Source organism: Rattus norvegicus, chromosome 4 (assembly GCF_021556685.1).
Source record: "Rattus norvegicus strain SHRSP/BbbUtx chromosome 4, alternate assembly SHRSP_T2T, whole genome shotgun sequence".
NCBI classification, from domain to species: Eukaryota; Metazoa; Chordata; class Mammalia; order Rodentia; family Muridae; genus Rattus; species Rattus norvegicus.
In genome coordinates this window covers 59,784,878-59,900,766 of record NC_141537.1, presented here as the reverse complement: position 1 = coordinate 59,900,766, position 115,889 = coordinate 59,784,878, and the positions used below count along the sequence as shown (strand labels likewise).

The window sequence follows — 115,889 nt, the reverse complement described above, 5'->3', positions numbered from 1 at the left end:
GGAGGTAGGGTTTGTCAGGCCACCTGAACGATGCCACCCTCACCGAGCACTTTGCTAATAAGTTCACTCTCTGCTTTCCTCAGGTACTGGAGCAAGGAAATGTCTAATGACTCTGCCATCCACAGGTGGACTTTTTTTTTTTTTTTTTTAAGTAAAACCATGGCTGATAAGTTCTTAGTCTTTCTCACTGGCCAACATTCTAAGTATTCTGGGGCACATCGACTATGTAATTTACAGAACTTGGAACAAAATTTAAAAAGCGGGGCTCCTTGTAGAATTTCAAGACAGCCACACTGGAGGATTAAACCATTCTCAGCCCCTCCTAAGGGCAGGGTCCCCTACACCTGTCCAAGTCACGGCTTGTAAAGCCAAAATCTGTTCCCACTAAGACGGGCTTTGTTATACTTATGAAAGAACACACACAATAACGTTGGCTTTTCTCACAGCTTCAGCTTTTAGGTGAGAATTTTCCCCTTCTTGTCATGGCCAAGAAAACCTAGAAGTGGTTGGAGATAAATGTCTGGGTCTGCGGAAGCCCAGAAAGGTGTGGATGCCCTTGCTGGGAACTGGCATCAGGCCTATCTGCCAGAAGTTAGCGCAAGGGGCTTTCTTCCTCCCTTCCCTCTCACCTGGCTGCCTCCGTGGTCCAGCACAGGCCGTATCTGATACTCCTGGGGCCTCCCATTGCCAACTTGGGTTTAGACTGTTGTAGCTTCTAGTCAGAGACAAAGGGCTGCCCATCCTTCTCGCCCTTGACAGGACTCATGGGAAAGAATCCCCGTGCCCTGAGAAAATAGATGCTGACTACTACACTCTGAATTTTACTCCCATCCTGTCCTGTATGCTGAGGTGGTTGGAGAGGCTACTTGAAGGCTTCCTGATTTGGCACAGCCCGCATGCTGGGAGCAAGACGTGCACCCCGAAGGAAGTGGGTGGAACAGTGCAGACTACACCCTGGGAAAGACAGGAGCATCAGGTGACAGGCTGGGCATGGAGATTGCACGGAGCAGATGCAGCCGCAAGGGCAGATGATGAATATGCCAGGGATGCTAGGACAGGCGAGTAAGGTGTCAGATGGGCGTGCTTTTCTCCAGGGGCAGGCAGGCTGTACGAGAAGCCAGGCAGAGGACAGGGGAATGATTAGCAAGTGGGAGAGTGAGTCACGAAGCCAGTCCCCTGGGCAGCTGCATACGCAGCAGGCTCTCCTGGGTACTGCTCCATGCCAGGTTGCACAGCTGGCAGAGAGAAAGGGGCCAGAGCTCCTGCAGGGCCTCTCGAGGATGGGCTAGGAGCCTGGCTTCTAATGACCACCTGCTCCTGGCTTGGGGCCAGAGCTGCCTCTGTCTCTGTCTCTGGGTACAGCCTGTGGCTTCTCCCCAACTTAGAGAGCTACACTTCTCCCCAGTGCCCTCCACCCTCCTGCCCCTTTTCACCCCACACCACAACGAGACCTAAAGCTCTGAGGAAGGCAGTTGGCAGGACTGCCTCTCTCACAGGATTACCTTCACTGGGGGTCTCCTGAGAAGGACAAAGCCCAGACAGACACCCGGCATCCCCTCACCCTGAAGTGGAAAAGGTACATCCTGACCCTGAGGCATCCAGACTCAGCTGCCCTGGCCAGGGTGTCCCAGAGGCATCTGTGGGCAGACCACACTAACACAGCTGCCCCCAACTCTGGTGGCCAGTTTTTCACAGCATGGGAAGTTATAGGCAGAAGAAACCTAATCATCTTGGCCGTAGAGCAACCATCGGTCTGCCAGGAGTTGGGGTGAAAGGGCACAGGAGACTCACTGCGACCCCTTCACCATGTTTTTCAGAGCTGGCTCTCCTGTCTTCCTCGCTCACAAGGAGCTTGGGTAGGCATTCCACTGAGCTCCCAACAGAGGGAATGGAGTAGCACAAGGTGGCGGCATAGAAGCTGGTAGTTGTGAGAGGAAGACGTCTCTCACTGGCCTGAAACTCAAGTAGGCTGGACTGGTGGGCCAGTGAACAGGGGTCTGCTTGTCTCTACCTCCCCAGTGCTGGGATAACAAGCGCCTGCCCCGACCCCGTTGTTTTTGTTGCTTCCTTTTTATGGGTCCTGGGACTCAAACTCAGGTCCTTGCATGTGTTACTGACTGGGCCATCTCCCCGGCTCTGGGCTCCCCTTTGGATGCAGTGCTACTTTGGCCTCATCATCTACAGCAGGTCCACACGAGATCCACACAAGGGGGCCGGAGATCACTGTGCCCTTCCTCGATCATTAAGTTTGCTACCTTCATTCCAGAGCAGCTGGAGTAGGGAGTGAAGGAGCCAGATACTCAGGAGACGGGGGGAGACGGGGTGTGTGTGTGTGTGTGTGTGTGTGTGTGTGTGTGTGTGTGTGTCTGGCCTGTGATTCACTCAGTGGATTTATTGAACACTTAAGCTGCCCAGGGCCCTGGCTGCCTCACCTCTGGCTCGTCACTCCTTCCCTGTAGCCATTTTCTCCATCTGCAAATGAGATCAGTAAATCTCAGCGCTGGGCTCCAAGGGCCACTTACAGCACTGCTGGTGACCACGCAGCCGGGGGCTTTGCTTTTCTGCACAGCCATGACCTGAGTGACAAAGTTCACCTCTGGCGACAAGAACACGCAGTGAGCCCCCATCGGGACCCTTTGCCTGCTGTATAACTCACTGAATGGATGGTGCTCATGGCTGTCTCGAGTTGCAGAGTCTAAGTCCCTGCCAGATTCAATTCATGGCCAAGCCAAGGTTAAATGGGCTCCTGATACATTTGGGTATGCGGGTGTAGTGAATTTACGTCTGTGGTGTGAGGCTGTGTATGGCTGTGTATGGTATATTGTGGTGAGGAGGCCTTTGGGTGTGTGTGTGTGGCTTGTAGAGGCAGTATGAAATGTGTGGTTTATGGGGTAGTGTGGGGTGTGTGGTATATATAGTTTGTAAGGGGTGTTGTGTGTTGTATGTGGTTTGTGGTGGTTGGTTTGGGGGTTGTGGTACTTGAGGCATGAGGGGTGTCTTATGTCCTATCTGATATGGAGGGTGTGGCTCCTGTGGCTGGTACCTTATACAAAGAGAAATTCCTGTTTCACCTTGAAGTGGCCGCTGTGAGGTCGGGAGCTCTGGTTGTAATTCTCAAGGGCACATGGCGGCTCCACTTCCAGCAGAGTCGGCTGTAGACTTTTCATGGACACACAGGTTTGAGCCACTCTGATTTATTAACGGAGCACCTCTTGTGTGAGGACCTCCCCGACAGCACTTCATCACAAGAGCCCAAGTTAACGGTGGCGTTTCTGTTTGCTGGGGTACACTTGCAGGGGTGGGGCCATGTCCACGGCAGCAGATATGTCCTTAAGTCAATACCTTCCTCACACTAACACTCTGGGATCTCTAACAAGTCCTCCTCCTAGCCCCCATTCTCCTCTCCCGTCAAAGCCTTGTGGTTGTGCATATAAATCCTTCATTATTCTGGGTGGCTGTGGTGGGCAGAACCCCCACCCAGACATCTTCAAGGTGTTCACAGGGCTCTAGTGAACCTGGTCATGTTACCTCTGATCAGTATCAGCCCAACTCCTCCTGCTATTTCATCTTCAGACCCTGCAGAAGTGAAGGCGCCATTCTGTGAGGAGGCCCTGGGGCTGCACCTCATCTGGAGTCCCTGTGCAGCAGGATTTGGGAAGGGATTGCACGTCCTCAAAGCCAAAACTGGCCCTGGGTGACTTAGGGGTGTGGCATTGCAGGTTTTAATAAGAATTAGACTAACAGCAGCCCCCTGACGCAGGGAGAAGTCCCCCCCAAAAGAGTTGCCCAATACCAAGTGTCTTCATAGGCTTTTAACCTCCCCTTACCCTCAAGCTGAACTGTTAATTAAAGCTTCTAAAGCACGAAGTCCTCCAGAGTCTTCTGTCCAGGGACTTAGCGCACTCCCTGCTTGGTGGGAGGATCAGAGTAAGTCATGGGTGGACTTACTTGGACAGCCATCTCAGAGCAACAAGCAGACAGCCTCATCACCCCGTCCTCACTTCACTCTTGGAAGCATGTGCTTGGCTCTGGGGTCTATCCCCACCACAATTAACTAATTAATGAGTAAAAACCAGGACTGGAGATGTGGCTCAGGGTTACAGTATTTGCCTAGCATGCAAAAGGCCATATGTTCAATATCAATTCCATAAAAAGGAAGGGACACACTCTGTGATTCCAGTCGGCCTCTCGAAATGCACGGACTTCACTCAGTCAAATTCTGAAGAATTCAGTAACTTTACAGTAACCCGGAAGCCACCAGCTGTTTCTTACCATAACCTTGGCAGAGTGGACAGGAAATGCATGGCACCACCTCGGCCTGCCAAGGGAAGAGAGAGCTACAACCCCACTTTGTAATTCAAAGTTACTAAAAAATTACTTCCCATGGGCATCAAAATTGAGCCCTAAAACAAAGTATATCTAAAATATCACTGGATGCCCAGGATGGGGGTTCTTGTCTGCAATCCCAGCGTTGGGTAAGCTGAGAAGATGACCAGGCAGTCAGGGCTGCCTTGGGCAATGGTGAGATTGTGTCAAAAACAAAGAAGGGAAGGAGGAAGGAGGAAGCAGGAAGCAGAACAAGGAAGGAGGAGGAGGAAGAGGAAGATGAGGAAAGAAGAAGCAGAAGCAGAAGAATGGGCTTCCTGCATCCTATCTCTACCCATAGCCCAGCTCCTCTGTTTCCCTATTCTAGGTCCAAAAGTCCAGCATGGCCTCTTCAAGAAGGGCCCCTCAGCAGACTCCCCCAGGAGACACTGGAAGTCCACAAGCAGGAAGTACACTCATAGACAAAATGTTTGTCTTGTTCTTTTTTTTTTTTTTTTTTTTTTTGGTTCTTTTTTTTTTTTTCAGAGCTGGGGACCGAACCCAGGGCCTTGCGCTTCCTAGGCAAGCGCTCTACCACTGAGCTAAATCCCCAACCCCTGTTTGTCTTGTTCTAATCACTCTCTCTCCGCCTTGCTCTCAGAGGAAGACTCTGAACATCGGCCTGCGAAGGGAAGATGAAGAGACGATTCCCCAGCAGGCACCAACACTGGAGCGGTCAAGGAGAGCTTCGGTAGTACAGAAATGCATAACTCTAGGGACCATGGAAAGAGAGCCCAAGTACCCAGACCAGACCGGGAGGGCCACTCTGCTGGGGGCACAGGCAGCCCCCCACTGGATGGGATGGCCTAGCCCTTGCCTTACTTGGTATGTCCTTAGAAAAGAGGGGCAAAGAAATGGCATCGGGGAGCACTCAGCTGGGAGGTTCAGCACCGCTTTCAGAAGGGCTGTGAGGAAAAGGCTTCTACTCTTCCCTCCTCCCCTCCTTCCGAGGACTGTGGAGGAAGAAGCCACTGTCTGAACTCACCCTCCCCACTGAAGGGCTGGCTCTCTGTGGCTCGAGCCCCTTGACTACCCTCACCTGGCTGCCTGCCCCCTCAGACTCCTCCCAGGTCAGGGAAATAAATGTGCTGCTGTTGGCCGGATGCACCATCAAGTGCCCTTTCTCTGGTTGTCCTTTTCCCAAGGAGCACTGCTCGGGCTACACTGGCTGGGCAGGCCAATCTCTGAGGTGTGAAGAAAAGGCTCCAGGGGAGAGCATTCTCCCTCAAAGACTGCTCTGGAGGCCAGCTAGGGCACCTGTGCGTGTCATGGTCAAGAGGTGCTGTAGGTTGGGACAGTCTCTCCCCACCTCCCCCGGCAGTAGCAGGGAAGGTGAGGAAGACACTATCCGGCTGCTCACAGTACTAAACGCACACACACAGCGTTGCTCTGAAGCATGCGGGTGAGTCAGAGCTGTGTTGGTACAGGCACCATACGGACCACATTTATGACTCGCCCAGCTGGTGCCGCCTCCATTCCAGCTTGCAACACTTGCAGGTAATTTCACCAGCGGGCTGCAATTCACACCTGGGTCTACGATCGCGGGCAACCTGTCAACACTCCGACGTGGCATGGTTGGACACATTTTCCAGGTGTCGCCAGGCAATTCAGCACATGGCAGATCAGCCTTCCCACGGCAGAGGACGACAAGCACGCAGCAGTCATAGCCGAAGGCTGTCCCCAGGACTTGGAGCTCTATCTGCTCTCAGCTCTCACTTGTTTACTTGTTTATTTGAAACAGGACTGTGTAGCCCAGGTTAGCCTTGAGCTCACTGTGAAGTCCAAGCTGTCTTTAAGCTCATGATCCCTCCTCCTAAGTGCTAGGAGGACAGGTACGTGCCACCAGGCCACACTTCATTTTCTTATCTTCTCTCTAAGCCAGCGAGCTCGTACCAGATTCTCCAGAGGTAAGGAATCCTCTCCAGATCCGTCGCCCCAAACATGCTTCCGTCTGACATGGCCGTTTGTATTCCTCCTGAGGTCCTCTTTGCATTGCTGACTTCAAGCAAGCTAATTAATTATTTTAGACACCACGATTAAATCGACACAGTGATTAATCTGATAATCCTTTTTATGAAATTACCTCGGAAACGCTAACTTTTCATCTTCTGAAACTCGCTGTGTAAATTACTTTGAAGATTACATTGTACCAGCTTTTGGCTCCGTAAATCTTAATGGCACTGTTTTGCCAAAAGCAATAAAAGCTGTCCTGGATTTATCAGGTCCATCAGGGAAGAGGCAGGCAGGCAGGAAATTGAAGGTGACTCACACTGCAAGTGTGTGTGTGTGTGGGGGGGGGGGGGTTGACTGAAGAAACTGTTGCAACTTGCCACGGTGGTCACACACACCCAAGGAGGTCGGTAGCAGAGGGGCAGGCAGAGCTCCAGTCACAGCTGCCAAGGCTCCCTGTCTGAGAGAAGAGACTACAGTTCTTACAGGTGGAGGCCTCTTGCCCCTTCCCCCACCCCCAGCATCTCCTCCCAGCGCACAGGGCCGGCTCTCACTCAGCACACAACCCAAGTTCTAAGCTCAGAGGGCAGGCCCATTGCTAATAAACCTGCAACAGCCCCCAGATCCCTAGGCATAAGGAGAGGCAGGAAGTACGCCTGGGCTGTTGCCTTCCTCTGCTATACCCAGTGGGCCTCAGGCTGACCGGAATCACTCCAGTCATACTTTAGATGTTATCAACCAGGATGATTCCTACAGCCTGTCTGCAGTGACCAAGCCTATCCAAGTGCAGCATCCCCTTCCTCTGCTAAAGCTTTTGCTTTTTTTCTACTGAGTAGTGACACACTGGATCCCTCTGTGGGCCTCACCGGAAGTGTGTTACCTCACTCTGCAGTTCTGCACCACAGGCCTCTATAGATTGCAGGACAGGTGGAGGATGCTACCTCCTAAACCTAGGCCCCCAACTATCTAGCCATCTGAAAGACTTTATTGAATACCTACTTTGTCCAGGCTCTAAGGGAGATGGGAGGAACAAAATAGAGTCAACTCCTGTCCTCCCGACGGTGGAACTAACAGGCAGGAAACTCTATGAACGTGAAGGGAGATGGGAAGCAGACAGAGCCGGTAGTGGGGTCAGGGCAAAGGCCTGGGAGTCTCCCTGGCAGCACACTAACATTGGCTCTTCCTCACTGAGACGACATTTGAATGGAGAACTGGAGATGGAGGACAAAGCCACATAAATGCAGGAGGACGAGCATTGCAGGTAGAGAGAGTCACTGGTGACAAGGCCCCAATGAGGCACACACCTCATTATCCAAAGAGCAACACCACGGCTGGACTAAAGGGAACATCATGGCGAGACACTAAGGTCAGGTAGCTTTGGAATCCCCACGCCATGGAAAGAGCTGAGGTGTGGCCTCTCTGGGCATCTTACAAGGAAACCGCATTGATTTGTTGCCTTGTTCCGGTCTCAGAGGTATCCCCCAGGCAGACCACATGCTTCCACTGGCTCAGGTGAAAAGGCTGCGGGGCTGGGGTTTCCAAAGCTTGGAAGCCTCAAGGCCAGGAGTCACCGTTTGGCCTGAAGAAACCAAGGCACCTCACAGATTCCACATCGTCCCTACCTCTACTGCTGCCTCTCTGGGGTTGGAAGAGGACCAGCCCGCAGCTTCTGTCTCTTTTCCCCTAGCCCAGCTACTCAGATGATAGCTACAGACAAGGCAAGTTGCTTCACCTCCCCCAAGCTTCCACAGAAGGAGTTTCTGAGGAAGCTGATAGAAACCCTGAAAAGCTTCTAGCCCTCTGTGCTCCTCAGAAAAGTCTCGATGTGTGGTAAGTATTTGGTCAGTGAGGACTTCAGTTGTCCTCTGGAGAGTGACAGGGCAGTCCTCCTTTAGGAGGTGGTGACCCACACCCATCATCCCATCCTGGAGTTATTCTTTCCTTCACAGGAAGGAGCTGGGCCAGTCTGGAGAAGAAAGGAAGCTGGAGCATCCTCTTAGCTCACCCATCAAGGAACTAACTGGCCAGGGGCTCTTTCAGACAGAACCCGTCTTTGGCCCTGGGTCTCATCCCGGTGGCTGCCTCTTAGCAGAGCGGCCACGGGAGCTTTTCTGGAATAGGATAGCAGGGTGTGAGGGTCTAAGCGTGTGCCCTGAGAGCTCTGGCACCTGTTTGATACTTCTCGGATTGATGGTGGATTTTCTGGAATGAATCCAGCCCCTGGAGTTAAGTACATCTGCCACCTCACTTGAGGGTGCCAGGCTCCTCACCTCCCCTGTTCCAGGCCCACATCACCTTCCAGAATGTCCACCATCACGAACATGGCTAGGGTCTTTCCTCCCTGTTGCTTTTCCAGTGAGGCCTCTTTTCCCCCTAAAGTCATACAAGCACTTCCGAGAGAGCCATATCGACCGCCCTCTAGGTTGCCATGGAAACAGAGCTTTCTTTCCTCCCTCCTGTTTACCTTGGTCAGGGGACTGCGGCAGAAAGCAGCCTGTCGCAGGAGGAGAAGGGAGGGCGGGGGAGAGCAGGAGGGGGAATCAGCTCGCCTTAAACCAGATCATTCCGGTTTGGAGTGGCTCTCCCCCGCAGCCCCGGGCCCCTCTTGCAGAACAGCACTGCTGTATCACATAGGGGCTGTGGAGGAAGGGAGGATCCTCACCCAGTGAAGCTTTAGTGGAGAAGGTCCTAGCCCCCTGGTACCCCTGTGCTAATTCCATGTGGACCTGTCTCCCTCAAGGCCAGAGTTTGGTGTCCAGGGCATCCTCTGGAGGTGCTGCCGCAGGGTGACTGCTGTGCTCAGGTTGTCCTCCACCCCAGGATAAAGAGATGGGAGCTGAAGGCCATGCCTTGCTCTGTGTATGTACTCTTGAGTACCCTGGCCAAAGCGGTCTCACCCTGTTTACCAAGAGGTTTGTTGTCATAGCCTCGAACTTAAAATCTCCCAACTAACGCCTTAGAGAGCGAACTCCGATTATATATCAGTGCCTTTCGAGCACTGCCTCTCCTAACTTTCCACGTTTCCCCCTGCAGTTCTTCTGGCTTCTATCATCGGCTTCCTCCCTTTCCAGAAGGCGCCAGAAGGTGGGTGCTGTCCCTAAAACGCTTTCTAGCTCTGTCTGCTGCTCTGAGACTTCAGCTAACTGGCTCTGTCCTCAGTACCTGGTTATTGTCCTCAAACTGGTTTGCTGGGTAGAAGCCCTGCCCCCGGGTGCTATCTGCCTGAATACAAGGTTGTGCCCCGTGGCATCCCAGCCAGTTGCGTATCCACTAGATGCATAGTTAGCCTGGGCACCGGCCGCTGCCAGCCACGGTGCCCACGACCAGGCCCTGCGCTGCCCGCCAGGGGGCGGCAGAGAAACCACCCTGGGCGGCTTCTCTGTGAAGCACGAGGCCATCTTACATTCGGAAAATCCTGGCCTGAACACTGGGAATTTTGCCGCGACAAGTGACTGGCGGTGGCACCTGGGGGACCTGGCGCTGGCTTCAAGCGTGTCCCAGCCACAGGCTTCATCGTGCAGCACTGCGGCTCCGCGGAGCCCAGCCAACCTGGGGAAGGGTCCGATTCTTTAATTTAAGCTCTTCGCGCACCCAGAGGCGCAGGAAGGGTGAGAGTTCTTAACAAGGATACCCTTCCTTTGACATTGAGAGAGCTGGTAACCAACCCCCTTGGCAACAACACTTCGGTGGACCTTGGCCTGTCCTCCTATGAAGGCTAAGTAAGACGTCAAGCTTCTGTTCCAACACAATGTTTTTGTTTGGTTTCTGGTTTTGTTTTAAGAAGCCTTGGCTGGCCTGGAACTCAGTGTATAGACCAGGCTGGCCTCAAACTCACAGATCCACCTGCACTGCCGGGATGAAAATCAAGTGCACCATCGGGCCGGCTCCAGCACAAATTAACTAGGCAGAAAGTGGAGGGAGTAAGACTGGACTGCCGCATGTGGCATACGGCTCTGCTATTCTGGAGGAAGAAAGGCTGGGGGTTGGCCTTGTAGTCGTGGAAACCAGGTGGACAGGCGGACAACTGGGCGCAGCCGCCATGTTCAACATTCCAGAGGGCCTCATCTGCGTGGCAGGCAGTGCAGGGTGAGCAAGGAGCAGATGCAGACATCTTGAACCCTGATCTGAGTGAATTCCGGAAGTAAATAAGGGATTCAGTCACAGGGCTCTGATTAAATTTGTTCTCTTACAAGGGGGTGGGAGAAACTTTGGAAATTGGTAAAGACTCGGATTCTTGGTAGCTTTAGTGAGACGGTTCAAAAAAGATAAACTGATCTGCCTGCCCCTTCTGGGGTGACACACACTGACACCCGATATATTTCACAGATGCCATTGCTGTGAGGATCCTGGCTTTGTGTGGGGTACTAAAAATAGTAAGTGACCCAAGTGTGCAGCTGTCTCTGTCCTCCCTTCACCAGCCCAAGAGCTGTGCTCCTGCCTGCCCGGCTGCTGTGGGAGCTGAGAGCTCACTTCTGTATGTGAGGCTATGAGCTCCGAACCTTGGTGAAGCAGAATGGCTAATGTGCAGGGTCTCCTGGGCATGGAAGGTCCCCTCCACCTCTATTCACTCAGCTAAGGAGGTAGAAAAAAAAGTGGTACAATAATGTTCTTGCTTGGTATTATGAAGGGACAAGATAGTGAGGAATAAGCTTCAGGCAACACAAAAACAAAACAAAACCAAAAAACCACACACTTACAACAACAGATTTTTGTTTTTTAAACACACCTCCTTCCCCTTCATTTTTCCCTCTCTAGAACTGGCTCTTAAAAGATTCCCCAAATGCCACTTAGGCTGCATGTGAACGAGGGAGGAATTTAACAGCTGTACCCTTCAAATCACTCCAACTACAGACTCCATGAGAAAAGACATATTCACACCATCTAAAAAAGCAAAACAAAACAAAACAGGTTGTTTGGTTTTTGTTTTGTAAGGAGAAGGAGATGCCATTGGTCCAGCCCAGGGCACCCATGTCACATGCTAGGCAGGTTTCCTACCACCTTGCTATATATCCCCAGCCTCCACTCTAGTCTCAATGCCACAGAACTGAGTAGTCTAGGTCATGATGGCTTGTCTGTCTGTCTGTCTGTCTGTCTGTTTTGGATACTGTCCTTTTCGTCTCTAATTAGAATGCTGTCTAGTGGCTGTGTCAATCTGCGGCCTCCGCACTGTAGAGAGCATCAGTGACTAACACCCTTGCAGTAGTCTAAGTACTTTCTACAGTCATTTAATTCTCACAGTGGGGTGTCAGGAGACACCATTAATCCCACTTGAGGAGAATGACTCTAGCGCCATTTTCTCTTACTTCAGTGGTTCTCAAGGGAGGGAAGGGACGAGTCTGCTTGATCAGACTGTCATCCTCACATCAAGGTGATAAGGACAAGCAATGGTCAGTGTTCATTCTGGCCATGGCTCTCCAGTTCTCTGCTGGACAATTAGGAACAAGGAGGAGAGTGAGCAGCTGTGAGACGGGGTCCCCAAATCCTTAAACCAGCTCACCCAGAACTGAGATTTGTTAAAATAACATGTTTTATTTTCAAAATATTTAAAATAACAGTAACAAAAAATACCTAGAACTGAGTTTTGGGGATTCGGACCCCAAATTTTTCATTTTTAATAAATACGTATTTTTCTTTTTTGAATGATTGCTACATGTGTGCAGAAGATAACCTCAGGTGCATCTCGCCTTCTACCTTTGTGTGCGTTTAGGTGGCCACTTGCACAGGGAGGCTTTTCCCACGGAGGCATTGTGATAGCTCTCCATGTGTAGAGCGGCTTACCCGCTTGCTCTGCAGCTGGCTTCGTTCTTCCTCCTCCTCTGTCCACGCCAGTACGACAACGTGAGCATGCCACAGTGTGGCGCTCGCCTAGTCTACATAGCTGACACCAAACACAGCGGGACGGACATTTGGAGAATTAGATTAAGGAGTGGTAGCCACCCTAGGCCAGTCAGAGTTTACGCCTTTGGCAAGCATCCTACTCACCAAAGGCTACATTCCCAAGGTCCCTCATAGCTAGTCCACTTCCTCTGACTCATGAATAAACCACGCCCAAGGGAAAGGGAGTTCTAGAGAGGAGGCGTGCTTCTGAGAGAACCAACCCTGTTCCAATCCCACATCTTCCTAAAACTGCCAATCTCTGGCTGAAGCCCTCCCTGTGTGACTGTTTATATCTAAATACATTTAAATCAAGTTCCAGATTCTTATTCTGTCACCATAACCACTGTTGGAGTGTCCAATGGCCCATGTGGCTGGTAGCCGCCACCCTAGTGGTCAGTGCAAGTAGAGAGCACATCCTTTCACTAAACAAGGCTTTTTTTTTTTTTTTTCCATTTTTATTTATGAGTACACTGTAGCTGTCTTCAAACACACCAGAAGAGGGCATCCTGTTACAGATGGTTGTGAGCCACCATGTGGTTGCTGGGAATTGAACTCAGGACCTTTGGAAGAGCAGTCAGTGCTCTTAACCGATGAGCCATCTCTCCAGCCCCTAAACAAGGCTTTCTGACTTGGCTGAGAGCAGAGTGGAGACCGCAGTGGTGCAGCCTAATTACACTAGGTAACATGGTGTGCTGTTCACCTCTAATAGCGCTGTAATAGTTTTCTGATAAACTAGAATCATGGATCCAGAGGAACAAAAATCATGAATATCAGCTGAGATACTGCAGCCCCTCCCCTCCCACTAGGCCTAGCCAAGGAACCCAGTCCGAGTTTTTCTCAGGGACTGAGGAGACTGAGGGATGGCTTGGTAGTCAAAAAAAAAAAAAAAAAAAAAAGCACATGGGGCACTTGGGGAGTTCAGTTCTCAGCACTCATGCCAGTTGGCCTACAAACCCCTTAGAATTCCAGCTTGGGAATTGGCCTCTCCTCATTGTTTAGGGATAGGGTCTCCATGTAGCCCTATAGCCATCCTGGGGATTGGTTATCTATCTATCTATCTACTTACCGACCTACCTACCTACCTACCTACCTACCTACCTACCTACCTACCTATCTATCATCTATAGTCAGGGTTTCTATGTAGCCCTAGCAGTCCTAGAACTCAGTATGTAGCCCAGGCTGGAATGGCCAGGATTAAAGGTGTGCACTACTATTATTCTTTCTTTTCTTAAAGTCTTTTTCAAAGCTCTTGCAGGTCAAAAGTATGAATGTCAAAGAGATTGACTTATTCTTTAGGAGGAAAATAAGGCAAAGGCAGGAAGACTGCTCTGCACAGGACATCTATGTACTGTCTATATGGTGGACAAGCGAGCCTGTACCTTTTCTCCTCCTTGTAGACTTTCATCATCACAGTAAAGAGCTGTCCTTATAAAAAGTCAATGGAATGTGTCCAATTCTAGAAGGCAAGCCTTAAAGTACTTGATGTGGATAGAGTGTCCCTGTCTACTCTGGACTAACAGAGTTAAGATATATTGCTGGGAGAAAGGCCACAAGATGAAGCAGGGCTCAGAACTGTGGTTTAATCCCCCCCAGAGAATTGCAGGACAGGACTCTGCTCCAATGACGGCCTTTTCTTTGGATTGTGAAGTCCCATGACTGCTCACAGGGTTCACACAGCCCTCATGCTTCCCTGTAGCTGTTCTTCACCACTCAGGGAAGTCTGACGCCACACAGACTGCTCAGCAGTGAGGGGCCTCCCCACAGTCGCTCCCTTGCTGAGAGCCGAGTTCTAAAGGCAGGGCTACTGTGAGTCCAGGAGTTCCAGGTGAGCAGAGAGGGGCGGGAGGAGGGCAGTGGAGGGCATGAACAATGTCCAGTGACCGAGGTAGGACTGGTGTATATGTCAAACAGGAGAGAACTCACACATGTGGAGAAATTACTGCAAACTGCAGACAATCACGGCAACTTGGACCGAATAGATTTAGAGATTTATTGATCAGATTGTTTTAGAAAACCAATAGCGAACACTGACAAGGTAAATAAGTACAGATGGAACATTTCAGGGTAGATTTACTTGCTCATAGGAAACCAGGGGAGGTGGAAAAGCTGTCCTGATCACATGGCATGCACACCAGACTGCAAAAGGACATCCACACTGTGTAACAGGACTGTGGCAAGTAGCTTTAAAGTAAGGCGAGCACTGTGTATGGCCTCGAATACCTGCAGGGAGAGCGGAGCCTGGCCCAGCCTCATAGCAGCTCCAAAGGGAGGCTGTCCTTTCCTGCCCATCCCTACAGCCTCCGCAGGGAGAAGCCTGCACTCTCCCTACCCCAGTCAGTGTGCTTCCTGCTGCCTCCTTTGTATTCCTGCTGTGTAACTAGCACAACAGCAATTAAACTACTTAGTGAAATCGGCCTCTGACTCGCTCTGTGCAGGCTAAGCGGGCCTTTAAAAAACTTCCCAAATGTTTTAAAAAAGGTTAGCAACATGGAAAGAACACCAAGAAGATGGTGCTACCATCGAAGCACAACTCGGAACGTCTGTTTTTGACACCAGACAAGGGGAGAGATTTTTTTCTTCCAAATCTCACAAACTCAGACAGGTGATAACATATGGAGGTCCCAGAACCCCACCGTGCCTGCTTCTGGCCCTGCCAAAGCTTCCAGAGTTCTAAGGTACCTGGGGATCAATAGAATTTACACCTGTGGTAGCCAGCTCTTCAAAAGCCTAGCTGTAACAATGAACCCTCCCTCATTCACCCTGAAGCCCAACACCAGGAAACAAGAAAGAACAAAAGGGAAAATGGCTTTTGTGCTATGCCAGAGTGTTGGTGGGAGGGCCACTCTCTAAACATCACTAAGAACACAGAAAACCAAACTGCTTTTACAGGAGACAAAACCAACACAGTCCAAGAGGACAGAGCACCCTTGCTGCGCACCAGGACATCAGACTGCAGGTAACTCCAAAGAAGAAACAGAAAAGCAAGCTTTGCCAGGAGCCAGGAAATGTGCTCAGATGGTGGGGTTTCTGTGTGTGTCTAAGAGTTTTCTCTGGTCAGGAGGCAGCAGAGAACTCAGCGGCAGACCATGCTTCAGGTTCCCACTTGTGCTCGTTCTCCTAAGCTAACTGGGACCCTGGCCTGGTGGCCGGCTGCTGGCCCTCCTTTGAGCCTCTTTTCCTTTGCTGTCAACTAGTCCCGTGAAAGGGGGGTGTTTGTGGAAGAGGAATAGGAAGGGAAAAGATATGCAAATCAATTGTTTGACAGAGAAGTTGAAACACTGATTATCTATGGAATTCGATTGTGTGTGCTTTCACCTTGCTACTGTGGATAACGAAAGATCAGTCATACTTTTAATCTAGAAATGTTAATATTTCCATTATATATATATAATTTTTAAATCTCGCTCTGTACTGGACACGAATGCTATAAAGCAAGCTTTTATATCAAGTCATTAGGCCCTGAAAGATGACTTCTGCCAGTGGAAAGAAAGGGTTGTGTTTGCCCTGAAAAGCAGGTGAAGTTTCAACCTATTACATACTGGTTTGCACTTTTCTGTAAAGTGGAAAATACCTTAGAGTAAAGAAGGCATCATTTAATAAGGTATTACATTCCCAGATAAATTAGCGTATGTGGGGGGAAACTGTATTAATATTAGGTTTTAACTCTCCACCTGGGCAACACTGTCAAGTGGACTTCCTTACTCCTGGGCAACACATGCAAACAGGAGATAGTACAGGGATGGGGAAGCCCTCACCTCTAACAAACTGAGGAACAGTAAGTTGTTTTATAACTAGAGTAAGAAAACATGGACCTGAAATAAACCCAGCTTTACCAAGAAGTTGGCTTGTGATCACATTAGAAATTCTTGGCATAACTTTAAGGCAGTAAGCTGACTTGCCCAAGATAGGTACAAACGTAGTGTCTCTGCTTTACGGCCATCTGTCCACATTGTCTTTACAGACCACGTGCTTCTACGTATTGCACTTCCATTTCCAGGACTGCGGAAAGATGGCAGAGGAGCAGCGGGCACCACAACCTTCCCACACCAGGTGATGCCATCGGGAATCCAAGTGCTGCTTATAGAGAAACCAAAATGCTGGTGACTCTTAGAGAGGATCCAGCCCCCTTCCTTGAAGTCCTTCTCCACAGTCATTTGGCGTCCAGAGTGTGTGCGTGTACGTGTGCGTGTGCATGTGAGTGGCTGCGGCTTAGCTGCTCCCTGCCTGGCTTCCACTGTGTTCTAGTCAAAGACACTTCAGACCAAACCAGACTGCTAAGGTACAAGAGGTCATGCTGGCCTCTGACATCTATCTCAAAGAGACTGCCTTCAAAGGGCTTAACAAGGATGCCAACAAGTGTGGCTTCAATCAGCCCCTCTCACCACTTTCTGGTGTAACAGGACCAGAGACCTCTTTGTATTCCAAGGACCATGGGCACAGAGGCTGAACATTGTCTTTGGACCCTATATAAACCAATGACAAAAATCCATCTGTCATCCAAGAAAACAAGGCCTTTTAGTTTAGGATACATGTCCACCGCGTGTACAGGAGACCTGGCCCAGAGTCACACAGTTCTGAGCACACAAAGGCGCTCAGGCTGACTTGCTCTGTCAAAGGGTCCTATGAGGAGCACACCTATGGGTGGCAGGAAGTAGAATCGTACCACCAGGGGGTGGTAAGGTCTGGGGATGGGACCCCCAGAAGAGCAGCTCCTCAGGGGTAAGTGCTTCTCTCAGGATCGCAGAGCAAAGGCTCCACTAACTCAACCCACATGGATGGAGCATACGGCCTGGTGGGAGCAGAAGTCAAGAGACCTCCCTAGGATGGCACTCCAGGCAAGAACGTTTTTTTACTGCAACTCAAAGGTGACTTTAAATTCATACAAAGTAAAGAGATCTCCTCTGGGCTAAAAGAAGAAGAATGGTAAAGCTAGGTGGAAAAGAGGCACTTAAAGGAAAAATATGTTTGAAATCTCCTGCAAGCCTCCTCTGGAAGGAGCCTACAGCAGGGTCTGGCTGCACCCTCCCTCCTGCAGGCCTCCAGCATCCTGACTGCACCTATGGACACCCACAGGCTTACACAAGTCACTTGAAGACAAAAGGAGTAAAAACGTAGGTTACTTTTCTCTCCAGAACAGACAAAACAAAGCCAAGAACTAAAATCTCTCACCAACAAAAGCAAGTCACCCTGTCTCACCCCTTCCTCCTGCTGGGCTTTCCGATGATACTTGCTTCTTGAGGAAGGATATGCTGCGCCTTTTCCCTTAAGACCTTTTTTCTGGTTACTAGGCAATTACAGCATCGCGTGCACTGAAGCAGACAGCAAAGTTCAGGAGGGAATCAAGAACCAACTGCTTAAGAAAATGCAAGAACGTGGTCCAGAGATTTAAACAGAAACAAGCTTACAGAGAAACCGCTGCTATGCTAGCAAGGCCCATCACCCCAAGCAGAAGCGAAGATAGTGAGTCCGAAGGGTGCGGGTGCTGTGCCCTACTCTACTGCCCTTCGACATTTACACTGAGAATCTACAGCCCCCATGAAGAGGTCAAAGACATACTTAAAGCCATTAATAAGCGCAGGGGAAGTTCAAAACTGCCTACAAAGAACTTGATGCCAGATACACTTAATTTGAAAGACAATAACAGAGGGTGATGGTGACAGATACACTAAATACTGGCAGGCCAATGCTAACCACTGGAGCATCACAAGATTGAAGGGATCACAAATCAGACGTCGTCTGAACTGCCTGCTTTCGTCAAGGTCAGGCATCTTTAATCTTTACACCAAGTCACGAAGCACCAGAGTCTGGCACTCAGCACATCTCAGAAACACTAAGAACAACCTGCAGGACTACCAAGACTAGTGTTCTCGTTCTATCCCAGACTACCAGCTGTTGTTGCTGGCTTTTTAAGCTTTGTGTTTGTTGATGATATTTTAATCTGTAGTGTTAGTTGACATGGTCAATATGTTCAAATTAAAAAAAAGGCAACGATTCATCTCTCTTGATTCTTAACATTACGGGACTTTCGGGTGTTCCCTCAATCCCATGAGAAAGAGGAAATGCAGAAGTTTGAGGTGCATTATGGGGGCAGGAGGGAGGGGAGCAGAGAAGAAAGCACATGAGAGAGTGAGATGTCCACAGACTTAAACCCATTCACAAAAAGGCATCTGATGTATTTTCTGAATAAGGCCTTGATCAGGGTAACCAATCCTCTTTGTAGCACATTCTACACTGCCCATAAATAAAGGAGTCTCTTTAAATTAACATTTCCAGTATCAATGAACAGTCCAGAAATCCTCATTTCAAACGCTCGATGAGTTCCTGTGTGAGTCCAAGGTGCAGAAGCTGTGTTCGGGAAAGGTTTGCTAGGTTGGGGAAGGCCGCGAGCAGCTTCTCCCATGCCAGTTCCAGCAGGCTAGGTACCACCAGCCAGATCTTAAACAGCGATCCAGTCCGTTTGTTTTCGTGGATGTTCACCACTCCTCCGTGGATATACATGCAGCCGGCCTAGGAACAAATGGCAGTTAGAAGACAGAGTCAAACGCCAGAGAAATAGTAACCATGGCAGAGACTCAGCAAAGGAAAGGGAACAGCCTAGATCTAACTGAGGCGAGAAGGAACAAAACAATTCCACAGGCTGGAGATACAAACCAGGTGTGACTGCCAGGCCTGGGCTCAACACAGCCCCACAGACACTATCTGAACTATTCTGTCTCACTATCTGAACCTATGCAGAAGCCAAGTCCACTTATATAATGAGTAGGTTACTAAAGAAACAATAGGACTTTGGTGGGATTTTTGGTTTTGATAAAAGGTTTTATGAACTGCTGAGTTGGAACTGGACTTTTTTAAGTTCAAAGGACATGGCCAGCTCAGTCTCCTGAGTGGTGGGATTACCATGGCCAATTCTACAGTTTTGTTTTATAATTTTCTTCTATTGTATTTTTGTTTGGTTGGGTTTTTTTTATTTGTTTTGTTTTGTTGAGACAGGGTTTCTCTGTGTAGCCCTGGCTATCCTGGAACTCGCTCTGTAGATCAGGCTAGCCTCAAACTTACAGAGATCCACCTGCCTCTGCCTCTTGAGTGCTGGGCTTAAAGGTGTGCATGTGTTTTAACTTCAAGTACAAAGAACTTTTTATTAACAATTAAATTTAGAGTATACTGATTATCTAAAGTACCAAATGCTGGTTATACTACAAAGATGAAAACCAGGTTTCTGTATATTCTCAATAATATGGTAACAAAGGGTAACATCATTCTGCTCTCTCTCTCTCTCTCTCTCTCTCTCTCTCTCTCTCTCTCTCTCTCTTTTTTTTCTTTTCTTTTTTTTAGAGCTGGGGACCGAACCCAGGGCCTTGGCAAGCGCTCTACCACTGAGCCAAATCCCCAACCCCCATTCTGCTCTCTTATATATTACATTGCTTTTTTAAACTTAGATGTGACCGTACTTCCTTCTCCTTTCACACATGTGGTTGCTACCAGCAACTTTTCCTGGCTAGTCTTCCTCACCCTACAACTTCCTAAGATCAGCACAAGAACAAACTCACAGGTGTGACAGCTGCACAGTGAAAGTAAACGGGCTCTGGCATGGTGGCGGGGAGCTTCACCCACTGAAAAGTCTGAAGATTCAGCTTCCAGATGTCTCCCAGGATCACTTCTCCATTATAGCCACCACAAATGAAGACATCTGTCATGAAAGGAGAAAGCCAACAGCACACAAAGGAAATGAGTTGCAGCTACAGCATGTCTTATGGGAGTGCATGGTTAGCTGACAGGTGGACCGTGCCTCATCACAACTGGGACATTTTGCTGGGATGAAGGATGCCAGCCTCTAAGGCAGCTTCACATCAAGGTTCTCAAATTCAAGTATTTCTAGGTTACAGACACAGAAAGTGAGTGGACAGAGACATGAGGCACTGGAAATAAATAAACTGGAGTCAGGGAAAGCTCGTGCGCTGAAGGAGGGTGGCTGTGCAGCACCAAGAAATGCACTGGAGGGAGCAGGCCAGCCACTTCTTCCCAACTTCCAAGAGAAGCTAAAAATCCCACTAGTCAAGAAAATACTAATCGAAAACAAAACACAGCTACAGACCAGTTTCCAAACTCTTGCCTGGAAAGAGCATGCGTTTTTTCCTCCCACAGACACATATGCTCCGTATGGACATTTTACCTATGGAGAAATGCTCGCTGCAACATGCAATCTGGGCCACAAAACAGGTTCTTCCTGGCCATCTTCAGCCATAATAGCAAAAACTTATTTGATCTGTATAGCTGGGAGTTGGTTAGTTCATACGCCTGATCGATTTGTAGTAAAGGCCATGTGACCTTTTAAAGGCCCAGAAGTTCCAACTATATAAAGTGTGACTTCCAGAAAGCAAATGAATAAATGGCTAACTCGAGTTGGGACCATGTTTAATCCAATGCTTAATTAAACTATAAAACACAGCAGAAAGTTTTTTGGCTAGGATGCAAGAAAAACTTTAGCATTGCTGTGTCCTCAGAGGCAAAGCAGAGCAGCACTGCTCGCTATAAACCTATCCAAAAGCATGAGCCTAAGTTTAAAAGGCCCTGTGTGCATATAAAATGGCAGACAAATGCTACCTAAATCTGAACTAGAATGTCAAAGGCTCGGCTGTCAATTCTGCATATACCCCTTCCCAGGAGTGGGGAGGAGGGTGGGTATGCTCAATCATAAAAACAAATAAATGTCCAGTAAATTAAAAGCCATTAGCCAAAAATTCATTATCATACTTAGATACAGTAGCCTCTACTTTCTGAAATCACACCAAGCCTTTGCTACAGGAGGCCCAAAGAATGAACTCAGAGTCCTGACATCAGACAGAGAACAGAATAAAGTTCATGGTATAATAAATACTCTGAGAGTTATTACAATTTTAGTATGGTGTGCACCAAGGTCTTACTGCATAAGCACCCACACTGCTACAATCACAAATCATGCTCGGGGAGCCAGTGGTATAATAAAACTTTATCTCTCATCAACTTCAGAGTTTTTTTAACTGAAAAAGCCCAGACACAAAACTAGTTTATATTCTGAAAACTTCCAAGAGGCAAAATTCTCTAGAGTTTCCTTTAAGTTTAAATCATAAAAAGTAGGTGCTGTCCAAAATTATTCACCCCCTTTGAAGAGCTAATTAGGAAACCAGTCATTCTCAACAGCTATAATTACAGAAATGAATCAAACTTCATTTAGACTCCATACCATTTTTTATTTGAACACAACTGTGACATCGTCGGGCTGCAGGAAAACCTGTCAAACACATAAATACAGAAATTCAATTATGCACAGAAAACAATAGATTTTCTCACTGTGTGTGACTGTGTGTCTCTGTATACCACGTGTGTGCCTCAGAGAGACCACATCACTTGCAGGGTTTTGAACTACCTGACAATGGGTCTAAACTCGGGTCCTCTGGAAAGCAGTAAGTGCTTCAGCCAAGACCCCTCTCCAGCCCTTAGGCCCCCATTCCTTATTTCACATGTGCTTTTTCAATTTGTGGCGCGTAACCCAATGATCCTTGTCGAAACCTTTCTGCTCAGTCTCTGAGGGAGAACAACAACTGAGCAGAAGAATGTAAGTAGCTTCTAATGCCAGCTTTAGAAATACTTTATGTGGGGTTGGGGATTTAGCTCAGTGGTAGAGTGCTTGCCTAGCAAGCGCAAGGCCCTGGGTTCGGTCCCCAGCTCCGAAAAAAAGAAAAAAAAATACTTTATTGTCATGCCATTTAAGAAAACCACCCTACACCCCCAAAATATAATATTTTATATAATAATAATAATAATAATAATAAATATACAAGTATAAAATATAGTTGTAAAGACATGAATCATTACTTTTAATTTACCTATTTTTTCATGAGGTTTTGTTGCGATCTCCTCCCATGCATTTGTTTCAAGGTTATATGCGTGGATCTTGGAAGAACAAAAGAATACATGTACAGGTAAATAACTGTAATCTTAGGTACCATGAAAACAGATTTTCTAAAAGTAAACTTTAGGAAAAGTGAGAAAAGGGCTAGACTAAGGAGAGATGCACACGCCTCTTAGTGGTCTGTGCTGTCCTACTGTGTGCTGTCCTAGACCTTTCACATTTTCACATGTCCACAGTGAGTGAGAAACATCCTTGTAATAGAAAGAAGAAAGACAGCCCAGGAAAGGTTTCAGACTAAGGCTCAGCAGAACTCTTACAGGTTCAAGGCAGGCCCAGAGCTCCTCTGCCGCCTGACCTAGACCTCTCTGGGATTTCTAACTGACTTGAAATGCCCTGGGGAGGGATGACTAAGAAGAGTCCTAAGGAGCTATCTCTGGAGTCAGTGGTGTGGAGTCCTGACAGGGATGTTACATTCCCAGAAGCCTGCTCCATCTCTAACTACAATCCAATCTTCAGCCACAGCCCCACCCACCACACGTTCCTCAAGCCTTTTCAGCATGTGACGAATGTGAGTATCCTGCAAAGCCTCTCAGGAGCTCTGAGTCCAACCTTCTGTTACAGAGAACGAATACTGAGCACAAAACAAGGGTTGAAGCTGCTCCAAAATTCAAGTGCCCAACAGAATCATCTTCATTAGTATGATATATGCCTGTCTATTCATCTCCCAGTACCTTTCATTTCTTTAAGAAACAAAATAGTACCTTGTTTAAGGAATAGGCTGTCCAGGAAGTGCCTCCTCCCAAGATGTAAATCCTCTGCCCATCATGAGCAATTTCATGTCTGTACCTGAAAGTACCAAATAAAATACTTCTAGGTGAAAACGACCTTCCTAAGGTTTAGCTGTGAGGCTTTTATTAACTAAATATACACCATTATTTATGGTGACAAATGATTAGAAATGACCTAAGTGTTAACCAACAGTGAATTAGTTAATGAGTTACAGAATATGCACAAATGCACTAACAATCAGAAAGGACTAAAGGATGGCTAATCCATTCAGAAGTTCATCTCACACCATTACCTGGAAAACAAATGAGCTCTAAACAGGCTTCAGGCAGGTTTTAAACTCCCAGATATGCAAACACACGAGTGAGAGCTTGTCCAATCTCGACTGGTAATCTTAGCTATCTCTAAGTTTTGTTTTATCTCTTTCTTTAACTGCTGACATGTACTTTCTAGATTGTCTATAATCTTCCTGTCATAAGTCTGTAAAAGGAGGAACTAGCTCTAATAAGCGATCTACCTGTATTTAATTAAACCTACACTATGAGTTAAGATATTTGACAGAAATTGTGTGTGCAGAATGCTGAGTGAAACACCTACTAGAACTTTTTTTTTGGTTCTTTTTTTCGGAGCTGGGGACCGAACCCAGGGCCTTGCGCTTCCTAGGTACCTACTAGAACTTTTATCTAGGCAGCTGAGCTACAAATGAAACTTTCTCCCAAAGTGAAAGGCTCTGTGTGCTATTCTGGATTGTCAATTTGAGTATATCTGGGATTATTTAAAACTCAAGTGGCTAAATATACCTGTGAGGGCTTTTTTCTTAAAGCATTTGAGGTAAAAAGATGCACTTTCAATCCAGCTCTTTTGAGGAAGGAGATCCACCTTAAATCTGGGCCATTCCTTCTGGTGACAACCTATATAAAGGACACGTACAGACGAAGGAAGCTTGCTCTCACTGGCAAGTCCATTCCTTCTCTGACACTCAGCTTACTTCTTCAGGATTCCGGTGTATACTGAAAACCAAGTGAGACATCCAGCCTGTGGACTTAACAACTACTGGATTCTTGGGCCTGGCATTGGCAGATAGCCATTGTTAGACTAGTTGAACCACAATTTATAAGCCTGTGTGTGTGTGTGTGTGTGTGTGTGTGTGTGTGTGTGTGTGTGTGTTCATTTTATAAATTCTATTCTTCTAAAGACCCCTGACTAGTACAGATTTTCTTTGAATTGGAATTTCTTTTTTAAAAAGATATATTTGATGTATAGGTGTGTCGTCTGCATGTACTCTGCACACCAGAGGAGAGAACTGAATCCATAGGACTATAGTTACCGATGGTTGTGGGCTGCCATATGGGTGCTGAGAATTGAACTTAAGACCTCTGGAAGCTCTGGAAGCCATGTTAACCACTGAACCATCGCCCAGCCCTTTAGAATTGGAATTCTTTTTTGAGGGATGGGGTTGTGGGTGGGAGTGAGAGACACACACACAGTGATTTGAGACAGAGTTTCTCTATGTAGCCCAGGCTGTCCTGGAACTCACTCTGCAGACCAGGCTGGCCTCAAACTCCGAGATATCTACCTGCCTTTGTCTCCTGAGTACTGGGATAAAAGGCATGTGCCACCACCTCCCGGCTCAGAATTGGAATTCTTTTTTTTTTTTTTTTTTTTTTTCGGAGCTGGGGACCGTACCCAGGGCCTTGCGCTTCCTAGGTAAGCGCTCTACCACTGAGCTAAATCCCCAGCCCCTAGAATTGGAATTCTTAATCCTCCTGTTTCAGCCTCCCAGTGGCAATAATGTGAAAATGTTTGTCTTTCCCTGAAAGGCTTAGTGCTCACAGCATAAATTACATCCAAAGAATTGCATAAACAACCACATCCCAAATTCCCCCCCCCCCCAAATAACTCCTACAAGGACACTGGAGTAGAGCAAATACAGACATGCTGTTTAAGGCAACAAGAGACACCCAATTAGTCTGTAGAGAGGGAATGCACTCGTCCAGTCAATACTCACTGACCCTCATTATGATTTTAGGGGTAACTTATTGTTGGTTTCTTTCAAATATTACTAACCTCGTACTACTGAAAGACTAAAAGGTACAACAGAAATAATATATTAAAAATGCTACACTTAGAGGAAAACACTCTCTTCTCATCAGCAGACCTTTCTTCCCTACTAGTCTGGATCCAGTGCAGTTAGCTACTTTCCTTTCATGTTGCTAAGGCTCTGAAGAGGTCAGATCTCAGCGAGAGGCCAGTGCTGTCCCCACACCTCACCTCTCCTCCGGCAGGTCACAGGACAGGTTGTTTGGTTTGAGCTGTGTCCACACCATGGTGTTGAGATCTAACTTGTGCAGGTCTGTGCTATAGATGTAGCCAGTTGTTCCCCCAAAGACGTAAAGGGACCCATTGATGAGGGCCATTGCCTGTGGAAGGGAGTAAGAACGCTCCTTAGTACTTAGCACAGAACTTAAACTCAGCAGATGCCCCAAACTGCGTCATATCAAATTCTCTTCTCTTTGCTTTTTCCTAGGTTTGCTTGTTGTTTTTTTCTTTTTTTTTTTTGTTTGTTTATTTTTCAAGACAGGATTTCTCTGTGTAGCTCTGGCTGTCCTGGAACTCGCTCTATAGATCATGCTGGCCATGAATTCAGAGATCCATCTGCCTCTGACCTGCCTGACCTCTTCTTCAGCCTTTAAGATATATGAATCTTGGGTTAGAAACATGTCTCAGTAGTCGGAGAGTTTCCTGCTCTCCCAGAGAACTGGAGTCAGTTCCCAGCACCCATTTGGGCAGCTCATAACCACCTGTGACCTTAGTTCCCCAGGCACCTCTGCACATACACATTGCATAAACAAAAAGAAAACATCAGGATTGAGGCAATGGCTCAGCTCTTAGGGCCTATTGCTCTTCCAGAGGACCTGAGTTCAGTTTCCAGCACCCACATGGTGGTTCACAACTGTAACTCCAGTTCTTCTGATCTTCATGGGAATTACGCACAGATGTATTACGCGCGCGCGCGCGCGCACACACACACAGACACACACACAGAGAAAATAAATCTAAAAATAAAATAAAGTGTCAAATTGACTCAGTGCGATAGTGTTCACTTATAATCCTAGTACTCAGGAGGCTGAGGCAAGATCACAAGTCTGAGGTTAGATTAGGGGCTCTATAGTGAGTTCCAGGCCAAACTGAGCTACAAAGTAAGACCTTGTCTCAATAAAACAAAACAAACAAGCAAGAAGACAAAACAATACCAAAGAAAACATAAACAAACAAACAAAAACCACATCAAAATCTCAAAAAGTTAAAGGTTAAAAGGCTGGCAAGATGACCCCTGTGGGCTAAAAGTGTCGGCCATGCAAGCCTGACACCTGAGCTCATCTCTACACTCCACAGTGAAGGGGACAACCAACTTGAAAATGTTGTCTTCTGACCCATACTTGTGGGCTGTGCGGCATCTGTGCACACACACACATACACACGTACGTGTACACACACACACACACACACACACACACACACGCAGAAATAATGAAAATTCAGACCCTACAGCCAGGTAACATATGCCTATAATCCCAACTCTCATGAAGTTGATATTAAGAAGCTGGGACCAGCAACACCTGAGTCCTTGTCCACGAAGGAATGAAGAAATGACTAAAGCATTCTATAGACCTTGGAGGTTGTGTCTGACTGTGCCAGCTCTACCTAGAAAGGAATCTGTTGATGACTCTCAATGACGGAAGCTGAGCTAGCGACATCCTAGAAGTAGGAAGCGCAGAGCTGGCATTTCCCACCAGACTTCTCTTCCAAGCACCTACTCTGAAGCCCTGCCTCGGCTACTTCTCCATGCCTGAGTGGCTCCCGAGGTGGGACAGAGAGGGATCTAGAGCATGTCCCTTTCAAAGTTAGAGCTCAGAAGTATTTAATCACTCCTGTGCCAGACAGCTGAGCCACATGCCAAACAGTGCCTGATGTAAGTGTATCCACTGGTCTCAGAGTCTGTTATAGGGCAGCCCACTGTCTTTCTGGAGAGATCTTTATAAACCAAAGGTTAAACTGACTTACACACAGTCTCTACATGTTTAAGTTCAAACTCAAGTTCAGTCTCTTCTTAGGAGAAACAGTTCTTCAGAGAATTCTATCATCAGACCAGACTCAGACCACGATAAAGCTCCATTTACTCTAAGGTTTGGTGTAGTTAAAGAAACTTCCACAGATCTAGCTCCTACTTCACGCTGGATTAGAAGTAAGTAACAGTCCTGGGAAGATGGCTTGCTGGGTAACTTGCTGCTGTGCAAGCACAAGGACCCCAGTTCAGTTCCCAGCACCTCTTGAAACAACAAACACAACAAGCCAGGAGTGGTGAAGATGAACTTGTACAAGCAGTGCTGGCGAGGCGAGGTCAGGTGGCAGACCCTGGAGCTCACCAGCCAGGCAGTCAGCCTCAGCAGCAAGCCCCAGACGCCAGAGAGACACCGGCTCAAAAAAAAAGGTGGACAGCTCCTCAGGAACGATACCTGAGGCCGTCCTTTAGCCTGCACACGGAACAACAAAAGCCAACACCCAGGAAAGAATGGTGACAATAAGAGGGGCAATGGTAAGATTCACAAATTATACTTTCATACCAGAAGCGTGAAATGCCCCATCAAGTTCTATCTCCACTAAAACTGCAGCTGCACTGTTTTTTGACACTGCTGCTAGAGTATAAAAACATGAAGCAAATGCATCAACGTTAACCTGCCAGTCAGTACCTGTCCGTATATCCGACTGGGTCTCTTCCCACGACAGCTGAGTAAGGCCCATCTCTTGTACTTCACATTGCAGACGTGGACATCATTGCCGTTGCTCTCCCCAAATGGGATGCCTGTGCCTCCAAAGACAAGCAGGTTGTTTCCATGCAGCACAACTGAGAGAAGAGGAAGAGGAACATGTTCTGCTTGTGCACTGCTTCCTGTAGTGAGCTGCCCACGATCCCAAACCACTGACTGCAGTGTGCTGTCCATGCATCCAGACCACTGACTGCAGTGTGCTGCCCTCCGACCCAGAGCACTGACTGCAGTGTGCTGTCCATGCATCCAGACCACTGACTGCAGTGTGCTGCCCTCCGACCCAGAGCACTGACTGCAGTGTGCTGCCCTCCGACCCAGAGCACTGACTGCAGTGTGCTGCCCTCCGACCCAGAGCACTGACTGCAGTGTGCTGTCCATGCATCCAGACCACCTGAGCAGCTCACGCATGTTTACTTTAATGATCTTATTAAGATCACACATATCCAACTGTAAGATTTTGCAAAAGAAATGGCTTACTTCACACTGTATGGATTATCTCACACGGCTCACTGCTAGATATATGATAAACAGCCAAGATGCACTAAATAAAATAACGTGCATAGCAATGTCAAGTTTACGAACTACAGAATACCACTGTTGTTCAAGACAGCTCGAATACACAGCACACCAGAGGAAAATGACCATTTTTGTCTTAGAAAAGACCCCACAGGACTAGAATAGGGGATTAAGGGATCATTCTCTGTCAGAGGAGTGATCTTTATACATTTTAAATTGTAGTTTCTGCCAGTTTAATCCTCTACCCGATAAAAAGAAACACCAATATCCTGCCGGCAGTTTTGGTATTTGCTCTTTATCTTTTCTGTTTGTTGCATTGTGTACAATCCTCCCTGTCTTCTTCCCTCCCTCCCTCTTTCCCTCTGCCTCTCTCATTTCCGTAGCTCTCCAACTTCCCATCGTCTTTTAACTCATACAGTGCAGTAGTTAACAGTCTATATATACTACAGCGCCGCCAAGAGTTGGATTTAATTCTAGTGGGACTTTTGGAGAAAACTAGTTAACCTCCCTAACGAATTGTAAATATTATTTTCTTCTCTCTTTCATTGTTACTTTCCTCTCTCTCCTGTCTCCCTCTCTGTGCTAAGTCTGCATCCAGAGCTTGGTGCACTCCACCATTAAGCAATGATCCAACCTCCACTTTTAGAAATGATAAACAGAAACAGAAGTAACAAATGTTTGTTTTTTAATTCCTCTGTTTATTTGTTTTCAGGAGATATAAGGCTAGTCTCAAATTCATTGCAATCCTTCTGTCTCAGCCTTCCAAGTGCTGGGATTATAGGTATGCACACCATATTGGCAAAAAGAGTTTAAATAGCTTAATGAGGGTTTCCTAAAAAGAGCTGGGATTCAATCCCAAGCAGCCTGGCTTCAGAGCATGAACCCTTAGCCATTTATTCTCAGAGTCCCTCTGAAACCTTGGGTTCCATCACTGTAGAAACTTATATCACAATGATGCTGTAAGGAAGTGAAGTCCTTCATTTAATAGCTATTAATTACTATAGCTGCAACTCCAGTTTTTCATTTGACTACATTTTTCCTAGGATATATGTAATACTTTATACTGAACCCCGAGATATCGTTAACCTCCCTTTACAGGTAAATAGTTAAAAACTCATCTGGCAATCCAATATTACAGTTAGATTCAAACCTGGAACTCAGAGATTCAGAGTCATTACACTATATTATCAGCACAGTGAAATACCTACTCAGTGACAACACTTACCATGTTACAATAGTGTACATTATTAAGAAGGGACAAGTGACACTGAACCTGCCACTTCAGATAGTTCACAAAGTCAAAAGTTCAAAACTGCTGGCACTTACGTGACATAGATGCCAATTCCCGGGGCATGTAGCCATCTGTGCCCATCTGGTGCCACACGCCTGTTGCAAAATGATACCTCCAAAGCTCCCTGAAGAGAGGATAGTCTTCGTTATCTGGCCCTCCCGATTCATCATAGTCTGGGTTATACCCTCCAAACACATAGAGATTGGTGTTATCTGCCACACAACGGTGTCCACTGCGGGCTGGGGGAGGTCTGTGGCCTAAAGAAGAAGAGGATGGTTTTCCAAAAGTGGCCCACAGTTGAAGAACATAAACAAAATTAGTAACAATCATTTGAACTTCAAAAGGGAGTCAGGGAGGGATTCCTAACACACGTGTCTGTCACTCACCTAGGTACTTTATGCATTACACAGACTACTCAAGATTTTTAGGGAGTTAGTCTCCACTTTTAGTCATATGATTTTCAAATTTCGAAGAGTAAAAGATTCTTCCCAGGAGAGGTGACACAGCATGATAAACTCAAGGAAATGACTGACGATGTGGAATTCAGAGAAGAAAGAGAGGCCTAGAATTTCAGAGGCTAAGAGGTCAAATTTCTTACTCTTTAGGTGAGAACACAGGCAAGCTAGGTTAAACTGTGACTATTGGAGAAAGCAATCACAAACATGAATGAGTCATGTCTAAGTAAACACATACATGTAAGTATACACTTAAAAAGAAAACTGGCTGTCATGTGCTCAGAGCAAAATTAATTCTTTGAATACCATTCCAAAACTTTTCAAAGAAGATCCTGCATTTATCCCAAAGAACATCTTATATTCTGTTTAAAGTTATCACTAAGAAAAGCTATTTATGAAAAAAAGGTTTAAACTCAAAATGGTCAAAAATAAAAAACTGTAGGTAAGACCTGTCTTCTGAAATACTCCATGATATTGGTAAAGACAATATTTTCTGGATAGGACCCCAGGACTCTTCCCCACACCCCCTCCCCAAAAAAGGGCAAAGTTTGGTGAACAGGAAGGAAGCAAATTATAGATTTTAAATATTTTTCCCTATGAGAGCTGGAATCAAACCTGTCTTGTGCATGGTTGGCAAGCATTCTGTCCTGAGCTACAGCCATAGACTCTTTCTCAAGTTTCAACTACACCAAACAGCCAGGCCTGTGACACAAGCCTGTAATCAAAATTACTCAGGAAGCTGAGGTAGGAGAACCATAATTTCAGTGCCTGACTGAGCTCAGAGCATAAGTTCAAAAACAGCCTAGGCAATTTGAGGACATAGCTCAAGTCAGTAGAGTTGCCAAGCATGTTTAAGGCCCTTGGTTAAATACCTAGTATACAGTAAGTAAATGACTAAATTATATACATTAATTCATTTAAATAATTTTGAGGTCCTTTTAAAGGAAAAAATCCACTACTTTATATTTCTATTATCCTTACAACCTCTTATACCAGTCTACATAAGCCCTTGAACAGTTACAGAACCAAACAGCTAAAATGCCATATGGACTAAGATGACTCTACACTCGTTACTACCCTAGAGACATCTGTTTTCATGTGCTACTGACAACAATATAATGTTCACTAGTACTTAGGACACTGTTAGACGCCTAATAAATATGTTTTAAATTAGCATTTATTACCAAACTTGTGTGTCTTTTCAATCAAAAGCCCACTTTATAGGGTAAATTTGGAACAAGAGTTAAAATGCTATGTACAGAACTAAAATAACTGAAAAACAAAGCAACAATGTATCTTTTAGTCATTCTGGCCCCTGTCAGGCCTGTGTACAAATCACTACAGCTCTTTAAGGCCTGAATGAAGCAGCTCAGAGCCTTCTGATGCTAACTCCTTCCTTCACTTACTCACTAGGGCTGCCAGCCTCACTGCCCAGCTGCTCTTAAATGTTCACTGGCTTACAGGTCTCTTTCCAGGTGGAGAAGAGCTATTTGAGAAATAAATGTAGGTGCACCCACTTTTCTGTAACCTAGCCTATGGCTCACAGAGAACACTGAACAAGGTTGACAATGGAACTGGTTTGTAACTGATTCTTCTCCATTCATTTCATGTTTTTCTATTGCAAACAGAGTAAAAGTTCCTCAAAGGCAAACAGCGTGTATAATTATCCTGCATCACCCATATCAGCTGACACAGCTGGAAAAATACAACATGTTTAAAAGTTTCCCTGAGTTTAACTTCAGGCCAGAGTAAACAGTGGCAAAGATGATCAAAACAATGCCCAGCTCTGTGGACTCTGACGTAGTTATTTCCAAGATAGATGGCGTGGAGCTCACAGCAGAACAGGTGCTTAGCACGTGTGAGGCCTGGCTTCAGTCTCCAGCCCAGAGGAAGAAAAGGGGGAGAGGGCGAGTGTGATCTAGGGGACAGGGGCTAGACTGTGCAATGATCTTTGCAAGTTACAATGCATCTAGGAATCAGCAAGGCAAACTTAAATCAGTTGCTATGCTCACTAGTCAGGAACTATGATGCTCTCTCTCTCTCTCTCTCTCTCTTTTTTTTTTTTTGTTTGTTTGTTTCCAGGAGCATTAGATGATTCTTAGGATTTTTACATTTTCGGAAAACATGAGAAGAAATACAGTAGCATCCTAGGACTTTCAATGGACACAGAGCAAAGAACATGTTCCAAGTTTACCACCATCTTTATGATGAACATAACTCACGCGGCTCAAACACTTCGGCAAAACGAAAAGATGATTTGACATAAAATGTATCCATTCACTCATTCTAAGCTCAAACATTACTGGACAACAATTGTGAACTGTTATTGTGACAGCTTCGGGGCCAGTGACATTGTCTCTGGGGCTTACAGCCGAGCTCTGCCCTGCATGATGCAGTAATTCCTGGCTACACTTGAATGTGGCTGGGCCCAACTGGAATTTATGTTCAAAGATTTAGCACCCCTAAAAGAATGTAAAATTACCAGTTCTATGTTAATGATATAACAAAATGACATGGATTAAATAAAATATTAGCATTACGCCTTGTTTTTCATGAGGCTGCTACAAAAGTGTGTAGCTCGTTTCTCCCTGGCACTGCCAGGTGACTCTAACTGCAACCTTCTGCTGTTCTCACAATCTAGTCTAATTAAACAGCTGGGTGCGAGCATCTGCCCAGTACCTGATAAACAAATGCTGAGCATTCTGTCAAGGAGCCTTCAGAGCTGCACCAGGTTACTCACTCCCCTCTCCACAGATCTCCTTCCTACAGTCCCAGCCTAAGAGCAACTCCACATACCAGAAACCCACTTCTCTTTTTAAAAATCACAGGAATTTATCAGGGCAAGAAGCAAGCATTGATTTTCATCATGTGGCATATAGCACAGGCTCCTCGACCTTGACAAAATGAAATTTGGTTTTAGTCTCTGAATCCTCCACCAAGTTTTCTGCTAATGAAATCATCCACAGGCTTGGGTTGCCTGCTTCCAAAACTCACTAGAAAACGGAGTAGGGTTTCAGAGTGAGCTCAACAGTAAAGATTCACAGAGCCAAGCCCAAAGACCAGCATCCAACTCCTGAAATTACATCACACATACATATGTAAACACACACACACACACACACACACACACACACACAATGTAAAAACATAGAAGTGAGAAATAAAAAATGAACCTATGTGCTGGGGTGATCTGAACATCCAAAAGAGACAAGGCTGTGGGACCTGAACACCTGAGCCATTTCCTTTCCTGAGGCAAGCATCTGTTCTAACTCAGGGGTAAATGGGAGCTATGGTCACTAGGGAAGTGGGTCTGAATTTGTAGCAGAAACAAGCTAGCTCTCTGAGATTATACTACAGATGATTAGGCCATTTCCAATGTTCTCATTATTACAAATAATATTGGAATAAAGTTTCTTCTACATATGCATATGAAAACATATGAATATACCTAGAGATTGAATTCTTGGGTCAAAGAAACAAGCATTTCAAATATTTACAGATAAAACTATTGTAGAGCTATACTGTTTCTCCAACAGCTGAACTGGACCAATTTATACTCCTACATATGTGTACTTTGTTTGTTTGGGGTTTTTTTTGAGACAGGGTCTTCAGTAGTAGCCCAGGATTACCTCAAGCTCTCTACATAGCCCAGGGTAATTTGAGCTACTGATCCTCCTATTCCTACTTTCAGAATGCTGGGACTACAGTTATGGGTCACCATGCCCAATTTTCAGTGTTGGAGACGAAACTTAGGCTTCATGAATGACAAGCAAGTATGCTACCAACTGAGCTATATACCCCTCCCAGCACTACTATCTTCCTCTATTGAGATAGGGTCTGGGTATGTAGTCTGGGCCAGCCTTTAACTCTGTTGAGGCAGGATCTCACTATATAGCATTGGTTGACCTGAAATACATTCTTTAGACCAGATTAGCCTTAAACTTGCAGAAACCTGTTATGCCTCTTCAGTGCAAGGATTAAAGGCATGTACCACCACATTTAGACAAGGCTTGAACTCTTGATCTTCTTCCTCTGCTTCCCCAGAGTGCAGTCCAGAAAAATATTTTTAAAGATTTATTTTCTGTGTGTATGAATGCCTAAATGTATATATACTATGTGCATACCTAGTGCCTAGGGTGATCAGAAAAAGACATCAGAACCTCTGGAATTGGAGTTATAGACAATTGTGAGCTGCCATGTGGGTGCTGGGAAACAAATTAAGGTCTTAATTAAGCGCTCTTAATCACTAAGCCATCTCTCCAGCCCCCCAGCAAATAATTTTTTTTTTGTTTATCTATTCAAGTTTTAGCTGAAATTTAACACAACAAGGTTGTATAGAAGAGATGATACTTGCTTAGTTTAATTCAGGGAGGATGCTGGTCAAATTTCACTTCTAAATTAAGACATTTCCTCTTGGTTTCTTATTAATGGTCTACCAATAAAATAATCACTAGATTTTGTTCCTTATCAGAAAAGGGTATGTTTTTAAAATAAAATTTGCATTGAAATGTTAAATACAGAAAGGGACACATACAAGACCACAGTGTGATGATACACCTTAACAAAAAAGAATGCTTAAATTATTGTTAGGTTTTTATATTGGGGGGGCTGTCATACTTTTTCTTTGAACCTATTAGTGTAGGTACTACCAACTCCCAGAAGCTTGTCCTTCATGATCACAGCACCAGACTTTTGTGAGCTCCTATACGGATGCTGGGAATCAAACCTGGGTCCTCCACAAGACTCACCAATGATTTTAATCGCTAATCCATTTCTCCAACCCCATTAATTTTTCTGTCAATCATAAAACTAGCAGTTTCTTTATAGCTTCATTATATGTTATCATATCTAAGTGTGCATTCCCAAATAATATTTGAAGTGTATAACAAAATGATATAGTAACTGGGTGATGGCACGTGCCTTTTTAGCACTTACTTGGGAGGCAGAAGCAGGAGGATCTCTGAGTTCGAGGCCAGTTTGGTCTACAAAGCAAGTTCCAGGACAGCCAGGGATACACAGAGAAACCCTGTCTTGAAAAACCAAAATAGGGGTTTGGAGATTTAGCTCAGTGATAGAGCACTTGCCTAGCAAGCTCAAGGCCCTGGGTTCGGTCTTCAGCTCCAAGGGGGGGGAGTGGGGAGGGGGAGGGGGAGGGGGAGGGGGGACGGACCAAAATAAAACTATGTAGTACAATTCTTTTGGGTTCTTATTTATGATTGCTTCAAGGCTTCCTTTATGCTGTTGTTGTTGAAGATGGTACACATAGCCTGCTCCTCTCTCTCCCTATGAGTGAGCAGCCCCTTTACTCAGTCAGTCTAGTTCTCTAAATAGACATTTAGGTGTTTTCAATTTGTGGCTCTTGATGTTGATATAAACATTTTCATACATGTTTTAAAGTATACAGAGGGTCACAATGCTGTTGGCTATAAATCCAGAAATTAAATTCCTGAGTCTTAAAGGAAATCCTTATTAGATAAGGCCATAGTTTTCAAAATGGCAGGAACAATCCCCATAGTAACCAACAGCATGAGAATCCCTGGGTCCCACATGCATGCCAACACTTGGCACAGTTACTGCTCCCATCTGGATAATTCCTGTTAGTCTACAAGCCTATCTCACACTAGAACACACAGTCTCTCATGGCTGATGAAATTGAGCACTTTTTAAAATCTTTTTAGACGGGATCTCTATGGAGTCCTGTAAGTCACTATGTAGACAGGCTATCCTTCAACTCACAGAGATCCTCTAGCTTCTGGCCTCTAAGAATGCGGAGATTTAAGGCCTACATCACCATGCCCAACCAAGTTCTATTAGTTGGCCATCTGGAGTTTTCTTCAGTAAATGTCTACTTTAGACTTTTACACATTTTTCTAGAGACATGCCTTTTTAAAATCCTGGTTTATATAAATTCATTGTATATGTCTAAAATAAGAATGCTCACTTTTCACCTATTTCAGTATTATTGAAATGTCATATTTTTACTAAGATTTATTTTTGCTTATGTGTATTGTGTTGTGTATGCATGTGTCTATGTGTGTGCATGTATATAAGGGCATAGGTATGTGTACACGAGGCCCAAAGCTGACTCCTGGAGTCTCTCGTCCTTCCTCTTGCTGCCTGAGGACAACTCTTTCTTTTTTTTTTTTTTTTCTTTTTTTCTTTTTTTTTTTTTTCGGAGCTGGGGACCGAACCCAGGGCCTTGTGCTTGCTAGGCAAGCGCTCTACCACTGAGCTAAATCCCCAACCCCAGGACAACTCTTTCTGTTCGTTTCTCATCCAGCTAGTCTGACTGACCAGCTTGCTCTTGGATCTACTGTCTCAGCTACAGAATTCTCAGTTATAGAATGTAATACATATGTATATGTATACACACATAGTTACACAATTCCTCTACATTGTTAGAAACCTCTGTAATTATACTTAGCTTCGTGGCTATGTTTTAGTAGTCTCTACATACTACTTCATATACTCAAATCTTCCTCGTTTTGGATTTTTTTATGTTACCAGAGATATCTTTCCAACTAATTTTCCCAAAATAAGTGTACAGCATAAATTTCAGATCTTTTTTTTTTTTTGACTCCCCCTACCTTAAGCAGAATTTATCTACAAAATAATTTCCCCTGAGAACACTGAATGCAACCAATCACCTTTAGCAGTCTGTGTTGCATGTTAGAAACCTGGGGCCAGTCTTAAGTCTGAACAATGAACAGTTCACTACTGGATCTGTGAAGACACGGCTCGATTTAACAGCTTCCTCTCAACCTGCTTCTACCATGGGTGGGCAGCTGCTTCATTTGTTCATCTTAAGCCGTCCATATCAAGTTCCTCTTTAGTGTCTGTGAGCTTGACATTAACAAAATGAAAGTCAGGCATAATTGTGACATTTTTAATCTAGCAGCCTCTGTGAGTTGAGGCCACTGAGTTTCAGGCAAGCCAGAGCTACTTAGTGAGACCCTGTCTTAAATATGAAATAAAATAAGCACTAGTCAAAAAAAAAAAAATCAGACTATGTACGGTAGCACACGCCTTTAACTCTAGCACAGGAGGCAGAGACAGGTGATCGATGAACGCAAGGCTGACCTGGTTTGTATAATGAGTCCCAGGCCAGCAAAGAAGATGTCTCAAGACTAAGTCTTAAAAACAAAACAAAACAAAACAAAACCAGGAGGCCAGGTGTGAGGGAGGACTTTAATTTAAGCACTCGGAAGGCAAAGGCAGGCAGATCTCTGTGAGTTCAAGACTAGCCACATCTGGAGAGTAGGTTCTAGGCTAGATAGGGGATACATAGTGAAATACTGTTTCAAAACAAACAAACAAAAATAAATTCTCTGATATCAATCATGCATCAAGAACCCCTGTTTTGGACTGTATTATATTCAGTGTTGGTTTCTCAGTTGATGTAATTCCATTGTTAAGACAACTCTGTACAGCCCAGGCTTTACAAATAAGGAATCTGAGGGAAACAAGAACTAAGCAAGCACTTGCCCAAAGTCATACAGCTGACAAATGGCAGAGCGTGGATTCAGATGCAGATACTCTGACTCCAAACTTCCTTTTTCTGTTGTTTTCAATAAAATTGTGATGACACATCACCATTCATCTTTTTTTCATTAGCAGTGATACTGGAGAACTGAGGAAGGTTAAGTGGATATTTTGTTTACTACTTTATGATGGAAATCCAGTGTTTCAACACATCAGAACTGCTTTTACCATGCCACACTGTTAGTTGGTAGAAACCTCTTTTGAGAAGATGCATGACCTAGTTACAGAAAACAGACTCTATGAAACTGTTTTCAACCAAGGCAAAGGATTTCCAAAATGAAAGACCTGAAAATATTTTGAAAGACTATTTCTAAAGTTTAAATAAGTTTTTTTTTTTTAAAGAAAACACCTGGGGCTGGGGATTTAGCTCAGTGGTAGAGCGCTTACCTAGGAAGCGCAAGGCCCTGGGTTCGGTCCCCAGCTCCGAAAAAAAGAACAAAAAAAAAAAGAACAAAAAAAAAAAAAAAAAAGAAAACACCTAATGGATTATTGAGAAAGCATTTGCATGTTCTCAACAATTTATTAATTTACCACTTACAACTACAACAGTTAAGGATATACTAAAATTTCCACCCATGCTCTTCCCTGACCACTGCTGTATAATTAGATCTAACTCCATGTCCTCTGGCATGCACTGAACTACCAAGCGGAGATGAAGAAGTCAGAGCCAGCTGTCCCACTGCTCCTGCCCCTGTGCTGGCAGAGCTCACAGCCTGGGGGAAGCACACACACATGAACAGAACTCCATGCGGTCAGTGCTGGTGCTGTTACAGGCTGTACACAGAAGGAGACATCAGAACAAAGTGGGGACAGGTCTTCCAAGTTTTCCTGGAAGTAACTGCTATACTGTCAAAGAATCAGAGGGTTTTCTGGAAATACTTCTTAAAAGTGTTAAGGGATAATCAACTAGTGGTTTGCAAATCAACGGGAGTTTAACGCCTACTTCTAAACTCTGCCCTGTGATTAGCCTAGTGACAAGAAGTAGGTCATACAGAAAATCTGGAAGTCACTTTTTTTTTTTTTTGTTCTTTTTTTCGGAGCTGGGGACCGAACCCAGGGCCTTGCGCTTCCTAGGCAAGCGCTCTACCACTGAGCTAAGTCCCCAACCCCTGGAAGTCACTTTTTTAAAAGATTATTTTTATTCAGTGGGTTTGAGTATTTTGCCTTCAGTATGCATGTGCCCTGGGTATCCGCCTGGTGCCTCTGTGGGCACCACTCTACAACCAGACCCTGGAAGTCGGTCCTTGTTTTTCCCCCACTCTCTTCAATTAGTGATCAAATCTCTAATTCAGCATATGCATAATTCAGGTTCCCACCACCCAACACCCCCCCCCCCCCCCCCCGCATCCCCACTACAGCCTCCTCATTTTGGGCTGCAGCTTCCCTGGACTTGGGAACTGCAGTCGTTATCTCCTTACTAGCTACAACTCTCCTTCAGTGGTGCTTGCTCTATCTGGCCCCCTCCAGATTCTTTCTGGCTGCCATTCCCCACTATGCTAAACTTTCTACAGACCTTGAAGGCATTTACACCAACACCATATTCAAGCTACCTGGCACTTGTGTCTGAAATTTCACTCTTCCCTTGCAAAAACCCACTTAGGTTTAAGTAACTTATCTGAGAAACCATATGATACTATTCTTCTTCATCATCTTTCCCATTTACTGATGAGAAACCTCTCTGTGTGCTCCACTACCTTATCAGGACACTGCCACAAAAAACTTCATTCCAATCACTCTGCAACTGTCCATTCACCTGGTTCCCTAGATCTGCACCATCAATCTATCAAGTACAGTAACTGCTACACAGGAAGTCATCCAGAAACGCCGAATGGAGGGATGAATGATGAACAGAGTTAAACCTAAGAAAGGCGATGGGACAATCAGAGGTCATGGAGAAAGGACAGAACACTGAATTTCCACCTTTAATGGGTAGAAATAAGAAAACACGGAAGGGAACAAAATGAACAAAGAGGAGGAAGCAGAAACACCTAGGATCATACACACAGCGCTGTGACCCAAGGGAAGAGAGACGTTAAGGGATGCAGGTGGCCACAGCATCAACACTGAAACTAGTCAAAGGAGAGAAGACAGACAAGGCCACTGCTTCTAAGGAGGCTAGTGGTGATCCTCACACCCAATGCTGAGCCTGCTCCCCTCACCCTGCTCGGCATTCTCTATCACCAGCTTTCTCAGCCATTCTGAATTTAGGACTTAAAAATACCAAATGGTATAAAACTTACCTGTGCAGTATTTTCCCCCATGATTAATTTTTTTTAAAATGGAAACTATACAAAAAAAAAAAAAAAAAAAAAAAAAAAAAACCACCATTCAGATAGAATCAGGCTTGTTTTTACTATTTCTTTTGACATTCTATATTTTTATAGGATTTTATACAATTTTTAAAGTTTTTGTAAATGTTTGAGGGTGTGCCTGCAAGTGTGTGCGCCGCAGGCACACCTAATGCTGCAGAAGCCTGAGAAGACTCAGATGGAGGTGGTGCACATGCTGTTGGCCACCGTGTGGTGATGGCAACCAAGAAGGGTCTTGTCCAGAGCGGCAAGTGCTCTTACCCTCCGAGCCCTCTCTCTAGCCTCACACAACTGCTTTTTCATTAAACTCTATGTCCTAATTATTGTTCTTTTGGTGGTGATGGTGGTGACACGGTTTCACGTGATTCAGGTTCCTTGAATTCACTATGGAACTGGAGACAACCCTGAACTTCTGATTGTCTTGCCTTCACCTCCCTTTCAAGTGTTGGAATGAAAAGTGGTACCACTTTTGCCTTTGTTTGCTTTGATGGTGTTTTGTTTGTTTTAATTTTACTGTATTTATTTTGTGTAGAAGAAAATAGTTTTGCCTTGCGTATATAAGGAGGCCAGAGGACAACGTGTGGGTGTTTCCTTTCTTGTTCTACCGTGTGGGTCCCAGGAATTGTGAGTCGGTTGTCAAGTCTGAGCCATCTCCCTGCCCCCATACTTGGTTTTATATGTGGTGCTGGGGATCAGGATTTTATATGTGGCTTTGGGCATGCTTGATTTAAGCACCCTACCAACTCAGCTACCTCTCTAACCTTTGTTCTGCTTCTTTAAACAGAGTTTCTTTCATTCTACAGCCCAGGATGGCCTAGAATTCACTATGCAACTCGGGCTGTCCTACACTATAAAAATCCTCCTGCCTCAGTCTCCCAAATTCTGGGATTATAAATCTGAACAATGGGCTGGAGAGATGGCTCAGTGGTTAAGAGAACCGACTGTTCTTCCAGAGGTCCTGAGTTCAAATCCCAGCAACCACATGGTGGCTCACAGCCATCTGGAATGAGATCAGATGCCCTCTTCTGGTGTGTCTGACAGCAGCTACAGTGTACTCATATATAATAAAAGTAAATAAATCTTTAAAAAATAAAAATAAGGGGCTGGGGATTTAGCTCAGTGGTAGAGCGCTTACCTAGGAAGCGCAAGGCCCTGGGTTTGGTCCCCAGCTCCGAAAAAAAGAACCAAAAAAAATAAAAAAAATAAATAAAAATAAATAAACCTGAACCACCATGCCTGGCCTTAAATTACTTCTTAATTACGCTTATATATAGAAAGCATGAGTACTTAAAATAATGCTGCATTGCTTTTGAAGTCTAATTTATGCTTATTTCAAACTAAGTTAAATTTCTGTTTAAAAAATGCAATAAATTAGCATTTTAATTTAAAAAGAAAATATTACAGAACTAAACATCTTTCTTTGCTAAGCTACTTATATAATTTTTCCATCACACACTGCTAAAGTAACTTTGACATTTATCAATAACATCATTTGTGCTGAGAGGTGGCTTGCTATCACTGAATTTCTTAGCTTCACCCATTCAGGCCTGGTTTTAAGTCTGTTCATGTTCCAGGGTCTGGCTGCTAAATATGTTAAAAACTAGATACGGAAACATCTACAGCAGCTGTGGAACTTTCCTTAGGTGGTCTTTGTTGTTTGTTTTTTGAGAAAGGGTCTTAATGTCTAACCCTGACTGTTCTGGAACTTGCTATGTGGCTTGGAATTCACTGATCTACCTGCTTTAAAGGTGTATGATACTACATGCTTTTTAACTTTTTATTCCATTTATATATTATTTATGTATACATTCCATGTGTTGCATGTGTGTGTGTACACATGCTGTGGAAGTGCACATGTGTGAAGTCAGGACAAGTTGTTGGAGTAGTTTCTCTGCCTCTACCTTGTGGGTCCCAGAGAGCAAGCTCAGGTCACCAAGCCTAGCAATAAGCACTGTTAGACTCCAAGCCAGTTGCCCTCCCCAGCTAGCACTTTGGTCTGTACTGACTATTCATATGCATTCACTTATTTTTCTAGTACGTATAGAGTACTAGTTTCTGGGAACTCTTTATATTCAGATTAACGACCTGTTACACACGCTTTCCCTGGCTATGTTTTTAATGTATGATATTTGATACAAAGGGTTTTAGTTAGACTCACATCATCACTCATCTCTTCCTTAGAATCACATCCTACACTTGAAGTTTTTTTGAGATGGCTATGGTGGACTGCCACTGATACTGATGAGGTGGTCTACTCTATCTAAGATACACTGAGAGAATCTAAGTTCCCCAAAACTTGTCTTTACAATCCCAGCAGTCGTCAATATAAAACATAAATTTAGAACTAAGGCCTAGACTTGCTTCAATTTTGGCTGTTAATACAACTTAAAGAAAACAGTTTTGAATTTAGAAAAGCCATTCAAAATTCCCTTCAACCCACAGGAAGCACAGACCTCTTGCTAGTTATCACCCACCTCTCAAGAACCTGTTAGGGATCCTTATGATGGGACAGGACTGAATGAAGCGCCTCCTAACTGGGTCCCATCGTATTTTCTTCTTACCTGTCACCACAATTATCAGCAGTAAGTCAGACACATACAACACATGGCAAATAATACATAGTTACTGTATTATAAAGACAGAAAACAGAAAACAAAACAGTACTTGAATACAGAAGGAAAGTGATATAAAGTATCATTTAACTCTGGAAGTTAAAATGACAATACATAAGCAGTGATGAAAGTCTTCAACTCTTACCCCCCCAACAACACTGAAATCATGTGCACCTTTTTAAAGCTGGTTCAATAGCATGTGCACTCAAATAATCACCAATGCCATCTTGTGGCAAAAATTTACCAGGAATTTTAGAATCGACTAGAAAGAGCAGTCTTTTAAAGCCAATGAAGCCAAAAGGCACTCCACCCAAAAGCGTCAGGTCCAACACAGGCTCCTCCGCTCACGGTTTCTTTTACTAGTTACAAAGCCATGGATGCTGGCCTTCAATAAGAAATCTGCTGGTCTTAAAAATTAAAACTAAGTGACAACCAAGTCAAACAAAACATTACTATCTGGGCACCTCCATGTAGCAAAGGGAGAAGGAGTACATATGCCTCCTAGGAAGCAAATTAACTCCATGCTAATCCCAATTAAAATGTGTTTTCTTATGAAACAGAAGAAAAATGTAATGAACTCATAGAACTGTTCAAAGGAGCAATTTTCTCTCTTCCCAAAGTTTTGATACCTCCCATTAAAATAGCTCTTGTCAAAAAAACAAACATTGTTTGCATAACACATAAAGTTTATATTACATCATATAATTCCCTCAGCAATCCACACTCATTTTCTTAGGCACCTGCTATGCCTGCATCCCTGTTTTAGGATCTAGAGTTGCAAAAGAAGGATATGACTCATCCTACCTAGAACTCCTGCTCAGGTAAGCAAAGGACTTGTATAAACAAATAATCACATACAGTGAGGTAGGTGTAACAAGGGCTGTAAAAGCCCTCACAGATCTTTTGTAGACACATGTGAGGAAGGAAGCCAAAGGAAACTGACTGATGATGGAGGTGAGGGCTCCACCTAAACATCCCTCCTCCCACTACATCCCACCTACTCTGGCTCCAGTTCCCTAGGAAGAGAGTGGGTTTTGCTTTAAGCAATTGAAGAAATATTCAGATGATCATCAGAAGGTCTAGCTTGTGTATTCAAACACTTGACATGGAGAAACACAAATTCTGTTTAGTGCAGTAATATGACCTTCACAATACTATGGAGAAAAGAGACTTAAGGGGAAATTATATATCTGGCAAAATATATAAAATCTTTTAAGTATGTGGTTCCCGAATGTTGGTCTCTAGATTGCTGCTAGGTTAAAGTGAAAATTCCCAGCCCAATATAAAATAAGAAAAATATGACAAAAAGCTAAATGTTCTCTTCAAAGGTCTACCTTTTTTGTTAAATAGTCTTTATTTTTCTAAGAGAATGATGATAGAAAATTGCATTGGTTATGCTTTTACATATCTTTACTTAGAAAAATAGAAAATTTGCAAACAAAAATATACTCTAATATTACTCTAATATATACACAAACATATATATTTTTAAATGTACAGACTGAACCACTGCTTTGAATCAATGATACACCATGATGACTCATGAGTCCCACACAGGAAGTCATACTGCCAAAGATACTAACACATATTATACACTTCCCTTACTCTCACTTATGCTCCATTTAGAAAGACGAGACAGGCACACACAACCACTGAATAGCAATACAAGACAGAATATAACAAGTGGTTAGCTTAAATTTGACAATTTTATGTATCAAAAGTGTTAAAGTGTACATACCCTTTGACCCAGCTATTCCACTTCTAGGAATCTATTCCTAAAGAAATAACCATAGATACATGGAAAGATGTATGGACAAAGATATTAACTATGGTAATATTTATAATGGTAAAAAATTATAAACACTTTCACTGTCCAACAAGAGGGAGATGGTTAAGTATGTTAGTTAAACATACTTAAATATCTTCATATGCTACATACCACTTAAAAGTTTATATAAGGCTATTAACATTAACAAGCATTTACAATATATTGCAAATGAACCAGTTACAAAGTAGCATTACAACATGAAATAATATTACTAAAAAAGTATATGATCATGAAAAATATAAAAGATTTATATCAAATTTTAATTGTGATCATTTCTGGGTAAGAGTTTATGAGTGATTTTGTTTTTTTCTCCTTTGTTTTCCAAGCTTTTGAGAACACATTACTTTTGGACTGGAAAAAGACAATACCATATTACTTTAATTTTTGAAAACATAATTTAAAAAAATACTGGAAAGAAACACACCAAACTGTTAACAGTGTAGTTATGCCTAAGGTTGGAGTAATTACTCTTTTTATGTTGGCCAAAAATGATATGGCATATTATTTATAGAAAATAATATAATCATATGAATTTTCCTTTTGCTTTTTTGAGATAGGACCTCCTTGCGTAGGTTTGGCTGCCCTGGAACTCAATATATAGACCAGGCTGGGCTGGAACTCACAGAGATCCACCTGCCTCTTTCTGAATCTTCCACATCCAGGTGCCATGTGAAATTTAAAACTACTTTAGAATATAGAAATAACAAAAAAATTAGTGAATCAAAGCTGTAAGCAAAGGTCTTTGGGAGAGCTGGGTGCGTAGCTCCGTATAGAGCACACTTGGCTAGCATGCACAAGATCCTGGGGTCAAACCTAAGCGCCCACCCCGTTTTGTTTTATTAGAACTGTTAAACATCATTGGCATGTTTCTCTCGCAGCAACCAACATGTTATTTCTGTCACAGAAAAAGGTAATGCTAACTTCATGGAAGTTAGTCAGTCAAAATGGATGCTGACTGTAGGACCCATGTGCTCATCTTCACCCAAAGAGCAGAGATGAAAGAGAGGGCAAAGGGGGGAGAGAGGAGAAGAGGAGGAAAAAATAGAGAACAAAGGGGAGGAGAGGGAAGGAGGAGGCATAGTAGCATAACAGTAACAACAGTAGTGTACACATGCACTTTTTTATTTTTACAGAAACACACACCTTTTAAATTTCATAAATGTATTCCTGACCTAAATTTCTATTCATTAAAGTTTACACAAACATCAAGCTGCTTGTGGTTAAAATTAAGCAAACTACCATTCTCCATTAATGCTTATTTTAAAATAAGTCTTCACAAAGAAAAACAATTTCTCTTAACATTTAACCAATATTTTATCTGCTACCTTTTCTTCTTTTTTACAAAATTTGCATCTCTATAATCATTGACTAAAATTAAAACTTTAGCAAGACACAAGCTAACTTAGCTTCTCCCCAATTTCATAAATAATGTCATCTTTTTACAAATCTACAGAGGTAGTGCATGCTTTCGATCCCTTGGGAGGCAGAGGCAAGTATATCTGAGTTCGAAAATAGTGTGGTCTACAGAGTGTGCCCCAGCACAGCCAAGGCTACACAGTGAACCCTGATGGAGGTGGGAGGCCTACAGAAGAAAGACAAATACCTAAAACTAGGCGGAGTCAGTGAGAAGTCAAAAGAAGAAAGGGAAAGTTAAGAGAACAGACTCAGAAGTCAGTCCAATAACAACCAGGAGTGGGTGAGAGGTGGCTTTTACTGGTTTAAACACTGAACTAAGACCACAGAGGCAGGCAGGCAGGCAGGCAGCACAAAGAGCTGAAACAGTCTGTAAAACTCACCACACTGTTGGTTGGTGATACATAGAAGTTATGTTACAGATCCACCCCTCCTACCTATTTGTCTCCTTGAGCCAAGTGTTTAAGAAGAGGTATTTGCTCCCAGATGAGACAGGTGGCAATGACCATGAGGGGCCTAAGAAGAGCCCTGTGTGGATATTGGCATTCTGACAGATTAAGGGCAGCTACAGTAGAGAATGGTTGGTATCAGGTACACTCTAGCTCACCACTCATCCAGTGTCCACTCTTCTCCCTACCGCAATCAGTGGGATCTGTGCAAAACACTGAGGGGAAGTCATAGCAAGGCTAGCAAAGATTCTCAAAGCAGGATGAACCAGCATAAAATCAAGACCCAAACATGGTAAAAGTGAGAAGTAGATGTTAAGATACCAAAAAGAAGTAACTCTATCAAAATTTGAAGTACTGTGTTTTTTGCTTTACAGAAGTGAACAAGTGAATCTTAAGCTTCATACGGAAATGGAAAGAGCCCAGAACACCTAAATAATATGGAAAAAAAACTGGAAGACTAACATGACACTTCAGTCCCAAACTTATATCGGTACAGTATTTAAAGCAGAGGTGCCAGCATAAGGAAGAACACTCGTAAACAAGTGATTTCCAGTGAGAACTCAGTGCTGTGGCTGCATATGCCTGTAACCCGCACACTCACACGGAGGGCAGAGCCAAGAGGATCACCAGAAGTTTGAGGCCAGCCTGGTCTACATGCAAAGTTCCAAGGCAGCCAAGACTACATAATCAGACACTGTATCAACAAACCAAAAGCAAATAAGTAAATATATAAATAAAAAAAGTGAGGGTTGGGGATTTAGCTCAGTGGTAGAGTGCTTGCCTAGCAAGCGCAAGGCCCTGGGTTCGGTCCCCAGCTCCGAAAAAAAAAGAAAAAAAAATGAGAATTCAGAGTTAAATACAAACATCTATTATCCATTAATTTTTGAAAAGTGACAAGGAAGTTAACTGATTAAGTCTTACAGGTAACAAGAATCATCTTTCCAACTTACTCTACAATTACATATTCTTTTACTTAGGATTTTTTGGGGGAAGGGACAGGTAGATATTGTTGTTTTGTGTTCTGAGATGGGATTCTCACTTTGTGGCCAGGCTTATGTTGACTATGAGCCTCCTTTTTTGCCTCCCGAGGGCTGGGACTATAGGCATTCACTGCCATATTCAATCTTTAAACCTAGAATTCTACATTTAATCTCTTTTTCATGTATAAGGAAGGGCATTTTTGGATGTTTAAGGACACAATAAAATTGCTCCCTCAGAAATCTGAAAAGGGAATCACTCAACATATGCATATGGAATAAAAAATAATATTTAACAGGACATCAGAGAGAGTGACCAGGGAAGCCTCAAATCTTAGTAAACAAGCATTGGCTGACTGGGAAATAACAAATTACTGACATTCATAACTGCAATTAGTTTGGGCTAGATAGGGGAGACTGTCTCAAAACACACACATAAAAGCCAGAGTGTGATGGAGCAGACCTTTAATCCTAGCACCCAACAAGCAGATAGATCTCTGAGTTTGAGGCCAGCCTGGTCTACTTAGTGAGTTCCAGGCCAGCCAAGGTTATATAGTGACCCTATCTCAAAAACCAAACAAACAAAACCTCAAACAAGAAACACACACACACACACACACACACACACACACACACACACACACACACGTACGTGCGTGAGACTAAATACATCTTTTGCTAAAAAGTCCTTGATTTTGGTTTCTCTCAAAACTGACGTGGAGGGGCTGGAGAGATGGCTCATTTGTAAGGACACCTGTTGTTCTTGCAGAGGACCCATAATCAGTTCCCAGCACCCATGTGGCAGCTCACAGTCATATGTAATTCTAGTTCCAGGGTACCCGATACCTTCTTCTGACCTAAAGGGATACCAGGCACACACATGGTGCACATGCATATAGCCAGGTGTGCTGGCTAGTGTATGTCAGCTTGACACAAGTCATTTGAAAGGAAGGATCATCAATTGAGAAAATGCCTTCATAAGATCCAGCTATAGGCAAGCCTGTAGAACATTTTCTGCGTGTGTGTGTGTGTGTGTGTGTGTGTGTGTGTGTGTGTGTGTGTCCGCCCCTGGGCTAATGGTCTGGGTCACTTAAGAAAGCAGACTGAGTGAGCTCTTCATCAGCTCCTCCATCCAGGCTCCTTCTGTCTAACTACCTTCCATGATGGACTGTGCTGTGGAAGTGTGAGTGAAGGTGACCATTTCCTCCTCGAGTTGCTTTGGTCATGGTGTTTCATCACAGCAACAGAAACCCTCATGACGACAGAAGGCAAAAACCCATACACATAGCATAAATATTTTTAAAAGAGTTTTCAAAACTGTGTATCATATCAGAACAAATACAATTTAAAAAATGAATACTGGTGAGCATGCATAGAAACTAGGTCATGTAAACACTCCCAGGTGTGGTAATACCTAATCCAGCATTTGATAGGCAGAGGCAAAGTATCTGTAAGTTGAGGCCAGCATGGTCTACATAATGAGTTCCAGGGCAGCCAGGGCTACACAGTGAAATCTGTCTCAACCCTCTCCTGCCAAAAGTGTGGGGGGCGGGGAGGGGGGAGAAAGGAAGAAAGGAAGGAAGGAAGGAAGGAAGGAAGGCAGGCAGGCAGGCAGAAAATAAATGTTACACAATCACTATGAAAGAGACATCACAGCAAGGTTAAACAGGTGCTTACTGTAGAATTATGTTCTTGAGCATTTATCTCAAATAAGTGAAATTTTATGTTCACATAAAACATATACACAAAGTTCATGACAAATTTATTCACAAGGGTTAAAATATGAAGCAACCCCAATTTCCTTCAGTGACTGGTTAAACAAACATCTATGAAATGTTGACGTGTGGGGCAACTTGGGTAGGTCAGAAGGGAATTATAAAGGGTAAAATGCACCAGTTCCCCCGCCTCCTCAGCTGGGGACTGAACCTAGGGCCTTGCGCTTGCTAGGCAAGTGCTCTACCACTGAGTTAAATCCCCAACCCCAAAATGCACCAGTTTTACCAAGACATTTCCATAGTTAATCTTGATGTCAGCTTAGTTGGATTTAGAGGTACCTGGGGTGTGTTTGTGAGGCTGTTTTCAGAGAGCAGAAGGCCCACTATGAATATAGGCTGGGACAGGCTGTGGTAGTGTGAATAGCAATGGCCCCCAGAGACTCAGGTATCTCCATGCTGGGTCCCCATATGAAGAACTGTTTGGAAGGATTAGGAGCTGTGAAGGAGGTAGGCCACTAGAGGTGGCCTCTGAGGTTTCAAAAGCTCATACCAGGCCTGAGCCTTTCTCTCTGTCACTGCTGCCTGTGAAACAGGGTGTAAAGCTTTCAGCTCCAGGGCCATTCTTGCCTCCATGCTTCCTACCATGATGATAATGAACTAAACCTCTTAAAAGGCCTTCTGTAAGCCTTCCTGAAAAACTCTGTAAGCAAGCCTTTAGGAGCTGCCTCAGTCATGATGTCTCTTCATAGCAGTAACAGTGACTAAAACACAGGTGTTTTCCTTTACTGCTCCCTGCCTACCATGAGTGCGCAGCCAACCCAAGATGCTTCTATAACAGTCCACCTTAGCATGGCCCCAGAAACCATGGAACCAAGGACTATGGACAGAAGCATCTCAAGTCTGAAGTCATCTCAAGATAACGTTTCTCCTTTTAAGTTGTTTCTCTGGTGTTAAGTCACAGAAATGAAAAATTAACACACACACACATACACACACACACACACAGAGAGAGAGAGAGAGAGAGAAAGAGAGAGAGAGAGAGAGAGAGAGAGAGAGAGAGAACCTTTGGTTCTGAAGTCTTTGTACCTGGTTTACAGGAGGAATTTAGAAGAGTTTGGAATGCATACTACAGAAGTCCTAGAACTACTGCTACAAGCTTAGCTTAATTCTGGTAGGAAGTCAAAACTCCGTAGTAGAGACAACTCACCAGGCTTCTTCCAAGTAGAAATGAGGACTCTCTTGAAACTGGACATGGGACCACTTGTGTCTTATCATAGCAAAGAATTTGTCTATATTTTGCCCATGCCTTAAGAGTGGTAGACTAAATGAATCTAGTAGAGAATTTTCTGAACAGTTCAGCATTCGGGCTATGGCATAGACATTGCTGACTGCTTTTAACTGGGTTGCAGTGAGTGAGAACTGGGGATAAAAGTTGAGCCAAACAGTTGAGAAGTGGAAAAATGCGCAGCTTGGCCAGGAAAGGCAGCATATGTAAGTCAAAACCAATGAAGCTTTGGCTGCTGACAAAAGGAGTCCCTCTAAAAAGATGCATCTTACAAAAGGACAGCAGGGAAATGCTTCAGGGGCATTGGGCATTGGCTGGGCCACACTTAGGACCCCAGAGCGCCCTGTTCACACCTGGCTGCCCAGACAAGTGTTTCTCTGAGGTCAGCAGCCCAAGAGAAAAGAGACCACAGCAGCAAATACCTAAGTGAGACTCTTCTTTAAGCTAGTGGCAGACATGGGGCCTCACATGACACTGTAGGGTTGTGTGCTTGAATTTAGAAGGACAGTCAAAGATTGTCATGCTTGGGTGACAATGAGATTACTGCATGGAGTTCTATTATTTTTGTTTGTTTTTCCAAACTTGTTTTCCAACAAGTCATTCATGTACCATTTTTAAAAAGATTTTTATTGTTGATTATGTGCAGGTGTGTGTGCTCGTATGTAGGTATGTGCATGTGAGTGTAGGTGCTTATAAAGGCCAGAGACAGGACATCTTCTGGGGCTAGAGTTAAAGGTGGCTGTGAGCTGCCACCTAACGTGGGTACTGGAAACTTAATTCTGGAGCAGCTGTGCTCTTAAGTGCTGAGTCTCTGCTCAGCCTCTCAGATGAGACTTTGAACCTGGACTTGTTAGCAATGCTGGAAACAGTAGGATTATGAGGACTCCTAGAGATGTGCTAATGCACTTTGCATTCTGAAACAGACATAAACCCTTTAATGGTGGCAGGGGGAGGGGAGCAGAGGTGGAAATGACAAGCTTAAACAGATGTATCTGATAAGTTGACAAGAAGTGGGCTTGGATTTGTGACACTTAATTTTAATCATCAACCTGACTGAACTAAGAAACAGCTAGGAGGGCTGGAGAGTTGTTGGCTCAGTGATTAAGAGCACTTGCTCTTGCAAAGGACTTAGATTTGATTTCCAACACCTACATGGAGGCTCACCACCTCCTCAGGCACCAAGCATGCATACAGAGCACATACACACACATAGGCAAAATGATCATACACACAAAATAGTAAGCACCCCCCCCCCAAAAAAAAAACAATTAAGCAAAAGAGGAAAGGGAAGGGAAAACCCACCGGATTAGTAAAGCACACCTCTGAGTGCTTCTGTGAAGGCATCCCAGGAGATTAATTAGGCAGGGGATAGGGGGACCTGCCCTGAATGAGACAGCACCATTTACCTAGGATGGGGGAGCAGCTGAAATAAAAGGAGTGATAAAAACCTAACATGTAACATGCCACTCCCAAAGTTCCCAGAGGTGTTCAGGTGTGCACCTGAACAGATAGCATTCTAAAACTCACAATAGCAAATTCTGGTTTAGTATTGATCACTTGCTAAATAAACTACTTTCTTTTAAATTTAGGAAAATGAACACTTGAGTATGTATTCTAGCACTTACATATCATTAGTTTTAAATTTCTGCCTTTTGCTCTTAAAAATATAAACTACAGGGGTTGGGGGTTTAGCTCAGTGGTAGAGCACTTGCCTAGCAAGCGCAAGGTCCTGGGTTTGGTCCCCAGCTCCGAAAAAAAGAAAAGAAAAAAAAAATATATGAACTACAGGCCAGGCATGTCGAGGCATTCCTGTAACCAAGAAATCTGAGCTGAGGACCAGACATGACAGCACAGCTTAAATCCCAACACTCCACAAGCAGAGGCAGGCAGGTCTCTGGAAGCTCAGTGCAGGCCTCGTTTATAACACTAAGCTCCAGAACAGCCAAGACTACACAATGAAGCAACACTACCCTCACCCTCTGCAAACACGGACACAGAGACGGGGGATGGGGGATCTAATCCACATCTTTGCTCTTCCTTCTTGAAGAATACTCCTTAGGGCTTCAGTTCTATCTCAAATAGAACTTTTTGAAATAACGTATACAAACAAACAGCAAACTAAAGTATAACTCATGGTGCCATGATGTATTATGGTCTAGTTTGATTAGCCACAGCACTATACATATACATGAAAACAACTGCTCGCCTCACTAGCTCATAGCAGGTTCTTAGCAGAGCCGCTGTATCCGGAATGAATTCCACAGTGGTGGCGCCTAGGCTCTGCAGTAGTAGCCTTTGTCAATAACTGTTGTCTGAGAGTTTATGGGGCTGTTCCTTTGAAGGATTCTCAGAGCTTTGGCACAGTTTTGAGACACGGCTGGCAAACTAGGATGTCCCGGAAGGCTGAGAATTGCTTAAGGTTATAGTCTCTCAAGACAACCCCTAGATCAGATAAGAGGTTTTGGTATGTGGAAATTGACTTGCTAAAAATGACTTTTGTGTAACAATAAAGAGGCTCTGGAAAAAGAGTTTGAGGTTCAGTTCTTGAGAAGCTGATTCCCTTGCTACTGAGAAGCCTAAATTTATCCTGCAGTGTTTGTCTGTCTTTTGTCAGTCACGAATCCCAGTCCACCAACCCCAGCACTATTAAAACTCATTTAATCCTCTCCACAACTCTATCATACTGACACTACCATGATTCCCAATTTACACATGAGGACACTAAGAATAGTGAGATTTGTACAAGAACACCCGAGTACCAAGTGAAAAGTCTTGAATGTAAACCCATGGTTTTTCTTGTTTTTTTGTTTTTGTTTTTTGCTTGCTTGCTTGCTTGTTAGAGACAGACCTCTACATGAATGAAGCTGCTATAGTTTACCTGGGATCGCTGGCCTTAAACTCTTTCTGCCTCAGTATCCCAAATTCCAGATTACAGGACTTAGGCATCACCAAGTCCAGCTGAACCAGTGCACATAAATCTAAATTTCCCTTATGCTCTTGATTATAGTGCAGTGTGGCACCTAAACAGGTATGTCTAATAAAGCCATTTAATCGATACTTGCTGAATGAAGACTAAAACACTGACCCTCAGTAAGGTCAGTCTTGTAATCGTCCAAAGGGGTTACTCTTCTATGATTCTGATAGTATCTCCATTACACTCTGCATTGCCAAATCTCATTAAAAATCAAAACCAGAGGAAGTCACTGTGGCTAACAGAATAAGGTAATGTTTTCTATCACATCAAAATCTCAGGAATTAAACAAAACAAAGCCTATTAATTAAGAACAACTGTGGTGAGCCTATAGCGGTAGCATAGACCTGTAACTCCAGTACTTGGGAAATAAAAGCAGGACAGCCCTGATTCATTTTGTGTTTGTGGCCTGCCTAGGCTACAGAAGACCCTGTTCAAAACAATCAAGGCACTGATAGCCTCAGTACTCGGATGATGCCTTTATAAACGAACCTTCTAGCTACAGTGTAAGGAGCTGTTGACTACTGCACTGGCTAGTTTTGTGTGTCAACTTGACACAAGCTGAAGTTATCACAGAAAAAGGAGCCTCAGTTGTGGAAATGCCTTCATGAGGTCCACCTATAACGCATTTTCTCAACGAGTGATCAAGCGGGGAGGACCCAGCCTATTGTAGGTGGTGCCATCCCTGGGCTCGTGATCTTGAGTTCTATAAGAGAGCAAGCTGAGCAAGCCAGCAGAAGCAAGCCAGTAAGAAACATCCCTCCATGGCCTCTGGATCAGCTCCTACTTCCTGACCTGCTTGAGTTCCAGTCTTGACTTCCTTTAGTGATGAACAGCAATGTGGAAGTGTAAGCTGAATAAACCCTTTCCTTCCCAACTTGCTTCTTGGTCATGATGTTTATGCAGGAATAGAAACCCCGACTAAGACAACTACTTACTCTCCTCTACTATACTTCCCTAATATTAACAACAGCAAAGACATCTTTGAGCAGTATACTGAGGCAAAAGCAACTTTCTACCTGTGGTGCTTTGAGTGAAAATGGCCCCCAAAAGTGAACAGGGAGTGGCACTTGTAGGAGGTATGGCATGCTGAAGCAGGTGTGACCTTCTTGTAGGAAGTTTATCATTGGGGGTGGGCTTTGAGGTCTCAGATTCTCAAGCCAGGCCAGTGACTGTCTCTTCCTGACCTGCAGATCCAGATATAGAACTCTTAGCTCCTTCTCCAGCATCATGTCTGCCTATAAGCCACCATAACGATAAGGGACTAAACCTCTGAAACCGTAAGCCAACCCTAATTAATAGTTTTCCTTTATAAGAGTTGCTGTGGGGGTTGGGGATTTAGCTCAGTGGTAGAGCGCTTGCCTAGCGAGCGCAAGGCCCTGGGTTTGGTCCCCAGCTCCGGAAAAAAAAAAAAAAAAAGAGTTGCTGTGGTCATGGTGTCTCTTCACAGCAATGGAACCCCAACTAAGACACCACCCCTAAACATTGGGCATGCTATTTCTTTTAACTTTAACCACAGCTTATATACATTTATGCTAAGCACTGTGTTTTCATAAATACTCATTTATAAATTATCTCAACTATGAGGGGACTACCAGAGGAATAAACAAGTAAGTGGGCAGAAATGGCTAGTTCTCAATTTTCCCGTTGCTTGATCTTCCTGATCTTTCTGAACAGCCTGGCGGTCCTTTCTGCTTTACACAGCTTTCTCTTGCCTTGTTTCGGTATTTTCTTTCATTTTCTTATTCCTCCAACATTATTCTTATTTTTTATAAAACAACGCAGGCTATCAGAGACATCTCTTCTGTAACTATGAAGGAAGCATAGCATGGTGAGGAACAGCTTCTACTCTTGCTAGTCTTTGTCATTTTGGTTTTATTACTCAAGCATCCTTATTCTGAAAAAAAAAAAGTGGGCTCATTAGGTGAAGAGCTTTTGTCTTTGGGGAAAAGAAAGGGCACAGATATGACACTCATCTACATAAATGACTGATTCTTGGCTAGATTATCCTTGAAAAATAAGCTAAAATTTACACATTTACATATATTAATCAAAAAGTATTATAATTCATAAATCTGTTAGATTGGAGCATTACATCTGAATCTAATAAATACAAAATTCCTGAGAACCCTGTGGTTTAAAATATCATCATAGTCTTAATGTTTATGAATGTCTGCCAAAATGTCAACATAAAGCTCTACCCACATCTGGAGATGTGTCTCAGTGATGAAGAGCACTTGCTGCTCTTCCAGAAGACATAGGTCCGACTTTACCTCTAGGCCCAGGGAATCTGAGGCCCTCCTCTGGCCTTCTTGAGCACCAGGTAGGCATGCAGTGCACATACAAACATGCAAGCAAAGCTCATATAAAATACACATATCTTTTAAAAAATTAAAATGAAAACTAAAAAAACAAACAAAAACAAATAACTCCACCCTTTTGGCTAGTCTCTTAAGCCCCCAAAATCCTAGAACTCTCAAAGGAATTGCAAATACTTACAGATCCTTATAACTACTCACTACAATAGTTACTGAGACACTAGACTAGAAAAACAAAACAAAACAAAACAAAGCAAAAAAAACACATTGACAGCCCTCTCTCGGTACTGGAAATTAAACTCAGGCTGGAGGAGGTAGAGTTTACCTACCTAGTTCAGTGGTTAGAGTACCAGCTGCCCTTGAAGAAGACTGGGGTTTGACTCCTAACACCCATGTGGAGGCTCACAACACCTGTAATTCCTGCTTGGGGGGGGGGGTGTTTCCAACACCCCCTTCTGGCCTCTGTGGGCATTGCATGCACATGGTGCACAGACATGCAGGTAGATAAACATTTACACACATAAAATAAAAATAAATAAATCTTAAAACTCAGGCTGGAGAAATTAGTTTCCAAAGAACTAAAACCTGACTCTTTCCTAAGAAGAATGTGACATATGATAGAGCCCCTGAAGAATATCTGTTAGGCACAGCAGTTAATGGAACTACATAAAAAAGAAAAAGAGGGCTGGAGAGATGGCTCAGTGGTTAAGAGCACTGACTGCTCTTCCAGAGGTCCTGAGTTCAATTCCCAGCAACCACATGGTGGCTCACAACCATCTGTAAAGAGATCTGATGCCCTCTTCTGGTGTATCTGAAGACAGCTACAGTGTACTTATATATAATAAATGAATAAATCTTTAAAAAAAAAAAAAAGAAAAGAAAAAAAGAAAAAGAGTCCTGGGTTCGGTCCCCAGCTCCGAAAAAAAGAAAAAAGAAAAAAAAAAAAAAAGAAAGAAAAAAGAAAAAGAGTCACATTCACAAATCTATGACTATTTTCAAGGGGGCAACTCAATGGACTTGCACCACATTATAGGGAAGTCACCTACCTACCAGGAGAAATAACAGGAGTTGCCATCAAATGTATGACAACTTTTTGGAATAATTAGGACCTGAAAACAATGTGTCAGCTTTCTTTCAAAGTAACAGACAGGCATTATTCTAAAAGTCTTAAATGTGTAGACCTCTTAAGGTTCAAGTTAGTAACAACAAAAACTATTAAGAGATTTTTATTGTGTGTGTATGTGTGGGTGGGTACATGTTAAAGTGTGTTGGGTACTAGTGGGTAAGGTGAATCCCATGTGGAGGCAGGGGTGTCTCCCTCAGGCTTCATTCCTTAATGTCCACCTTGTTTTGAGATGGGCTCTCTCACTGGGATAGGCTGGTTGGCCACAGAGCCTCAAGGATCCTTCTGTCTCTGCCTCCACAGCTCTGGGACTACAAGTATCAGCCACCCATCTAGCTTTTCACGTAGGTGCAGGGGACTCCCACCAAGATCAGGGCTAAGGTCTTTTTCAATTTTAACATCTTATGGTTCAAAGAAGTTTCAAAGGGGAGGAAAAAATAAAATTTCATTCTGCAACTTTATTATGATTTATAAGGTTGATTTCAGTGTTAACAATTTCTTGTGTTAAATCCTTACAGAGGATTTAAAAGCAAAACCCCTGACTTCATTATAGTCTACATTTTTCTGCAAATGAGTCTACAATGAAATATACACTACAGCTACTAAATCCATTTGCATACTTCTCTTTTTGTTGGTGGTGGTATTTGTTTTTATTATTCTGATTCCAGGCTCTTGTGTACACAAAGAGCATGCTTTACAGCATGCCAACAACCAACAACCTCTCAGCCAACAACCTCAGCTCCTGACTTCTTGATTCAGTATCATCTCCACTCTTTATCTACAGCAAAAACCTGTTTAAAAAATGGATGGGGCTGGAGAGATGGTTCAGCAGTTAAGAACAATTGCTGCTCTTGTCTAGGACCACATCTCTCATGGCCAGTTCTCACAACTCCAGTTCTCAGGGATCTGACACTTCTCTTCTGACCCACACAGGCTCCAGGAACACATGTGATGTACATGCATACATGCAGGCAAAATATTCATACACATAAAATAAATCTTTAAAGAAAAAAAAGTTGATGGGCAGTGGTGGTTCATACGTTTAATCTCAGCACATGGGAGTCAGAAGCAGGTATATTCCTGCATCTGAGGCAAGTCTCTACAGAGAGCTCCAAGTCAACCAGGGCTACATAGTGAGATCCTGTCTCAAAAACAACAAAGGGTGGACTAAAGAGATGGCTCAGTGAATAAAGGCTGACAAACTGAACTTGATCTCTAGGACCCACATGGTAGGAGGAGAGGACTCTTGAGACACCTCTGACCTTCAGACATGCACCATGGAATGTATTACATATGAACTCACACATAAAATAAATAAAATGGAACTCTTAAAAGTATTGAATAAGGAAACCAGACATGGCGGCCCATGCCTGTAGTCCCGGCATTTGAGAGCTAAGGCTGTGCTATGTGGTATTTCAAGAGTATGTATGATCTTGTCTCAAAAATTTTTCTGTGTATCAGATATAACTAGGAATATAGCTTAGTGGTGTGTATCATTTGCCTAGCATGCATGAGACCATGGGTTCAATCTCAGTATCTACCCCAACCCCAAAAGGTAGCACATAGCCAGGGCTACGAGTGCATAGCTTATAATCACAGTGCTGAGGACAGTGAAGCAGGGCCTGTCTTGAGCTGGAGGCCAGTCTGGGCTACACAGGACATTTCAAGCCAGTCTGGGCTTTGGAGGGAATTTTGTCTTAAAAAACAGGCATGGTGGTATACATCTTTAACTCCTACACTAGGGAGACAGAGGCAGGAGAATCTGTGAGTTCAAGACCAACCTGGTCTATGCAGGAGCTCTAGGACAGGCAGCCAGGACTTACAGAGAGAGCCCTGGCAAAACAAGACAAAAACAAAACTCAAGGTTTGTGGTTTGAATAAAATATCCCTCAAAGTGCATATATTTGAACATTTGGTCTCCTATGGGTGGAACTGTTTGGGAAGGATTAGAAGGTATGGCCTTGTTGGAAGGGTATAACTAGGTATGGCTTTGACAAAGTTATTAGGACAATCAGGAAGGTGGATTCATGAGAATCAGAAGTTCAAGGTCACTCTCAGCTCTCAGCTATACCATGAGTTCAAAGCCAACATGAACATAAGATTCTGTCTCAAAAAATAAAAAAAAGTATGAAAAGAAAGCCAAAGTAAGCAAGATACCTAGGCCTAGTATGACTTTGGAATGAAATACTACATGGAGAAATATCTATTTCCGGGAATAGCACAATGTGCACACCCCTAACCCAAGTTGCACTGGAAGCTAAGGCAGGAAGATCTTAAGTTACAGGTAAGCGTAGGCTACATAGTTCAATGCCATCTCAGAAAAGTAAGCCTATTCTTTTCTTGGAAAGCAGAATGATAAGACAGTATGCGCACTAAAGTATTTTCCTGTAAGTTCAGACAAGTTTCACTTAAAATCATAACTTAGGCCCCTTTCTTTGAGACTGGGTCACACTATGTATCTCTAATTGATCTGGACCGCTTCTTGTAGCTCAGGCTGACCTTGAACTCACAGAGATACACTTGTCTGCCTCTGCCTCCTGAGTCTGGAATAAAAGGCGCACACCATGGCTATTTCAAGTCCCTAATTTTTTTTAATATTTTTTTTTTTTTTGGTTCTTTTTTTCGGAGCTGGGGACCGAACCCAGGGCCTTACGCTTCCTAGGTAAGCGCTCTACCACTGAGCTAAATCCCCAGCCCCTAATATTTATTTTATTTATATGAATACATCGTCACTGTCTTCAGACAACACCAAAAGAGGGTATCAGATCCCATTACAGATGGTTGTGAGCCACCATGTAGTTGCTGGGATTTGAACTTATTACCTCTGGAAGAGCAGTCAGTGCTCCAGCCCCTAAATTTTTTTTTTTTTTTTTGGTTCTTTTTATCGGAGCTGGGGACCGAACCCAGGGCCTTGCGCTTCCTAGGTAAGCGCTCTACCACTGAGCTAAATCCCCAGCCCCTCAAATTTTTTGATACAGCTTTAAGAAGTTGTTTTCCAGGCTGGAGAGATGGCTCAGCAGTTAAGAGCACCCGACTGCTCTTTCAGAGGTCATGAGTTCAATTCCCAGCAACCACATGGTGGCTCACAACCATCTGTAAAGAGATCTGATGCCCTCTTCTGGTGTGTCTGAAGACAGCTACAGTGTACTTATATATAATAAATGAATTAAAAAAAAAGTTGTTTTCCTTGATAGTTTAATATGTAAATATATTTAAAACTAAATATTTTTTCTTTTGAAATTATTAACCCACACCAGAAATTCCACAGTCCTGCATGAAATTTGTGTGCATATTTTTAAAAGAATTTGTTTCATGTGATCGCAAGAAATGTATAGTTAGCATTTAATCTATTATACATCTGATTCAAGCTAACAGAGTTGACAGTTTAATGATGAAACCATATGGCAAGAAGTTACTGTGGATAAAAAGGGAAACAACTCAAAGAAAAGGCATCACTCAACTCCCAATTATTTTATCATCTCATTTTCTTACCAGTCATACTTCTCATTTTACTACCTAAACTTACTTTCAATGATTAGATAGCATAAGTCCAGGCTGGACTCTAAATGTGGCAGGAAAACAATGTAGAATTTTGATCTAGGAAGCAATATATATTTGTGCTTTAGCAAACTTAATTCTGCTTCAACACATCAGGCTGATCAGAAGACTAAGAATAACAGTATATATCTATATCTGTGTGTGTGTGTGTGTGTGTGTGTGTGTGTGTGTGTGTGTGTGTATGTGTGTGTGTAGAGATATTCAAACACTGCAACTGAAGGTAGTAAAGACCTAATTGTGGGGCTGGAGAGATGGCTCAGCAGTTAAGGGGCACTGACTACTTTTCCAGAGGTCCTGAGTTCAATTTCCAGCAACCACGTGGTGGCTCACAACCATCTGTAATGGGATCCTATGTCCTCTTCTGGTGTGTCTGAAGACAGCTGCAGTGTACCCGCTCACATTAAATAAATAAATCTTTTTAGAAAAAAATCATTAGGGTTGGGGATTTAGCTCAGTGGTAGAGCACTTGCCTAGCAAGTTCAAGGCCCTGGGTTCGGTCCCCAGCTCCTAAAAAAAAAGAAAAAAAAAAAAAAAACATTAAAAAAAAAAAAAAAACAACCTAAATTGTGGTGGTGATAGAGTGAACTGGAAGGAACAAGCTGAGGAAGGAGCGCAGTGCAGCAGTCAAGTGGTAGACTTTTAGAATTGCCAGGACCCACAGCCTGACTCTGTAACCTTCAGCTTACATGGTCAAGACAAGAGTTTTACACTCTGTGCCTCAGTGTTCTTACCTACAAAAAGGGGGACAAAAATAAAGTGTCTAATTTAGCTATTTACACACTGGGGTATGAGTGCATGTTTACAGAAGTACTCAACTAGGGCCGGCAGATGTTGTTTGTTTGATAAAGTACCTACCTAGCATACTCAGTCTAATACCTAGTACCTACCATATGCACCACACCCACACCCATAATCCCAGCACTTCAGAAGGAGAGACAAGAAAATCTGATCAAAACCATTCTCAATTCTCTAACAAGTTTGAGACCAGCCTAGGCTATATGAAATCCTGTCTCAAAACAAACAAACAAAAACAGCTTAGTAAAAAAAGCAAGAGTTAAGGCAGTTGTACATCTTTAATTCTAGTGTTTGGGGGGGGTCAGGGCCAAGCAGATCTGAGTTCAAAGCCAACCTGGTCTAGATAACGAGTTAGTTCCAGGACAGTCAGAGTTGCCTACATAATGAGACCCTATCTTGGATAAACAACAATAAAAACAAACATAACAAAAGCAAGCACTAGACCACCCATGGTGGTACAAACGTATAACTCCATCACTCATGAGCTGTTTCAGGAAAGAGATGTGGAAGTGAGGTAAACCCATCTTAGTTGACTGCTTTGTGCTGATGGACAAATTGATTCTCAAATTCATGTGAAATTGTAAGGAACCCAGAATGGCCAAAATGAACCTTTGAAAGAAGAGTAAATTAGGAATGCCCATAATTCTTTATTTCAAAACGTATTTCAAAGTACCAATAAATGAAGTACTACCATAATAGCATATGAGCAGATACAGAGATCAGTGGAAAAGAACAAAGAGATCAGAATGAGTCCACTTTACCATAATCAACTCATTTTTGACAAGGGTGACAGGACATTCAAAAGGGAAAGAAAAGTGCTAAAAACAAATGACACCAGACTGGCCGGACAGAGCTCAGAAGACCCTGACACCAAGGACAGGGACAACGCAAGACCCCAAAAAACTAAAGGAAAACAGAGAGGTGTTAACTTTATGACCTTGTATTTGGCAAAGAATCCTTGTATATCACACCAAAACATAAACAACAAAAGGGGAAAAAAACTAGACTTCATCAAAATGTAAAAGATCAGTGTGTGCTTTTAGCAACACAACTAAGAAAAGGATAAAATGGAAGGAAATGCACATATAAATGTTAAATTATATAAACAAAGGACCTAAGTCTAAACTATAGAAAGAACTCTTAAAACAACAAAAAGATGGGCTGGAGAGATGGCTCAGTGGTTAAGAGCACTGACTGCTCTTCCAGAGGTCCTGAGTTCAAATCCCAGCAACCACATGATGGCTTACAACCATCTGTAATGGGATCTGATGCCCTCTTCTTGTGTGTCTAAAGACAGCTACAGTGTACTCATATATAATAAATAAATCTTTAAAAAAAAAAAAACAAAAAAAAAATAACTCAATTAAAAACAGGAATAAAAACAGGGCGTTTAAATATATAGCTCCCAAACAAGGAAGCTCACAGACAAATGGTCAGCAAGCACATAAAAAGATGCTTGGCGGGGTTGGGGATTTAGCTCAGTGGTAGAGCGCTTGCCTAGCAAGCGCAAGGCCCTGGGTTCGGTCCCCAGCTCCGAAAAATAGAAAAGAAAAAAAAAAAAAAAAAAGACGCTTGGCAATGTTAGTCATCGAAGGAAAACACATCAAAAACTACAATGAAGTCATGAAGATGGCGAGGCCTACAGCCCAATTTACTGAGGCCGAGGTTGCTTCAGCTTGGGAGTCTAAGATAAACCAGAACAACATGAATATCCGATCTAAAAAACAAGAGCACTAAGATTCTATTTCACACATATTAAAATAGTTGGTATATACACTCAGAAAGTGAGATGACAAGTGTTTGGGGAGATGTACAAAGCGTTGGTGGGAATGTAAAATTCCACTTGCTCTGGAAAACTGTCTGGCAATTCATCAAATGGCTAAACATATTCCACAGAGTTACTACACGCTTCAGCAATTGTACTCTAAATATTCACCTAAGGGAAACATCCAGACAGCTCTACACAGGTATACATACACAGCGACATTACACTTAGCGGTCAAAAACTAAAACCACCTAAGTACATATCAACAGATGGCCTGGTAAATGAATATGGGAAAGATAGAAACACAACACGGGAGGGGTGAGATGGGTCAGCTGGTAAAGGTGCTTATTATGATGATCTGAGTTTGTTCCCTGAAACCCCAGTGGTAGAAAGGAGAACTAACTCCCAAAAGAGTTGTTCTTTGACCTCTACATGTACACCTTGGCTCTTGTGTGCCACACAAACACACATGCATACACACAAACAAATAAATGTCAATAAATCAATAAATGAAGTCAGGGTCAGAAAAATGACTCATGGATAAGAACACTTGCTTCATAATCATGAAGACCAAAGCTCAGGTCCCAGCACCTATATAACATGCCTTAACCCCCGCCAAGGGAACTGGAGACTGGTGGATTGTTGGAGCTTGCTGCTTCTAGCCTACTTGAGACAAAAGAAGCCCCAACTTCCACTGAGATCCTGCCATAAAAAAATAGGCAGAGTGAAAGAGAAGGATATCCAATGCTCCCTTTTTGTCTTCTGTACAGGCATAGACACACAACCACACATGAATATACAGGCATACAAAAAAGTCAAATTTGAGAAGGAGAGAGAGAGTGTGTGTATGTGTGTGTGCACAGTACTGTGCCTTTAATCCCAACACTCAGATTATTCTTGAGCCCTAAATAATAAAATCGAGTCATTACCAAAAAAAAAATCAATGGAACAAAGATCACATTGAAGATCTCAGCCAGGTGGTGATAGTGCACGCCTTTAATTCCAGCACTGAGGAGGCAGAGGCAAGAGGATCTTTTTGAGTTCGAGGCCAGCCTGAATACAGAGAGAATTAATTCCATGACAGCCACAGCTACATAGAGAGACTCGTCTCGAAAAACAAAGGAAAATAAACAAACAAACAGAAACAAATAAATAAATAAGGAAAATAAGAGCACTGGCTACTCTTCTTTAATCCTGAGTTCAACTCCCAGCAATCACCAAGTGGCTCACAAACATCTGTAATGGGATCTGATGCCCTCTTCTGGCATGCAGGCACACATGCATGAAAATTTTAGATAAGACATGTTCTCTCCTGTATCTCTGGATGCCCTGGAACCTAATTTTTAAAAAAGGGTGGGCTGGAGAGATAGCTCACTGACTGCTCTTCCAGAGGTCCTAAGTTCAAATCCCAGCAACCACATGGTGGTTCACAACCATCTGTAATGGGATCCTATGTCCTCTTCTAGTGTGTCTGAAGACTGCTACAGTGTACTTATAAATAAATCTTTAAAAAGAAAAAGAAAGGGGTTGGGGATTTAGTTCAGTGGTAGAGAGCTTGCCTAGGAAGCACAAGGCCCTGGATTCGGTCCCCAGCTCCGAAGGAAAAACAAAAAGAATACCAGCAAGATGGCTTGACAACTAAAGGCACTTGAGGTCTGCTGACCTAGGTGCCATCCCTAGAACATACACACTGAAGGAGAGTACCAACCCCTAAAGCTGTCTTCTAACCTCTCCATCTGTGCCATGGTACATTCGAGCTCACAGACACACAGAAATAAGCAAATGTGAAAAGGGCTGGAAGGTTGCAGAAAATGTGAACACCAAGAAATGAATGTAACAGACAAGTGGATCTCTGACGTCATGACCAGCCTGGAATAGACAAGTTCCAGGGTAGCCAGGGATACACAGAGAAACTGTCTCAAAAAACAAACACAACAACAAAAAAACAAGAAAAAGAAAGAAAGGAATACCCTCCAAAGATTGCAGCTACTTTTTTTTATATCTATTTTAAAGATGTATTTACTTTATGCATATGGGTGTTTTGTCTGCAAGTATGTCTGTATTATCAGAAGAGAGCACTGGATCCCATAGGACTACATTTTGAGCTGACTTGAGGTGCTGGGAATTGAACCCAGGACCTCTGAAAGAGCAGCCAGTGCTCTTAACTGCTGAGCCATCTCTCAAGTCCCCTATTTCTTTTTTAAGGATGTGTGTGTGTGTGTGTGTGTGTGTGTGTGTGTGTGTGTGTATACGTGCATCCCCACACCCCATACCAAGGACTCAAAAGGCTGAGCAAAAAGGTCTCTTGAGCCCAAAAAATTGCAACAAGATTACCAAAGCAACAAAAGCCAGGCATGGTAGTGCACATCTGTAATCCCAGCACTCAGAAGTAGGCAGAAGGATCAGGAGTTCAAAGCCAGCCTCGGCTATGTAGCAATTCAAAGCTAACCAAGGATAAGCTAACCAGAGTCATAAGACTCTGACTCAAAAAGAAAACAAAATTACGATTTTAGGGGCATTAATTAGCTGATTTCATATTCAGAAAAAGATAAGAAAAACAAACAGTAATAGAACACGGGGCAACAATAATCAAAGAATGAACTGATTGACAAAGCGAAACAGTAATCTCATTCTATTCAGGAACTAAGTTGGCCTACGGATAGAATTTCACATGCAAGGAAACAGTGGGTACCTAGAGAAGAGCTCAGTGACGATGCTCAATAATGGGCAGGCATCCAAAGGAAAATAAAATAGTTCTCTCTCAGTGCTTCATTAAACATATCTACACGGTTGGGGATTTAGCTCAGTGGTAGAGCGCTTGCCTAGAAGCGCAAGGTCCCCAGCTCCGGAAAAAAAAAAAAAAAAGAAACATATCTACTCAGACATGCTTACATACAAAGAAAAAACTATAAAAGTACCAAGAATAACACAAGAACATCCATTCCAATTTTAGCTAAAGAGTACTGGTAAAAGGATGATCTTTCTTAACCACAAATTATTAGACTCAAGTGGTTCAAACACTGCCGAGTGGCTAAGAGCTCACAGGCTCTCACAGAGGACCTGAGTCTGGGTCTCAGCACACACGTTCTGTAACTCCTGCTCCTACCTCAGGGACCCAAAACCACTTTCTGGACTGCAAGGACACCAGGACTTACATAAACATGCACATAAACATCACATAATTTAATGTTTAAAAAGCTTTACTGGAAAAATTTAATAAACTATTTAACACTGTTTAATCCTACTGGAAAAATCTATCTATAAACAAGGTTCAAAGATAAACTGAAAAACCCTGGAAAACATCGGCAACATGTGTCAGTGTGGTAAGTACCAGTCTCCTTAGAACATGAGTTCCTATAAATAATGTAAATAGAAAAATGAACAGAATCTATGGAGACTATAAATAACTGAAACAAACACAGTTCTTTCATTTCCTACAAAGATGCTTAAGGAAATATTCAAGCTGGGTGGAGAGGGCTAATCCCAGCAGAGGCAGTCGGATCTCTGAGTTCGAGGCCAGTCTGACCTACAGAGCTAGTTCAGAAAAGCCAAGGCTACATAGAGAAATCCTGTCTTGAAAAACAAAAACAAAAAAACAACAAAAAAGTGGTTTAGGGCTTCAGAGAGATAGCTTAGTGGTTAAGAGCACTGGCTGCTTTTCCCAAGGACCTGGGTTCAATTCCTGGAACCCACATAGTGGTTCACAGCACAATCAATAATTCCAGTTCTGAGGGATCTGATGCTTTCTTCTGATCTCCGAGGGTACCCAGAACACACATGGTACACAGGTAGACACATACATGCAAGGAAAACACCTGTACACATTTTTTTAAAGGTAAAGTAAAAGTTTAGCCAGGCATAATATACATGCTTGTAATCTCAGCACTTGAGGAGCAGAAGTAGGAAGATTTCCACACATTCCAAGTCAGTCTGGGCTGCACAGTAACACCCTAACTCAAAGCAAGGGGCTGTAGGTCGAGGTGGCACACGGTTTTAATCCCAGCACTCATGAGGTAAAAGCAGGAAGATCTCTGCGAGTTTGAGGCCAGCCTGGTCATATAGTGAGTTCCAGGTCAGTCAGGGCTACGGAGACCCAGTCTCACAAACAAAAAAGAAAATCTAATCTCTGGCCTGGCAGAATAGCTTCTGGGTAGCATGTTCCCCTATCATATACACAGCCTGGGTTCCATCCATGGCTATTACAAAGATGTGGAGGGGGTTGGGACTCCAATAAAGGAACCGAGCAAGAGCCACCAGCCAGTTAACAGAGTTATCAGACCATGACCTGACCCTACCTCTACAAAGGGCAATTTGACAGTTTTTCAAAGTTTAAATAGTGAGTATCCTTTGACCTAGCAACTGAGCTTCTAGGAATTTACCTGCAAGATAAAGATCCTAAGTGTGAAATTCCTCACATACAGAACGGAACTCAGGGCATCACAGTGGGAGGAAAACATATGACAGCTCTACCCTAGGCACAATGCACACTCCTGGACAAACAGACAAGAAATACATCATTACTTGCTACTAAGGAGAGAAGCCAATAGTCACAAAGGCAGCAAAAGCTTTCTCCGTATGTTTTGTTTTATTGCTTTTTGAGACAAGGTTTCACGTAGCCCAAAATGGCCTCCAACCCAAATGCAGCAATGTCATGGAGTAGACCAGGCCTTCCTGCCTCTCCTCCTCAGGCTGTGATCATAGACACTACCATGTATGGCTAACACATGTTCTTTTCTACCACTTGAAATTTACATTTATCTAAAACTTTTAAATTAAAATTTCATGATTGGGGCTGGGGATTTAGCTCAGTGGTAGAGCGCTTACCTAGGAAGCGCAAGGCCCTGGGTTCGGTCCCCAGCTCCGAAAAAAAGAACCAAAAAAAAAAAAAAAAAAAAAATTCATGATTATTTTTCACCCAGCTTACTGCTAAGTATGTCTTCTTCCTCTTTGTCATTTTTTGTGTTAGCAACGATGTTTAACTGTTTTTTCCTACTAACACATTTACTTAATTAAACTCACATATTAAAATGAAATACTAACTTGTATTCTGTCCCTATTCCCTTGCTCTCTGAACTCTATCTCTAAATGCTTAATCTACAAAACAGCAGCACCATTCCCTACTTTTTCCCTAGGTATATAAAAATTATTAATTACTAAACTAAAAACCTAAGAATGTTCTTAGCCTATGGGGTAAACATAGCATCACTGCTGTATCCTAGAAAATAGCAGAAAAGAGCCAGCAAGATGGCTTAGCAGTAAATGAGATTGCCGCCAATTCTAATGACCAGAGTTCTAGTCCTAGGACCCACTCGGTAGAATGCAAAGAAGCATGACTCCCAGGCCCTATGACACCCATATGTACACTGTGGCACACACACACACACACACACACACACACACACACACACTAAGTAATTCTGTTTTTAAAGGAAAATATTTTAGAATTAAGAAGATAGCAGAACAGCAAGGCAATATTCAAAATTTCAAAAATACTATGCTGACACAATGTCTGAAGTAGTGCTTGGTACTTTTAAGGACTCAGTATTCTCTATCTGTCCACAGCTGGTGGAGCTATGGAGGGCTGAGCTACAGCAGTCAATCATTAAACATTAATACCTTACATATAACGCCAATGCAGTAATGTAATCTTTTTAAAAATTAAAAAAAAAAACAATTTTTTCAAGACAGGGTTTCTCTGTGTAGCCCTGGCTGTCCTCAAACTCACAGAGATCCACTGCCTAACTCCCAAGTGTTGGGATTAATAGTGTGTACCACCACCACTCAGCCTTAAACCCTTAATTTATGTGTTGAGGTGTTTCACCCGCCTAGATGTCTGTACACAACCTATATGCCTGTCCTGTGAGGCCACAAAGGATGTCAGGTGCCCTGGAAGCAGAGTGTCTGATGGTTGGTTATAAGTCACTATGTGAATGCTGAGAATGAAAACCTGCTTCTCTTAAAGAGCAGCCTCTTAACTTCTGAGCCCTCTCTATAGACCCTAGTTAAAAACTGTTAATATCTTACATTGTAGTACATACATACAGATATATGCATACAGACACACACATAAACACACACACATAGTACATCGTTCCCAACAATATTCATGCACAAATGCTATGTATACCTTAGGAAAAATTTGATAGGAGGAGAGGGTACAGGGAGAGGGCCATGTCAGAAAGGTGAGAGAAGGCTCCTAGGGAAAAAAATACAATTGAGATGCAGTAAAGGTGAGGTAAATAAGAAAGGATGAAGGTTCCTCCAGGACAGAAGACCATGTGTGTGCAGGGCTTCCTGTGGTGAGGGAAGCAGAGCAGAGAGTGCAGAACAAAATGGAGGGCCAACTCAAGGCGAGAAGGCAGCCGGTGTGGTGCCTCTTAGGTCTTGGTCTTACTGTGAGAACAATAAAGCAGCAAGAAAGGCTGGATATGGTAGCACAAACCTGTATGCCACTACTCTAGAAGCTGACACAGGAGGATGGAAGGTTCAAGGCCAGTCCGGATAAAGGTGAGACCCTATCTTAAAAACCAAAAAAAAAAAAAAACAAAAAACAAAAACAAAAGCTAAAAGAAAAGGGCTGTAAGCAGAGATGATAAAAGATTTGTATTTTCAAAGATCAGTGATATATGAATGGAAGGTTCTAGCAGAAGTTGGAAGGCTGTTTAGGAAGCTACTGCAGTGAACCTAAAGGACAAAGACAGAACTAGTTACAACAGAAGCAAAATAAACAACACTAGGTAGCTAATTGCAACTGATGTTGGTAGGGAGCTTAAGGAGACCATGATTTCAGATTCCCACAAGTAGACGAGTAAAGGTCCTACCACCAAGCCAGGCACAGCAGCACAAGCCTTTACTCCCAGCACACAGGACATAGAGACTGGAAGCCACCCTGGTCTACATAGTAAATGCTATATAGTAAAATTTTTGTCTTTTAAACTTTCTCAAAAAACATTATCCTTAAAAGACAATGGGAGCATTCCTGGAAGACCACCAGGTCGTACTGCTTTGTTTCAAAGGGACTGGACACAAGACAGAAATGCAAAAAAGAAAAAGGTTCTTTAAGTATGGTAAAGAACGGTGAATTGGAAAATAGGAATAGAAGTCAAAAGAGATGGAAAATTAATATACCAAACAAACAAAAACAAACCAAAAACAAAAAAAAAAAAGAAGAAAAGATAGGCCTTCAGCGTCAGCCATAAAACAGACCTACACAGTCCTACTCCTCACTACCACTGAAAATATTTTGAATTATTTCAAAATAGACTAAAGAGCTATAATATGCAATACCTAGGAGAACAAAGGATTAGCATAAAAGAATTTATTATTTATATCAAAGTGTATTATTGAGATATCAGAAATTTTCTAATTTTGAGAACGAAGGAAAGATGGAGACCGCCTGTGTGGGAAGAAGGAAGTAAATGCCAGCCTGGAAGAAAGGAAGGAGAACGAAGTCTAATGACTCCACTTCTCCAATTTTCACAGTTTAAGGACATTTTATCCTCACCTCTGGACAAATGGCTGCTCTTGTCCTCGGTGCTAAGGAAATGCAGAAATAGCGCCATACTTATTTGAAACCATGGCTTACCCTGCCCTCATGTGGTAGCAGAGAGGAACTACACCAATATGTTACAGGACCCTGAGAATGCCCACATGAAGTTCATGGTATAATTATTAATCCATGACCAAAGACTTAAAGATTGCAGGCAGAGAGAAAACTGGTAATAGTCCTTGCCAAGGGATTTATCTTCTAGGCTAGTAATGCACAAAAATCTAGGGTTTTGTTGTTAACTGGAGGTAACAAAAAAAGATGTCTCCCCTTTTCTTAAAGATCACATATTTAGCAATTCCAGAATACAGTCTGATACTGTTTTTTCAAATCCAATTCATGGTATATTTGATTATATACAAATGTCTCAATTTTTTAATGGCATGCACAAACGGGTTAATGAACATTTCTGGTACACATAAAAAACCATAACACAGATATCAGAAATTGTCTTTTTGAATAAATAAAATCCCCTTTGTTATCTTCAAATTAATCAACTGACTTTTTTACTACCTAGGAGAACATGTCACAATAGTAAACACAATTCAGAAAAAATTAGGTTCTCAAAACTATCTAGACAAATATATCACTGATACAATCAACTTAACATTAGTCACACATACAAAAAAAAAACATGGCGAAGGTCTAATACATCATTCCTGACAATTCTCTTCACGGTAAAAAAAGAAAAGAAAAGAAAAGAAAAACACGATTGCCCAATATGATTGACATTCTGTGCAGGATTACCATCCTTTTAACAGACTGAAAATGTGTATGCTTTTCACAACTGTTTACACACATATAGATTTGACTTTGGGCTTTTTATTTTTTTAAGGCATGTGAACTCAAAGACCAAAACATGAAATATAGCAATAGGTATATTTTCCCAATTTTCAGTTTTGATACCGGGATAACATCATTTCATTTCTTTATATTCATAATCTTCATTTCCCCCTTTTAAAATCTAGACACTATTATCCATTCTGTCTCTGTACATCCCCAAATATTACTGATTCAACCGTTTCCCTTAATCTTCTTGGTTTTCTTTCCCATATACTCCCTAGCCAACACACACACACACACACACACACACACACACACACACACACACACACACTCTTTCACATGCTCATTCCATTTCAAAACACCCAACCAACTCTTACAGTTGGTTGGCTTTTTTTTTTTTCTTTCAAACAAAATCACTCCTATATTGCTCTTGTTTCCTCTCCTTAATTTGGCACTCCTTTTGAAATAATTTTACACACCAAAACACCAATGTCTTTCTTTCACAACATCAATCTGCGGAAGGGGAAAAGATTAGGAACCGGGGAAGTGAAACATTTGGGAATGTCAAAGAGACAGCGACCTCTCCTTCGGGAGGAAAATACAACTCTCATCACCGAGCTGTCGACATAGTGAGACTTTTCTTCAGGCGTGCTCCGGTTCCCCTCCTGACCTCAACGCCACCTTCCTGGTGCTCTGCTTCCCTGTCCTCGGCTGTGTGTCCGAGGGGCAGCAGAGCCCGGCGGCCGCCACCTTCTCGCCGGCAGCGGCCCCACCACTCACCTGGCAGGTGCGGACGTCCGGAGAGCTGCACGAATCGGTTGAGCTGTCCGGTGCCCCGACCCCCGCCGGCCGCGCCGGCCCCGCTAACCCCGCTGGCCCCGCCGGCTGCGCCTCCTCCCCGCCGGCGGTTCCGGTCCCAGCCCTGGGCAGCCGACATGGCCCGCTAACGATTGCCGCAGCCCGGTCCCGGCAAGCCCCTGCCCCGATAGCGCGAGCCGAGCCTCCTTCCCGGGCTCCTCAAGAGACCCGGGAGACAGGGGCCGGGGGAGCGCCGAGCTCACCAGCAACCAATGGCTGGCCGCCTTGGTGACATAGAACCAATGGGCAGTCGTTTTCTTGGCAGGTGGAGGGAGGCGGGGAGAGACGTGGTAACCATAGCTATAGCTAAAAGAGGTGGGGGGGAGAAAGGCATAAACAGCCGCTCACTGAGCGCACCAATTCTCAGGAGCTAGCCCGCTTAGCTGGGAGGCTGGGTGCTCAGACCAGACAGTCGAAAGCCGAGTGAGGAGGCTACGCCTGAGGAGACTCCCAAGCAGGGCCGCTGCCCCGGCATGGTCGGTACTCCGGAACTCTGCCCATAAGCATTGTATTTAGAAGTATCATATGTACACAATGCATGTACTTGGTGTAGGTACATCTGTCTGCAGCTATGCCGACTGAGACCCGGTCTGCGGACTGTTGCCACACACAAAGGGCTCACGGGAGGTGGGGGCGGAGGGGCGGAGTCAGATGAAATCTAAAAAAACTCCCGGCTTTCATCATTTGTTTTGTTTCATAGTGGCACTGCCGGGACTCTTCGCCGTCGTAAGCCACGTCAAGAGCAAACCTGATTAGCAAATACCGAAAACTGTTCGATCTTAGAGTAATCATAGAAACACAAATGAAAATTCCAGTAAGAAACCTTTCAGGCTTCACATACATCAATGAAGATCTTTAAATATCACACAGCTTCTGTAAAAAAAAAAAGAAAGAAAGAAAGAAAAAGATACTCTCATAAATGACCAACGATCATGTAAATGTTTCTACTCACAAAAACAAAACAAAAAAAAACCTCAATTGTTTTACAATATACACAACGACAGAAAATGAAACGGACGATGTGATTTTAAAATGTAAAGATCAGAACTTCCTATCGTTTCAAAATTAAACAGAAAATTTGGCTTAGGACTCGGGGAGGCGCAGTGCACAGTGGGAAAATGCAGATACACATTGCTGTTTCCAAATAAGGAAAAAACATAATTTTCTCAAGGGGGACAAAACCTTTCAAGATTAGCTGACCCTCTTGATGTTTCACACATGAGAACCTCACACGTTGGATTTTTTTTTTTTTTTTTTTTTTTTTTTTTTTTTTTTTTTTAAGGATTGGGGTGGAGAAGGAGAGAATGCTGAGACCAGAAATACCCTTTGACCTCAGCAAATTTCTTGTCGCCAGGAGATTTTGGTTTTGTCCCCACACCCAGTTTCTGTAGGAAAATTAGTATTTTATCCTCTATGCATTATAATACAGTTTATTGAAATGTTTGACATCTGAAAAAAGAGGAAACCAGCGATGCTAGGGGTGTAGGTAGCTCAGATGCTTAAGTACTTGTCTAGCACCAAAGGTGCAGTCCCCTGCCACAGAATAAAACTCAGCATGGTGGCACATTCTTGTAACCCCAGAACTGGGGATGGATGGTGGCAGGAAGATCAGGCATTCAAGTCCAGCCTCACTCAGATACATTACAAGTTCAAAGCCAACCTTAGCTCCATAAAATCTTGTCTCAAAAAAAAAAAAAAAAAAAACCAAAAAACAAAAGACAAAAAAACCCAAAGAAACACAGGACCAGAGGATATGTGCTGGTCTTCTAGAGGACCTGGGTTCAACTCCTAGTACTCACAGAATACTTCAAATAAATATCAGCTATGGTTGCCTGCACAAGACCGGGCTGATGAACATTCCAGCACAGATCTGTGTGGAGAGGGGGACCAGGAGGCTCTAATTCTAGCTGAGGAACTCTGGACAACAGATGGCTACTGGATGAGGGTCATTTTTCTTCAAGGGTGTGACTACCAGTAGTTGCTCGCGCTCCAGTGTATAAACCCACACCCACACACATGGAAGGAGCACCAAATGGACTCAGTGGTTATTTATTTTTTTTAATTAAGAGCTATGGTTCAGGGGCTGGGGATTTAGCTCAGTGGTAGAGCGCTTACCTAGGAAGCGCAAGGCCCTGGGTTCGGTCCCCAGCTCCAAAAAAAAAAAAAAAAAAAAGCTATGGTTCAGCAGTTAAGAATGCTTACTGTAAAGGACCCGGGCTTGATTTCCAGCATCCACACCAGACAGTTCACAACTACCTGCAGTTTACTTCTGTACACACAGAGGACACATAACTTCATACCCACAAAGATAAATAATAAACTTTAAAAACTTGCTGGACACGGTAGTAATTCCAGCCACTCAGAAGGTAGTGGCAAGTGGATCTCTGAGAATTGGAGCTAGTCTGGTCTACAAGTGTTCTAGGCCAGCCAGAGATATAAAGTGGGATACTGGCTCCAAAGGAAAGAATTGGGGGGGGGGTGTTAAGCTGGGAAGATGACTTGCCAGTTAAAAGCACTGGCTGCTCTTCCAGAAGAACTATAGTCCATTCATAGCACCCACAGTGGCCCACAATCATCTGTAACTCCAATTCCAGGAAATCCAACCCCCTTTCTGGTCTCTGTGGCCAGCAAACATGAACATAAGTGCACAGCCATACAGAAACACATGCCAATACTGACACATACATATACATAAAAGAAAAAAATGAGGGGGTGGGTGTCAAGACATGGTTGTTGTGTAGCCCTGGAACTTACTCTGTAGACCAGGATGGCCTTGAAATCAGAGATCCACCTGCCTCTCTACCTCCCAAGTGCTGGGACTAAAGGCATGCACCACCACTGCCCATCTAAAAAAGCAAATGTTTAATAAAGGAAATTAGCAAATATTTAATAAAGAAAATTATACAAAAAAATCCTATGACAGAGCTAGAAAAACAATCCAGTGGCTAAGAGTAATAGCTGGGGGTAGGGTGGTGTGGGGAACAGTGGACAAAGGTGATCAATCAGTGATTAATCAGTGATCAGTCAGGTTAGAAAGAGCTAAGAATTGATTCTGTTGTAACAAGATGATGGATCCTGAGAGTTAATCTTATTTTCTTTCTTTCTTTTTTTAGATTTATTTACTTTATTTATATAAGTAAACTGTAGCTGTCTTCAGACACCAGAAGAGGGCATCAAATCTATTACAGATGATTGTGAGCCATCATGTGGTTGCTGGAGGTTGAACTCAGGATCTCTGGAAGAACAGTCAGTGCTGTTAACCGCTGAGCCATCTCTCCAGCCCAAGAGTTAACTTTAAAGCTGCATGTGGTGGCTCATGCCTTTAGTCCCAGCACTCAGGAAGCAGAAGCAAGTGGATTTCTGTGAGTTCGAGGACAGCCTGATCTACCAAACAAGTTAAACAAAAAGACGTAGATTTGATTACTTTTTCTCTTATTGAGAGGTTTTTAAGAATAGTTTTGAAAGGAACAATTCTCAATTCCATAGTGTAGACTATGAACTTTGGCTGATAATGGGGGGGGGGGGGGGGCCAACACTGGTTCACTGATCCTAACAAATGAGTTACACACTGCCCTGTGTTGATGGATGGGAAAACTGAACAGCAGGGACAAGATGACTGTGAACGCTCTGTACTTTCTATGTGATTCGCTGTAAACTGAAAATCACTCCAAGAGAATAAAAAGGCATTCATTCAAAAGTGGGATTTGTGAGAAATTCTGCCTAGGAACAAGAAGGAGCTAGAAAAGTCTTCCCTGTAGATAGTCAAATAGACAGCCTGTATTAGTCAGGGGTCTCTAGAGTCACAGAATTTATACACTGTATATTAAGGGAACTTATTGGAATGTCTTAGAGTCTGCAGTCCAACTAACCCAACAATGGGCAGCTATGAATGGGAAGTCCAAGAATCTAGAAGTTGCTCAGTCCCAGGAGGCTGGGTGTTTCAGCTGGTCTTCTGTAAAGCTGGAATCCTGAAGAGGTAGGTTCCTACAGATGTGCTGACAGGTAAGTGCAAGCCGGAGAAGAGTGAATCTTCCTTCTTCCAGTGTCCTTATGTAGGCCTCCAGCAGAAGGTGTGGCCCAGATTATAAGTGTGTACACCTGATTTGGAACTTGCTCTGTCCCATGCTGGCCTTGAACTCACAGCTGCTTGCCTCTGTCCCCTGGGATTAAGGGCATGTACTGCCTCACTTGGACCTAAGCTTTTCATGGCCACTATGCCTCAAGAGCTGGATCACAGGTGTGCACTACATTTCTGGATTGGAGTTCATTCCACATGTACTCGAGTTAAGGAGCTAGGAATAGCCCATCACACAGGGCTCTATTTTGGAGGGCAGAATGAACTATAGAACTCTTTATGTTGGGGGGGAGGGAGGTGTGGCTCAGGTGAGCCTTGAACATCCTATGTAGCAGAGGATAATCTTGAACTTCTTATCCTCCTCCCTCCACTTGCCCAGCATCCCTATGTATAGTGTTTGCTAAGTAAGCACTCTCCCATCTGTCTACATCCCCTCCTTAGAGCCTTTTAACCCCCCCCCCCTCTCATGTTCAGTCAGGCGTTTGGCCTTTGCCTTATAACTACAAGAACTTGATTTTGATCCTCAGAACCTATCTAAATAAAAGCCAGCCCCCCACCACCATATAAGCCAGGCATGGTGGCACACACTGAAAATCCCTGTGCTATGAAGGTGGGAACAGATAGATTCCTGGGACTCACAAGTCAGCCTCACCTATTTGGCAAGTTTTAGGCCATTTAGAGACATTATCTTAAAAAATAAGGCAGACATCCGAAGTTGACCTCTGGGCTTCACACACATGAATATACACATATACACCACACAAGCATGCATGCATACGTGCACATACACATACCCATGAGCCACATGTGTTCTAGGCATTGAACTCAAGTTGTCAGGCTTGGCTGCTGTTACTCACTGAGAGACATCTCCCTAGCCTCATTGTGTGTGTGTGTGTGTGTGTGTGTGTGTGTGTGTGTGTGTGCATGCACACTAAGGCTAAATCAGTGATCTCCAGGTCCAGTGAAAGACCTTACCTAAAACAAGATGGCGACTGAAGAAGATAACTGACATCACATTCTGGCCTACACCTAGCCATATGTACGCCAGTTTTTGCTACTTTGAGTTCTTTTTCCCCTGCCCTTTATCCCCTCCTCCCTCAGTTTCATCCCTTAACACTAGATAGGAGAGAAACAAAGGTAGAGGGGAGAAAAGAATTAGGAAAATCCCTGAATCTAATTTCTTTCCTTTTGCCTCTTTGGCTGGGACTGCTAACAAATTGCAACCAATCCCACTGAACGATCCACAACCACCAATCTCCATCTAGCAGGGCTCTGGCATTTATATACCCTCTAAAAAGTTAGCAGAACTCCAGCCACCAGGCAATCGCAGAAACTATCTGCAGCTGGCAAAACCATGCCTCTGTCAGAGCACAAGGGAAATCATAGCCAGCCAAGGCGGAGAGTCCAAAGCAGCCACATATCTCCACACCTGGGATTAAAATGAAAACACATTCTTAGAATAGTTCTGTGGGGTTGTGGATTTACTCAGTGGTAGAGGGCTTGCCTAGCAAGCGCTAAGGCCCTGGGTTTGATCCTCAGCTGGGGGGGGAAGGGGGGGGGAGAAAGAAAAAAGAAAAAGAGGGGTTGGGGATTTAGCTCAGTGGTAGAGCGCTTGCCTAGGAAGCGCAAGGCCCTGGGTTCGGTCCCCAGCTCCGAAAAAAAGAACCAAAAAAAAAAAAAAAAAAAAAAAAGAATAGTTCTCTGTTTTTAAAGAAAACAAAATTCCAAAATTGTTGTTACACATGGGTGCATACACATATATACAACAATATGTGGGCTGGAGAGATGGCTCAGAGGTTAAGAGCACTGACCACTCTTCCAGAGGTTCTGCGTTCAATTCCCAGCAACCACATGGTGGCTCATGACCATCTGTGATGGGATCCGACACCCTCTTCTGGTGTATCTGAAGACAGTTACAGTACTCATATAAATAAAATAAATAAATCTTTAAAAAAGCAATATGTATATACACCTACATCACACACACACAAAAGGAAAAATAATAGTAATAGATATGTAGCAAAAGACAAGACTAAGAGGGCTGGAGAGATGGCTCAGCAGTTAAGAGAACTGACTGCTCTTCCAGAGGTCCTGAGTTCAAATCCCAGCAACCACATAGTGGCTCACAACCATCTGTAATGGGATCTGATGCCCTCTTCTGGTGTGCCTGAAGACAGCTACAGTGTACTCATATATAATAAATGAATCCTTTAAAAGAGAAAAGAAAAGACTAGTGGGCTGAAGGAATTGGTCAGAGGACCTGGGGTTGATTCTCGGAACCACTCACCCGTATATACATTCAGCAGGACATTCATAAACATAAAATAAATAAATCTAGAGAGAGAAAAAAAGACTAGCAATATATGCTCACACACGAGTTCAGGCATCTCAGGAAAGTCACCCTTAGGTGTCATATGATTTTGTGGCTTCTTAAGTTCCATTGGTCCAAGGCTGTAATTAAGATAAGGTTTAAAGATTAAGCAAGCCCAGGGAGCTGGCTCAGAAAGTGAAGGGACTTCCTGTGCAAGCCGGGCCACTTCATTTTGATCCCTGGAACCCTTGAAAAGGTGTTAGGAGAGAGCTGACTCCACAAGTCACCCTCTGACCTACATATATGCTGTGGGACATGTGTCCACACATACACATCACGGACATACACTAATAACAAAAAAAAAACAAAACAAAACATGAGTGAGTCATATGGTGCATGCCTTATATCATAGCCCTTGGGAGGAAGAAGCAGGTAAATCTCCATGAGTTTGAGGCCAACTTGGTGTACAAAGTAAGTTCCAGGACAGTCATGGCTACATAGTGAGACTCTGAGAGAGAGAGAGAGAGAGAGAGAGAGAGAGAGAGAGAGAGAGAGGAGAGGAGAGGAAGTTTAAGAATTAAAGATGTAGGGGGCTGGAGAGATGGCTCAGAGGTTAAGAGGTCCTGAGTTCAATTCACCCCACATGGCGGCTCAAAACCATCTATAATTAGATCTGGTGCCCTCTTCTGACCTGCAGGCACACATGCAGGTAGAAGACTGTAAATAATAAATGGATAGATCTTTTTAAAAATTAAAGAATTAAAATGAAGTGAAAAAGATAGTTTTGTAAATGGCGTTTTTTCCGTGGTTTATAGAGACAGGCTTTCTCTGTGTAGGTCTGGTTGTCCTGAAATTCACTCTATAGACCATGCTGGTCTCAAACCAAAAGATCACCTGCTAAGATTAAAGCTGTGCACTGCCATCTCCTGGCCGTAAATGACATTTTAAGGTATATTTACCAGCTGTATCATTTATGTTTCCGGATGAGGAGTGCTAAAAAATTTGATACAACATTGTATCTGATGCCCTCCACAGGCCTTCCATCTCTACATAAGCAGTTGATTTATTAATACATTATTGTTTGGAAAAAGTAGGGTGTCTACAGGAAAAGCAGCATTATCTCTGAGGGCACAGTTTCAAGTTTTGCTGAAATTTCTGGCTCTTGGATGCAAGGTATATAACCAAATTCTGCAGCAAGGGGCCTTCTGTTCTTCCTTTGCCTCCTCCTTCTTTGGTAAGAGGGCCTCGTGGAGCTCTGACTGGACTGGAACTATGGAGACTAGGTGGTCTCAAACATACAGAAATCTGCCTGCTTCTACACCCACGTGACATCATGGGTTTCAAGTTCCAGTGTCTGGGAACCGTGTTGGAGTCGGGAGCCATACATAGGACATAAGCTGAAAGAAGAGAGATGATCCCGCTGTCTTCTTTGCTCACTATCCCTGCACGTCAGTCTTCCAGCTGGAGGTTTTGAAAGATCCTGTGCAGGTTTCTTCCCAACAACCTCATCCTAAGACTGGGTTTCCACCTCGGGAAGCAGATCTCTATGAGTTCAAGGCTAGCCTGGTCTACAGAGTTAGTTCCAGGACAGCCAGAGCTACACTAAGAAACCATATCTGAATAACAAAAACAAGCAAGCAAACAAAATACTGGGGTTCACCCTCCCATCTCTCCTTCTGCTGCTCTATTGAAGAGTGTTCTTTTTAAAAAAAGATTTTACTTGTGTGTGTGTGTGTGAGAGAGAGAGAGAGAGAGAGAGAGAGAGAGAGAGAGAGAGAGAGAAAGAGAGAGAGAGAGAGAGCGTGAGCAAGCATAGGCATGTACACATGTTCATGCAGGTGCCTGGAAAAGCAAGGAGGGCATCAGATTCCCTGGAACTGGAATTACAGGTGGTTGTGAGCTGCCCAACACGGGTGCCAGAAACCAAACCAAAAGTACACAGGCTGACTGCACTCTTTTTTTTTTTTTTCTGGAGCTGAGGACCGAACTAGGGCCTTGCGCTTGCTAGGCAAGCGCTCTACCACTGAGCTAAATCCCCAACACTGGCTGACCGCACTCTTAACCACTGACTCACCTCTCTAGCTCCCCACCTCCCCCTTTAAAAGAAACGCTTTTGGGTTGGGGTTTTAGCTCAGTGGTAGAGCGCTTGCCTAGGAAGCGCAAGGCCCTGGGTTTGGTCCCCAGCTCCGGGGGGAGAAAAAAATAAATGCTTTTAAGGTTTGTTTATTTAATGTGTATGAATGTTTTGCCTGCCTGTTCTGTGTGTGCACCATGTGCCCTTGGAGGTGGAAAGAAAGCCCCAGATCCCCAGAGAAGGGATAGTTATGAACCACCATGTAGATGCTGGGAATGGAATCATGTCCTCTGCAAGATCAACAAATGCTCTTAGCTGCTTAGTCTTCTCTCCAGGCCCACTACCTTTTAAAATGTAACCTAGGCTGACCCTGAACTTTGCAGGTAGACTGGCCTGGAGTTTCTAATACTCCTGCTGCTACCCTTGAGTGGCAGAGACATCAAACAGATGGTTTTCTCAAGACTCTGCAGCCAAATTAGGTCCTCAGTGAGCCTTCTTTGAAGCATGTATAGTCATAATTTTAAAATTATAGGATGGGCTCGGTGGTAGATTGCTTACCTAGCTTGTGTGGGGCCGTGGGTTTGATTCCCCCAGCACTGACATGCACACCTCTCTTGTTCACCATTTTGTCGACAATTCCCAGTACATCAAGGCAATAGTTAATAAATGTTTGCTAAAGAAGGGAGGATGAGGTCAAAGCCATAAACTTCTTCCAATAATAACACAATCCTATGAAGGGTTTCAGATTATTCTCAACTAAACACTGCCATTTCCTTGCCTGGAAAAAAAAATGTAATTTAGGAGAGTCGGTATGACTTTTATTTGTAGGCTGCAATTGAGTCCTTCATCTCTACTGAATCTGGAGTGACTTGGCCTTTAAAACCCTTTACTGTAGTAGCACCCGACTTTATTCCCAGTATTCTGGAAACAGAGGCAGAGGCAGGAGGATCTCTTGAATTCCAGGACTGCATAGAAAACTCTATATATCAAAAAAGAAAACTCTTTGTTAATCTAAATATGCTAATTCATCGGACAAGCAAATAATCTACATTTAGTTTTAAACAATATAATCTTAAATTCTTTTAGATAACCAGGAAAGGGTGGGACTCGCAGTCACTATTTTGATAGGCCGGGGGGCGGGACTTAACTCAGAACGTAAGTTCCTGAGCCTCACAACGCGAGGGAACACAACTCCGGAACGGACCAAGATGGCGGCTTCCTGTGAGGGGCAGCTGTTTGCCGCGGGTATTGAAAAGACTTGGGGTGCAGTCGTTCGTTCCCCTGAAGGGACACCCCAGAAAGTTCGGCAGCTGATAGATGAAGGAATTGTCCCGGAAGAGGGAGGCACAGAACCGTGAGTTGTCCAGGCTGTGGGCGCTGGAGTAGCTTGGGGAACAACGGCCTGGAGCAGGGGGCGGGGAACGCAGCGGGTAACTTCAGTCCGTGACTTGGTGGGTGAGGTTAAATTCTTCCTGAGCTCTGGAAAAAGGCTGGCCTTCTCTGATTGTTTGGCTTCGGAAGCCTACGGTTGTGTCTGACGCCGCATCACTAGCGAAATTTTGAAATAAACCTTTTTTGAGAGAGAAGACTGTTAGCTGAATGAGCAAACCTGACTTCTAAAGCCGTGGGGTCTCACAGTATAGTGAAGCTTAGCAACCCCTTTACCGAAGAACAGTCCTAAGTGTGTAAAGCAAATTACATGGGATTGTAAATGAAACAATCACACAGTAAATTTAGTTAGCAAGATAGTAAAATGAAGTTACGTGGAATTATGCCGTTTCCCTCCCTCACTCCTTCCTTAAATAGTTAATGCTGGGCTGGGAAATAGCTAGCCTAGCGTGCACTGAGCTCAAAATTTGAACCCTAGCACTTTATTCAACTGGTAGCGGTATCATACAACGCTAAGACCTTGGAAGGTGGAGGATCTGAAGTTCCAGGCTAATTTGAGGCCCTGTGCCAGAGAGAGGTGTAGGGATGAGGGAGAGGAGAAAAAGAAATTGTCTAGTAGCATGTCTACAATCAATCATAATTTTGAATTAGTAATACCATGATACTATTTCAAAATATAGTCAGCCTTAATATGAATAAATTTTTTTCTCTTGGTGGCAAATTCACAAATATTTGTTTTATTCGTTTTATGTATGTGAGTACACTATAGCTATCTTTGGGCACACCAGAAGAGGGCATCAGTTCCCATTACAGGTGGTTGTGAGGCACCATGTGGGTGTTGGGAATTGAACTCAGGACCTCTGGAAGAGCAATCAGTGCCCCTTAACTGCTGAGCCATCTCTCCAGCCCATGACTTAAATTTTCTAATTGAGATAGTGTGAAACAAGGGTCCGTGTATGTAACAATATGTAAGCTATTCTTTCTCCTATTGAGAGTTAGATTTATGGGCCAGCAGGATGGCTTATCGGGTAAGGGTGCTTGCCATGGAAGCCTGGTGACCTCAGGTCAAACCCTGAACATCATAAAGGTAGAAGAAAAGATCTGACTCCACAGAGTTCTTCTCTGATTTCTATACACATGCATGGGCACATGCATTCACATATATATTGTACATACACACATGTACACACGCATATTATCCACACTTAAGGAGCTGAGACAGGGACTAGAGAGATGGCTCAGTGGTTAAGAGCACTGACTGCTCTTCCAGAGGTCCTGAGTTCAAATCCCAGCAACCACATGGTGGCTCAGAACCATCTGTAATGGGATCTGATGCCCTCTTCTGGTGTGTCTGAAGACAGCTACAGTATACTTATAAATAAGTCTTATTTGAAAAAAAAAAAGGGTTGGGGATTTAGCTCAGTGGTAGAGCGCTTGCCTAGGAAGCGCAAGGCCCTGGATTCGGTCCCCAGCTCTGGAAAAAAAAAAAAAGAGGCTGAGACAGGAGGATTGCTGAGAATTCCAGGCCAGCCTGGGATATAAAGTGAGATTCTGTCTCATAAATAAATAAATAAATAAATAAATAAATAAATAAAGGAATTATTTCGCTGAAGTGGTTTAAATTGTATTATCAATCAATACCTAAACCCTTGAAGGCCGTACTTTGTGTTTACTAAAGTTATGCAAAATATTGTTGGAGAACTGTGAATGAGCTAGGAGGCTGGCTAAACTGTAGAGTTGGGACTCCCAGATTGAAGAATTTAGAGCCTATTTAGTATTGTGAAGTCGTTGGATATATTAAGCAGAGGGACAGCTTTAGAAACTTAAAATCTAGTTCAGGTTTGATATGTGATGTGTGTGGAATAGTTAGGCTCAGGAGATTTAAGAAGAATGGTACAGAGATCACTAATAGTCCTACTTGGTTTCAGAAAGGACACATCTGCCACATTCCAGTCAGTCGATGGGTCGCCTCAAGCAGAACAGCCTCCACTGGAATCTACAAGCAAAGAAGCCTTTTTTCACAGAGTGGAGACCTTCTCTATATCCTTTTCAGTTTGTGTGTCTCTGCCTGCTGCAGAATTGTTACTATATAGGCACTGCCTACTGTAGCAGTATGGTAGAGTATAGATACTGCTTACTCTGATCTTTTGTTTTATATGTGTGGGTGTTTTGCCTGTATATTTGTGAACCATGTGCATGCAGTGCCCAAAGTGTCCAAAAAAGAGCATCAGATCCACTGGGATGAGTTACAGCTGACTTACCCACCATGTGAGTGCTAGCAGTTGAACTGGAAGAGTAGCCAGAGCTCTTAACTGTTGAGCCATCTCTCCAGCCTCTTTACTCTGATCTTTTAAACCAAAGAATTAGTATCGGTAAGAACTTTTTTCTGGAAATTAGCACCATTATATAATATTCTGCAAAGTATCAGTTGAGGGATAGATCAAATCTTTTGTTTGTTTGTTTGTTTCTGGGTTTGGGTTTTTTGTTTTCTTTGGTTTTGTTTTTTTGAGACAGGGTTTCTCCATGTAGCCTTGGCTATTCTAGAACTCACTCTGTAGACCAGACGGGCCTTAAACTCACAGAGATCCACATGTCTCTACCTTCCAAGTGCTGGGATTAAAGGCGTGCACAGCCACCACCTGGCTTGGCTTGGTTTGGTTTGGATTGGTTTGATTTGAAATGGTCTGGAACTTGCATCCCTAGACCAACTTCAGACTTGCAGTTCTCCTGCCTTGATCCCAAGTGCTGGGATGATAGGTGGGACCCACCATGTCCAGCTGACCTCTTTTTTTTTTTTTTTTTTTTTCTTTTTTCTTTTTTTCAGAGCTGGGGACCGAACCCAGTCTACCACTGAGCTAAATCCCCAATCCCCTGACCTCTTTACAGAAGGAAAAAAAACTAAATCCTGAGAGAAGGGGTACCTCTAATGCTTGTGTATAGTATGTTTTCACATGTATGCTTACCTTGGATCTTTAATGACTGTGAAAATAGTATTTTTACTGCCACATATTTTTTTTTTAGTTTGGTTTGGTGAAGGGCAGTGCTAGGAATTGAACCTACTGCCTCATGTATACCAGGCTAATATCCTTATACTGAGCTATGTTCTCTGCCTTGTTATATTCATTTTATAGAGAGCAGATAGGTTACATGGTTTGCCCAAGACATCTGCTAACAGGTAGAGGAGCCAGGACAAGTGTGATGTAATTGAAAGTGTGTGACAGCGCCCACTGCCTCCTGCCTCTCCTCCTCCTATGTCCCCACCAGACAGGGTTTCTCTGTTTTAGCTCTGACTGACCTGGAACTCACTCTGTAGGCCCAGCTGTCTTAGAACACCTCCCACGTGCTAGGATTAAAGGCCTGCACCACCACTGCCTGACTTCTTGATCCCTTTTTTTTTTTTTTTTATTCATTTATTATATATAAGTACACTGTAGCTGTCTTCAGAGACACCAGAAGAGGGCATCGAATCTCTTTACAGATGGTTGTGAGCCACCATGTGGTTGCTGGGAATTGAACTCAGGACCTCTGGAAGAGTAGTCAGGTGCTCTTAACCGCTGAGCCATCTCTCCAGCCCTCTTGATCCCTTTTTTATATTAGTCATTATTGCATGGCAAACTGCTCTAATATGCAGTGGCTTTAAACAACTATTATCATAAACTCTGTGGATTATATAACCAGACACAGAGTAGTTTTGTTTTGTTTTATTTTTGTTGTTGCTGGTAGTGGTTGTTTGTTTTATTTTTTCATTTATGCATTTGCTTGTTGTATATGCCATTTGGGGTTAGGGGATGCCCAAGAAGGCCAGAGGAAGGTATCAGACCTAGGGCCAGAGTTACAGGCCTCCAAACATATGTTCTGGGATCCAAACTTGGGTCCTCTAGAAAAGCAGCCACAGGTGCTCCTGTGGCTCTTGAGTATTTCTCCAGCCTAGTGAGTGTGTGTGTGTGTGTGTGTGTGTGTGTGTGTGTGTGTGTGTTTTGTTTGTTTAATTTTCTAGGCAGGGTCTTAACTATATAGCTCAAGTTGACATGGAATTCATTATATAGCCCTGAAATCATGATCTTCCTGCCTTTGCCTCCCTGACGTGGGGATTACAGGTGCCTTGGTTCCTTACTACATGGGTTCTTTTGAAGCAGTCCACAACTTGGAAGCTGGCTTCCATCACAATGATCAAGTAAAACAACACTTTGAAAGCCAGACTATTTATTGTTAAATGTTTTTTTTTTTTTTTCCTTTTTTTTTTTTTTTTTTTTTCCTTCGGGGCTGGGGACCGAACCCAGGGCCTTGCGCTCGCTAGGCAAGCTCTTGTTTTGTTTTTTTTGTTTCTTTTTTATTTCTTTTTCGGAGCTGGGGACCGAACCCAGGGCCTTGCGCTCGCTAGGCAAGCACTCTACCGCTGAGCTAAATCCCCAACCCCTTTGTTTTGTTTTTGAGACAAGGTCTCACTGTTGTATCTCTGGCTGTCCTGGAACTCATTCTTTTTTTTTTTTTTTTTTTTTCTTTTTTCAAAGCTGGGGACCGAACCCAGGGCCTTGAGCTTGCTAGGCAAGCGCTCTACCACTGAGCTAAATCCCCAACCCCAACCTGGAACTCATACTGTAGACCAAGATGGCCCTAAGCTCAGAGATTGCCTCAGGTTCCCAAGAACTGGTATTCAAGCTGTGCATTTTCATGTTTGGCATTAAATTTTTTTTTAATATTTATTTATTTATTATGTATACATCATGCAGCTTTCTGCCTGCATGTATGCCTGCAGGTCAGAAGAGGGCCTCTAGGAAGAACAGTCAGTGTTCTTAACCACTGAACCATCTCTCCAGCCCCAAATCTTCTTTTTTCTTTTTTAAAAGATTTTATTTATTTGTTTATTATATATAAGTACACTGTAGCTGTCTTCAGATACACCAGAAGCTGGCATCGGATCCCATTACAGATGGTTGTGAGCCACCATGTGGTTGCTGGGAATTGAACTCAGGACCTCTGGAAGAGCAGTCAGTGCCCTTAACCTCCGAGCCATCTCTCCAGCCCCCTAAATCTTCTTTTTAAATTTAACTTTTGGGGTTTAACTTTTTTTTTTTGGTTCTTTTTATCGGAGCTGGGGACCAAACCCAGGGCCTTGCGCTTCCTAGGCAAGTGCTCTACCACTGAGCCAAATACCCAACCCCAAAATTTAACTTTTTATTATGAGTACTTATTTATTATTATTATCATGTGCGCTTTGGTGTATGTTTGGAAGCCAGAGGACAGCTTGTGGGAGTTGGGAGTCTCTTCTCTCCTCCCATCCTGTGGGACCCAGGGTAAGCAGGTAGTTAGTCTTAGCAACAGATACTTTTACCCTCTGCACCATCCCACTGGCCCAGACTCATTTTTGTAACTTAATCTCAGAAGATAGCCCCTCCCTTTTTACCATAATGTGATTATTAAAATGTTGCCAAGCTAGCTCATATTCACCTCAGGGCACAGTACCAGAAAGCAGGCTACAGGGATTACCTGATTGTCTACTCTGCTCTTGTAAAAGTCTCAGCAACGTGCTTAGAAAGTACAATTTAACATATAGTCCATCATAATTAAGCCTGGGGCAGAGAGTTGCTAAGATTCTTTTCTTTTCACTGTTTTAGAAAGTAAGGGGATGTGGCAAATTAGGAGAACAGGGACAAATGTGAAAACATCTCAGCCTCTTTGACTTCATGGCCCTTTGTTCCCTAGGCGCATCCGATCCAGGACTCTCACCAGCACTCTCAATCCCTAGTATTTCAGATAAACACAAGTAGACAGCGTCTGTATTCTGCCACACAGTCAATAGTAAAAGAAGTTTTACATTGCGTTTTTAAAAGATGGGTTCTCAATACACAGAAAGAGAGACCAGACTAGCTAAAATGGTAAACTCCAGCTTCAAAAAGACACTTCTTCCTCAATTGGGCAGCAATTGAGGAAGACGGCAGACGTCAACCTCAGGCTTCTACATACATTTGTGCCCCTATACATGCAAACACATGCATATCTATAATACATACAAAGAAAAACAAATTCTTTTTTTTTTTTCTTTTCTTTTTTTTCGGAGCTGGGGACCGAACCCAGGGTCTTGCGCTTGCTAGGCAAGTGCTCTACCACTGAGCTAAATCCCCAAACCCGAAAAACAAATTCTTTACTGTCTGCTTTTAATGAGTGTATTCCTATATTGGTTAAGAATGTTCAAGTTTTAACTGTGCTTGGTTTTCATGTACATGGTTTTCCTTAACATGAATACTCTTTGAAATGGGCAGGGAAGCCCCCTGAGCTGTCTCCACTTATCTGCGCAAAATACGGTTGGGTTACAGTTGAATGTGACATGCTCAAGTGCTCCAGCTGCCAAGCTTTCCTCTGTGCCAGTTTGCAGCCCACTTTTGACTTTGGCAGATGTAAGTATAAAGTCTGCATTCCAAGGTGCACTGGGCTGGTGACATAGCCCGTGGCAGAGCACTTGCCTACTATGTGCAGGGTGCTGGACTGGCTGTCTGTCTCAGCAAATAATGTGCTGTTTTATGTGTGACGTGGTGAAGTTGGGGTGGTCCTCCCCTGTGGCCTCAGTTGTTCTCTGTGTGTTCTAGATTGATAGCAGTATGCAGACTTGAGAGCAAAGAGCGCATTCTGAAGGCCCGAGACTTGGAAATCACACCTTCCCAGTTGCACAGCATACCTTCTTTGTACTAACAAAGGATCTTTGTTTGTAGACAGTGTTTCTCTGAGTGCTAGGATTAAAGGTGTATGCCACCACAACCGGCCTATTTTCATATATTTTAGGGTATTCTAATTATTTAAATTATGTGCAGTTAGGTTTGGTCTCTAAAAGACTCTTGTTTTTACTTTGGAGTCTGCATAGTGTCTAATAACCACTGCCTCTTATGCTTTCAGATAAGGAGCGATGTGCTGAGCTCAAGAAATCCTTGTGCAGTGCCCATGAGAAGTTCTGTTTTTGGCCAGACAGCCCCTCTCCAGGTACATGTTCTAAGGATTCCCATTTGCCATTTCTCCTGGCTCATCGTGTGTCGCGCCCCCCCCCCCCCCCCAGCTGGGGACTGAACCCAGGGCCTTGCGCTTCCTAGGCAAGCGCTCTACCACTGAGCTAAATCCCCAACCCCAGGCTCATCGTGTTTTAATAGTGTCCACTTGTAAACACCAAATCATTGAAGTTGTGTTGTTCTTTTTGTGCTTTTCAAGACTTGCATTTATTAATTTTTCAAGATGCATTTGTCCCACCAGCTCTTTGGGGGGGGGGCTGTGTGTGTGTGTGTGTGGTGTGTTGTGTGTGAGTGTGTGGTGTGTGTGAGTGTGTGTTGTGTGTGTGTGTGTGGTGTATGTGAGTGTGTGGTGTGTGCGTGTGTGTGGTGTGTGTGTGTTGTGTGTGTGTTGTGTGTTGTGTGTGAGTGTGTGTTGTGTGTGTGTGTTGTGTGTGAGTGTGTGTGTTGTGTGTGTGTGTGTGTGTGTGTGTGTGTGTGTGTGTGTGTGTACTTGAACACATACTGAGAGGATAAACCTAGAGAAGGCTTTTCTCACCTTCCCTCCATGCGGGCCAGGGATTGAACCCAAGATCATTTGGTAGGCATGTCTTTCCTCACTGAACCCTCTCCCTGGTCCTCAGCAGCAATGTTTAAGCATTCTCTTCTGCTGGCACATCTCCACTGAGTAAACAGATTTAGCCGCAGAGCCCTCTGGTTGGGAATCTCTCCAAGTCCAGGTACAAACCTCCAGACCCAAGGTTTCCGAACAGTGCTGGTGTTCACGTATGTCGTGACTACTGGTCCGTACACTGTACGGTTTTGTTTTGGTAGGATGGCTCAAGCTGATTCTAAGGTCACTGTGGCTAGGAATATTCCATGACCAACAAAACCTATCGGAAGGGACTAGATTTCTCTCCCATGGTGAAGTTGAACATGACTGTAAGGTAGGGATTTGCATCTCTAACCTGGTTTCCTTTCCCCTGTATAATACAGCACAGCTCAGTCCTGTGTGGACTTGAGGTTACCACGGCCAGTCACTAGGCTCTTGTCACTATATGTTCTCTTTTCTCCATCCATTCACAGTGGATTCTTCCTGGAAGAACTTCTAACGCCTATCTTGACCTCTTTGAGGTCTCATTTCCAACTCCTTCCTGAGCATCTCTGCTTAATGTTAGAAGAGGTCCTTGCACTCAGCAGTGCAAAGCCTAACTATCTAATACTTAAGGTCTGCCTTGACTTCCCATCCAGTTGTTACTGCCGGAAATCTGGATGTTGTTTTAAAATCTTCTATGCTTTTCTTTTTTAAAAAATTCCTATGAGTTATTTACATGTATGAGTGTTGCCTGCATGTGTGTCTATACACCTGTGCATTCAGTGCCCTCAGACGGTTGTCTGCTATCAGTGACCTGGTTTCATTCAGCCTGGGCTCTTAGCCACTGAGCCCTTTTTTTTGTTCTTTCAGACAGGGTCTCACATTGTCACCCTAGCTAGGCTGGGTGTAGATCAAGCTGGTCTTGAACTCTGATCTCTGAGATCAATCTACATCTCTCTACCTCACAAGAGTTGTTATTAAAGGCAAGTACCAGGACAGAGCTGGAGCGATGGTTCAGTGGTTAAGAGCACTTGTTCCTCTTACAGAGGATCTGGGCTTGGCTTCTAGCATTCACATGGTGGCTCACAACCATCTGTGACCCAAGTTCCAGAAGCCCTTGCTTCCTCTTCTGACTTCCATAGGTACCAGGCATGCATGTGGTGAACATAACAGACATGCAGGCAAAATACTCATATACATAAAAGTAAAACACATACAACTTTAAAATACTTCTTTTGGAAAGACATGTTACCACATCTGGCTACTGTTTTCTTCTCCCTCCCTCCCTCCCTCCCTCCCTCCCTTCTTCCCCTTTTGGTTGTTGTTTATTTTGTTTTATGTGTGCACACCTAAGTGCATATAGGCATACTACATGTGTGCAAGAGCCCTGGGAGATCAGAATAGGCACCAGATCCCTTGAAACTGAAGTTACAGACAACTGTGACCCCATCATGTGAGTACTGGGAGCCAAACCCTGGTCCTCTGCAAGATCGATGAGCATTCTTTACTACTAAGCCATCTTTCCAGCCATAACCACTCCCTTGATTTGTTTGTTTGGCTGGTTGGTTGGTTGGTTTGGATTTTTCGGTTCTTTTTTGGAGCTGGGGACTGAACCCAGGGCCTTGCGCTTCCTAGGCAAGCGCTCTACCACTGAGCTAAATCCCCAACCCCGGTTTGGATTTTTCAAGACAGGATCTTACTGTGTAGCTCTGGCTATCTTAGAACTCACTCTGTAGACCAGGCTGGCCTTGAACTACAGAGATCCTTCTGCCTCTGCCTTCTGAGTGCTAGAATTAAAGGCATGTGCCACTCACTACACCCAGCTACATTGTGGTTTTGTTATGTTTTTTTGAAGCAGGGTCTTTTTTGTAGCTTAGATTGTTTACTGTGTAGCTATTATGGCCTTGACTTCTTGGTAATCTCTGCTATAACGAATGCCCCAAATGCTTGAATTACAGGAATGAACTAGCATACATACCTTTAGATGTTTTTTCTTTTTCTTTTTTTTTTTAAGATTTATTTATTATATATAAGTATACTGTAACTGTCTTCAGACACACCAGAAGAGGGCATCCCATTACAGAAGGTTGTGAGCCACCATGTGGTTGCTGGGAATTGAACTCAGGACCTCTGGAAGAGCAGTCTGTGCTCTTAACCACTGAGCCATCTCTCCAGCTCTAGATGTTTTTTCTTATCATTACCAACTTTGTCCTTATTCTTTCTCCAACCATCTCAGATACAGCTTTCAGTGGTATCTGTTAGTTTTGCTTTTAATACTCAGGTAACTTTTATCAGAAAACAGAATACCTATACTTATTTGTTGAGATTTATTGTTTTGGTTCTTTTTTTTTTTTTTTGGTTCTTTTTTTCGGAGCTGGGGACCGAACCCAGGGCCTTGCGCTTCCTAGGTAAGCGCTCTACCACTGAGCTAAATCCCCAGCCCCTATTGTTTTGGTTCTTGAACTAGAATCTCATAGTCTAGGTAGGCCTTAAGCTCTCCATGCAGCTAAGGATGGCTTTGACTCCTAATCTTCCTACCCTTTATGAGTACTGAGATTGCTGACGTGTGCCACCATGAACTGGCTGATTGTTGTAGTTTTTATAGTAATTTCTCTGATATTTATTACTAATTAAATCCCTTTAAACATTTTAAGTGACAGTTACAAATTTACTAGGGCTGAATATTTTGAAGATAGACACGGGCCCAATATACAAATAGATTAATTTTAAAGCATGTTTAAGCTCATTGTAAAACTTGGTGCCCTGCTTTTTAATTAATCACCAGATTAGGAGGACCTTTTCTTTCTTCATCTTTTTTATGTAATATCTCATTTCCTAAATGTGGGCATTCGTGGGCACAAGAAGATTGTTGTACGTTTGAGGCCAGCTGAACTATGAAGATCTGTTTCAAACACGGCCTTAGAAATATTTTTCTGTGTTTCATTTTGAAAAATAACTTACTGAATTCCCTACAAGAGAGCAAGGCACTGTGAAGTAACTAAAATGCCCACTGCTTGGTTTTGGTCTGTGAAAGACAGTCTTTTTTTTTTTTTTTTTTCATTTATTATATATAAGTACACTGTAGCTGTCTTCAGACACCAGAAGAGGGCATCAGATATCTTTACAGATGGTTGTGAGCCACCATGTGGTTGCTGGGAATTGAACTCAGGACCTCTGGAAGAGCAGTCAGGTGCTCTTAACCGCTGAGCCATCTATCTCTCCAGCCCATAAATTTCTCTTTTTCTTTTCTTTTTTTTTTTTTTTTTTTTTTTTCCTGGATCTGAGGACGGAACCCAGGGCCTTGTGCTTGCTAGGCAAGCGCTCTACCACTGAGCTAAATCCCCAACCCCGAAAGACAGTCTTGATGTTTAGTTCTGACTCGTTGGCCTAGAGCATACTGTGTGGACAAGGCTGTGTTGAACTTGACCCAGTGCAAGTCCAGGGATTGCAGGTGCACATCTCTGCTGCCTGTATCATTACTTTGTTGTTGTTGCGTTGTCCTTGAACATCCATGTACTCAGACTGTCTCCGAACTTGAGCTGGTCCTCCTTCCTCAGCCTCTGGAGCACTCAGATTACAAATGTACATCTCTCTGCCCAGCTTGTATTTTTATTTTTTCTTTTTAATTTTTTGTTAATTACTTGTAGATTTTATCTGTATGGTTGTTTTGCCTGCATGCATACCTGTTTACCATGCATGTACCTAGTGCCCAAAGAGGCCAAAAGAGTCCATTGGATCCCGTGGAACTGGAGTTACAGACAGTTATGAGCCACTGTGTGAGTTCTGGGAACAAAACTCAGGTCCCTGCAAGCTCCAGCCCCATACCTGGATTTTTACATGGCCTCATGCTGGCACAGCGGGGGCTAACATTTGCTGCTTTCCCATTCCTCCCTCCCACTCTTCCCATGTTCCCTCCTTCTCTCTCAAATTCATGGCCTCTTTTTCTCTACTTGTTGTACATGCATGCATGTATGTATTGCTAAGTATATAAGCAGCCTGCTCAGTCTGTGTAATGTTACTTTATATCTATGCTTTCAGGGCTGACCATGTGCTACTGTGTAACCAGTTCCTGTGCTCTACCCTGGGAAAGCCTTTCTCCATCCTCAGCACTCCTTAGTTGCCTGTGGTTAGTTCTTTGTGTAGGGCTGAGGCTTCCTGATCTATCCCCCTGTGTTAGCATGTCTGTTGGTGTCACCCTTCTTCAGGTCTTGTTTAGGCAGCCATGTTGGTGAAACTTATGGCTGTACCTTCTCTGAGGTTTCTAGGAGACACAATCCTACAGTAAATTTCTATTCTTCTGTCTTTTGCAGTCTTCTTTTCCCTCTTCAGAAGTGATTTCTGAGCCTAGGAAGCATGTTGTAGATGTATCAGTTAGGAATGGGCTCTACAACTCTGCACTTCGATAGATTGTGGTTTTCTGTCTGTTGCAGAGGGTTTCCTTGAGGAAGGGTGAGAACTACACTTTTCTGTGGGAATGAAGACAAGTAGTGAGAACGTAGGTATTGTGGCAGTTCTATTAATTGACTGTTGTCAATTAATTCCCCTCCCAGATTCATGATTTCACCAGCCCTGGGTCTTTGGCTAGGTGTCTAGTACCCAGTGTGATTTCCTTCTTGTTGAGCAGGCTGTGAGAACAGTTAGAGAGCTGGTGGTGGTTCACCAGGCTGTGTGCTGCTGCTCTACTCTTAAGGTCACAGCTGAGTAGGACTGGTGGTTGCTTCCTTCCTTTGGAAGCTTGTGTGGCACATTCAAGGGGGAGACTTTCAAGTCAGATGTAGCTTGTCTCTCTGGGTCCTGTGTCTGAAGTGTATGGTGTCTTCAGCAATAGGAATTTACCTTCTACCTCAACAACTCACAGTGAACTATCTACAACTTACAATTGTTACAAGATACTGTTTCTTTAGTTTCTGTCTGGTAAATCAACACTTCAGTGTTTGTTTTAATTCTTCCTCTGACTTTTCTTAAAGTAACTCTTTCATACATACACAGAAGCACCAAAAGTTCGTAATTAAATGCTGTTCAACTGTCAACAACTTCAATAATCATCGGTGTAGCCCATCGTTTCTCCCACAGTAAGACTGGAATGGAAACCAGGCCTTTGCCTATGAGGGGAGAGCTACACCCTTCTTCACCTTCCCCCTAAGACATGGTTTCTCTGCGATTACACTCATGACACCTACTGCTAGACAGTCTTGCTTCTTCAGTGTTCCCGATGCCTCACACTCTGCGTTGTTGAGAGACTCCTTCCCTCATCTTCCTTTCCTTTCCCAGCAGGTATCAGTTGCATGTAGCTTCTTGGTTAGGAGTAAGACTTTGTGTACGCTTCTTCTGTGAGTTCATATGTAAAACAATGGTTTCTTAACATCATCAACTATCTGTTTTACATATCTCTACTTGCTTATTCATGTTCTTTATTTCTTCCTCCCATCTAACTCCCAGTTTATTTTTCCCACAGATAGATTTGGGATGTTGCCATTGAGTGAGCCTGCTGTTCTTGTCAGTGAGTTCCTGGACCGGTTTCAAAGCCTTTGCCATTTGGACCTCCAGCTTCCTTCCCTGAGGCCAGAGGACTTGACAACTATGGTGAGTGTTTCTTGGCTAGGTTGCAGTGGCCTCCCGTAGTCACCAGCTTTTGTACACAATCCTGCGTTTGACTGACAAGAGGATGCAGAGCATTATGACGAGAACTACTTCTCTCTCCCTTTCTCCCAGAAAGGCAGTAGTGGAGGGTGTGAGTACATGATTTCTATGTAAACAATTAGATAGGGATCTTTAAGTAAGCTTTGTAAGCCGGTCTCTCTGTTTAGCTCTGGCTGACCTAGGCCTTCCTTATGAACCAGGTTGCCCTGAAATTCAGAGATTCTCCTTCCTCTACTTGTGGGGTTCTGGGGTTAAAGGCCTGTGCCCCCACATCTGGCCCTAGAAACTCAAACTGCTCATTGTATTTCAGCTGTGACAGGACAAGAAATTCTCCTTTGATGAATAGAAATGTAGTTGTGTCTATTTCCTCTCTGAGGTTGAATATTGACTGTCATTTTGCCAGCCCGTGAGTCTTTTGTGAAGATACACTGTGTTGTAGGCAGTAAGTTGACACTGTTAGAGCTTCTAGCACAGGCAGTTCACCTCTGTTTGTTCTTAAAAGTGTCAGCCTGACCTTTACAAGGCAGAGCCTCCTCCCCCACCCCCAGTACTCATAATGCCCTATTATCCACAGGCCAAAAATTAATGCTGTCAAGTTTGTTCCATCAAAAGTAAATTCATTGTTAGGTCGAGACATAAATAGTCTTTTCATTGTTTGGGTTTGAAGGTCACAAGTTTCAGATCAGATCTACAGTTGGCAGTCTAAGAACTGTCTAATGCTTAGAAGGAAGACTGCTCCGTTTTCAGTCAGCAGTTCAGTGTGACACTTAGCCCTGCCCTAGAATATGTCTTTCCCATGAAGATGTTGCCTCTCAATCCAGGGTTCCCTAGTCTAGGTGTGTTATTGTGTTTTTTTCCTGTGGAGGCTAGAACTTGGAGTTGGTTTTTAACCATGGTTCCTTTGCAGTGCTTGACAGAAGACAAGCTCAGTGCTCTGCTGCACCTGGTGGAAGATGAGCTCGATTTCCAAATCGATGACAGAAAGACTACAAGCAAATTAGGCTCAGACATCCAAGTCCACGCCACCGCCTGTGTTCTCTCTCTGTGTGGCTGGGCATGTAGGTTAGTGAGTGTTACCCAGGGATATGAACCTGATACAGTCACTGTCACTATTTATAAACCACCTGTGTCCTATGAGAAAACAGAGAATTTGGAGTGGGGGAGGGATAGAAGAGTGGATAAGAATCAGTAACAAACCAGAATAAACACTAAAGGCATTCCTGTTGTTCACAGCTGCATTTTCCTTCTCCCAACTGACAACTCATGTTCCCATAAACAGTGCGGCTCTTTCTAAAAGGAAGGGAAAATAACACCCTATTCTTAGAAATAAGGAAAACTAAGCTTAATTGATAAAATTCCCCAGAGGAGACATCAGCTGGTGGCCTGGCCCCATGTTGCCATTCCCATTCCACTTTAACTTAGTGTTGACTTTCTGAGGAAGAAGACTGTCAGAGCCAGTCTTGATTTTCTTGAAAGGTTTCCTTTTTCCATTTATGATGTGCGTGGTGGGGGCAGGCATACCCATGCCTACGCAGTGGCGTGAGTGAACAGACGGTCAGGATACTTGGCAGAGTCAGTTCTCCCCTTCTACCACAAGGGTTCTGGGGATTGTACTCAGGCTGTCAGTTAAGCTTGATGGCAAGTACCTTTAGTGCTGAGCCGTCTTCTTGGCTGTGTCTGTGAGTGTGTGCCAATATGTGCAGGTGCCCTCGAAGACCAAAAGAGGGCTTCCCAATGTGAGTGCTGAAATCCAAACAAGTGGCCTTAACTTTTGTCTTCACAGGCCCTCGCCTGCACACATACCATTTACTTTAAAAAGTCTTTCTTATTGCTGGATTGTGGGGGAGGGCGTGCCATCCCTGTAATCACAGCACTTGGGAGGATTTCTCATGAATTTGAGGTCCTCCTAGGCTACCGAGTGAAACTATTTCATACAAACAAAATAAGTAAATAAATGTGCTTTCTTTGCTAGATTGAGAAAAGAGATTCAAAAGGACCAGGAGCTTATAAAACATACTTCACAGCGTCCTTTCCAGCAAGAACATACCAGGATGCTTGGACCTCTTTGAGAAAGTAACATGGGAGTGAGGGAAGGCTAGGTACTCAGAGTACTCAATGAGGGCTCTGAAAGCCCATGGTTCTAGCCCTCTGGCTGACTGCAGAGACTACCTGCTGAGATAAAACAGTTACTACACGTAGTGACCTGGAAATGTCACCTCTGGAAATACCTGTTTTTTTTTTTCCCTTTCCTTCCTAGTTCATTGGAGCCTACACAGCTCTCCCTGATAACGTGTTACCAGTGTATGAGGAAGGTCGGTCTCTGGGGCTTTCAGCAGATGGAATCGTCCATGACAGATCTGGAGGCTTCCCTTGGTTTGACAAGCTCCCCCATTCCAGGTGCGGAGGGTCGGCCTGAGCACTTCCCTCTGGTGCCAGAATCTCCTAGGCGGATGATGACCCGAAGCCAAGATGCCGCCGTTTCTCCAAGCTCTGAGCAGGTATTAGCTTCTTCAGGTGCCAGCGTAACAGCAGGTTGGAGATTGGCAATAGGTTTTGCTTTAACCCTGTCAGTAAGACTACGCTATCACGTTTCCCTTCACAGATGGAGACGCTAAATTTGTTATGGAAGCTAAATATAGAACTACAATATTCCTTGAAGATCTTAGTTTGTTGGCAGTTGAGATTCTAAATTTGTATTACAAATTCTAAAATACTATGTTTCACATGCTAGGAATACTTGGGCTAAAACCGTTAACATCATTCATATAGTTCCATTGCTTTTCTTTTCCTTCAGTCTGAAAAAAGTCCTGGTCCGATTGTTTCCCGAACCCGGAGTTGGGAGTCTTCCAGTCCTGTTGACCGGCCTGAGCTAGAGGCAGCCAGTCCTACCACCAGGAGCCGCCCAGTGACCCGAAGCATGGGAACCGGAGATTCTGCTGGCTTAGAAGTTCCCTCGAGCCCTCACCGGAGAGCTAAGCGACCTCGCCTTTGCTCTTCCAGCAGCTCGGTGAGGCTCCGTTTAGCAGGGGTGCCTTTATGTGTATCGGGAAAAGCAGGCACAGACCCCTCCCAGGGTTCTGGCCAAAAGTAGACTTAGCAAGTTTAAAGATGGGACATATTTCATTACCTGTAATCCCAACACTTGAGAGGCAGGATCACGAGTGGCCAGCCTCCACTAGATTGTGTGACACAGGAAGGATCTTGTCTCAAACAAAAAGCCAGCTGGCAATAGCTCAGTGGGTATAAGTGCTGCAAAGCCTGAAGCGCATTCCCGCACACTACATACACATGAAAGCACACAATGTTTAGGAGAGACAGCTGGGGAGCAAGGAAAAGGTTTGGAGTGGTGTCTGGAAAAGTCATAGATACTTGGACTAGGAAGACAGCAATGCAGTAGGACACTGATCTGATAGAGGCTTTCTGGATTCTCCCTCCCTTCCTCTGTACCAGGCCTCATATAGCTCAGGTTGCCCTCACTGTATATTCCAGGCTTAAATATACAGTTTACGCCAGCCCCCTCAATCTCCGCACTGGGATTATAAGCTTGACCTATCACATCTAGTAGGTAATTTGTTTTGTGTTTTTGTTCATTCTTAATATTTGAGACAAGGTGCCTATGTAGACCAGGCTGTCCTCAAACTCACAAAGATATGCCTTCCTCTGTTTTCTGAGTGCTGGGATTAAAGACCTGTACCACCACAACCAGCAGGTTTAGGGTTTTGTTGATGATGTCATTGGTTTAGGTTTTTTAGATTAACATACAAGGTTATGGGTTTCATGTGGCATTTCCGACTTGCTCCCTCTCCTCAGGCATCCTCTTGCCCTCCACTATAGTCCCCACCTTACCAGGCTGTGTACTCCTTTGTATCTGTGTTTCACAGGGGTTTTATTTGGTTGTTTGTATTTTGGTTTGGTTTGTTTTTTTTTTTTTTTTTTTTTTTCTTTTTCTGGAGCTGGGGACTGAACCCAGGGCGTTTGCTAGGCAAGCGCTCTACCACTGAGCTAAATCCCCAACCCCTGGTTTGGTTTTGATTGTCCTTGTTTCCTGTTTTTTTTTTTTTTTTTTTAAGATTTATTCATTTATTATATATAAGTACACTGTAGCTGTCTTCAGATACACCAGAAGAGGGCATCAGATATCTTTACAGATGGTTGTGAGCCACCATGTGGTTGCTGGGAATTGAATTCAGGACCTCTAGAAGAGTAGTCGGGTGCTCTTAACTGCTGAGCCATCTCTCCAGCCCATAAATTTCTCTTTTTCTTTTTTCTTTTTTTTTTTTTTTTTTCCTGGATCTGAGGACAGAACCCAGGGCCTTGCGCTTGCTAGGCAAGCGCTCTACCACTGAGCTAAATCCCCAACCCAGAAAGACAGTCTTGATGGTTTTTTTTTGAGATGGGGTTTCTCTATGTAGCCTTGCCTGGCCTTAAACTCAAAGAGATCCTCCTGCCTTTGCCTCCTGAGTGCTGGGATTAATGGCTGCCCTACCGCTGTCAGGTTTGATGTTTGTTTTCTTGGTGTTAGCTGTTCTGAATGGGTAGTTCTGATTTGCATTTCCCTGCTGGCTAAAGATGTTGAACACTTTACAAAATACTTGTTGGCTCTTTTTTTGAGAACTGTCTGGCCCATTTATTGATTGGAAGCTTTGGCTTAGGTGTTTGGTGTTTCTTTCTTGCAGTTCTTTATATATTCTAGGTATCTGTTCTGTCTGTCTGCAGCCGCACAGATGCTCCCGCTCACGCTGTCTCCACTCTGCTTATACTCTGATTTGTTCTGCTGAAGTTTTCTCAGGGTTGTTTTCTGTGCTGTCCCGGTGCTTTCAGAACATTGGAATAGCTAGTAAGGACACAGCTCCAATCCAGAGGCTGAGGCAAATTCAAGGCCAGCCTGGGCTGCACACAGACCCTGATCCTATCTCATCATAAGGGGGCAGGGCTAGAGACTGAGAGGAAAATGTTAGAGTTGCTTGGGAACCTGAGGCAGAAAGGTGACCAGCCTTGGCTACATACCATGATTTTACATCAAAATAACAAAAATAAGATAATGAAGAAAGAGCTACAAGCGTGGGCAGCTGTGTGACTCTAGGCTTGAATAGCTACAGTGCCTCTCCCCAGACCTAGCATCTGTCCTTGAATAACACTGTGCTTTTTCTTCCTCCTCCCTCAGGACACCTCTCCAAGAAGCTTCTTTGATCCCACCTCTCAGCATAGAGATTGGTGCCCTTGGGTGAATATCACACTGGTCAAAGAAACCAAGGAGAATGGGAAAACGGAAGTGGAAGCCTGTACCCCAGCAGAGCCAGGCTGGAAGGCAGTGATGGCCATCCTGCTGGCCCACAAGCATTCTAACCAGCCAGCTGAGACCGACTCCATGGTGAGATGGCCGATGCCCAGCGTGTGCACAGCACTTGTGTTCTGTGAGGCTGGTTAGCCCTGTAGTTAGTGCCTGCCTGTTTTCAGCTCTTACGTCGTGTTAGGCTCCTTCTGGTCTCAGGAGTAAAACACAGAAGTGATTCGGTCTTTGTGACCTGCTCAGCATATGGTATTCCATGACATCCTAGTAAATTCTCTGTTCCTCCAACTGAAATGACTTCGAGTAGGGAGGGAATACAGAAGCAGACATGGGTGAATGGGCAGCTGCCCGGCCCTGTGCTGCAGGACAGCTGCTCTCTGTCAGACTCCATCACTTGTGTTTGGAACCTGGCCAGCTAACTTAGCTGTTGGGAGCTCTGTCTCCTTATACCACACTGTGCCTTTATACCCCAAGTCTTCATGTCTCTTCACTCTTCTGCAGCCTGGTATGTGCTCTGACTAGCGTTAGCCATCCCACTCAGGATGGCCGCCATTACAGACCTGAGGAAATGCAGAGCCATCAGAGCCATCTGGGAAAATGAGAATAAAGGCAAGAGGGTAGACAAAGGAATCCAGAGAACTGGCTTTGTGTTCCTTTCCAGGTTCAGCTCTATATGTGCCCCATAGCCTGGCATAAATGTAGCCTTTCTGACCCTTATGCTTTTCACAGACTAAAGCAGACAGAAGATACTTTCCTGTCAGGCTTCCCAAATTCATGGTGGTCGGGTTACAGGATTTCCACCAGAGGGAGCTATAATTATACCAGAAGCCCATCAAAGATATCATTAGTACCCTTAATAAATAAGTAGAGGAAAGGTTTCCAAAGCCATTCTTTCTTTCATTCATTCATTTATTCATTTAAACATATTTAGGTCAGGGGCTAGCTTGATGGCTCAGTAAGAGAGCTTGCTGCTAAACCTGAGGACCTGAGTTCAGTACCCAGGGCCCAAGCCAGGAAGGAGAGGACCGACTCCAGGAAGTTCTCCACATACCTACATTGGTATTTGTGTACACAGTAAATAAATCCATAAATGCATTGATACATCAGTGTTCAATGTTTAGGTAGATACAATGGTGCACACTTATGCCAGCACTCAGTAGACTTAGCAGAAGGATCATAAACCAGAGGCCAGCCTGGCCCATATAGGAGACCCAGTCTCCAAAACAACAACAAAATCGGGGTATGGGATATAATAAGGTACATAAAGACAGAGAGTTGATCCACCATGCAAACCATCCACAGTAAATTAAATCTCTCTGTCCACAAATTCAGGAAGGGATCTTTTGACTAGGTTGATTGGTTGTTCGGTCATGGTAGCATGCACCTGTAATCCTAGCACTCTAGGAGCTAAGGCAGACTGGTCTCTGAGAGTCAGAGGCCAGTGTGGTCTACATATTGAATGCCAGGACACTCAGGGCTAAATGTACTGTGTGAATGCCTAGGTTACAGATGGTTGTGACCACCGTGTGGATGCTAAAAATTGATTCCAGTTTCTCTGCAAGAGTGACAAGTGATCTTAGCCAGCTCTTTAGCCCCACGTGGTTTGTTTTGTTTTAAAGGTTTATTTTTAAGTATACATAGGGTGCGCTCTCTTCTCTGTGTATGTGTGCGTGTGCATGCATGCATGTACACATGAATGCTGGAGCTAGATGGTTGTAAGCCACCTGATGTGTGTGTCACAGACCAAACTTGGGTCCTCTGGAAGAGCAGTTAAATGCTCTTAACTACTGAGTCATCTCTCCAGCCCCTGTTTTGCTTTAAAAAGAAAAAAAAAAAGGTTTTTTTTGTTTTTTTGTTTTTTTGTTTTCCGGAGCTGGGGACCGAACCCAGGGCCTTGCGCTTCCTAGGCAAGCGCTCTACCACTGAGCTAAATCCCCAACCCCTAAAAAAAGGTATTAAAAGGGGAAACAAGACTGGTAAAGGTTCTTCCCACCAAGCCTGATGACCAGAGTTTGATCCCGATACCCACAGGATAGACGAGAGAAGCACCTCCTGCAAGTCATCTTTTGACTTTCACACATATCCTGGCATGTACATGCCTGCATACACAGTAAATAAATGTAATTTTGAATAGTGACACATACCTTTAATCCTAATGATTGAGAGGCCGAGACAAGAGTATTTCTGTGAGTTCAAGGTCAGCCTGATCTACGTACTGAATTCCAGGACAGCCAGAACTACATAGTGAAACTCTGTTTCAGATAGATAGGTCCAATAAACATCCTGGGTAAAAGCCAGAGCACAGCATGTGCTGGACTCAGCGTGGGTCAGGAGTGCCCTTGTCACAAAGATGAGGACAGTACGAGGGAAGCTCAGAGTGTTGGCAGTGATCTGGCCATTGAACACAGGCTTCTTGATTTGTTTGACTTAAGCTGTGCATTATGTACAATGTAGCATGACATAAAATGAGTGGTTTTTTGTTTGTTTGTTTGTTTGTTTTGTTTCTTTTGGAGCTGAGGACTGAACCCAGGGCCTTGCGCTTGCTAGGCAAGTGCTCTACCACTGAGCTAAATCCCCAACTCCATAAAATGAGTTCTTTTTTTTTTTTTTTTTTTTTTTGGTTCTTTTTTTCGGAGCTGGGGACCGAACCCAGGGCCTTGTGCTTCCTAGGTAAGCGCTCTACCACTGAGCTAAATCCCCAGCCCCATAAAATGAATTCTTATTCAATCACAGATACCAAGGCAGGCCTACAGCCATACCTATCTTTCGTCTCTATGGAAGAATGTAATTCTAATAATAAGCTTTTCTATCTACAGAGTCTCTCTGAAAAATCAAGGAAAGTGTTCCGAATATTCCGGCAGTGGGAGTCTTTATGCTCATCCTGAAAATGCTGCAGACAGAACTGTTGAGGGCGACTTTTTGAAAAACAGTCAGCTGACGCTGCTTTTCTTCATTCTGGTTGAATTGCAAGCGCAAAGGCCTGCCATCTGCATGGCAAAGAGGGGACCCAATTGCCATGTGGGATGTGGACAGGGTAAGATACAGCAGGCCCAGTTCTGTCGGGACTGCAGGGCTATGAACCAGCCACAAGACTTGAAGGTTTGGTTCAGGCAGTGTTCTGAGCGTGAGGCTCAGGAGTGTGACAGTATTTGTTAATAAAGTGTTTGCTAAGGTTCTGCTGCTAGAGAATTGATTTCTCCCTCCCGGTTCCCCGGGGGCAGTTTTCATAAAACTGAGCTGTGGTTGGCCTTGGACCTTACTCAGAAAGCAGGACAGTTATTGCTTAGAATCCCCAAGAGAAAAGTCTTGCAATAGTAATATTCCATCCATACTTTGCCTCAGTCGATATCACTAAGAAATGTGACTTCTTTAGTACAGTTATGTCCAGCAAAATTAATCCCTAAATATTGCTTAACTAGTCTGTATTCAAAATTTGTTATTAGGGGCCTGGAGGAAAGGCTTGATGGTTAAACATGTGTTTGGCATGGCCAGTTCTGGGTGTAAGTCCCAGCATGCCCTGAGCCCAGATTTCTAGTTGTTCCAGATGCAATTCTCATATGATTTGTCTACCCTCAAAGGAAGAGTAAAATTGGAAGTTAAGGCAACATAGTGGCTCACACCTGTTCTCCACTACCTGGAGGCTAAAAGGCAGGAGAATTACTGGGACTTTAAGGCTAGACTGAGGGGGGTGAAAAAAGGAAAGAAAAAGAAAAAAGGCCAGGTAATGGTGGCCCATGTCTTTAATCCTAACACTCAGAAGGCAGAGGCAGGCGGATCTCTGAGTTTGAGGCTAACCTGCACTACAGAGTGAGTTCCAGGACAGCCAGGGCTACACAGAAACCCTGTCTCAGAGAGAAAGGAAGAGGGGTGCTAATGCTCGGATGGAATTGGAGAGAATGTCCAGGGAAGTACAGTGCTGACTTCTACACGACGTACTCCTGGAAAATTGACTGGGGCAGTGAGGGAGTGAAGGAAAGGCAAACACAGAAACGCATAGAGAACCTGGGACCCAGGGGGCTGCTCACGCTCAGACGGAACCACCGCAGCCACAGAACAGCCTCAGCGCAGTCATTGTGTACGGTGCGGGAAGAGTAGCCGGCCATGTGGGTCTGAGGCACTGGGGTCATTGGCGTGTTTGCGATCACTCAGGACTGCACACAAGGCAGACCAGAGCAGGGGCTGGCCTGGAGGTCAGAAAGGGGAGCTTGCTTTTTTTGGTTTTTAATCCCAACACAGTGAAATACATACCACAACGGGTACTCAGTTCTTAAAAATGATGTCTGAACCAGACAGTGGTGCCGCACACCTTTAATTCCAGCACTCAGGAGTCGGAGGCAAGAGGATCTGAGTTGGAGGCCAGCCTGGTCTACAGAGTAAGTTCCAGGACAGCCAGGGCCACAGAAAAGCCCTGTATCAGGGGGTAGGGATGGAGGGTGTTTAAACCAAATGTATTAGGACACACCTATAGCTACTCCAGAGACTTGGGAGCAGTGTTGTAGAAGTGGGAAGAAAAGAAGAGAGGGCTGTGGCAGTAGCTCAGAAGAAAACACATCAGCCGAGGAAGGTCCTGGCTGTCTGGTGCAGTTACATCATTTACCTCAAGTTCTGTGAGAGCCCATTTCAGAAAAATAAAAGGGAGAGCCTCTGACCTCCACATATATACACACCATACCCACAAACACACACATACACACAAGTGACTCAAAGATGACCTTGAGGGTGTGACCTAGCCAAGATAACTCAAGGAATGAAAATCATTTACTATTTCTGAGAGACCCCTGTACCACAGATCAGCACAAACTGGGATCCTTCTTCCTCCCCTCAAGTGTTGGAATGACAGACCTGAGCCCCACTCCTAACTCTTACACTTGGTGTGGTGACTTCTGTCCTGTGGTTAAATTCCTGTCTAAATTATCGCTGTGTTCTGAAGCACAGGGTTGGGGGGTTCAATGCTGGTGGAAAACTCAGATCTGGGAAGCCATGTAAAGTGAAGCACATGTGTTGTTACATATGGTACCGTGAGCATGTGGGGTCCCACCCTGTGGAGTCAGTCCTCTCTGCACCCCTTTAGGTAGGTTCTAGGAATCAATCTCAGGTTTCTAGCCTCTTCACCTCCTGACTCCTGAGCCATCTCACTGGCCCTAGTGTTTTGCTTGCTTTTTAAGGTTTTCCACTTACTGGTGTGTGTAATGGGTGTCTGTAATGGTGTATATCTAGGTACCACAGGCACGCCTGGCGCCTGTGGAGGCTAAGTGAGGGTGTCTGATTCCCTGGAACTGTGAGCTGCCACGTGAGTGCCAGGAACCTCCGAGCCACTCCTTCAGCTTCTCAGTCCCTCTGGCTTTTGTTCCTTTGTTTGACATTTTAAACTAGCCAGGACTGGTTTCCATATGTAACTGGGGGTGACCTTGAACTTCTGAGCCTTCTGCTTCAGCTTCCCGAGTGCTAGGGTTACAGGGATGAACCAGCACACCTGGCTCATTTGATTCTTTATAGTTTGGTGTATGTATGTGTGCATGTTCATGTGTGTGGCTATACATATGTGTTTGTGTGTAGGGGACATAGGACAACCCTGGATGTCACCTTAAGGAACTCAGTTTACTTTCTTTGAGCCTGATCTTACAATAAGGCCTGCCTAGCTGCCAGCCTGCTCCAGGGATCCTCTGGCCATCTCCCCTGAGCTGGGATCACAAGCACACACTGCACCGTAGCAGTGGGTTCAGGGGATCAAATTCCAGTTCTTTCCCTTATCACATGCACCCTTTGATCTCTGATCTATTTCCCCAGACACTTCCACCTTTTTTGAGTACAGGCTCTGCTCTCCCTTATAACCTGAACTAACCTTAAATTCAGGATCCTTTAAGCGCTGGGGTTAGGCATAGCCACCACACCTGGCTTGAATGATGTTTTTTAATGCCCCATTAAAAGATTATTTTGGGGGTTGGGGGTTTAGCTCAGTGGTAGAGCACTTGCCTAGCAAGCGCAAGGCCCTGGGTTCGGTCCCCAGCTCCGAAAAAAAGAAAAAAGAAAAAAAAGATTATTTGTATTAATTCAGTGCTGTGGTCTGAATGTTTTTTCTCTCACCCACACATGTTGAGACTAGGAGCCATTCCATTGACGGGTGCTGGGGCCTATAACAGAGGCTAATGCTTCCCTGAGAGGGTAAATTCTGGCTTTCCTGGGACTGGCGTGTCACCTCAACAGTATACATTGTTTAAAGCTTAGTTTGGGAGGCTAGTGCTGTAGCTCAGTTGAGGAGTGCTTGCTTAGCATGCATAAAGCCCCGAGTTTGGTCCCCCAGCATTGCAAAAAACAAACATGGTGCATTCCTATATCCAGCACTTGAGAGGATCAAGGTTTCGAGGCTACATAGAGAATTCCAGATCATCCTGGGCTACACGAAACCCTGTCTCAAACAAAACCATGGGCTGGAGAGATGCCTTAGTGAGTGAGTAGAAGTGCCTGCCAGGCCTGCTGACCTGAGACCAATGCTCAGGTCCCACAGAAGAGGGAGAACTGATTTCAAGTTCTCTGCCCTCCACACATGGATGGTGTTATATGCTTAATACATACATACATGTACAAAAAAAAAAAGTGATTTTTAACAAAACAAGAAAGGGTTGACTAGGAAGCGCAAGGCCCTGGGTTCGGTCCCCAGCTCCGAAAAAAAGAACCAAAAAAAAAAAAAAAAAAAAAAAAAAGGGTTGAGCTTTTTGGGATCACTCTTGCTACCTCTCATGGTCACATGATATCTCCCACCAGAAATGCTGACTGTGTTCTTAGCCCCCCAGAACCTCCCCCCCTCTCCCCCCCCCCCCTTCCTTTTTGAGGCAGAGTTTCTCTGTATAGCCCTGACTGTTCTTGAACTCAGTCTGCAGACCAGGCTGGTGCCTCTGCCTCCTGAGTGCTAGAATTACAGTCTTGTGCTACTACCACGTGACCAAAAAATTTCTTTCTTTATTAAGTACCCAGTCTTGGGTGTTTTGTAACAGCAACACAAAACAGACTAACACATTACCCACAAAAATAGTAGTATAAGATTTCCCACTTTATTAATTATATTGGGCAATCTTGTAGGATGCTGGCTAACCTGTTTGTCTTCTCCTGGGAAAGGGCTCCCAACTCCCCCTTCTTTGTTTCCCTGGTTTGCACCTTTCACTGTCAGGGTCACCCAGACCCTTTTATCTCTCCATCCTCCCAGCCCTACTGTCGTCCTATCTTGATTTGTCACTGGAGCCGCTAGGATTCTGTTTGGCAGAGACTGTGTTTCTCATGGAAGAAGATTTGCTTTTCTAGAAGACTGACGCTCGAAGATACTTAATACGCACCTCTGTCATAGCTAGAGTGTGGCAGACAGTGACACTCCAGTCCCTCCCTCCCAGCCTTCTGTTCTTTCCATTGCCTTGTAGCCGGGAATAACTCCGGCCTCGTGATTCTGTGATTTTCCTTTCCCAAGTCCTAAACCGAGCTCTGCCTCTCTTGGTGGAAAGGAAGATCGTGTTGCCACGGCTCATAAAACACTAGTTTCCTAGCTCTTTTTAGATTTTAGCCAATTTTAATAGGCTCACCAAGTGAGACATTATTTTCAGGGGCTTGTCACATTTGGTCGTTGCATCCGTAGACAACTGGGACTGACTGCTTCTCAACCAACCCTTGAGTCTTCCACCCAGTTCCACCTCAGCAACAAAAGCAGCTGCTTGTATGGCTTGACCACCGCCAAGAGTCAGGCACTTCCTCCTCAAGCTTTCCTGACTATTTTTAGTTGTGTTCCTATTCTGGGTTTTCTTTGGCTTTATATAGCTGTCATCTGGTCGGCTGACCCGTGCCTTTAGGAGAGAATGCTACACTTGAGCCCTTCATTGAGAGACAGATCTTTCCATCTTTAGCCCATGTTCTCTTTTCGGTGCCTCCCTGGCTAAATTGATTCATGTAGCTGAAGCCATTAGAGGATCAGGAGACCATGCAAAGGCCTCTGGGTAAGGCGGTTAGATCACAGAGATTGAGGGTCAGAGTGTTCTAATCCATTTATCGCCCTTTTTGTACTTGATGCTCTGAGCTCTCTATCCAGCCCATCAGTGAGACAGAGAGACGAGAAAGTGGTGGGTCAGCAGCAACCAGGGGATAGCAGTAGGAACCAAATGCCTAGAAAGGACTCCAGATTTATCTCCCAGGAAGGCCTTCACTGCCCTCAGGAAGAAGTCAAGACCAGAGACAAAAAAAAAAAAAAAAAAAAAAAGCCCTCTTCAAAGCCTGTTCAGTTCCAGGCCAATCCCCACAATCGAGGCAGATCTATGGCCATTCTGAGAGCAGAGGCTGTGGCTACAATGTGCTTCTCACACAGTGTGAGGGAGGTGGGAAGGGGGACCTCGGAAGACTGATTCTACTCCTCTTAGGCACTGGCCTAAGCTCGAGACCTAGTTTCACCTTTAGAGCTTCATATAACCACTATTTCTGTTTTACAAATGAGGATGCTGAAACATAAAGTAATACTTTGCCCAAGGTCACCAGCCAGTGAGGGCCAACATTCAAGTTTGGTCCATCTGTTTCCAAAGTCTGCTTCCCAACCAAGGTCCCACAGAAGACAAGACATATGCATGGCAGTATTTATATATTACTACTTGAAATAAATTGAAAATAACCTAAACATCTGGTAACTGATCACAGAGTAACTTGGGAGACTATAATTTAAATTATTGAAATGATTATTGTAAGGGGTAGGGAAATGGCTCAGTGGTTTAAAAAAAAAAGCACTTCTTGATCTCAAAGAAGACAGGTTCAGTTATCAGCATCCAGTGGTCCATAACCCAGCTCTAGAGAACCTGCTACCCTCTTCTGGCCACCTCTCACACCAGGTATGCACATGGCACATAGACATACATGCAGGACAAACGCTCACACACTGGAGACAGATCTAAAAATATCGTAGTCATTCACAGCCGCGGGTGCATTTAGTCCCAATCCTCAGGAGGTAGATTCAGGCAAAGCTGTGTGTGAAGGCCAATCTGTTCTACATAGTTTCAGGCTGGCCCTACATAATGAGACTCTGTCTTACAAGAGAAACATTGCCTCAAAAAAAAAAAAAAAAAAAAAAAAAAAAAGGAATGATACTGTACCACACCCTCTGTGTTTAAGCTGCTCCTTTTCTAGTGTGGGACAAAAACAGATGTGTAACTAGAGTGATCTGTCTTCTGTAGGTAACTAGACATCCAGGAAAATGTGACTTATATCAAATGACTAGAAAACCTTACCTTCATCCATAGCATCTGCCCACTTTCCGGAAAAAAAAAAAGTAGGTACTTAGTCCAGTTCACACTCAAGGTCAGGTTGACTGTAACACTAGCAGTACCCACTAGAGACACTAGGTGGCGCCAGCGCTTCACATTGAACTCCAGCTTGCCTTTCAAACAACCACCACCCCACCACCACCACCAACAATCACTGGCGGATAGGCCCTGGGCCACACTCCCCTTTCCAAATGGCTCAACCTCATTTCTGGATCCTTCTTTTGGTTTAGTTTTTGTTTTGAGAAAAGGTCTCAGTTTGTAGCCTTGTCTGGTCTGGAATTCTGTCAGTGGTTCTCAACCTTCATAATGCTGTGGCCCTTTTAATACAGTTCCTCATGTTGTAGTGACTTTCTTCATAACTGATTTTGTTACTCTTGTGAGTAGTATGTAAATATCAGTTTTCCTGCCGGTATTACTTGACCCTTGTGAAAGGGTCACTTAACAACCTCTCCCAACAGGGGTTGTAAGATTGGCCTCAGACACATAGAGACCCACCTCCATGTGCCTCCCCAGTGCTGGCACTGAAGGCAGACGCCACCTTGCTGGCCTCGCGGCAGCATCTGACTTTTCTAGTTCAGTGTATGCTGCTGGAAGCTGGAGCTGCCTGCTTCGTACCACAGACTGGTCAGTGATAGGAAAATGGACAGTGTGTGCTCAGAGCAGTGGAAAGAGAAAGAATGGAGTTAATGGAGATCCAGAGAAATGGAGGATGACCTCCTTAAAGTTCCGGGCTAATCCCTTGTATCCAGCATTAGAGACATGAAGAAATGCCTAAAACCCAGTTTGACTGGGAAGCCTGAAGAGAAAAACACGAGAGAAAACAACCCATTGGCAGGCACCTTGACGCACATGGCTGCACTGAAGCCAGTCCTCCCGAGATGTCACCAACACTTGGGCTGAGTCACTCCAAACCCAGCCCACAAAGTTAAGCCAGTAACAAAACCTGGAGGACATGTCCTCAAGGCCATGAGCCCAAGCGGTGTCATCATTGCCACCCTGCAGCTCAGGCCCAGCTGGTGACCCTTTCCTCTGTGAGCACTTCAGAACATGTGACTAATGCTCATTAACCCTGATTCACGGCAGCACCGAACACAAAGAGGTCATTGTTGCCCCTTGATCAAGTGGGGAAACTGAGGTATGGAGTGGGGAAGCAGCTTTGCCCCATTAGTCAGTGGTGCCACGGCATGAGTGCTTTACCACCCTGACAGATGCCTATGAAACTACCCTTAACAATCAGAAGTAAACAGGGCTGGCCTGGGCCGGGGAAGGGAGGGACTGACATTCAGTAACCTTTTCATACCTGTAGAGCCCTAGAACTAGGGAAGGAGTTACAAAGACTATGTATGACCTGACTCCCCTGCATTCCACACTGAGGAACCTGAAGGTCAGAGTGGGAGGTGACAGCCAACCTCGCACTGAGGTTGTGGCCAAGCCCGCCCAGAGTCGGTCGTGATCTGGCCATCTGGACTCAAATACTGGATGTACTTGTTATCATTCTGTCTTCTGAACCAGCTCCTCAGGGCCTCTGATATGTAAAGGGGGCAGTAGGAGTCAGTGGCCACATCGAAGGGCTGTTAAAGGACCTGATGTTTGTTATGGGGTTGCTAAGCAATCCTTAGCTGCACACCTGGCCACTCGAGTCTCCAGACTGTCGAGACTTTTGGGTCTGAGAAAAGGAGTAGGTTTTCGGCTTGGGCAAGGATATCCCAGAGTTTTCTCTCTGTTCATCCTTGCTGTAGGTAGAATTCTTTTCCACCAGCAGTCCTCCACCATCAGCAGAGGTGCTGTACTTGAGCTCTATGCCCAGTTTTAGAAGCATCAGGAAGCATCTTGGGCAACACAACACAAACTGAGATAACCACATTCTTGCCAGCCTCCTCCAACCTTGGCTCAGGGCCCAGCAGGGCCACCCTTAAGAGATGGTGCTAAGATGACAACAGGAGGGCTAATTATAGGCTCGGCCCGCTGGGCTGTGGGTACTGCTTGTCTGGCCTGCACAGCTTACCTGAGTCATCTATCCTGCGGCCACATGAGCCCGGATCTGGAGTAGGAGGCCACAGAGAGTCTGGAGCACCTTCCCTGTGGCTCATTCTGGTCAGCTACTGCACTTCCTGCCTGGTTTCCCCTCAGAAAGCCAGTTGAGGCAGATTAGCACCGCAGATGGAGTTTCCAACTGATCAAGGAGTCAGGCTGGGGCCTGATCAGAGGAGCCCAAAGGCCTAGGGCCTACTGGGAGGTGAACACAGAGCTGGGTCCCCGCGTCTCTGGAAAGTCACTTCACAGACTCTGCTAAAAGGCAGAGAGTGAACAGGGTAGTAGCCACCTCCTTCCACCACACCGTCCGTCCACACCTCCATCTGCTCCCTGAACCTCACTGGTCTGCAGGGACCCCGGACTCTCTTGTCCCTTTGTGCTCAGCTGTGGTCTGGGCTCTTTTCCCAAGAGCTTAGCCCAGGGGTTTTTCAAAGTATAATGAAGACAAATATGGGTGCCGTGTTTCAAAAATCAGTCTTAAAATCACAATAGGGTTAGAAAACATTTTTTAAGTCGTTAAAAATTTGAGAATAAATAACAAGAATGTCCCCAGCTCTTTGGACTTAGTGCACCAGGGAGGCAAGAGTGTGGGCAGAGGAAAACTGGGGGTGCCCTGTGTGAGTAGGGAAGGGAGTGTGTGTGCCCCGAGGAGTTCTCATTACAGGGCTCATCTGTACCCTGATGTCGAGGGAACCTCAGAAGGCCAAAATGAAAAGCCATGAACCCAGACTTGGGAGGGAAAGGCAGGGGGATCGGGAGTTCAAGGTCAGCCTTGGTTAAGTGGTGAGTTTAAGGCCAGCATGGGCTACTTGAGATCCTGCTTGAAAAAAGAACAATAAGCCAAAGAGGCCATGAGTGTGATAGGACAAGAAACAGGAAGCATGTAGGTGCTGTTCTGTTGTGCTTCTGTGTTGGGGAGGGAGTAGTGAGAGTATGTGTGAGGCCAGAGGCCATAGGTCTCCTGGGGCAGGAGTGACAGGAAGTGAGTTGTCTGACACAGATAACTGGAACTGAACTCAGGTCCTCTGGAACAGTAATACTTGTTTTTAATTACTAAGTCATCTTTTCAGCCCCCTTTTTTTTTATTTTAAAAAAACATGTGGGGGCTGGGGATTTAGCTCAGTGGTAGAGCGCTTACCTAGAAAGCGCAAGGCCCTGGGTTCGGTCCCCAGCTCCGAAAAAAAAAGAACCAAAAAAAAAAAAAAAAAAAAGTGTATGATTGGAGGGGTCTATCACGGTACAAGTGTGGAGGTCAGAGGACAACTTTGGAACTGATCCTGTCCGTCTACTTTCAAGAGGGTCCTAGGAGACAAATTTAGGTTGTCATAACAGTAGCCATCTCACCAACCCTTTTCTTTTGGTTAGTTTGTTGTTGCTGTTGTTGTTGTTGTTGATGATGATGATGTTTATAAACGATAAAGATAGGGGGGATATGTTCTATGGGGTTATGGTGAGGTATGGGGGAAGGAGGTACCTCTGCACGCCCACAACGAGACACCCCCCCCCCCCCCCCAGGGACCAGCCACACGACAGTACAGGGTAGAATAGAGTTTATTCAGGGCATGGGGAGGGGAGTTAAGAGGGTAGTAGGAACAGAGAAAGGCAGAGAGAGAGAGAGAGAGAGAGAGAGAGAGAGAGAGAGAGAGAGAGAGAGAGAGAGAAGTAGTAGAGGAGGAGAGGCCAGCCATGAGCATGTGGAGAGAGAGAGAAGAAGGGAATGGGGAGAGAAGGAACAAAGGGGGAAGAGGGTAAGAGCAAGGAGGGGGCAAGCAACCCCTTTTATAGTGAGTCAGGCATACCACTGGCTGTTGCCAGGTAACTGTGGGGCAGAGCTTAGACTGAATGCCAACAGTTGTTGTTTGCTTTTGTTTTTCCCATTTTATCTATCTATCTATCTATCTATCTATCTATCTATCTATCTATCATCTATCTATCTATCCATCTATCTATCTTGAGACAGGGTTTCTCTGTGTAGCCCTGACTGTCCTGAAACTCACTTGTGAACTCAAGATGCTGGGACTAAAGGCATACAGCCCTGCCTTCCTTTTTTTTTTTTTTTTTTGACAGGGTCTTGCTATGTAAGCCTGACTGGCCTGCATCTTGCTATGTAGGCAAGGTGGACTCAAACCAGATCCTGCCTGATGAGCTTCCCAAGTGCTGGGTTTAAAGACTTGTGCCACTTCACCCTGCTTGTGCTTTGATATTTGGGACAGGTTTTCTTGTAGCCCAGGTCAGCTTTAAACTCTTGATCCTCCTGCCTCTACCTCGCAAGTGCTGGGACCATAGGTATGTACCACCATGACTGACTGAAGCAGACTTTTAAGGGAAGCCCTCCTATTGGTATAGGAATGAAGCTCTCTGCTCCCCAGGAGAATGGAGCACCAAGAGCCCACCTGAGAGCCTTGCCTGGTCTCCCTTTCTCTCTGCAGCTCCCACATCATTAGAGGGTTGGTGACACCCTCTGCCAGCTAAGCCTCAGTGCTCCTGTTGCCACCCACAGCCCCTCACCTTTTCTACCCTCATGATGTGAACCTGATTACAGACTGGCCCCTGGGGGGAGGGAGAGGCGGGAGGGTGGAGGAAGACCTAGTTCTGGCCTTGCTGACTAAAAGGATGACCTCAGTGTCATAATGACTGGCTTTCTGGTTAAGCTGCCAACCTGGGTACCTCCCCACTCTGGCCTTTAAGATAACTCCACACAGGATATTGTGTTGGACAGCAGAGAGCAGTTGGACTCCTGTAGCAAGCGTCTTTCCGGAGCTGGTCCAGCCTCAGTACTACCCCATTAAGCAGGGCTTGGGATGGAACTCCCCCGGACAGAACCTCTCTTTTTTTTTTTTTTTTTTTTTTTGGTTTGGGTTGTTTTAGACAGGGTTTCTCTGTGTAGCCCTGGCTGTCCTGGAACTCTTCTCTGTAGACCAGGCTGGCTTCAAACTCAGAAACCTGCTTGTCTCTCTGAGTGCTGGGATTAAAGGTGTCGTGGCCTGGCTCCAGGACAGAACCTGGATCGGCAACTCAAGAAGACTTTTATCACTCTAGAATCTGAGGGGAAAATGGGGGAACCGAGTCTAAGGATGACTTTGCACATGAAAACACTATGACGGTTTAAAAGTGAGTGGCAGTGTATACCGTCCATACCTGTAATCAGCGTGCTCAGGCCCAACGTGGTGAGCTTCACACAAGCCTGGAGATCAGAGGTCAGTGTCCAGATCCCAATAAAGGTCCCAGGGCAACCTACTCAGCCTTTGGTTGTTGGTTGGTTGGTTGTTTTTTTTTTTTTTTTTTTTTTTTTCCTGTGATAAGCCATTCTGACTGGAAGCATCCTGGGGAGGAAAGGGTTTATTCATCTTATATCTCCATCTCTGAGGGAAGTCAGGCAGGAACTTGAGACAGGAACTGAACTGAAGCAGAGGTGATAAAAGAGCGCTGTTTACCAACTTGCTCTCCCTGGCTTAGCTCAGCTGCTTTTTTTTTTTTTTTTTTTCTTCTTCTTTCTTTTTTTTTCCTGGGGCTGGGTACCGAACCCAGGACCTTGCGCTTCCTAGGCAAGCGCTCTACCACTGAGCCAAATCCCCAACCCCGCTCAGCTGCTTTTATTATACAACCCAGGCCCATCTGCCCCTGGATGGCACCATCCCCAGCGGGCTGGGCCCCCCTCCATCAGTGAGCAATCAAGAAAATACCCAACAGATATGCCCACAGGCAAGTGGATGGAGTCACTTCCTCGGTGGAGAGCTCTCCCAGGTGTGTCAAGTTGACAAGCAAGATTAGCCACCACACTGTCACAACAAAATCAAAAGCTAAATAGAAGACAGGTGGCTTGGAAAACAACCACCCCAGGAAGAAAGCACCAAGGAATCAGGCAGAGAAGCAAGCCTTGGACCAGGAAGTGACTTGGGGCATCTGAAGCCATACACTGGGAGGTGACAGGCAGATGCCCTTTTCACTGGGACCAGCAGCTCTAGGCTCTTAAGACTGGGCCACTGAACTGGCAACAGGCAGGAGCCATTGCAGACTGTCACAGATGCTGTCAATGCTGCCGAACGGCTCATCAGTTCTAGGCAAGAAAGGGAAGCCTTTGAGAAATCTGATTTGTGCCCCTCCAACTACCCAAACAGGAATTTAGGGCCATGGAGGTGACAGTGGGGACATCCTTCAAGCTCCTGATTCTCCTCAGCCTTGGAAGGGCTGAGATTACAAGTAAGAGCCTCCATGCTTACCTAGCCCCAGGCCTTTGATATTTTGAGGAATCCCAAACGGGGCTTTCCATGTGTTCTTGGATAACCCAGTGATGACCAGTCATCATGGGGCAGCTTACGTCAGCCTCCCTAGCTCTAATTTTAGCTCCTACTGGCTGACCTTGCATACCCCCAAGCCACTGGTGGTCAAAGCTACCATGTTTCCAGAGGTTCCAAGAA

At 44.2% G+C, this 115,889-nt stretch overlaps 2 protein-coding genes and 1 long non-coding RNA gene across 6 annotated transcripts; 1 reads left to right on the top strand and 2 right to left on the bottom strand.

Annotated features, from left to right (window-relative positions):
• Positions 1–6,418: 6,418 nt before the first annotated feature.
• LOC108350685 (uncharacterized) lies at positions 6,419–8,757 on the bottom strand. Of its 3 annotated transcripts, none has more exons than XR_015686414.1 (2): positions 8,611–8,757; positions 6,419–6,775 (listed from the first exon to the last, which is right to left on the bottom strand). It is a non-coding gene; the product is annotated as an uncharacterized LOC108350685 (long non-coding RNA). The 3 variants fall into 3 exon arrangements; XR_015686415.1 differs by having other exon boundaries at positions 6,419–6,771; positions 8,611–8,751; XR_015686413.1 differs by having other exon boundaries at positions 8,586–8,738.
• Positions 8,758–14,168: 5,411 nt separating this feature from the next.
• Klhdc10 (kelch domain containing 10) lies at positions 14,169–71,985 on the bottom strand. 2 transcript variants are annotated; one of them, XM_087657211.1, is made up of 10 exons: positions 71,731–71,985; positions 42,284–42,370; positions 29,539–29,760; positions 27,619–27,773; positions 25,139–25,287; positions 22,843–22,927; positions 22,056–22,122; positions 21,413–21,460; positions 19,740–19,879; positions 14,169–18,699 (listed from the first exon to the last, which is right to left on the bottom strand). In XM_087657211.1, the coding sequence occupies exons 1-10, from the start codon at positions 71,885–71,887 to the stop codon at positions 18,490–18,492; spliced, it is 1,320 nt and encodes a 439-aa protein (XP_087513337.1). In that variant the 5' UTR covers positions 71,888–71,985; the 3' UTR covers positions 14,169–18,489. The 2 variants fall into 2 exon arrangements, with proteins under 2 accessions (XP_087513337.1, NP_001017456.1); NM_001017456.1 differs by lacking the exon at positions 42,284–42,370 and having other exon boundaries at positions 18,341–18,699; positions 71,731–71,961.
• A 9,465-nt stretch (positions 71,986–81,450) lies between these two features.
• On the top strand, positions 81,451–103,327 carry Zc3hc1 (zinc finger, C3HC-type containing 1). The gene is given in 10 exon segments (NM_001127293.1): positions 81,451–81,622; positions 83,586–83,697; positions 87,902–88,052; positions 88,546–88,629; positions 94,679–94,806; positions 95,771–95,925; positions 97,121–97,361; positions 97,658–97,870; positions 100,028–100,234; positions 102,970–103,327. Coding segments are annotated over 10 exon segments (1,506 nt in total). The 5' UTR covers positions 81,451–81,476; the 3' UTR covers positions 103,039–103,327.
• The last annotated feature ends 12,562 nt before the right edge of the window (positions 103,328–115,889 follow it).

Coding starts and splice junctions, on each gene's coding strand:
- Klhdc10 (XM_087657211.1), bottom strand. CDS start 71,887: ATGTCGGCTGCCCAGGGCTGGGACCGGAACCGCCGGCGGGGAGGAGGC. Junction 29,761..42,283: donor CCCTAACAGGTTCTTGAGAG/GTGGGTGATAAC, acceptor CTTCTTCTTTAG/GCCACAGACCTCCCCCAGCC. Junction 19,880..21,412: donor TTGTGTTCAAATAAAAAATG/GTATGGAGTCTA, acceptor CTTTCATGACAG/ATGTCTTCATTTGTGGTGGC.